The 139,558-nt window shown below is 43.7% G+C and overlaps 1 protein-coding gene across 2 annotated transcripts; it reads left to right on the top strand.

Moving 5' to 3' along the window:
• Positions 1–51,669: 51,669 nt before the first annotated feature.
• HAL (histidine ammonia-lyase) lies at positions 51,670–134,095 on the top strand. 2 transcript variants are annotated; one of them, XM_040409060.1, is made up of 20 exons: positions 51,670–52,004; positions 58,039–58,099; positions 62,103–62,130; positions 67,188–67,262; positions 67,497–67,569; positions 67,664–67,730; positions 77,020–77,057; positions 77,147–77,272; positions 80,125–80,264; positions 84,314–84,361; positions 84,934–85,081; positions 85,161–85,256; positions 85,533–85,591; positions 88,450–88,530; positions 105,761–105,826; positions 105,913–106,078; positions 106,218–106,352; positions 118,267–118,375; positions 118,468–118,537; positions 133,802–134,095. In XM_040409060.1, exons 1-20 carry the CDS (start codon positions 51,758–51,760, stop codon positions 133,961–133,963), a joined length of 1,995 nt encoding a protein of 664 aa, XP_040264994.1. In that variant the 5' UTR covers positions 51,670–51,757; the 3' UTR covers positions 133,964–134,095. The 2 variants fall into 2 exon arrangements, with proteins under 2 accessions (XP_040264994.1, XP_040265002.1); XM_040409068.1 differs by lacking the exons at positions 51,670–52,004; positions 58,039–58,099; positions 62,103–62,130 and having other exon boundaries at positions 67,186–67,262; positions 67,497–67,568; positions 67,662–67,730.
• Positions 134,096–139,558: the final 5,463 nt, after the last annotated feature.

Genomic DNA, 139,558 nt, shown 5'->3' with positions numbered 1-139,558 from the left:
CAGTAGAATGATGAGTTAGATCACAGGAGTGTGCGATGGAATCAGAACACATGGGTCACGGCGTCTCAGACATACCAATGCGCATGTCTCAAGGACCTTCCTGGGGATTCCGATCACATGATCACCCATTCTGTTCATTCGATGTAATGCGCATGTCGCAGGACCTGTGAGCATGTGATCACTCCTCCGGTCATGTGTTCAAGTCAATCATCCGGTCATGTGCTTCAATGTGTCACATGATCGGAATAGACGAACTTGAAGATTCAAGTGTTCAGTGGTATTCAGAACACATAGGAAAGCATGATTAAACAGATCTATTTCCAAAAATCATTATAAGGGACATATATATAGCACCTAAAGTAAGTTATGAATACCCAAAGTATACAGAAATATGTAGTTTTAAAAAACATCATGAGATTATGTAGGCAGGCATAAAAAGTAGCAAAGTACATATGGCAGTGTGGGAACCTGGTACAGGATCGTCGCCGCCCCAGGCGCATCAAATCACATGGACAGTGTCATTCATGAGTCACCCATCAATCAGGGAGAAAAAATAACTGTATACAACTGGAAGTACCATTGTTGTGTACAGGAAAGCTATATGTACTAGGCGGAAGTACCGCCGCTTTCCTTGCTATATAAGGACTTAGTTTATTAGTTGTTAAATAGCCCCCTAGTCTAGACGAGGACTTCAGTGTATGCGACTTATGTGGTTATCACAAAGTCCCAACCTGACTTGTCCCCCCTGCCCGTTGGATACCATCCCTGGAAATCCAACATGGCAGACCCGGGATCATCCTCTAGATTCCGGGGGCACATTGGTATATATCCATAGAACATATCAATCCTCTCCCCGAGACTGATGGCTCAAAAGGATGCGGATTTCATTTATTTTATATTATTTGGAGGTGGACCGCCGACTCAGCCGCTGGCACTCCGTCTGTACCTTTCAGACAGTGGTGCTGCCCACATTCCTTGATTTATATATAGATGGTATATATACCGTATTTTTTTGCCCTATAAGATGCACCGGCCCATAAGACGCACCTAGGTTTTTAAGGAGGAAAATAAGAAAAAAAATGTTTTTAACAAAAGGTGTGCTTTTGTGGGTTTGAACTAATGGCGGTCTGTGCATGACACTATTATGGGGGATCTGTGGATGATGCATTGTTATGGGGTGGGGGATTTGTGGATGATACTTATGTGGGGGATCTGTGGATGGCACTGTTATGGGGGAGCTATGGATGGCATTATGATGGGGGAGGGGGGGTCTGTGGATGGCATTATGATTGTGGGGGGATCTGTGGATGGCATTATGATGGTGGGGGGGATCTGTGGATGGCATTATGATGGGGGGGATCTGTGGATGGCACTGTTATGGGGTGGTGGATCTGTGGATGACACTGCTATATGTGTCATCCACAGATCCCCCCATCATAATGCCATCCACAGACCCCCCATCATTATCCCATTCACAGATTCCTAGGGAGGGACTGTAGTAGGTGGGGAGAGTGGCTGGGCCGTGCAGGCACTGTACTCTGGCCCCGCAGCTCAGTATGTACTGTATTATACGTAGTGTTAATCATCAGATCTAAACTGAATAATGATGCGCTCCCCATGTGTACCGTACTTACCGGTACACATGTCACGCTCCTGTAGTAAGCACTAGCAGCTAGCAGGCAGGCCAGGTGGCCGTAACTCACGGAGGTCACGTGCCTGCTCCGCCTACTTCATTTATAAAGTAGGCGGAGCAGGCAGGTGAGTTACGGCCGCCCGGCCTGCCTGCTAGCTGCTAGTGCTTACTACAGGAGCGTGACATGTGTACCGGTAAGTACGGTACACATGTGGAGCAGGGGGAGCGCATCATTAATCAGTTTAGATCTGATGATTAACACTACGTATAATACAGTACATACTGAGCGGCGGGGCCAGAGTACAGTGCCTGCATGGCCCCGCCGCTCTCCCTACCTAATACAATCCCTCCTCCCTAAAACATTGCAGTCTGCGATTGTCACGCCCATGTTTATGGTCGTGACTCCTGATCCGCATGCTGTTGCCTGCGGTTTGGTTTTATTGTCAACCACATGGTGAGGGCTGCTTGTATGTTGCCTCACGTGTGGTTGCCGCTGGCAACATGATTGTACTTGGCAGTATAGCAGCCTGAGCTGTTGCTAGGCAGCTTGCTGTCAAGTGCATGCGGTTACACCTGGTTGGGTGGGTGTGTGTGTATGTATGCACTTTCTATGTCTGGTGTGCACGAGGTTTATGTATGTGTGTACTGTGACACTTCCCTTCACTTGTGGCTGCCCGTGGCAATGTGTGGTATTGTGTACATGTGGTGGCAGTGTCTCGGCCTTTTGGCTGACTCCCAGGACATGGTTGCCACGCATGTCTTTGCCTGCGGTAACAGCTGCAGTGTAATTGTTTATTGTACACTTCCCCTTTAAGTGGCTTTTTCCCTTGCCTGGTGTAGGAAGGGTTAACTTCTTAAAACACTGTGTGTGGGTGTGGTTACTTGGGCTATTTAGCTTCCACTGGATGCCTGTATCTGAGGGGTACTTCAGCCATGGTTAGCTGGAGTCATCCTCCTGGTTATATACCATCTGCCAGTGAGGGCCACTCTTGTGGTCATAAGTTTATGTCTGATGTTATGAAGATGTTTCTTTGGTCTCTGTGTTTATTGCAGCTATGGGTTCCTGTGTGATGTGGGATGTGTGCTGTGTCCGTTAGTATTGTTGTGGACAGCAGCACTTGTACATGGGTTCCAGGCTGTGTGTCTGTGGCAGGTAGGTGGTGTTACTAGTTGCATTTACCTGCCATTGCCATAAGCTGTTTATGTTCCCCTTTCTTTGTAGCTTGGCCAGTGAGACTCCTGTCCGTCCGTATCTTAGAGGAACAGGTCGTCTTACCCTGCTCCTAGTTCAGGGCCACCCTGAGGGCTAGTAGGGACCCCAAGGTTCCGGAGTATAAGCCCTCCTACCATCAGGGTCGGCTCATACAGCTAGGAGTCAGGGTTAGAATTAGGGACGTAATAGAAGGTGACCTGCTCCTACCACCATCTTCAGTCATCGCACGGCTGAGGGTTTTCCCCATCCTCAGCCGTGACAGCAATGCTGCAGCATTGCAGACTGCGATGTAAATTGCCAGCATTCGCCCCATAAGACGCAGGGGCCCTTCCCCCCCACTTTGGGGGGGGGAAGTGCGTCTTATGTGGCGAAAAATACGGTAGATATATATGTATATAGAGATATTGATCGGTAAATATATATCACCATATACATATACATATATAGTGTGTTTATATATATATATATATATATATATATTTACTAAGCTATATCTCTATATACATATACTGAATATAAAGGGAAATAAAGGGAACACTTAAACAACACAATGTAACTCCAAGTCAATCACACTTCTGTGAAATCAAACTGTCCACTTAGGAAGCAACACTGAGTGACAATCAATTTCACATGCTGTTGTGCAAATGGGATAGACAACAGGTGGAAATTATAGGCAATTAGCAAGACACCCCCAATAAAGGAGTGGTTCTGCAGGTGGTGACCACAGACCACTTCTCAGTTCCTATGCTTTCTGGCTGATGTTTTGGTCACTTTTGAATGCTGGCGGTGCTTTCACTCTAGTCGTAGCATGAGACGGAGTCTACAACCCACACAAGTGGCTCAGGTAGTGCAGCTTATCCAGGATGGCACATCAATGCGAGCTGTGGCAAGAAGGTTTGCTGTGTCTGTCAGCGTAGTGTCCAGAGCATGGGGGCGCTACCAGGAGACAGGCCAGTACATCAGGAGACGTGGAGGCCGTAGGAGGGCAACAACCCAGAAGCAGGACCGCTACCTCTGCCTTTGTGCAAGGAGGAACAGGAGGAGCACTGCCAGAGCCCTGCAAAATGACCTCCAGCAGGCCACAAATGTGCATGTGTCTGCTCAAACGGTCAGAAACAGACTCCATGAGGGTGATATGAGGGCCCGACGTCCACAGGTGGGGGTTATGCTTACAGCCCAACACCGTGCAGGACGTTTGGCATTTGCCAGAGAACACCAAGATTGGCAAATTCTTCACAGATGAAAGCAGGTTCACACTGAGCACATGTGACAGACGTGACAGAGTCTGGAGACGCCGTGGAGAACGTTCTGCTGCCTGCAACATCCTCCAGCATGACCGGTTTGGCATTGGGTCAGTAATGGTGTGGGGTGGCATTTCTTTGGAGGGCCGCACATCCCTCCATGTGCTCGCCAGAGGTAGCCTGACTGCCATTAGGTACCGAGATGAGATCCTCAGACCCCTTGTGAGACCATATGCTGGTGCGGTTGGCCCTGGGTTCCTCCTAATGCAAGACAATGCTAGACCTCATGTGGCTGGAGTGTGTCAGCAGTTCTTGCAAGACGAAGGCATTGATGCTATGGACTGGCCCGCCCGTTCCCCAGACCTGAATCCAATTGAGCACATCTGGGACATCATGTCTCGCTCTATCCACCAACGTCACGTTGCACCACAGACTGTCCAGGAGTTGGCAGATGCTTTAGTCCAGGTCTGGGAGGAGATCCCTCAGGAGACCGTCCGCTACCTCATCAGGAGCATGCACAGGCGTTGTAGGGAGGTCATACAGGCACGTGGAGGCCGAACACACTACTGAGCCTCATTTTGACTTGTTTTAAGGACATTACATCAAAGTTGGATCAGCCTGTAGTGTGTTTTCCACTTAAATTTTGAGTGCGACTCCAAATCCAGACCTCCATGGGTTGAAAAATTTGATTTCCATTTTTTTTATTTTTGTGTGATTTTGTTGTCAGCACATTAAACTATGTAAAGAACAAAGTATTTCAGAAGAATATTTAATTAATTCAGATCTAGGATGTGTTATTTTTGTGTTCCCTTTATTTTTTTGAGCAGTAAATATAGATATATATGTATATAGAGATATAGATCACTACACTGCGTGCAGAATTATTAGGCAAATGAGTATTTTGACCACATCATCCTCTTTATGCATGTTGTCTTACTCCAAGCTGTATAGGCTCGAAAGCCTACTACCAATTAAGCATATTAGGTGATGTGCATCTCTGTAATGAAAAGGGGTGTGGTCTAATGACATCAACACCCTATATTAGGTGTGCATAATTATTAGGCAACTTCCTTTCCTTTGGCAAAATGGGTCAAAAGAAGGACTTGACAGGCTCAGAAAAGTCAAAAATAGTGAGATATCTTGCAGAGGGATGCAGCATTCTTAAAATTGCAAAGCTTCTGAAGCGTGATCATCGAACAATCAAGCGTTTCATTTAAAATAGTCAACAGGGTCGCAAGAAGCGTGTAGAAAAACCAAGGCGCAAAATAACTGCCCATGAACTGAGAAAAGTCAAGCGTGCAGCTGCCAAAATGCCACTTGCCACCAGTTTGGTCATATTTCAGAGCTGCAACATCACTGGAGTGCCCAAAAGCACAAGGTGTGCAATACTCAGAGACATGGCCAAGGTAAGAAAGGCTGAAAGACGACCACCACTGAACAAGACACACAAGCTGAAACGTCAAGACTGGGCCAAGAAATATCTCAAGACTGATTTTTCTAAGGTTTTATGGACTGATGAAATGAGAGTGAGTCTTGATGGGCCAGATGGATGGGCCCGTGGCTGGATTGGTAAAGGGCAGAGAGCTCCAGTCCGACTCAGACGCCAGCAAGGTGGAGGTGGAGTACTGGTTTGGGCTGGTATCATCAAAGATGAGCTTGTGGGGCCTTTTCGGGTTGAGGATGGCGTCAAGCTCAACTCCCAGTCCTACTGCCAGTTTCTGGAAGACACCTTCTTTAAGCAGTGGTACAGGAAGAAGTCTGCATCCTTCAAGAAAAACATGATTTTCATGCAGGACAATGCTCCATCACACGCGTCCAAGTACTCCACAGCGTGGCTGGCAAGAAAGGGTATAAAAGAAGAAAATCTAATGACATGGCCTCCTTGTTCACCTGATCTGAACCCCATTGAGAACCTGTGATCCATCATCAAATGTGAGATTTACAAGGAGGGAAAACAGTACACCTCTCTGAACAGTGTCTGAGAGGCTGTGGTTGCTGCTGCACGCAATGTTGATGGTGAACAGATCAAAACACTGACAGAATCCATGGATGGCAGGTTTTTGAGTGTCCTTGCAAAGAAAGGTGGCTATATTGGTCACTGATTTGTTTTTGTTTTGTTTCTGAATGTCAGAAATGTATATTTGTGAATGTTGAGATGTTATATTGGTTTTACTGGTAAAAATAAATAATTGAAATGGGTATATATTTGTTTTTTGTTAAGTTGCCTAATAATTATGCACAGTAATAGTCACCTGCACACACAGATATCCCCCTAAAATAGCTAAAACTAAAAACAAACTAAAAACTACTTCCAAAAATATTCAGCTTTGATATTAATGAGTTTTTTGGGTTCATTGAGAACATGGTTGTTGTTCAATAATAAAATTAATCCTCAAAAATACAACTTGCCTAATAATTCTGCACTCCCTGTATATATATATATATATATATATATATATATATATATACTGTGCAGACCATATCTCCAGAAGGATATTGATACTTTCGAGAGAGTTTAGAGAAGAGCTACTAAACTAGTACATGGATTGCAGGATAAAACTTACCAGGAAAGATTAAAGGACCTTAACATGTATAGCTTGGAAGAAAGACGAGACAGAGGGGATATGATAGAAACTTTTAAATACATTAAGGGAATCAACAAGGTAAAAGAGGAGAGAATATTTAAAAGAAGAAAAACTGCTACAAGAGGACATAGTTTTAAATTAGAGGGGCAAAGGTTTAAAAGTAATATCAGGAAGTATTACTTTACTGAGAGAGTAGTGGGCGCATGGAATAGCCTTCTTGCAGAAGTGGTAGCTGCAAATACAGTGAAGGAGTTTAAGCATGCATGGGATAGGCATAAGGCCATCCTTCATATAAGATAGGACCAGGGGCTATCTATAGTACTCAGTATATTGGGCAGACTAGATGGGCCAAATGGTTCTTATCTGCCGACACATTCTATGTTTCTATCTCTATATACAAATCTATATATTGTAAGCATCCAAGGGGTGAGGTTATTGATGGTAAGTATGTGTCACTGAGGCTGCTGCTCTCAGTGATGTAAATCCCGGAGGTAAATGGCAACCAGTGATGTTAGATTGCTGAGTTTGTGGTAGCTGGAATTTGGGTCCGGGATTTAGGAGTGACTGAAGAGTTTGGGTGGGAAGGTCACTCCCATACTCCATCTCGTGTGCTACCACCTCACCCAGCTGGAAGCTAATTTAAAAGACACACTGTCAGTGTGTGTTTGGTGTTTGTCTGTAGAGGACTTGGGAGCATTCCTCTCCACAGTGTTCCTGAGAAGGGAAAAGACAAGACTCTGCACAAAGGTGAGTCCTGTATTTTTGCCTGTTTAAAAATTGAACTGTTATATGACACATGAGGGCTGAAGATAAGTGCTTTATGTGACTGAACTTTGATGGGCTGAAGCCAAGCCATCCTGTTGGAACAATTTTTGTTGTGTTTTTCCCCCCAATAAAACCCTTATGTTGCATCCAATCCTGCCGACTGCCTACCATTTGTAAAGCTAACCTCCACATATGGTGGAGGATGCGGGCAAATGGTTGCTAAGGGTAACGGCTGCATACATTTTATTTTTTTTACTCGGTAACCTGCTTATGTCCTGGATAAAGGCTGCTACATTGCTGCCCAGTGAGACTCCTGCCGTGGAGGAGCTGGTTAAGCAGTTTGTGCAGGTCAGTGCTGCCCAGCAGGAAACCAACCGTCTGTTGCTGGAACAGATCACAGTCCTGAGAGAGAGTGTGTCAGCTCAACCAAGGAATATAGAGGAGTTAGCTGGGACTGTGAATGAAAAAAAAGCAGTGCACCGCGCCTTGCAAAAAATGATCCCAGATGACGACATAGAGGCCTATCTGACGGTGTTTGAAAGGATTGTGGAAAGGGAGTAACTCCCTGCGGCTGAATGGACTGAGGTGCTGGCGCCTTATTTGACTGGGGAGCCGCAAAAAGCATATTTTGATTTAACGGCCGAGCAGGCCAAAGACTATGATATCCTTAAGGCAGAAATCATGGCCCGGCTGGGAGTCACCTTATCTGTGCGTGCTCATAGAGTCCATGACTGGCAGTTTGAAGAGAAAAAAACGCCCCGCTCTCAAATGTTTGATTTGCTACACTTTGTGTGAAGTGGCTACAACCCGAGACACTGAGTCCAGCAGACATTGTCGAATGAATCGTGCTCAACCGCTATGTGAGTGGACTTCCTTGGGACGCTCACCGCTGGGTTTCTCAAGGAGACCCCAAAACCCTGGATCAATTGGTTTTACTTTTGGAGCGGTTTACGACTACCAAGACCTGTCTGAGGCCTGAAGGTAAACCATAGCTCATATTGTCCCAAAATGGATGGGTGTCGAGGAGAAAGCCTCTCTCCCACCATGCCATAAAGATATTGGCTATGGAGGGAGAGAACTTAGCCCCCATCGACACCCCTGATACCTGTAAATAAAATCTGTCATTGAACGTGAAGAAAATTGCGCCCGAGGAGGAAATCCACCACTAGAGCTACATATTCCTGCAATCCCACAGTAAAATCACTATATGTTTTCAAGAACCATGGCATGGACCTAAGAGCCAGCTCATGCGGTATATTTGTATATAATGAGACTACATCAGCTGTAATCCATGTGTAATGCTCAGACCTTTCCATGGCATCAAGTGCCTGTAGAACTGATCTGGTATCCCTTAGGAACCCTGGTATATGTGGGACTATAGGTTGGAGAAGTGAATCTACCCATTGCGACAGTCTTTCTGAGAACGAACCAATTCCCGCTACTATTGGTCTGAATGGAGGAGGAAAAACATCTTTATGCGTTTTAGGGAGTGCATGGAAGACAGAGATGATCGGGTGATCAATATAAATGTAATCCGTCTCCTTTTTGCTAAGGAAACCAGATTTCAGACCCAAAGACAATAATTCCATCATTTCCCTCTGAAAGGTGGGGAGTGGGTTGTCTCTCGGCACAGCATACACATCTGTGTCACTGAGCATAGCTTCAATCTGTGATTTATAAATACCACTATCAAGTACAACAACTGCTCCCCCCTTATCAGCCTGCTTGATGATTATATCATCTCTGTCTTTCAGCTGCCATAATGCCTAGAGGAGGTGATCATAGGAGGAAACTCCTGAACTCTTTCTGGATTTTCCAGTTGAGCAGCCGTCAGCCAGAGGGGCTTAATAAAAGATTGGACTTAATATTACAGCAATAATGTGATGAGATACAGTGTTGTATGTTTCACACTTCAGATGTTTCTTTGTGTCGAACATGGACATGTTTTTAGTAAATGGAATATATAGCTTTTTATTTAAAATGTGATGCATGTGGATGGCAGCATTTCTTTTGGGTCACGTGATAGCCCAATTAGGGGCACAGGTGTAGACCCACTATATCTGCTGAATTCAGTTGTGTCTTCAGCATGTCAAGAGTAAGGGCTTACATACCTGGTAGACGAAATGCGTATTTTAAACCGCGCAAATAAAGTACCGTTGAACCTTTGCGAGACTGAGCTGGATTTTCGCTTTTTTGTTTGGATTTCAAGTTATCTGCATCCAGGTGCGGTATTTTCCGTGCTCACAGCAGAGAAGGGGCAGGTGAGAGCCGTATTTTTTACTTGTTATGTGGTACCTAAATAAATGGAAACACCAAATTAGACCCCCTAAATTCAGACCCCAGATTAGACCCCTAAATTAGTTTAGGCCCCAGACTAGATCCTAAATAAAAATCAGAGCCCCAGACTAGACTCCTAAATTCGGAAGTCAGACCAGAGCCGCTAAATTAACTATTACCCCAGTCTTCTAAATTCAGACCCCCAGACCATGTATAGATAAATTATTCAGACCCCAGACCAGATAAATATAAATTATTAGACCCCAGACGAGACTCATACAACAGGAGTTTGCATGGTGTGTGTATTGTGCTACCAAATACCACGTATTAATGCTACATGGTGTGGTGTTTTTGGGGAGGGATCCCACCAGCCTCCACTAATAGGAGAATTCAGCAACAAACCTCTTTGTGGGGGAATTCCTTAGACCCCCCCCCAGTATACCTCAGGCTACCACATACTATGTACATACATGTATATAGATGAGGAAAAGAAATGCAAAGCAAGCAGTAAAACAAATATTCCTAAAGGCTCAGTCAGCATGTTCCATGCATGCTGATTGTGTCTTTAGGAATATTTGCTTTACTTCTTGCTGTGCATTTCTTTTTCTCATCCATATACATGTATGTACATAGTATGTGGCAGCCTAAGCCTGAGGTATACTGGGGGGGAGGGGGTGTCTAAGGAATTCCCACACAAAGAGGTTTGCGGACTGGCACGTTGCACAAGGTTAGAACGCGTGAGGTTCACGGTGGGCCGAAGTGTACAAACAGTTTATCGGTTACTCACGGTTTAGCAGACGCCTCCCTGGGCCAGCAGTGCAGTGAAGGGGAGAACAGCACTGGATTCTCCGGGGCACACTCTATTACAGGGAACACCGGCCAGGTGGTGATTGAGGTGCCCTTGATGGTGATTGGGTTTCTGAGTGCCTGTGCGGCTGGGCCCCTGAATTAAGTAATATCGTGACGCCAGCACTTTGGTGGTGCAAAATGTTGAGTGGTAGTATGAAGTGAGAAGAACGAGGCAGGTTTAAATCCAACTGAGAACTTTACTATAACCAGGTTCTTGATAACAGTTGACATCCAGTAAAAAAGCAGTCTCTGATACACATGCAAGTTGGATGTGATGAATCCCAGTAACAGGCTGTGCTGGTAGTAAAGTGTCAGGCTAGGGTAGTTAGTTATGTACTCACTGATATTCAGCTCTTTGCCTTGCTTCGGTCTCAGTTGAGGTAGTTCAAGTCTTAATCTTCTACTCACAAGTGATGCAACAGAAATCTTATCTGTCCTTAGAATAACGGGGAGGCTGCCGGAAGCTAATAAGTCTTTCACCTAGATACAAAGGTGCCTAGAGCCTAGAATCATGGATTTGTCCTTCCTTTGTCTTTGTCCAACAATAAACTTGACGAAATTCACTTGCTACTCCGGAAGAGTGAATGGTAGAATATAGACTTCTCCTCCGCCTATCATCCTGGCTTGATACTGAGACACACGATGGCTCCTCTGGGCCGTGGAGCCCAAGAGAGACCCGAGAGGAGAGGGGACCTCTCCTTTCCCCTAGCTCCTTACTCCATCTCCTTCTTCCTCCACACTCTGAACTCAACTCTCTAACTAGGCCTGAACTGTCCTATATATACTGTGGTGCTACCCCCATCTAGTGGTGGAATGTATGTAGTGCATCTGACAGCCTGGTAGCAGGGATTTCACATAAGAAAGCAATATAGCATAATATAACATGACAAAAACAAGCTTTTGCAGGTATATATATGACAGTACAGGTCTTATAAAGTGTATTAGAATTATCTAAGTATACCCCCTGTCCACCTTATAAATACAGTAAAATGAAGTTTTATAACCTGCTTGAATCGTGTTCAATCTGCCCAAGGGGCGGCGTTTCACCTCAACTTTCGCCCAGCCAGCCTCGCCACAACTGCCGTTTGAAGCGCCGCCCAGCTCATCAATATTCACTTCGCTGGGCGGCTACTAGTGTCCCCGGCCATCTTCAGCGCATGCGCCCGGCACCCTCACTGGCCGGGATCGCATCGCGCCTGCGCACAGTCTGATTCTCAGAGGCCGTTGCAGCCTCTGCTTTATGCGCATGCGCCGGGCACAGTTCAGAGCAGCGCTTCAGAGTAGCCGCCCAGCGAAGTGAATATTGATGAGCTGGGCGGCGCTTCAAACGGCAGTTGTGGCGAGGCTGGCTGGGCGCAAGTTGAGGTAAAACGCCGCCCCTTGGGCAGATTGAACACGATTCAAGCAGGTTATAAAACTTCATTTTACTGTATTTATAAGGTGGACAGGGGGGATACTTAGATGATTCTAATACACTTTATAAGACCTGTACTGTCATATATATACCTAAATATGCTTTTTGGGCCTGTCAGTGTCGCTTTAAGTTATGGGTCCATATTATTAAGGAATTTTCTTGTAGTGTGTGGATGAGATCTCATCCACTTTGCTCCTACTTTAAACATTGCATATTTTTCACACACTGTTTAGCCGCTCACTCCTCAGAGAACTAGGCCTTCATACCAGAGAACCAAAAATTTACAGAGCGAAAACAATCTCTGCGACACAATACTTCAGGGAAAGAGAAAGGAAAGAACTAGAAGATCCTAAATTCTACATGGCCAACACTGGGGTCAGTCAGTAAGGTATTTCCAATTAAGGGCCTTAGGATTATAGAGACTTTACTGCAGTGAGAGGGGCACTTCACCCCTGGACACAGTCTGGCCCCCTGTATGCTAATCCTGTACCTCTCAGCTTTGTATTACAGGCACCATTGCAAGAATAACATTGGCAGCCTTAGGTGAGATAGAGGGAAGAAATACTCTACAGTCACCATCCTGGTATATTCAGACATTGCTATCTGGGAAGATTTGCGCTTAGAATTGTTTGGAACGGCTTTTGGATGTAACACAACTCCATTCTTTGGTAAAGAGAGAGTTGTTTATTTCCTACAAATGGCCTGGTTACTGACTCCATTACCATTCGCTGGCAACAGCACCTACATCTCCTGCCTTGTACCCGTACATCACTCATAACATCAAGGTCACCACAACTACCATCAGGCTGGAGCCCCAACATCAGGGTGTGCCACGAGGGAAGAAAGGGTGCGCCCTCTTATCACTGCTCTGGCCCTAGGGAGCATCGGTGTGAGGATTGCCACTGTGAATAATTATTGCAGCCACTCCCTTCCTCCTTATTAGTGTTGAGCGGGAGGTGCCATATTCGATTTCGACGAAATTTGCGAATATTCGCTACAATATTCGTCTCATATTCGTTGAAATCGAATATTCGTCATTTTTCTAGTTATCGCGATTAATATGCGATTTAAATAATCGCGTATTGCGATTTTAACTTAATGCAACTGTCCTATTGGTTTAATATCTAGAATTAGCGAAGATGACGAATATGACGAATGTATTCGTCATATTCCTCAAAACGAAGATAACAAAATATTCTCCATCTTCGTTTAAGCTCCATATTCGTCAACTTCGCTAATTCTAGCAATCAAATAGGAAAGTTGACTATAGAGACAGCTGTGTTTAATTCGCTATGCGATTATATTACTTTGCTTATTATTTTTTTTTATAAATAGAATAATTATAATAATTTTCAAGTATTATAATGATTCTATTTATAAAAAAAAAAGCAAAGTAATATAATCGCATAGCGATTTAAACACAGCTGTCTCTATAGTCAACTTTCCTATTTGATTGCTAGAATTAGCGAAGTTGACGAATATGGAGCTAAAACGAAGATGGAGAATATTTTGTTATCTTCGTTTTGAGGAATATGACGAATACATTTGTCATATTCGTCATCTTCACTAATTCTACCAAGCCAACCATAGTAAACCAGGTCTAAGTTGAAATCGCAATGCGATTACTTCAAGTTATATTAATCGCATGGCGATTTCAACTTAGCACTGCTATATTCCATATTCGTTAACTTTGTTAATTCTAGCAAGCTGAACCATTAGAAACCCAGCTCTAAGTTGAAATCGCAATGCGATTACTTCAAGTTATATTAATCGCATTGCTCTTTTAACTTACAGCTGTCCAGATTTAACCTAACCATAACCAACCAATAAAGAGAATCCTGCTCTATTTTCTTATTTGTTAATTCTAACAGTCAATTGTTCACATTAATCAACTTTCCAATTGGTCCCCCACTATAAGTTGTAATCGCGTTCAAATGGAACATTAGAGTTATTAGTCTGATTTACTATTGGTTGGCTCAATAGAATTAAGTTTCATTCGTACGCGAATACAACTTAGAGCAAGGTACCAATATGAAATTTGCCTGCCTATACAGTCTACTATGTTTGGTTTGTTATCTCGATAATACGTCATTTAAATAATCGTGTACGTGCGTCTGTACGTGCGTGCGTCTGTACGTGCGTGCCTGTCTTTGGATCGGAAAGAGAGTGGAGAGAGACCGATTCTACAGAGAGAGAGATTTTGAAAGTAACTTCGGAAATGGCAAAAAGCTATTTCAAACCAGAAGAGCTGGAAGCTTTGATCACTGTAAGTAATTCTACCTAACAAGTATGTCACTCTTAAAGGGGCGGCCACTGTTCAAGTCACTCTTAAAGGGGCAGCCACTGTTTAAGTCACTCTTAAAGGGGCAGGCACTGTTCAAGTCACTGTTAAAGGGGAGGCCGTTGTCAAAGTCACTGTTAAAGGGGCGGCCAGAGTTCAAGTCACTCTTAAAGGGGAGGCCGTTGTTAAAGTAACTGTTAAAGGGGCGGCCACTGTCTAAGTCCCTGTTAAAGGGGCGGCCACTGTTCAAGTCACTCTTAAAGGGGCTGCCACTGTTCAAGTCACTCTTAAAGGGGCTGCCACTGTTCAAGTCACTCTTAAAGGGGCAGCCACTGTTCAAGTCACTGTTAAAGGGGAGGCCGTTGTCAAAGTCACTGTTAAAGGGGCGGCCACTGTCTAAGTCACTGTTAAAGGGGCGTCTACTGTGGAGTTTAGTTCTTATATTTGCCTTGAATATAAATGTTTTTATTTAAATTTTACTTTCATATAGTTCCATAGGGAACTATATAAATATCTACTCTTTTACCGTTTTGATATTAAATTTTATTTTTGATGGTCGACATGACTATAATTACTAATAATTGTATTTTACAACTTTGGGATTACATCCTTTAAAGGGACTCTGTCACCACTTTCTAACCCCCCCTTTTCAAAGTATTGTTATCTGCATGGCGCCCCTGTGATTATAAAGGTGTTGTTAGAAGTTAAATTCGCCGTCTCCTTTTGATAAAAAGAGCTTTTATCTAACCTGTCAATCTTCTTGATAAGGTGCCCAGGGCGTTTCTTTTCGTCTCAATCTGCCGCCCGCCGCCGCCACCGTTGGTGCCCAGCTCCTCCCCTCATGCTTTCAGCGCCGCCTGAATGTAATCAAATACGCCTCCGGCTCTCTCTCAGTGCCCCCTCCTCCTTTTCAAAGATCCCGCGCGTGCGCACAGGGCTGTGCCTGATGCGCCCGTGCGGACATTTACAATCAGCCTCATTGAGCGAAGTGCGCATGCGCGCACTTCGCTCAACCTCCTCATCAGACGAGCACTGCAGCCGGCTGGCTGCAGTGCTCGTCTGATGAGGAGGTTGAGCGAAGTGCGCGCATGCGCACTTCGCTCAATGAGGCTGATTGTAAATGTCCGCACGGGCGCATCAGGCACAGCCCTGTGCGCACGCGCGGGATCTTTGAAAAGGAGGAGGGGGCACTGAGAGAGAGCCGGAGGCGTATTTGATTACATTCAGGCGGCGCTGAAAGCATGAGGGGAGGAGCTGGGCTCCAACGGTGGCGGCGGCGGGCGGCAGATTGAGACGAAAAGAAACGCCCTGGGCACCTTATCAAGAAGATTGACAGGTTAGATAAAAGCTCTTTTTATCAAAAGGAGACGGCGAATTTAACTTCTAACAACACATTTATAATCACAGGGGCGCCATGCAGATAACAATACTTTGAAAAGGGGGGGTTAGAAAGTGGTGACAGAGTCCCTTTAATTGTTATCTGGCAGACTATGTTGGAGAAGCGATATGACGATCTAAAATGCTGTTTAGAGAAACAGGCCATAGTACGGAGAGAAGCACGCCGGCTGTGGCAGCAGCATGGAAAGGTTCATTCAAAAAGTGCGATGTTAAAAAAATGGTCGGACCTTAAAAGACACAGGATGGATCTGGTCAAAGAGGTCAGAGACAAAAATTGTCCAGGTACGATGCTTACATTAATTTTCTATCACCCACCTATTGTTATTTATGTGTTCAGTTATGCAAATAAGTATTTCTATCCCTTTACAACTGATAACTTAGTTCAGTGGTGTTGAACCGATGGAACGGGTGCTAGATGCGGCACTCAGAGCCCTCTCTGTAGGCCGATTACCCTTGAAAAGGTCTAAGGCGTACAAATGGGCTTTAGACATTTCCTACCATACAGCTTCGCAGGCACACTATTAACAGCACAGTCAGCATATTGAATGTAGGCAGGCTGTTACAGCAAAATTATAATTGTGTGGAAGACAGACTATACTGGTATTCAGGTACAATGGTAACGTTGGCTATTTGAGATAAAATAAATTAGTTGGTTTTCTGTTCTGCCTCAAAATTCTCCAGCAAGGATTTAGTACATGGTGGGACACGTAGCTGATTATTCCTTTAAAATATATACATACACTCACAGCGAGATACAGATATATGATGTAAACCCTTATCCAATGTCAAAACAGTTGACTTGGTCCACCTCCTTTCAATAACCCTGCAACAGTACCTTGCGAACCAATACCCCCCGTTACCTCATCCTAGATATTAACGTACTCAACTGTAAACCATCTGAAAGACTTCATTTATAGTTTCATCTAACACCAAATCAAGTGAAATCAAACATAGGGGTAATCATTATGCCATATCCCACCATAGATTAATTTGTGTACCATTACCTTTTTTTTTTGCTTTCCTTGTTTATCTTGGTATTTTTGGAAAATTTGGTCATTACAGGGCGCCTCTTCCAAAAGTACGCGCTAAGCGCTCTAGAAAGAAGGTGGTGGTGGTGGAAGAGAAGGAGATGACTGAGGATGAGGAGCAGGAAGAGGAACAGGCAGGACCATCAGGGCATCAGGCCCATAGCCCACCTGAGGCAGATGAGGTCCAGGAGGATGATGAGGAGGAAGAAGACGAGGTGGTGACCACCCCCCGCCAGGAGGGTAAATATATTCTGTTGATGTTTTAATATAAAAAATGTCCCCACACACATACAGATGTCAGTTTAGTCTTTATCACAGGCAGATTTTATTCAAGCAAACAATTATAAACAAGTTCAAGTTCAACCTCTAATTTTTATTCAGACTTCAGATATTGCATAACCTAAAGTCCCACACTTTGCGTTCACTCCAAGCAGCGTAACAAAAAGATTAGTATATCACCACTCTTTAGGGTCTGTCAGAGACCATGCTCATTTCTCTGCAGGTTCAGTTTTCACATCTCCTGTCCACACTTGAAAAGAACAGAATTTTTAATCCCCACTTTATAAAAACCCTTGATAGAGTACGGGAGTGACCTGTGCCACTATATCTGTCTGGGCACTCAGTCAAAAACCCGGATCCTAATTAAATCCACGTAAAAAGTTTTTTTTACAGCTAGCTGATGTTACTTGTGTACTAATTTTCCGTAAAGTATCTCAATGAGGCATACAATTTAATTAAGATGTAACGAGCATCCAATATATAAAAATTTCCACTTGACCACCATGACGGCCCAGAGAGATTGACCCCTGACTTCTGTAGGGGCAGGAACAGAGACAGGTTAAAAGGACCCCTCCCACCACCATTCACCAGTGTGTTCTTGCCCCTATAGTGGCCAGGACAGAGAAAAGTCCTCTCTGGCTTTCAGGGAGGTGAAGTGGATAAGGACCTCTTTTTTTACCGCATCGGCGGTAGTACCTGGGTGACCGCATCGGCGGTGAACATTGCCTCCCTTGCGGGCCGTTCATCCAGGATTGCGTCCCCTGCTCTCCGGCGGACTCCGTTCCAAAGCTGACAGGGAGACGCCGGGGTCACGCTCCCTGTTGTGGGAAGCCTGCCCTGAGCTTCCGCTGGGTCGCCTACCTCCCTGTGTAGGTAGCTGACCGGAAGGACGTTTTGCGCAGGCGCGTGCGTCTGACGTCACTTCCGGGCTGCCGGACGAAACCCGGAAGTGGATGTCTTTTACAAAAATGCTCACAAGCACTTTCCCGCTGCGCTCTATGCATCGCTCTCTGTATCATCGGAGGACATGTCGGACCAGGAGAAGGAGACGGAGCAGACCGCTCCAGAGCGCCCCTGCGTGAGTAGCCCACCTGGGCATGCCGGCAGCTTGACAGATGGGGGCCAGTGGGGAGGGTGCCTTAGTATGACTGTTCTGATAACCACTAGTATGAGCCCCTCCCCCTGGGGTCATCTAGTATACTGCATCTAGGTTTATGCACCTATACTGGATCGACATAAAATTGATGGGCTGCTCTCTCACTTTAGGCCAAACTTGCTTTAAAAAAGCCGAGGAAGACCGGCAGATGCATTCAGTGCTCCTTCAGGCTTCCCGATGATTATGCTAAGAAACTTTGCAAGGATTGTATTGCCAAGTTACTGAGAGAAGAACAACCCTCAATTATGCAGGAGTTTAGATCTATGATTCAGGAGGAGGTTAAGTCTTCTCTGGCCTCCCTCCGCGAAGATAGCCTGGGGGCTCGCCCACGCAAACGGCCCAGGACAGCGGACATTTCCTCCTCAGACTCCGAGGATTTGGAGGGCGATGCCTCATCCTCAAAAAAAAGAGGACGACGAGTACCCCCTATCTGAGGGTGAGATCGTCGAGGACTCAAAAAAATTCTTCTTCACTCCTAGCGAGATGAGTGACCTTTTAAAGGCGGTCAGGGATACAATAGGGGTGGAGGACATCCAGCGACCCCATACAGTTCAGGAGGAGATGTTTGGGGGATTGGAGGTCAGACGCTCCCGTGTATTCCACATAAATGAAAACATTAAGGAGAGGGTGATGGATGAATGGGCCCATCCAGAAAAGAAACTAGGGATTTCCAAGGAATTCAGGAACCGCCTTGTATTTGACCCGTCAGATTCTAAGATTTTTTGACGAAGTCCCCAGAATTGACGTCCAGGTGGCCAAGGTTAATAAGAAAACCTCACTACCATTCAAGGACTCCTGTCAGTTAAGGGACACCATGAAAAGGAAGGCAGACAGTTTATTTAAAAAATCCTGGGAGGCAGCTATGTTTAGTGTTAAGACCAACATAGCAGCTACTTCAATCGCCAGGTCTATGTACCTATGGCTGAATTAATTAGAAAATCATCTAATTAACAAGACGTCCAGGGAACAGATATTAGACTCTATTCCCTTGTTAAAACCCGCCACAGGGTTCCTAGCGGACGCCTCCGCAGAGACAATTAGATTCTCAGCCAAAGACGCGGCCTTGTCCAATGCTGCCCAGAGGGCACTTTGGATAAAATCTTGGTCAGGAGACATCTCTTCCAAGATGAAGTTGTGTTATATAGCCTTCTCGGGTGAATACGTGTTCGGCCTGTATTGGACAAGATTCTCGAGAAGTCTACTGATAAAAAGAGAGGGTTCCCTGAGGAGAAAACCCCTAAAAAGAAACCCTCCTTTCGTAGTCAATATTCCCAAAATAGCTCCTTTCGTGGTAAAGGTAAATCCGGACGTTGGAGTTACCCAAAAGGGGGAGGGGTAGAGGGTACCTCCTTAATCCCCAGAACAAGGGCGGTGAGTTATCTCCCCCCCTCCGAATGTATTTCTGATTTCTCACCACTCTTCTCCTTTTCAGCACAGCCAGATTTGGAAGGAGGTCCAGAATCTCCTGGACTTAGGAGTAGTGATTCCTGTTCCCGAGCTTCAACAGGGGCAGGGATTCTACTCCAACCTTTTCTTAGTAAAGAAGCCGGGGGGTTCCTTCAGCATGATTATAAACCTCAAGAGGCTAAACAAATTTGTAATTTACAGAAGGTTCAAGATGGAATCCCTAAATTCTACCATTCCTTTCATTCAAAAAGACGCGTCCCTCTGTACAATCGACCTGAAGGATGCATATTATCATGTTCCTATTCACACCCAGTCTCAGAGGCTCCTGCGTTTTGCAGTAAGGGATCACAGAGGGTCTGTTCACCATTTCCAGTTCGTGGCTCTCCCCTTCGGGCTGGCCTCAGCCCCAAGGATTTTCACGAAGCTGGTGGTAGAGATGGTCGCCTCCCTGAGGTCTCAGGGGGTGACTGTCGTTCCTTACCTAGACGACTTTCTACTGATTTCAAACACTGTTGATCAGTGTATAGCAGATCGAGAGATCTTCTGTTCCCTTCTGACAGCTCTAGGTTGGGTGATAAACCTAAAGAGGTCATCCCTAGTTCCAGATACCAAGGTAAAATTCCTAGGGGTTTTGCTGGATTCGGTAAAACAAACAACCTTCCTTCCAGCAGAAAGAATCCAGAACCTTCAATCATCAATCAGGGCCTTCCTAGGACGTCGCTCCTTCTTGTTCAGTGAAACGATGAGCCTTTTAGGTCAGATGACAGCCTGCATGGTAGCAGTCCCTTGGTGCCAGGCCCATTACAGGGCCCTTCAGTCCTGGCTTCTAAGAAAATGGGACAAACATTTGTCCTCTTTGGACAGGAAAATCCTGATCCCGGGCCACATAAAATCTTCAGTCCGGTGGTGGCTTCAAAAAAAAATCTAAAGAAGGGCATGGTCTGGCTCAAAACCCCAGCAGTGCATGTTCAGACCGATGCCAGCGTAAAAGGGTAGGGCGCAAAAAAATACTCCGACCTCTACCAGGGAGACTGGCCTCCGAAAATTGCAGCTCAGTCAAACTACAGGGAGCTCAGGGCAGTTTGAGAGACAATACGAACAGCCGCTCCAAAACTAGGGAACCAACATATAAAGGTCTATTCAGACAATGTAACGACCGTGTCCTACCTCAAGCATCAGGGGGGCACACGGTCTCAAAAACTAGAAGGTCTGTCCAGAAAAATCTTCCTTTGGGGAGAAAAAAATGTAAAGTCAATATCTGCAATTCATTTAAAAGGAAGCCTAAACAGCACGGCGGACTTCCTCAGCAGGACTACCATAGACCAGGGAGAATGGTCTCTAAGCATCGACATCTTCAATCTAATTGTCCAGAGATGGGGCCTCCCACTGGTAGATCTATTCGCTACAAAGAAAAATGCAAAGGTATCAACCTTTTGCTCCCTAAACCCGAGGGACAGGCCCCTAGCGATCGACGCCTTCTCCCTGCACTGGAACTGGGATCTTGCATATGCCTTCCCTCTGTTCCCGTTAATCCCATTCATTCTCCAAAAAATCATCAGGAACAGGGCCAGAGTAATCCTGGTCACCCCGTACTGGCCCAAGAGGAGCTGGTTCTCGATTCAAACCAACCTCTCCCCACAGGAAGCATTTATTCTCCCAAGGAGGAAGGATATCCTGATTCAGGGGCCGGTTCTCCATCCTCATCCGGAAATCTTCAACCTCTCGGCTTGAATCCTGAGTCCGACCTTCTAAGACGCAGAAGTCTCTCAGAAGGTGTTATATCTACCTTGAAGGCCAGCAGAAAGAAGGTGACTAACTCCATTTATTTTAAAATCTGGAAAAGATTCTGCACCTGGTCAGGTGACTAGGCCCCAGACCAGACTAAACCAAATATACAGAGGATCCTGGACTTCCTGCAAAAAGGACTAGAGTCAGGGTTAAGTCCTTCTACCCTTACAATCCAGGTCTCAGTGCTTAGTGCCTATTTCGATTCTGAATTAGCCAGCCATAGATGGATCCAAAGATTCCTGAGGTCTGCAGCCAGACTAAGACCATCTCTCAGATCAAGGGTGCCTACCTGGGACTTAAACACTGTCCTTGGGGGACTCACAGGTCCGCCTTATGAACCCTTGGACTCGAGTTCCCTGAAGCATCTTTCTCAGAAGGTGTCTTTTCTTATAGCTATAACATCAGCAAAAAGACTGAGCGAGATCCAAGCATTGTCAATAAGACAACCATACCTCACAATCCAGGAGGATCGAATTACCTTGAGGCTAGACCCGACGTTTTTGCCAAAGGTAGTAACAGACTTCCAGAGAAACCAGGAGATCATTCTTCCCTCCTTTTGTGAGAATCCTAAAAATTCTGGAGAGGAACGTTTCCATACCCTGGACGTCAAATGAACAGTACAAAAATACCTAGAGGTCACTAGAGACCTAAGAAAGGTGGACAATTTACTAGTACTCTTCTGTGGTAAAAATAAGGGGAAGGCAGCTTCCAGATCTACCATTGCCCGATGGGTAAAACAGGCTATTACAGACTGCTACAAGATCGAAGGCATCAGTTGTCCAGACGTCATTCAGGCTCACTCCACAAGAGCCATATCTGCCTCATTCGCTGAAAGGGCAGGAGCTTCCCTAGATCAAATATGCCAGGCCGCAACCTGGTCCAGTGTAAACACCTTCATTAAACATTATAGACTCGACTTATCCAGGTCTTTCGACCTGGCCTTTGGTCGCAAGGTCCTACAGGCCGTTGCCCCACCCTAAGACGTATATAATCTGTTATGTCTCTCTGGGCCGTCATGGTGGTGAAGTGGAAACCCGGAATTAGACTTACCGGTAATTCATTTTCCACTAATCCACCATGACGGCATGATATCCCACCCAAAAAATTATTCTAATGACTTGGTATGAGTTAATACCAAAAAAAAATAATATAAACTTTTGAGTGTTTCACTTCTTAACCAGTGGTTGTGGCACTATAATCTGGAACTCACTGGTGAATGGTGGTGGGAGGGGTCCTTTTAACCTGTCTCTGTTCTTGCCCCTACAGAGGTCAGGGGTCAATCTCTCTGGGCCGTCATGGTGGATTTGTGGAAATGAATTACCGGTAAGTCTAATTCTGGCTTTTCTTAGCCGCCTCCGGACCGCCTAACGCACGGATGCGTCCTGGAGGCGGTCGATTCATTCCTCCTGGACGCATCCGTGCGTCATCTTGCGAGACGCGAGATTTCCTGTGAACGCGCGCACACAGGCGCGCGCGTTCACAGGATCGGAAGGTAAACGAGTGGATCTCCAGCCTGCCAGCGGCGATCATTCGCTGGCAGGCTGGAGATGCGATTTTTTTTAACCCCTAACAGGTATATTAGACGCTGTTTTGATAACAGTGTCTAATATACCTGCTACCTGGTCCTCTGGTGGTCCCTTTTGCTTGGATCGACCACCAGAGGACACAGGCAGCTCAGTAATAAGTAGCACCAAACACCACTACACTACACCCCCCCTGTCACTTATTAACACCTTATTCACCCCTGATCACCCCATATAGACTCCCTGATCACCCCCCTGTCATTGATCACCCCCCTGTAAGGCTCCATTCAGACGTCCGTATGTTTTTTACGGATCCACGGATACATGGATCGGATCCGCAAAACACATACAGACGTCTGAATGGAGCCTTACAGGGGGGTGATCACCCCATATAGACTCCCTGATCACCCCCCTGTCATTGATCACCCCCCTGTAAGGCTCCATTCAGACGTCCGTATGTTTTTTACAGATCCACGGATACATGGATCGGATCCGTAAAACACATACGGACATCTGAATAGAGCCTTACAGGGGGGTGATCAATGACAGGGGGGTGATCACCCCATATAGACTCCCTGATCACCCCCCTGTCATTGATCACCCCCCTGTAAGCCTCCATTCAGACGTCCGTATGTTTTTTACAGATCCACGGATACATGGATCGGATCCGCAAAACACATACGGACATCTGAATGGAGCCTTACAGGGGGGTGATCAATGACAGGGGGGATGATCACCCCATATAGACTCCCTAATCACCCCCCTGTCATTGATCACCCCCCTGTCATTGATCACCCCCCTGTAAGGCTCCATTCAGACGTCCGTATGTGTTTTGCGGATCCGTGGATCCGCAAAACACGGACACCACGGATCCGCAAAACACATACGGACGTCTGAATGGAGCCTTACAGGGGGGGGGTGATCAATGACAGGGGGGTGATCAGGGAATCTATATGGGGTGATCACCCCCCTGTCATTGATCACCCCCCTGTAAGGCTCCATTCAGACATTTCTTTGGCCCAAGTTAGAGGAAATTTATTTTATTTTATTTTTTTTTCTTACAAAGTCTCATATTCCACTAACTTGTGTCAAAAAAGAAAATCTCACATGAACTCACCATACCCCTCACGGAATCCAAATGCGTAAATTTTTTTAGACATTTATATTCCAGACTTCTTCTCACGCTTTAGGGCCCCTAAAATGCCAGGGCAGTATAAATACCCCACATGTGACCCCATTTCGGAAAGAAGACACCCCAAGGTATTCCGTGAGGGGCATTTTGAGACCATGAAAGATTGAAATTTTTGTCCCAAGTTAGCGGAAAGGGAGACTTTGTGAGAAAAAACAAAAAAAAATCAATTTCCGCTAACTTGTGCCAAAAAAATATAATTTTTATGAACTCGCCATGCCCCTCATTGAATACCTTGGGGTGTCTTCTTTCCAAAATGGGGTCACATGTGGGGTATTTATACTGCCCTGGCATTTTAGGGGCCCTAAAGCGTGAGAAGAAGTCTGGGATCCAAATGTCTAAAAATGCCCTCATAAAAGGAATTTGGGCCCCTTTGCGCATCTAGGCTGCAAAAAAGTGTCACACATCTGGTATCGCCGTACTCAGGAGAAGTTGGGCAATGTGTTTTGGGGTGTCATTTTACATATACCCATGCTGGGTGAGATAAATATCTTGGTCAAATGCCAACTTTGTATAAAAAAAAATGGGAAAAGTTGTCTTTTGCCGAGATATTTCTCTCACCCAGCATGGGTATATGTAAAAAGACACCCTAAAACACATTGCCCAACTTTTCCTGAGTACGGCGATACCAGATGTGTGACACTTTTTTGCAGCCTAGATGGGCAAAGGGGCCCACATTCCAAAGAGCACCTTTAGGATTTCACAGGTCATTTTTGACACATTTTGATTTCAAACTACTTACCACACATTAGGGCCCCTAGAATGCCAGGGCAGTATAACTACCCCACAAGTGACCCCATTTTGGAAAGAAGACACCCCAAGGTATTTCGTGATGGGCATAGTGAGTTCATGGAAGTTTTTATTTTTTGTCACAAGTTAGTGGAATATGAGACTTTGTAAGGAAAAAAAAAGAAAAAGAAAAATCATCATTTTCCGCTAACGTGTGACAAAAAATAAAAAGTTCTATGAACTCACTATGCCCATCAGCGAATACCTTAGAGTGTCTACTTTCCGAAATGGGGTCATTTGTGGGGTGTTTGTACTGTCTGGCCATTGTAGAACCTCAGGAAACATGACAGGTGCTCAGAAAGTCAGAGCTGCTTCAAAAAGCGGAAATTCACATTTTTGTACCATAGTTTGTAAACGCTATAACTTTTACCCAAACCATTTTTTTTTTTTATCAAAGACATGTAGAACAATAAATTTAGAGAAAAATTTATATATGGATGTCGTTTTTTAAAAAAAAAATTACAACTGAAAGTGAAAAAAGTCATTTTTTTGCGAAAATTTCGTTAAATTTCGATTAATAACAAAAAAGTAAAAATGTCAGCAGCAATGAAATACCACTAAATGAAAGCTCTATTAGTGAGAAGAAAAGGAGGTAAAATTCATTTGGGTGGTAAGTTGCATGACCGAGCAATAAACCGTGAAAGTAGTGTAGTGCAGAAGTGTAAAAAGTGGCCTGGTCATTAAGGGTGTTTAAGCTAGGGGGGCTGAAGTGGTTAGACTAAAAAATAAAGTGCACAAAACCATATTAATATTTATCTAAAAAATGGTGTAAAAACTATAAAACAGGCAACAAAGAACGTACAACACACAACAGTAATATAATACATGAACACTATAAAGTAATTAATCTACATAAAAAGCATTAACTTAACTACTAAGTCCATAACCCTAAAGTCAAAAGAACTATTATTAATCCTAACTAAACCAATATATAACGGATTAACATAGTAACATAGTAACATAGTACATAAGGCCGAAAAAATACATTTGTCCATCCAGTTCGGCCTGTTATCCTGCAGGTTGATCCAGAGGAAGGCAAAAAAAAAACTGTGAGGTAGAAGCCAATTCTCCCCACTTTAGGGGAATAATAAATTCCTTCCCGACTCCGATCAGGCAATCAGAATAACTCCCTGGATCAACGACCCCTCTCTAGTAGCTATAGCCTGTAATATTACACGCTCCAGAAATACATCCAGGCCCCTCTTGAATTCCTTTATTGTACTCAACATCACCACCTCCTCAGGCAGAGTTCCATAGTCTCACTGCTCTTACCGTAAAGAATCCTCTTCTATGTTTGTGTACAAACCTTCTTTCCTCCAGACGCAGAGGATGTCCCCTCGTCACAGTCACAATCCTGGGGATAAATAGATGATGGGATAGATCTCTGTACTGACCCCTGATATATTTATGCATAGTAATTAGATCTCCCCTCAGTCGTCTTTTTTCTAAAGTGAATAACCCTAATTTTGATAATCTTTCAGGGTACTGTAGTTGCCTCATTCCAGTTATTACCTTAGTTGCCCTCCTCTGAACCCTCTCCAGCTCTGCTATGTCTGCCTTGTTTACAGGAGCCCAGAACTGTACACAGTACTCCATGTGTGGTCTGATCAGTGATTTGTAAAGTGATAGGACTATGTTCTTATCACGGGCATCTATGCCCCTTTTGATGCAACCCATTATCTTATTGGCCTTGGCAGCAGCTGCCTGACACTGGTTTTTGCAGCTTAGTGTAATGACGGCGTCACGCAAAGGGAGGGAAATGGGAAGGCCCTGTCCAAGGGAGAGGGAAAGGTGGTGACCCCTGACTCACCTTGCGGCTGGCACCTGACTGCTCTGACGTCCCTAGACGGGTTCCTCACCCGTACGCCGATCACGTGCCTAAACCCTGGCTTTCCCTAAGATGAGCCCTATGTAGTAAACGGGGCGGTAGGATCACTAGTCCGCACCACTGACACTAAGAGGAAAACACCAAGGAGAGGACAGACAATACAGACAAACATATAATCCCAGGTTGGCGACAACAGCAGACCACAAAGGCTCAACAGGGATCCAGAGGGTAACGTTCTGGAACAACAACCAGGGAACACAGTTACACAGCTCCAGTGGGTCAGTATAGAAGTCCAGGCAGGAAGCTCTATATCTGGCAACCAGAGAAGTGGGAGAGGGGAATATAAGGAGGTTGGGAGTGCTGGACAAGAAACAGCTGAGGAGAAGGAGCTACGGATCCCTGAGTGAGCCAAAAAGGGTTGCAAGGCAAACCCAGAAAGCTACCATTAAGAAATAGCACTATCTTTCTACATAGAGCGCGCAGCCACCCGCTGCGACTTCCTGACCCCGGGTATAATGGAGTCAGGCGTGGCTCTTGACACCCTCGTGACACTTAGTTTGATGTTTATTAAAATTCCTAGATCCTTTTCCATGCCAGTGTTACCAAGTGTTTTACCATTTAGTATGTACGGGTGACTTGCATTATTCCTTCCTATGTGCATAACCTTACATTTGTCAGTGTTAAACCTCATCTGCCACTTATCTGCCCAAGCCTCCAGTCTATCCAGATCCATCTGTAGCAGTATACTGTCCTCTTCCGTGTCAATTACTTTACACAGTTTAGTGTCATCTGCGAAAATTGATATTTTACTGTGCAAGTCTTGTACAAGATCATGAATAAATATATTAAAGAGAATCGGGCCCAATGCTGACCCCTGAGGTACCCCACTAGTGACAGAGACCCAATCTGAGTGTGTACCGTTAATAACCACCCTCTGTTTTCTATCACTCAGCCAGTTAGTTACCCACATACAGACGTTTTCTCCCAGTCCGAGCATTCTCATTTTATATACTAACCTTTTATGTGGTACAGTGTCAAATGCTTTGGAGAAGTCCAGATATACGACATCCATTGATTTGTCGCTGTCAAGTGTAGAACTTACCTCCTCATAGAAACTGATTAAATTTGTTTGACATGACCGATCCCTCATGAAGCCATGCTGATATGGCGTTATTTGCTTTATTTCCGTTGAGATGCTTTAAGATAGCATCTCTTTGAAGGTTTTCTAACAGTTTACCCACAACAGATGTTAAACTTACCGGCCTATAGTTTCCAGGCTCTGTTTTTGGACCCTTTTTGAATATTGGCACCACATTTGCCATGCGCAAATCCTGTTGGACATTCCCTGTCAGCATAGAGTCCACAAATATCAGAAATAAGGGTCTGGGTATGACATTACTTAATCCTCTTAGGACACAGGGGTGTATGCCATCCGGTCCTGGTGATTTGTCGATTTTAATCTTTTTAAGTCGCTGATGTATTCTTCCTGAGTCAGACAGGACTTCATCTGCTTTATACACCAATCAATGATTGTCTTTTAAAGTACATTTCAAATTTGTATTTCCTTTACTTTTACAGCTCACAACATGATTAAAAAAAATTAAAAAAGTGCAGCGGGAGCAGTGCGAACGAATGAAGAAGTTCAGGGCGCTGCAGATGCAAAAGATAAGGGAGCTGAAGCTCCAATTATCCCACCAGCTCACCCTAATAGAGGAGGCCAACCAAAAGAGCAAAAAAGAATAAAAAGTTTACCATAATTTTTTTCATTTTTTTTTTGGGCTTCTGTTATTTATGTCAATTAATATTTTTCTTATTTAAAAATTGTTTTATTAAACTTTATTGTTCTATAAAATTTGTTGTGTTTTGTTTTATTGTAACCAATGGCGTTACAGTACGGACAATTTAGTCTGGGCCAAAGTAATAATTCATTATTAATACATACAGCAGCCGCCGTTACATGGAAACAGGGTAATAGACATGGCGCCGCTTATAGTCGCACCACTTATTCACTATGACTATTTTCTTGTGCCGGTGGTCATGTGTGTGCCACAATTCAAACCGAATACTGCGGACTGTGGCGCTCTTAGCAGCACGCGTGATGGGGACCAGGTCCAATCATAGACCTTGTACAACATGCATACATGTAATCCAAAACTATTAAAATCCAAGTATTAGTAATTAATGTGATCAAGTCATCAAAATTTTAAAAAAATTATGGCTATAAATGGAAAATATTTGATTTTAGGTTACCGTTATAACATTACATTGTATTTAAATTGTATGTGTGTGGGGTATGAGCAATGGGGTATTGGCCAATGGCCATCTGAGGAGAGGTGTACCTGTGTAGTGAAGTGACGGTACAGTATGGGGTGTACAGCTGGTTCGCCTCCATGTGGTGCACCCTGTGTTATGGTAAATGAACCAGCAAATACTGAAATACTGGAGGTCAATCATTACTTCCCAAAAACTGTGTGTGAGAAGTTGGTGGAGGGGGGTTTAAGGTGGTGGAGGGTTTAAGGGGGTAGGGGGGGTTGGTGTGGGTTTTATAGCGTGGGATATACAGTGTGTAGCACGTAAATAGAGGTGTTATGTGCATATGAGAAATATTTGTCTGCTATCCATACATGTTACAGACATTGTAGTGTGATGTAACCACTTTAATTTGTGCCATAATCATTTACCGCTTCACACCCAATGACGTAGCTATACTTCATCCAGCAGAATAATTAAACATGGATCAATCCTTATGCGGGCGCTGTGGCCACCTGCTTTGTGTGGCTGCATACACCCACGGCTAATGTCCGTGACCGTCAGTAATACCGATGGTGGACATTTAACCCATAAGATGTAGTGGTCACTTGTTAACTATAACCATACAAGCAATACGAATCTTTTAGCAATAGTGTTGGATTCGAAATGCAACTAATATTTTATTGCATTGCAATTCCAGCTTTGGAGATTTTGCTATAGGTGGTATTGGTAGAATTAACTAATAAAACAAATATAGTACTGTATGTCGGCTTGGTAGAATTAGCGAAGATGACGAATGTATTCGTCATATTCCTCAAAACAAAGTTAACGAAATATTCTCCATCTTCGTCAACTTTGCTAATTCTAGCAATCAAATAGGAAAGTTGACTAGAGACAGCTATGTTTTTAATTCGCTATGCGATAATATTACTTTTCTTTTTTTTAAAATAAATAGATTATAATACTTGATTAATATAATGATTCTATTTATTTATTTTTTTAAAAGCAAAGTAATATAATCGCATAGCGAATTAAACACAGCTGTCTCTATAGTCAACCTTCCTATTTGATTGCTAGAATTAGTGAAGTTGACGAATATGGAGCTAAAACGAAGATGGAGAATATTTTGTTAACTTTGTTTTGAGGAATATGACGAATACATTCGTCATATTCATCATCTTCGCTAATTCTACCAAGCCAACCATAGTAAACCAGGTCTAAGTTGAAATCGCAATACGATTACTTCAAGTTATATTAATCGCATTGCGATTTCAACTTAGCACTGCTATATTCCATATTCGTTCGTTAACTTTGTTAATTCTAGGCTAGAATTAACGAATATGGAATATAGCAGTGCTAAGTTGAAATCGCAATGTGATTACTTCAAGTTATATTAATCGCATTGCGATTTCAACGTAATTCTCAAATCCGACAGTACATTCTAGTATGGAGGCGTTCCCATGGTGATGGGGACGCTCCATGAGCACGGAAGTCGGCAGAAGCGGCAACGGGCACTGACTGGAGCAGCCAGGAAGCCAGGAATCCTAAGGACAGGTAAGAACTACTTTTGGGAAGTGGGAAAGAAAAAAATATAACAATAAAAAATAAAATAAAAAACTAATATTCGAAATAGCGAATTTATAGCACTATATTCTAAATATTCGCGAAGTGCCGATATTCGCGAAAAAAATTCGCTATTCGAATATTCGCGCTCAACACTACTCCTTATGTGCAAGAGATTACATCGCAACACTTGTGCTTTGTGGAACTGCAGAGCCCTGGCCTTATGAAACTCTCCCACCTCTGCTTCTGCTCTTTCTGTTATAGCAGACACATATGCACCATTCTAAGGCCTCACACACACAGCAATTGTGCAGCCGTTCCGTGCATTGGGGACCGCAATTTGCCGGGAGGGTTCGAGAACCATTTAACTTGAATGGGCCCGTGATCTGTCCGCACTGTAAAAAAAAATAAAACATTTTTTTTGCGGTGCAGAGGCATGGACAGAAACACCACGGAAGCACTCCGTAGTGCTTCCGTGGGCTTTCGATCTGTGCTTCCATACCGCACTGCATCTTGCGGACCCAAGTAAATGGGTCCACATCTGTGATGTGGGGCACACACAGCCGGTGCCCGTGTATTGCGCACCCGCTGCATGCAGGCCACAATACGGCCGTGTGCATGAGGCCTAAAGTACAATAATGGGCCATTTCAGACGAGCGTGTCCAAGGAGGGAAACTGCTCTGTGCGGGAGAGTGATTTCTAGGGCTGGACACTCCTCCTGTAACAGGATGGTATGGCATTATAATGCTTTACAGTGCCTTGAAAAAGTATTCATACCCCTTGAACATTTTTTCAGGTTACACTTACAAACAAATGTATTTTATTAAGATTTTATGTAATAGAACAACACAAAGTAGCAAGTATATGTGACGTGAAAAGAAAATGCTACATGGTTTTCAAAATTTTTATTAAATAAAAATCTGGAAAGTGTGGTGTGCATTTGTGCATCAGTCAATACTTTGTAGGACCACCTTTCACTGCAATTACAGCTGCAAGTCTTTTGGGGTATGTTTCTACCAGGTTTGAGCATCTAAGCGCTGACATTTTTGCCCATTCTTCTTTGCAAAATAGTTCAAGCTACATCAGGTTGGATGAAGAGCGTCTATGATCAGCAATTTTCAAGTCTTGCAAACAGATCCTTAATTGGATTTAGGTCTGGACTTTGACTGGGCCATTCTAACACATGAATATGCTTTGATCTAAAGCCTCATGCACACGTCTGTAGAACACAGACCGTGTGATACCGGCCTGGATTTGATCTTTACCAGTGTATTACTGTACTGCGGCAGCAGCAGGAAGCGCACTGCGTCATAGCAACCAATGGCGCCGTGCGTTCAGAAGAAATCCAGGCCGGTATCACACGGTCCGTGTTCTACCGACGTGTGCATGAGTCTTAAACCATTCCATTGTAGCTCTGGCTGTATGTTTAGGGTTCTTGCCCTGCTGAAAGGTGAACCTCTGCCCCAGTCTTAAGTCTTTTACAGCCTTTTAGGGCTCTTTCACATGAGCGGATCCCGTTCCGGACAGCAGAGACACGGAGCATTAACATGATTGACAACTTTATCTCACTGTGATTTTGTAGTAAAAAGGTCACAGAGAAGCACGGAGCATTATTAATCATGTTAATGCTCTGTGTCTCTGCTGTCCGGAACGGGGCTTGGCTCTTTTTCACGCAGCAGATTACCTGCACGGCATCCGATCATGTTAAATAGCCCTAACAGGTTTGCCCTGTATTAGCCCCATCAACTATGACCAGCTTTCCTGTCCCTGATGAAAAAAACCATCTCCACAGCATGATGCTGCCAACACCACCATGTTTCACGGTGGGGATGGTGTGTTCAGGGTCATGTGCAGTGTTAGTTTTTTGCCACACATAGCGCTTTGCATTTAGGTCAAAAAGTTAAAATTTGGTCTCATGAGAACATCTTCCACATGTTTGCTGTTCCCCTACATCAGCGATCCCCGACGGCCAGGCCGCGGCCCAGGATCGGGCCCTGGAAGATTGTTTGCCAGATGCCAGACGCATGTGCGCCCGATGCTCACATCACACACAGCGCGCGGTCGTACAGCGGGAAGGAAGGAGAGCGTTCCTTCCTTCCAACTGTGATGCCGGCCAGCCACTACCACCAATGAGGAGAGAGTGGGGGCAGAGGAGGGGAGGGACTGTGGCCACTGTGCTACAAATGATAATTAACCAGAGGACCTTTCATGGGTCCGGACTTTATTAACTAAGTAGCAGGACATGTAGAGCGGCGCCCACGGATCTTCCTGCACTTACTATTATTCCTGGGCACCGCTACATTCTCCTGCGCTGTGTGCTAATTACTACTATCGGAACACCAGGGAGGAGACATCAGCTTCTCTCCCTGGGCGTTCCTTTTACCTGGCTGTAGTGCTGTCCAATCACTGCGCAGAGCGTCACAGGCAGGGAGAAAAAAAAAACCCACCTTCTCCCTGGCTGTGACGCTCTGCACTGCAATTGGACAGCTCACAGCCAGTGAGAAGGAACGCCCAGGGAGACAAGCTGATGTCTCCTCCCTGGTGTTCCGATGCTATTACTTAGCATACAGCGCGGGAGACGGTAATGGGGGCCAGAGCCGGCGAACGGAGCGGCGCCCAGATTTAATAGTAAGTGCAGGGAGATCCATGGGCACCGCTCTACATGTCCTGCTACTTAGTTAATAAAGTATGGACCCTCGAAAGGTCCTCTTACAATTACAGCAGGCTGGTGCGGCACCTGAGGGGTTAACTGCTGCTGATCGCAGCTCCCTGTCAGAGGTTGGGTGTTGGCTATGTGATTCCGCCACACCCGCCTCCTGTGTCTGTATTAAAGGTTAATTATCATTGGTGGCGCAGTGCACCCCCTACCAGTATTAAAATCATTGGTGGCAGTGGCCACAGGGTCCCCTCCCCTCCTCCTCCTCCTCATTAGTGGCAGTGGCAGCTTCTGATCGGAGCCCCAGCAGTGTAATCCTGGGGCTTCGCTCGATTACCATGGCAGCCAGGACTCTACTGAAGCCCTGGCTGCCATGGTAAGCTCCCTGCTGCTGTATGTACTATGCACAGGGCAGCAGGGAGAGTGTAAAGTTCTATTCACCCTATCTGGCGGGTGAACAGCCTGTCGGATTCGTGCTGCCGCTAGTGCACGTGTGCCCCCGGACTACCACTCCGGCCCCATTGACTATAATGGGGGCGGGGCGGAGTTCCGGCGGCAGCACAGCAAACATGCTGAGAGGTGGCCAGAATTAAAGTAAGAAACTAGCCTAGCTTGACATATAGTGCAGGTGCAGATTTTAAAGGCTATGTTCACCTTTGGGGGCAATTTTTTTTTATTATTGCATTGTACTTATTTTGAGCTAAAAATAGTTTTTTCAGTTGGTCTTTATTAAAAGTATGGAGCACTGTGAAAGTACCAGTCACACAGTTAGAATAACAGTTAACCCTTTGTGACAGAACGGCTCAATATTTTTTTTGTAGCCAAAAATGAGTAAAATGCAATCATAAAAAATTGCCTCCGAAGGAGTACATAGCGTTAAAATCCACAGTACATCAATTTAAAGCAAATAGATCTGCTGCATATTTAAGCCTTTCCAGTGCAGAGGGTGAAATCTGCTGCAAATCCACAGCAATACCTGCACTGCTTGATTTTGGCCAGATGCTCTGTGGGCCTAATGTTTGTGGCCATAACTGTAGGGTAACCGCACACAATGCGCTTTTTTTTTGCTGAAAAACTGCAGCATAATACACTACCGGCAAAGTGAATAAGATTTGCCAAGTATGTACACCAAGGAGTCGGTCACAGTGTAGCAGTTTAGTTTCAAAAATCATTTATTTGGTTTTTGAGAAATTTAAACAGAAAAAAGACATACAAAACAAAGTCTTTTAAATAAAGTACAGAAACAATAATTAATGTTTAAGGCATATACATGTTTGTTCAAGATTCGATATATTCATCGCAGATGAAGTTCTATCAGGCCCTATTAAGGGCATCATGTAACAGATAAAGGTCCATACATCGAGTAATGTTTGACACGGGGGTTTATAAAGAAATACTATAGCGTATATCTGGGGCATAGGAGGAGGACAGCCAAGGCTCCCAAACCCTTTCAAATGAACAGAATGTATCAGTACGTATGGCAGATAATTTTTCACCTTGAAGAATTTTGTTAATCCTATCAAGGACCATCTGAAAGCAAAGTACATCAGTACGCCACTTAAAAGCTATGTGGATCCTGGTGGCCATCAATATGTGTTGGGAAAGTTTAAACTTGGCGAATGTCAGCCAATGTGGTTTATCGCCCAATAAGCATAAGGGAAGTGATGTAGGGTAATCACATTGTAAAACTGTAGACAATAGTGCAGTTGTTTGGGCCCATAGCCTTCTAACGATTGGGCAAGTCCACCAAATGTGGATCATAGACCCCTCTTCTTCACAACCTCTAAAGCAATTTGGGGAAACCTCTGGGTACATACGATTGAGTCTAGTAGGAACCATATAGGTTCTGTGGAGTATTTTAATTGAGGTTTCAGCTAGTGTGACCTGCCATGATCCTTTTGTAAGGGTCTGCGATCTCTGATACCATTTGGGGAACGAGGATTCCAGTTGCATGTCCTCCTCCCAGGCCTTCATGTAAGGTAGTTTAACCTCTTCGGGTTTTTGACAGAGTAAGCCATAGATACGAGATAATAGCCCCTGCCTATAAAGGGAATATGTGACTGATCTTTCAAATGGGGAGAATGAGATATTCCTATCCGCTATTTGCAATGACTTCAAGAAGGAGAATACTTGGTTCAAATGCAAATTCTCTTCGGGTGGAGGGGAGTGCATCTCCTTGAAGCTGTCAATTGTTAACAATTTACCTCTAGATAAGAATTTATGAAGTATACATAATTGATTGCTCATCCACCATGAAAAGTTGCGATGTTGGAGACCCGGGGTGAACTGCGGGTTCCCTAGTAAGTGAGCTAGAGGGGTGGGTTTGGATTGAAGATTACTCTTGAATCTAACCGATCTCCACAGGAGTAATGAGTAGTATGTTAAAGGTGAAATAGACTTAATAGTACGCGGGATACTACCAACATTCCAGATCAAAGCTCTCCAGGAATATGGAGAGAGACTGGAGGCCTCCATTTCAATCCACAGGGGATGTAGTTTTGGATCTAGGTGGGTTAAGAACATTTGTGCCAGTCTGGCTGCTTTATAATACTTCGACATATCTGGGACAGATAGCCCCCCGACTGACTTGTGCCTACACATAATTGATTTGGCAATTCGAGGACGTTTATTCGCCCATATAAACCTAAGCACGTCTCCCTGAAGGGATCTCAGGTCCGATAGTGGGATGGGTACTGGGAGAGCTCTAAATAAGTACAATAACCTTGGAAGCGTAACCATCCTAATTATGTTAATCCTCCCCACCCATGATACTGGAAGTTTCTGCCATGACGCTAGATCCTGGCGAATCTTACGATACATTGGTAGATAATTTATTTTATATGTTTCTTCTAGTGAACTCGGTATCGAGACCCCCAGGTAGGAGACGTGCCTTGGTCTGCACTGAAAAGGGAATTTTTGTAAAAGTAAGGTTTTTGTTGTTTCTGGTGTATTACAAAGCATTAGTTCAGATTTGGTGTGGTTTATTGTTAGGCCCGATGCTTTGGAAAAAGAGTCAAGCAGTTTTAGTAGTGAAGGGAAGGAAATAATAGGGTTAGTAATTGATAGCATTAAGTCATCAGCGAACAGACTCAACTTGTGCTCAGTGGCCCCAATCGAGAAGCCTGTAATGTCTTTGTGTGCTCTAATACGGGCCGCTAAGGGTTCAATGGCCAAGGCAAAAAGTGCTGGGGATAGGGGGCAACCTTGACGCGTTCCCCTCCCTATATGAATGGGTTGGGATAGAGTGGTCGGGAGTTTGAGATTGGCTTTAGGGTTGGAGTAGAGAGCTTGGATAGCCCTAAGAAAGGGTCCCCTAACACCTATTACTGTAAGGACCTTATATAAGTATGGCCAGGTAACTGTGTCAAAGGCCTTTTCAATATCCAGTGCCAGGAGCGCAAGCGGGATCTTTTGCTTCTGAGATGAGTGTATTATGTTCAATATTTTTCTTATGTTGTCAGGGGCTTCCCTCCCAGGGATGAATCCCACTTGGTCTCTATGTATGAGGTCTGGAATGAACCTGTTAAGTCTGTTAGCTAATATTGATGTAAAGAGCTTGTTGTCAATATTCAGTAGAGAAATTGGTCTGAAGTTAGTTGTAAGCAAAGGATCCTTATTAGGCTTGGGGATGACCGTAATGGACGCTTTAAGAAACTCTTCCGGGGGTGGGGCTCCCTGCATAAGCTGGTTGCATATGTTAGTAATGTGAGGGATAAGTAGTGGAGCCAATTTTTTATAATAAAGAGCAGTATACCCGTCGGGGCCTGGGGCTTTTCCAAGTTTAAGGGACTTAATGGCAAATGTCACCTCGTCTGTCGAAATTGGCTTGCTTAATTCAGACTGCGCCTCTGGGGATAGAATAGGAAGTCTAGTCGATGACATAAATTCATCTATCTGAGGAACAGTATCCCCCCCTGGTGGAGTATAGAGAAGCTCATAATATTTATGGAAAGTTTTATAAATAATATCTGGGTGGGAAGTTACATGGTCAGGCCTAGTACGGATCTGAAAAACCTGATTAGTTTTTTGTCTCGCTTTTAGTTGACTGGCAAGTAGTCTGTCAGGCTTGTTAGCGTACCTATAATAAAAAGAACTTGTCCAGCGGAGGGCTTTCTCAGTATTATTAGTAAGTATCATATTTAGCTGCTGTTTCACATCTTTAATGGCTTTTAGGAGGTATAAAGATGGGTTCTTTTGGTGTGCCCATACAAGTCTATTAAGTTTAAACTCCAGGTTAGTTTGAGTCTGTGTACGTTCTTTTTTACGTCTGGATGCTATACTGATCAACTTACCCCTCATAAAAGCTTTATGTGTAAGCCAAAGATTCATGGGGTCCATATCAGGGGTAGCATTGTCCGCAAAGAAGTGGGAAACATCCTCTTGCAATTGGGAAAGAATTGTAGGTTGTGTCAAAATGGATTCATTGAGTCTCCATACTGCTCTGGTAAAGTTTTGGTGGGATGCTGAGAAAGCTGTAAGGACCATATCGTGGTCTGACCAGGGTGATATAATATGCCTGGAATAAGATAGGTTAGGGAGACTGGATGAAGAGGCAAGGATCAAGTCAATACGGGAGTATACCTGATGAGCAGGGGAGTAATATGTATAGCTCCTTTGAGAGCCGTTATGTTCCCTCCATGTGTCGGCCAAAGAAAGGGATTGCAGGAGTTGGTTTATTCTGCCGGATAAAGTTTTAGAGCGTGGAATAGGTTGCGGGACTGAACGGTCTAAAGTAGGGTGAATGGTAATATTAAAATCACCGCACCAAATTATTTTATGGTAGGAAAGGGATTCAACTATTTTACTTATTTCCTCTAGGAATGAAATAGGTCTAACATTAGGGGCGTAAGTATTGACCAAACATACAGTTTCTTCTCTGTATATCCCCATCAAGATAACAAACCTTCCCTCCAGGTCAATATTGGTATAGGTAACAGTCATGGGGAAGGAATTTCTCAAAAGTATTACCGCTCCCCTGCTTTTAGAGAGGTAAGTGGACGAGTAATATCTCGAGTACTGAGCATGAAGATATTTAGGGTGGGAGGTGTGTGAGAAATGAGTCTCCTGAAGGCAGATGACATCTGGCGCGTGTTTAAGATATGAAGAAAATGCGGTTTTCCTCTTCCTAGGAGAATTAAATCCCCTAACGTTATGGGTTAATATTTTATACATCTTGAAAGGTTAGAGGAGAAGCCTGAACGCGCCATACCTCATCCGCCTCCAGCCACACCGCCCCCCCAGTTGTCCGAACAACAACATCCGCCATAGTCGTGTACATATGCAATGCCTCAAAATGGTGAACAACATAAAAATGGGTATAAAACAGCAAAAAGTAACATAAAGGGCTTTGGGGCCCATAACTTACAACCTGTTTGGTTGGTAGATGCGGTAGGGGAAACAGCCCTCCACATAAACACATGGTTAAGGTCAACATGAAAGTCCACATGCCGATACCCTATAAGGAAAAAGGTTAGCCTAAACTGTATAAACTTAACAGATGTCGATAGACAAATAAGAAAACGGATCCAAGTGGATCTAGAGACCTCATCAGTGTGCTAGGTATGAGGAGAAGATATAAAAATCAAGAGGTCTTCTGTCTGCCCGATCTAGAGGATGTTGGAGTGACCAAGGTCCAAACTCTTGCTGGTCGCTGCGGTAGCGGAGCGGGGCTGGGAGGCGATGCTATCTCACACTGCACTCCGGCCCGCTGTAGTGCTTCCAGCCCTTCAGACGGTGAACGCACCGTATGTGAGCGAGAGTTCACTTGAAAAGTCAGGCTAAAAGGGAAGCCCCATCTATACCTGATCTGGGCCTTTTGGAGAGCTTGAGTAACCGGTCTCATTTCCCGCCTTCGTCGGAGCGTGGATGGAGCAAGGTCTGCATATAGGTGGACAGATGGAGGCAGACCCGGAAGGGTCGGGTTGCCTCTGGCTGCAAATAATATTTTATCTCGGGTCCCAGGATGGTGAAATTTAAGGATAACGTCTCGAGGTAAGTCCGAGCTGCGTGGTTTCCCTAATGCTCTGTGGACCCGATCCATCTTTAAATAGTTGAGTTCTTCCTGTGGTAGGAGCGTTGAAAACAGGGAGGAGAGGGTGGCTTGAAGGTCTTGATAAGATTCAGGGAGACCCCTGACCCGTAGATTTCCTCTCCTGGACCTATTCTCTAGGTCTTCAATTTTTAGCTCCAAATCCGCCAGTTGGGCCTCATGTGAATTAACATCATCCCTATTGCGGCCTATGGCGTCTGAGATGTCATCCGTGCGTGTCTCTAGGTCAGAGACTCTGTTCCCTAGATCGTGGATCTGGCGGGAAAATTCCGTGACCGCCTGGGACAATTCAGACCGGAACAATGCTGCAATGTTCTTGTAAAGGTCTTCTTGACCCACATTATGGTCGCTGATGTCCGGAGTTGGCTCACCTTCAGAAGAGGAGACGGGGCTCGGTGGATCAGCGGCGGCGTCCGCCATGGCAGTGTGCCTTGTCTGCCGGAAGAGTTCCGGTAAGGTCTGTGAAGGAGCGGGTGTACCGGGTATTTTCGACCTCCCCTTGGAGCGGGGCATCTTAGGGGTCTGATGCATATACTTGCAGGCGTATAGGAGCCTGGTTCAGGCGCTAAAGTGAGGGTAAGTCGGCGTGCGGTGCGGAGCTCACAGAATCATGTCTTCCTCGTGAGCCTCGCGCATGCGCCTCCACAGTGTAGCAGTTTAACCACTTCAGCCCCCCTAGCTTAAAACACCCTTAATGACCAGGCCACTTTTTACACTTCTGACCTACACTACTTTGACAGTTTATTGCTCGGTCATGCAACTTACCACCCAAATGAATTTTACCTCCTTTTCTTCTCACTAATAGAGCTTTCATTTGGTGGTATTTCATTGCTGCTGACATTTTAACTTTTTTGTTATTAATCGAAATTTAACGATTTTTTTGCAAAAAAATGACATTTTTCACTTTCAGTTGTAAAATTTTGCAAAAAAACGACATCCATATATAAATTTTTCTCTAAATTTATTGTTCTACATGTCTTTGATAAAAAAAAAAAAATGTTTGGGTAAAAAAAAAAATGGTTTGGGTAAAAGTTATAGCGTTTACAAACTATGGTACAAAAATGTGAATTTCCGCTTTTTGAAGCAGCTCTGACTTTCTGAGCACCTGTCATGTTTCCTGAGGTTCTACAATGCCCAGACAGTAGAAAACCCCCACAAATGACCCCATTTCAGAAAGTAGACACCCTAAGGTACTCACTGATGGGCATAGTGAGTTCATAGAACTTTTTATTTTTTGTCACAAGTTAGCGGAAAATTGTAAGAAAAAAAAAAAAAAAAGAAGAATAAATCATAATTTTCCGCTAACTTGTGACAAAAAATAAAAACTTCCATGAACTCACTATGCCCATCACGAAATACCTTAGGGTGTCTTCTTTCCAAAATGGGGTCACTTGTGGGGTAGTTATACTGCCCTGGCATTTTAGGGGCCCGAATGCGTGAGAAGTGGTTTGAAATCAAAATCTGTAAAAAATGGCCGGTGAAATCCGAAAGGTGCTCTTTGGAATGTGGGCCCCTTTGCCCACCTAGGCTGCAAAAAAGTGTCACACATGTGGTATCGCCGTATTCAGGAGAAGTTGGGCAATGTGTTTTGGGGTGTCTTTTTACATATACTCATGCTGGGTGAGAGAAATATCTCGGCAAATGACAATTTTCCCATTTTTTTATACAAAGTTGGCATTTGACCAAGATATTTATCTCACCCAGCATGGGTATATGTAAAATGACACCCCAAAACACATTGCCCAACTTCTCCCGAGTACGGCGATACCAGATGTGTGACACTTTTTTGCAGCCTAGATGCGCAAAGGGGCCCACATTCCTTTTAGGAGGGCATTTTTTGACATTTGGATCCCAGACTTCTTCTCACGCTTTAGGGCCCCTAAAATGCCAGGGCAGTATAAATACCCCACATGTGACCCCATTTTGGAAAGAAGACACCCCAAGGTATTCAATGAGGGGCATGGCGAGTTCATAGAATTTTTTTTTTTTGGCACAAGTTAGCGGAAAATGATTTTTTTTTTTTTTTTTTCTCACAAAGTCTCCCTTTCCGCTAACTTGGGACAAAAATTTTAATCTTTCATGGACTCAATATGCCCCTCACGGAATACCTTTGGGTGTCTTCTTTCCGAAATGGGGTCACATGTGGGGTATTATACTGCCCTGGCATTCTAGGGGCCCTAAAGCGTGAGAAGAAGTCTGGAATATAAATGTCTAAAAAATTTTACGCATTTGGATTCCGTGAGGGGTATGGTGAGTTCATGTGAGATTTTATTTTTTGACACAAGTTAGTGGAATATGAGACTTTGTAAGAAAAAAAATAAATAATTTCCGCTAACTTGGGCCAAAAAAATGTCTGAATGGAGCCTTACAGGGGGGTGATCAATGACAGAGGGGTGATCAATGACAGGGGGGTGATCAGGGAGTCTATATAAGGCTATATAGGCTCCATTCAGATGTCCGTATGTGTTTTGCGGATCCGATCCATGTATCCGTGGATCCGTAAAAAACATACGGACATCTGAATGGAGCCTTACAGGGGGGTGATCAATGACAGGGGGGTGATCACCTCATATACACTCCCTGATCACCCCCTGTCATTGATCACCCCCCTGTCAGGCTCCATTCAGACGTCCGTATGATTTTTACGGATCCACGGATACATGGATCGGATCCGCAAAACACAAACGGACGTCTGAATAGAGCCTTACAGGGGGGTGATCACCCATATAGACTCCCTGATCACCCCCCTGTCATTAATCACCCCCATGTCATTGATCACCCCCCTATAAGGCTCCATTCAGATGTCCGTATGTGTTTTGCGGATCCGATCCATGTATCCGTGGATCCGTAAAAATCATACGGACGTCTGAATGGAGCCTTACAGCGGGGTGATCAATGACAGGGGGGTGATCAATGACAGGGGGGTGATCAGGGAGTCTATATGGGGTGATCACCCCCCTGTCATTGATCACCCCCCTATAAGGCTCCATTCAGATGTCCGTATGTGTTTTGCGGATCCGATCCATGTATCCGTGGATCCGTAAAAATCATACGGACGTCTGAATGGAGCCTTATAGGGGGGTGATCAATGACAGGGGGGTGATCAATGACAGGGGGGTGATCAGGGAGTCTATATGGGTGATCACCCCCCTGTAAGGCTCCATTCAGACGTCCGTATGTGTTTTGCGGATCCGATTCATATATCCGTGGATCCGTAAAAATCATACGGACGTCTGGAGCCTTACAGGGGGGTGATCAATGACAGGGGGGTGATCAATGACAGGGGGGTGATCAGGGAGTGTATATGAGGTGATCACCCCCCTGTCATTGATCACCCCCCTGTAAGGCTCCATTCAGACGTCTGTATGTGTTTTGCGGATCCGATCCATGTATCCGTGGATCCGTAAAAATCATACGGACGTCTGAATGGAGCCTTACAGGGGGGTGATCAATGACAGGGGGGTGATCAATGACAGGGGGGTGATCAGGGAGTCTATATGGGGTGATCAGTGGTCCATAAGGGGTTAATAAGTGACAGGGGGGGGTGTAGTGTAGTGGTGTTTGGTGCTACTTTACTGAGCTGCCTGTGTCCTCTGGTGGTCGATCCAAGCAAAAGGGACCACCAGAGGACCAGGTAGCAGGTATATTAGACGCTGTTATCAAAACAGCATCTAATATACCTGTTAGGGGTTAAAAAAATCGCATCTCCAGCCTGCCAGCGAACGATCGCCGCTGGCAGGCTGGAGATCCACTCGCTTACCTTCCGATCCTGTGAACGCGCGCGCCTGTGTGCGCGCGTTCACAGGAAATCTCGGCTATCGCGAGAGGACGCGTATATGTGTCCACCCAGAAGAGCAGGGCCGCCGTCAGGACGCAATCCTGCGTACGGCGGTCCTGAGCAGGTTAAAAAATAAAAATAAAAAATTTAAGCTGAAGCTCTCAGTGTGCAATACAGAAACGTTAGAACACAGGGGTGCATAACCTTTTTTTGTTTGAGGGCCGCATTATCACATTGCTCTATTTCAAGGGGCTGCAAATAATAAAAAATAAATAATACAAAAATGTCTTTCTGCGCTTATTTTCATTGGTGTTTTACACAAGCCAATAGCCAATGCAAAGTGAATGGGGAGGAATGATCACTACCACAGTCATTCCGCCTTCATTTAGTTATATTGATTATTGGTAGGCCATACCTGATTACACAGAGAGATGTGCCGCCAATAATTGTACATCTTTCAGCCTGATGAAATATGCAAATCAGCCAGCAAATGAGCGATTCCTTGTTTAATCGACTGATCGGCGGCACGATTATACCTGCCAGATATACGATATGAGCACTTGTTCCCAGTAATTGTCCAGAATATCGTGCTGCAGCATGGCCCCTGAAGCCAAAGAGTTATACTTACCTGCTCCCCGCCACTCTGGTCCTCCGCATTGCCCCTGCTGCCTCCATCTTCCGGTTCCCGCGCGGTTTACATCTGGCAGTGCATGGTCATGGTCACATGCATCACTGCAGCCAATGACTGGCTTCAGTGGTGATGTGACCACAAGCAGCATGTCACTGCTGAATCCAGTCATTGGCTGGAGCAGCATATGGGACCATGGGCATGCACTGCCAGGTGTAGACAGCGCAAGGACCCGAAGATGGACGCAGTGTGGAGGACCAATGCTGCGGGGAGTAAGTATGAATCTTTTGTTTCAGTGGCCATGCTGCAGGAACTTGTTAAAAATAATTTTTACCAGAAAAGTGGCGACATTTCCTTCCATCTTGCCTCTTATTTATAAATTAGCGCTTTCCCTCACTTCACTGCAGAGGCCGGCGCTCACTGGTTATTACCTCCTCCTGCCCCCAGTTAACCAGGAAGCACTTTACCTTACTAGTGGGGAATGCGCTCATTTGTTAACGCTTGACTGACCAGGCCTGAAAAGGCCTTAATGACCAGACACTTTTTTGTGTTTTAGCGTAAATGGTTCAAACGATCTTATTTGTTGGACTACCAAAATAATTTTTGCAACAGTTTTTTACGTGACACATAGGACTTTATAATTTATTTTTTAGTAGTTTTATTTGGGGGAAACTGTACAAAACATTTTTAAAAAGTATTTTTTTTTTTCAAACTATAGCTCCCTATACTTTAAAGGGAACCTTTCACCTGGATTTTGGATATAAAGCTGAGAACATGGGTTGCTTGATGGCCGCTAGCACATCCGCAATATCCAGTCCCCATAGCTCTGTGTGCTTTTTATTGTGAATTTGTGTAAAAAAAAAACTATTTTATAGATATGTGAATTAACTTTAGATGAGTCCTGTCTCCTCCATGCTTGAGAGATGAGTCTAGCGTTCTCTGACTCTGAGCCCAGCCAGGCCCACTGTTAAGGAGCCCAGCCCCGCCCCGCATCCTACGAATCTCCTCCAGGCCCCCCGACGTCACAAAGCTAGAGCGCCGTAATCTCGCGATGAGCGAGCTAGCGCATGCGCAGTTCGTTCTCTGGTGCTGATGCCAGCACAGGGAAAGAACACTATGCTGACACTGTGCATGTGATATCTCGTGCATCACGAGATTACGGCGCTCTAGTTTGTGACGTCGGGGCTCCTTCACAGTGGACGTGGCTGGGCTCTGGAAACGTTAGTAGCCTCATATATATATATATATATATATATATATATATATATATATATATATATATATCCAGAAAATGAACAGCACTCCGGTAAATTATGAACAAATGACTCTGCACGGGTGATCAAAGGAGTCATTTGTTCATAATTTACCGGAGTGCTGTTCATTTTCTCGATATTCATTGGGGTAAGAAGCCTATTCCCTCAAGAGCGTGCACCCATTTTCTTATCATTTGCCAGTGCCGCCATTTTTCTTAGATATATATAAAATCCTTTTGAGGAATGGATATTGCGGATGTGCTAGTGGCGATCTAGCAGCCCATGTCCTCAGCTCTATACACCAAAATCCACGTGACAGGTTCCCTTTAAATATGAAAACTGACACCAAAATAAATTATTATAATTAGTTCCCTATTTTGTGTAGGCCGTTTTGTTATATAATATGTATAGTTTTACATAAATTGGGCGGTAATGGTGACAGTTTTGGTTGGTGTGGGTGTTTTTTTCTTTTATGTATTTTATCTCTTTTTTTTTATCTTAATTTTTAATATATTTCTGCTATATGATATGTCCCCAAGAGGTCACAAAAAGACCTTTGGGGGATACTGACACTTTTTAAAAAAAATCTGCACCTTTTCCTTTTATTTGTATTTTATTGTATTATTTTTTTTTAATAATTGAAAAGCAAGGAATATACCAGCGCTGCTGTTATAGAGGGAGCCACACTATCTATATGTAATGTTGGTCCTGTTGCTGCTGGGCTGCGAAGGGGTTAATTGCCTACCCCCTTTAATGTGGCTTCAGATAAACATTATATAATTGTGAGCCCGCACTGACTGCAAATGGCCTTTAGTAAAGTAATGTGTAATATGATGACTCATAGAATATAGGATAATCTTGTATCAGAGCCCTAGATAAGTCACTGTCAAACATAGGCAATGTGGAATATACTGTCTGTAGTATATATGTAATACAGAGGGTACTTGCCAATCTTGCTGTACTGTAAGTCCTGTATAGGGCGAGATTCCTTCCGCCCTTCCTCCTGTGATCTGACGCGCTAGAGAGTCCAGCTCACATGTGCGGCTCCGGCCCGTAGCTCGCACACGTGGGGGGAGCTGCACTGCTGTATTTATAATTGGTTTATTACTTTTTATTTAAATATATTTTTGTTGCATAATATGTTCCCCATGAAAAGACTGTTAGAGGACAATGAACACTATTATTTTGCACTTTTTTTCTTTTAATTTTCTTTTTTAGTTTTATTTCCTTTTTTATTTTATTTTTAAAACTTTTTTTTATAATTTTCAATTTTTTAAAATATATTATTGCCACATAATATGTTACCCAAAGGGTATTTTTTTTATTTATAATTTTCTATTTTTTTACTTTTATTTGATTATATTTTTATTTACTGTAGTTCTCAATTTTTTTTTATAATTTTTGAAACTTATTTTTTTCCACATAATTTGTCCCCAAGATGTCACTGAAAGACCTTTGGGAGACAATAAGAGGCTTTTTTTTTTGTACTATTTCCACTGCAACTCGGCACATCCAAAGGAGTCTCTTGTGGGGGTTTGTAGAAGGCAGAGCTGATCAGGGTCTCCAGCTCTGCGCTCCTCTGCCTCCAAGATGCCCGGGGTCCAAACTACACAGCGCGATCCTGATAAAATGCTTCTGCTTTCTCCTCGGCTCCCCCTGCTGTCAGTGACAGCCGGTTACCAGACCCGCTCCTGCTACAGTGCGGGAGCAGGAGCTGTAATGCTGCGTCGTGCAGCACTTCAGGCAGAAACACAGCTGATCGCACGATCATCTGTGTTTCTGTCCAGAAGGATGGGGCCGCAAACCTTGGCTCTAGGGGCTGCATGCGGCCCCTCGGGTTGTGCACCCCTGTTATAACACAAGCTGTATGTGACAAACCAGGTACAATATGTAGTAAAAAATGCAATGCAACAGCTCTCTGCAAACCAAATAAAGTACAAAAAAGTATTCTAATGCTATGCTTATTATGTAAATTAGAGATGCTTGGCAAATACATTTTGTACAAAATTGTTTGGGCCCGTCTGCCACACGTCACTTTATTTGGTTTGCAGAGAGCTGTTGCATTGTATTTTTTACTTTGTGTTTTCAGCCACAGCAACGTGCACCTGCGCATTGGGATGTGCTGACTGACCCCCCTTTTTTTTTCTTTGCAGACAATATTTAGTAGTTATATCCCAATATTCTCAGCAACACTGCCTTAGGCCTCATGCACACGACCGTTGTTGGGTTCCGTGTCCGTTGTTACGTTTTCCGTGATTTTCTGCAGACCCATTGACTTTCAATGGGTCCGTTGAAAACTCGGAAAATGCACCGTTTGTCATCCGCGTCCATGATCCGTGTTTCCAGTCCGTGAAAAATATGATCTGTCCTATTTTTTTCACGGACAACGGTTCGCGGACCTATTCAAGTCAATGGGTCCGTGAAAAAAACACGGAGGCACACAAGATTGTCATCCGCGTCCGTGATCCGTGTCCGTCTTTTTCCTATCATTTTCAAGGCAAACTTGACTTAGTTTTTTTTTTCACTTTTCATGTCTGGTGATCCTCTAAAAATCAAGGAAGACACACGGAAAAAAAAAACGGAAACGTTTCACGGAACAACGGAACCCCGTTTTGCGGACCGTGAAAAAATACTGTCGTGTGCATGAGGCCTTACTTGCATGCTTTAACCCCTTCACGACATCCGCCGTACATGTACAGTGGATGTCGGGTCTTTAAAGATGACACCTAGAGTGGAGCGAGAGCAATAGCCGCTGGGTGCTTGCCGTTTCATACAGTAGACACCTGCGGCAGCTAATGTCCGCGATCGGCGGTAATGCCAGCCGGGGACATTTAACTCCTCAGATGACATTGTCAAATGTGACCACGGCATCTTAGAGGGCTAAAACCCAGAATCACGCACTTCCGGGTAAGGAACGCCTCCCCATGGCGGAGATAGGGGGAAGACATTTCTTTAGGCCTCCTGCACACGAACGTGTGCTGCTGGTTGCCATATTGCAGACCGCATTTGCGGATCCGCAATACACGGGCGCTGTTCCGTGGACATTCCGCATCACGGATGCGGACCCATTCACTTAAATGGGTCCGCGATCCGCTGCGGCTGCCCCACGGTCAGAGTTCGTACATTTCAGCCCGCATTTTGCAGGCCGCAGCATGGCCACGGGGCGCACACATTCCTGTGCAAGAGGCCTTACAGTAATGAGCCTTTACTACGTTTCCAGGCTCATTGCTTGTATATTAGGCTAGGTCTACACGACGGCATTTGTCGCGCTGCAATTTTTATAATGGCCGTCTATGGTGTCGCACTGCAACATGCTGTGACGCGACAGTCGCTGAAAATCCATTCGAGATGGATTTTTCTGCGACTGTTGCGTTGCAGCATGTCGCATGTTGCAGTGCGACACCATAGATTGCCATTATAAAAATTGTCGCGCGACATTGGTGCGACAAATGTTGCAGTGTAGTTGTGCCCTATCTGTCGTGCGACTTATTGTCGCGCGACAAATGTCGTCATGTAGACCTAGCCTTACAGTTCAGGCCAGCAGGTGGCAGCACAACTGTAATATAGCGATTTCTGTATAACATGGAGAAAATAACATTGTATACAAATTGCAATCTACTGATTGCAAGTTGGGGTCCAATTAGGGACCTAACAAAAATTAAAACTGACTGAGGACTGCCCTCCCTTGCCACTGTCTGCTATGCACCGGTGCCCCATACACTGGTTACCCCCATAATAACAATCGTAGCTCACCCTCATGTACCAATCAATCACATCCAGATCTCAGACATAGATTTTTCCAAACTGATGTAAAGGAAAACTGGGTTAGTTGTCTATAGGAACCATTTGTGTTCCACCTTAAATTTTTTAGAGCTCCTTTGGAAAATGAAGGGTGAAATCTGATTGGTTGCTATGGGCAACTAAGAAACTTTTTCTTTGCACCAGTTTAATAAAATGACCCCACAGAGTAATCACATTCAAGCTTAACATCCCCACACCCCAAAAAAGGGAGAAAGCTTGTCTCCCCCCCCCCCAGCAATCACTTACGGGTTCACCACTCCCCCATAGTATTCAGAAAGCTGGTTTCCCACATAACCTGCCTCCCCTATCCCACCAGCAATGACATTAAGGCTAGGTCTACACGACGACATTTGTCGCGCGACATTTTGTTGCACCAATGTCGCGCGACAATTTTTATAATGGCAGTCTATGGTGTCGCACTGCAACATGCGACATGCTGCGACTGCGACGCAACAGTCGCAGAAAATCCATCGAGATGGATTTTTCTGCGACTGTTGCGTCGCAGTCGCAGCATGTTGCATGTTGCATGTTGCAGTGCGACACCATAGACTGCCATTATAAAAATTGTCGCGCGACAAATGTTGCAACAAAATGTTGCGCGACAAATGTTGCAACAAAATGTTGCGCGACAAATGTTGCAACAAAATGTTGCACGACAAATGTTGCAACAAAATGTTGCGCGACAAATGTTGCAACAAAATGTTGCGCGACCTAATGTTGCGCCCTATTTGTTGCGCGACAAATGTCGTCGTGTAGACCTAGCCTAAAGTCCAACATCCTCCCACCAAACTAGTCACAAAACTGGTTCCTAATCATCCACCCCAGAAGTTACATGCAGGCTCATCATTTCCTCCAGTCCCCCCGTCTTCCCCCAAAGTAGTCAGCCTGCTCATCATTATCCCCAACCTTTCCTTCAGCAATCATATAGCCTCACCATCACCACTCCTTCACAGTGGTCAGAAAGCTTGGTCTCCATCATCCCCTATTCCTGCAGAAATCACATACAGACTCACTATCCCATCTACCCCCACAAATTAGTTAGAAAGCCCAATGAATTAATTGCAAGCTCATCATCCCCTCCAGCCCCAAAGTAGTCAGAAAGCTTCCCATCATCCTCCCCGCCCACCAGCTAGTCACCGTGCTCACCATCCTCCTCCTCCTCCTCCTCCTCCTCCTCCTCCTCCCAGCCCATTCACATACCTTTCTTAGGCTACTTTCACACTTGCGGCAGTGTGATCCGGCGGGCAGTTCTGTCGTCGGAACTGCCCGCCGGATCCGCCGATCTGCCGCTGACTGAAAGCATTTGTGAGACGGATCCGGGTGCGGATCCGTCTTACAAATGCATTGCAAGGACGGATCCGTCTCTTCGCTTGTCATGCGGACCGACGGATCCGTCTTGTACATTTTTTCACATTTTTACCGATCTGCGCATGCGCATGCCGGAGCGAAAACCGTAGCACGCCGGAGAGAAAACCGTAGCATGCTGCGGTTTTCTCTTTTGCCTGATCAGTCAAAACGACTGAACTGAAGACATCCTGATGCATCCTGAACGGATTACTCTCCATTCAGAATACATGGGGATAAAACTGATCAGTTCTTTTCCGATATAGAGCCCCTAGGACGGAACTCTATGCCGGAAAAGAACAACGCAAGTGTAAAAGTAGCCTTAGGTCTCAGCTACACTATGACTTTTTGTAGCGCGACTGATTGATTTTAACTATTGAGTGACAGCTGCAGTCCACAAGATTGCATTCAACTGAATGCATGCATTTGGACTGCAGCTGTAGTTCAATAGTAAAAATCAGTCAGTCTCAATGTAGCCGAAGCATTAATCTGTGGCAGTCCTGAGGTGGAGCAGTGCAGCAAGGTACGCAGGCAGCCAGCCTCCCAGCCTCTTTGGTGGGCAGGGTGGGCTTAGCAGTAGGACTGCGTGGCACCTCTGAAGTTTTTTCATTAAAAGGTACAGCGTAGCGGTGGGGCTACTGACAAATTGCGATAAGACTGAAAAGTCTTGAAGTCGTTTGGTGACAGCTGGCTGGCCAGTATATCACGGCCTGCATACCATCTCTAGCACGTGTGCGGCAGGTTGCCGACCCCTGATTTACACTTTGCTACTTTTTGATGTGCAGAAATTGATCTGCCGTGTGGGTTTTAAAATGCACTGCGTGTCAATTGTTTGTGCAATTCTGCCCATTATATATTGCGGTTTTTCCTCATAGACTTCAATGGGAAAGTGAAAATATGCAGCAAAAATTGCATTAAAGGAACGCTCCAAAAAGGCACCAAAACCGCAATAAATAGTGTGGCTTTGGCCTCATGCACACGACCGTGGTGTGTTTTTTGCGGTCCGCAAAACACGAATGACAGTCTTTAATATAACTGCCTATTCTTGTCCACAAAGCGCGGACAAGAATAGGACATGTTATATTTTTTTAGCAGGGCCACGGAACGGAGCAACGGATGCAGACAGCACACGGAGTGCTGTCCGCATCTTTTGCAGCCCCATTGACGTGAATGGGTCCGCATCTGAGGCCGCCAAAATGGCTGCTCTGATGCGGACCAAAACAACGACCGTGTGCATGAGGCCTTTATGTGTGTTTTTTGGTGTGGATTTTATGTAGATTTTCTGCATATAAATCCACAGTATGTGCAGATAGCCTAAGAATATGTTTCCATGTCTTGTAAAGGCTGCGGATTTGCATGGGGCAGATTTTTCGCAGCCGACCCGTTATGTGTGCCTGTCCCCTCACATTGCATAGCAATTTGCTCTACTATCTGTCAGTGTTGAGCCCCAAGTTAACAGTAAAACAAAGTCTGATTTTGATTTAAAAAAAAAATCTAACCTCTTTTGGGTAATTTTTCTTTTTCCGTGAATTGCACAAATATTTGATTTATATACAAATATGAATTATTGCAATTTAATAAAATCCCACTTTTTTTTTTTTTTTAAACTAATTTTACCAAGAACAGGAAAGGGCATGCCTTGCTGCTCTGCCTGTAATTGGTCACCTCCCCTCAATCATTAACTTTAAAGGCTGAGTCGGTGACCTAATGAAATGTCAGTTTAGGCAGCAAAGCTAATTCTGAGCATCACCTTTTGCCCCCAGCCTGAGGAGCTGCATCTTTACCAAGAAATATGCCAAGATACACAGTGCATGTGCGAGGAGAATGGCTGTCATTGCCTTGTAAAGATTCCTCAAAAACTATCAGATGTCTGGGTAAGGAAGCACTGAGGAGGTACATCAAAAATAAGCCTGATAATGGAGGCTTTGTAACTCTGGAGAACGTGACGTTTAACCTGCGGAGATGTAAAGGCTTGGGCTTACTGGACCTAGATGACAAACTAGAAGATGCATTGGAGGATAACGAGTTTGTGGAAGTTGGTGAGTTTGCAAGTATTTTCTCTATTTATTTCCACTAAAAAGACTTCTTGAGAAATCGAAAGCCTCTTTATACACTTTTGTTTTTCTCACTCCCATCAATATAGAGGGCTATTCTTATCAAGAAAGACAGACAGATGAATAGGATCTGCTGTGAGATTCTTGGATTGTGTACATGGGTCCATGAAAAAAAAAAAAAATAGATGTGTGCCTTGCACCATTGAATTGTATGGGTCTGTGTGCTATCTGAAAATGGGTAGCACACTGAAGAAAAATATATTGTGTGTGGTTATTTTTATATCCTACACAAAATACGGTTATTCATCAAAGATGGGCTTCTTATGCCAGTTTTTGATGGCCCCTGCGCTGCCGGAGGAGCACCTCATTTATGACAAGGCACAGGCCTCGTCAAAAAATGAGGTGCACCTACGGCAGTTCTAATGTCTGGAGTGAAAACTGGAATACTCCTGATTCCTGGCTTAAATGTTAGTATATTTGCCAGGGCCCATGCCCAGGTCTCGTCCATTCTCTCGCCACGGCGTTAAAAAAAATCTGTGCAACAAAAGTTTGTCACATGGGTGTTTTTTGCATGATAATGCCAGTTTAGGCAGACAACGTGAATTATTATTAGGTTGGTTTCACTTTTTAATGCAGCTTTTGGAAACGAATGAGAAAGGAATTACTTTCCTGGATCCTTATTTGGGTTTAGCTAAAAAAAAAACTGCAGTGGCGCTGGGTGTAAGACTACCCTTAGGGTTCATACACGCGAACATATTGTCTTTTCATGTCCGTTATTTTGTTGTGGACTGTATGCAGAAACATTCATTTCAGTGGGTCTGCAAAAAAAAAAAAAACGAAGTTACTCCGCGTGCATTCCGTTTCCGTATGTCCAGATGTTTGTATCGCGAAAATTTTTTTTTCTGTATTTGTTCAATTATTTTCCGTATTACAGGTAGGATTGTTCTATTAGAGGCCAGCTGTTCCGTTCCGCAAAATACGGAATGCACCTGAACGTCATCTGTATTTTTTTGTGGATCGCAAAATGCATACAGTTATGTGCCTGAGCCCTTAGGCCCCCTCTGTGTACACAGACCATATACAGAGATATTTGGAGTCCCTACATGTAGGCATCTTGTGTACTGATATAGGGCTCATGCACACGACAGTATTTTGCATTCAGTATACTGTCCGTTTTTTTTAGTTCAGTATTCGGTACATATACTGAACCATTCATTTCTATGGTTAAGCCCAAAAAAACTGAAGTGTCTCCGTGTGCATTCCGTTTCAGTATTTCCGTACCGTGAAAAGATAGAACATGTCCTATTCTTGTCCACAAATCACGGTGCTTGGCTCCATTCAAGTCAATGGGTCCGCAAAAAAAAAGGAACATACGGAAATGCATCCGTATGTCTTCCGTATCGTTCCGTTTTTGCAGAACCATCTATTGAAAATGTTATGCCCAGCCCAATTTTTTTCTATGTAATTACTGTAATAGGCTCCATTCACATCACACATCCGCAATTTCGTTCCGCATTTTGCGGAATGGAATTCCGGACCCATTCATTTCTATGGGGCAGCACTATGTGCTGGCTGGACACGGAATTGCGGATCCGCACTTAAGGGTCCGCACTTCCATTCCGCAAAAAAATAGAACATGTCCTATTCTTGTTCGCAATTGCAGACAAGAACAGGCATATTCTATTAGTGCCAGCAATGTGCGGTGCGCAAAATGCGGAACGCACATTGCCGCGGACGTGTGAATGGAGCCTAATGTATATGGCATATGGAAAAAACGGAAAGGAAGCGGAAACAAAAAACGGAACATCGGATCTGTAAAAAACGGACCGCAAAACACTGAAAAAGCTATACGGTCGTGTGAAAGAGGACTTAGGCTATGAATGAGGGTATGAATGAGTCCGCATCCGTTCCACAATTTTGCGGAACGGGTGCAGACCCATTTATTTCAGTGGGGCCGCAAAAGATGATATAGCACACTGTGTGCTGTCTGCATCTGTAGTTCTGTTCTGCGGCCCTGCAAAAAAAAATAGAGCGGCGGCTGTGTAAAACGACATTGTAAAACGAGCATGGCACACATTTATTTTTATTTTTTTACTAATCCCACGTGTATCTTAAAGAGCAGGCTACAGGACGTACGTTATGTGGACCCTTTTTGATCAAATGGGGAGTTTTGTGTATTACAGATACGCACATCAAGGGGGTCATTTACTAAGACCTGCTTTTTACACCGATCTTACATTCCTCGCTACGCTGCTGTAACATACAGCTAATTTATGACGAGATGTGCGCCTCGTCATAAGGCGCGTCAATGGCAGTCTGTGCGCCTGGTGTAAAAACTACTCCATCCCCCTAGCCTGAGTAGAGGTTCACCTGTTTCCAGGAATAAATGTTAGTAATTTTGCATAAAACTGACTGTACGACTAAGGTTAACCCCTTCACATCTGCGTATTTCAATCCGGCAGGATGTTTCATCAGAGAACAGCCTGCCAGAATGAACCAGATCCGGCTTTGTCGAATGTGAACAGAATGTCCTCCAGCCCCATTAAAGTATAATGGGGTCCAGCAGACATTCCATTTGCATCCGGCTGACAAACGGAGAACCTGTCGGACAGAAACCACTGCATGCTGCGGTTTGTGTCCGGACGATCCTCCGCAGATGTGAAGGTAGCCTAAATATTATTCTACAGCCAGTCATGTTTACTACTAAAATAGTCGCAAATCTCTTGATAAATGAACCCCCCCCCCCCCCCCCATATGTATGTAAAAGCTTCAGTTATTTGCCATTGGGCAATTTCAGATGTGCATGTCCAGTGCGTAAAACATGCTGTGTGTCTCTGCCCAACCTTGCATTTACTGATTTAGGGCAAGCGAGTTCAGTGCGAGAAACTCCCTACGTGTGGCAGTGTGAGTTCCTGTTCTGAACTCTGCTCCTCTGACAAGATTGAACAGTGCTATAATTCATAATGCTGTGTGTCCCTGAGAGACCTGAAATCTATTGAATAAGGCAACATGCACACGACCGTATGTGTCTTGTGGTCTGCAAATTGCAGATCCGCAAAAAAAAAAACGGATAAGATCCGTATGCCATCCGTTGTTTTTTTTTTTTTTTTTGCGGATCCATTGTAACAATGCTTAAAACGGACAATAATAAGACATGTTCTATTTATTTTTTATTTTTGCGGGGCTACGGAACAGACATACTGATGTGGACAGCACACAGTGTGCTGTCCTCATTGTTTGCGGACCCATTAAAATGAATGGTTCCGCATAAAAAATAAATAAAATTGGAACGGAAACAAACAACGTTCGTGTGCATGTAGTCTACACTGACAGCACACAGCTTTTCACACTGAACTCCCTTTTGTGCGTTTGCCCTTAGGTCTCCTGCTCACGAACGAGTGCTTCCCGCATTTGCGGATCCGCAATACACGGGCACCGTTCCGTGGGCATTCCGCATCACGGATGCGGACCCATTCACTTGAATGGGTCAGCAAATCCAGAGATGTGGAACGGAAGCACGGAACGGGAGCACTACGGAGTGCTTCCGTGGGGTTTCGTCCCTTACTTCCGTTCTGCAAAAAGATAGGACATGTCCTATCTTTTTGCGGAACGGCCGGATTGCGGACCCATTAAAGTGAATGGGTCCGCGATCCGCTGCGGCAACCCCATGGACGGTGTTCGTGCATTGCGGCCCGCAGCACGACCACGGGGCGCACACGTTCGTGTGCAGGAGGCCTTAGGCCTCATGCACACGACCATTGTGCCGTTTTCTGTTTTTTTTCGCGGACCCATTGACTTTCAATGGGTCCGTGGAAAAATCGGAAAATTTCACTTCGTGAAAACTCAGAACCGACAGTATATTCTAACACAGAAGCGTTCCCATGGTGATGGGGACGCTTCTAGTTAGAATACACTACAAACTGTGTACAAGACTGCTGCCTGGCAGCACCCGATCTCTTACAGGGGGCCGTGATCAGCACAATTAACCCCTTCAGGTGCCGCACCTGAAGGGGTTAATTGTGCTGATCACGGCCCCCTGTAAGAGATCAGGGCTGCCAGGCAGCAGGGGGCAGACCCTCCCCCCCCCCCCCCTCCCCAGTTTGAATATCATTGGTGGCCAGTGCGGCCCCCCCCCCCCCCTCTATTGTAATAATAGGTTGGTGGCCAGTGCGGCCCCCCCCTCCCTCTATTGTAATAATTCGTTGGTGGCACAGTGTGCGCCCCCCCTCCCTCTATTGTAATAATTCGTTGGTGGCACAGTGTGCGCCCCCCATCGGCCCCCCCTCCCTCTATATCATTAACAACATTGGTGGCCAGTGTGCGGCCTCCCATCTCCCCCCCCCCCCCCCCCATCATTGGTGGCAGCGGAGTTCTGATCGGAGTCCCAGTTTAATCGCTGGGGCTCCGATCGGTAACCATGGCAACCAGGACGCTACTACAGTCCTGGTTGCCATGGTTACTTAGCAATAGTACAATAGTAGAAGATTCATACTTACCGGCTGCTGCGATGTTCGTGTCCGGCCGGGAGCTCCACCTACTGGTAAGTGACAGGTCTGTGCGGCGCATTGCTAAATGAACTGTCACTTACCAGTAGGAGGAGCTCCTGGCCGGTCACAGACAGCGCAGCTCCCAGGTAAGTATGAATCTTTTACTATTGTACTATTGCTAGTAACCCGCTGCCACCAATGATGGGGGGGGGGGGGGGTAGATGGGAGGCCGCACACTGGCCACCAATGTTGTTAATGCTATAGAGGGAGGGGGGGCCAATGGGGGGCGCACACTGTGCCACCAACGATTTATTACAATAGAGGGAGGAAGGGGGGGGCGCACACTGTGCCACCAACGAATTATTACAATAGAGGGAGGAAGGGGAATGCGGGGGGGGCACACTGTGCCACCAACGAATTATTACAATAGAGGGAGGAAGGGGGGGGGGCCGCACTGGCCACCAATGATATTCAAACTGGGGAGGGGGAGGGGGTCTGCCCCCTGCTGCCTGGCAGCCCTGATCTCTTACAGGGGGATATGATAGTACAATTAACCCCTTCAGGTGCGGCACCTGAGGGGTTAATTGTGCTGATCACGGCCCCCTGTAAGAGATCGGATGCTGCTAGGCAGCAGGGGGCAGTCATGTACACAGTTTGTAGTATATTCTAACTAGAAGCGTCCCCATCACCATGGGAACGCCTCTGTGTTAGAATATACTGTCGGAAATGAGGTTTCACGATCTAACTCATATCCGACAGTATATTCTAACATAGAGGCGTTCCCATGGTGATGGGGACGCTTCAAGTTAAAATATACCATCGGATTGGAGAAAACTCCGATCCGATGGTATAAAAGGGACTCCAGACTTTACATTGAAAGTCAATGGGGACGGATCCATTTGAAATGGCACCATATTGTGTCAACGTCAAACGGATCCGTCCCCATTGACTTGCATTGTAATTCAGGACGGATCCGTTTGGCTCCGCACGGCCAGGCGGACACCAAAACGACTTTTTTTTTTTTATGTCCGTGGATCCTCCAAAAATCAAGGAAGACCCACGGACGAAAAAACGGTCACGGATCACGGGAAAACGGAACCCCGTTTTGCGGACCGCAAAAAAATACGGTCGTGTGCATGAGGCCTTATACTGACATAATGCTGTCAGTATAATTCAGTAGATGCAAGATCGCACAGAGACACACATTATTATAAATCATTATAATGCCTGTGCAAGAAGCAATGTCCATAATGGGAAATCATGCTCCCACATGGCCACGCTTGTCTAAAACTGCCCTTTATCATATGTCAGGATTTATCTGTATTTATAAGCCAAGACAAAGAGGGGACCCTAAGCAGAGAACCCATAATGGAAGAATCCAAACAACTCCCCCCCCCCCCCCCCCCTCCCTTAGTGCACTCCAGGTTTATCTTACAAATATGGATGCAAACTCTAACCAAATCTGCACTGTGTAAAAGTGGCTTGGTTTTCTCTTTTATACTTTCATTCTTTAATATTTTTCCTTGTTCTAGTTGTGGAAGGCGATGTGATGTCTCCAGATTTTAATCCATCTCAGCCTGAGGGTGCCCATTTATATCCTTTATTGACCAATATTGTACCGTTCTAGCTGGGAGCACTCTGAACATGTGTGTACCCATCAAAGGTCAGACTACACTGTGGTAGAATCTCAAATATTTGAATAGCATTGATCAACACACTGGTGAGTCTGATTAGACTAACTAAACACTTATCCGCTACAGGTTGTCTGAATGTGTAGATAGTTATCTTTTCCCATGCCTGATGATGACATTATTAACCCCTTCAGGACCCTGCCATTTTTTACCTTAAGGACCAGGCCGTTTCTTGGAAATTTCACGTTACTGTATGCGATAATAACTTTCGAATGCTTTTAGTTATCCAAGCCATTCTGAGATTGTTTTGTCATGACACATTGTACTTCATAATAGTGATAAGTTTAAACTTTCCAAATTTCAATTTCTCTGCTTTTAAAACAGATAGTAATACCTCATATAATAGTTATTACTTTACATTTCTACTTTATATGTCTACTTTATGTTTGGATCATTTTGTGAATGCCATTTTATTTTTTGGAACGTTAGAAGGCTTAGAAGTTTAGAAGCAAATCTTGAAATTTTTCTGAAAATATCCAAAACTCACTTTTTAATGACCAGTTCAGGTCTGAAGTCACTTTGTGAGGCTTAAATAATAGAAACCACCCAAAAAATGACCCCATTTTATAAACTACACCCCTTAAGGTATTCGAAACTGATTTTACAAACTTTGTTAACCCTTTAGGTGTTCCACAAGAATTAAAGGAAAATGCAAATGAAATGTCAGAATTTCACTTTTTTGGCAGATTTTCCATTTTAATCTATTTTTTCCAGTAACAAAGCATGGGTTAACAGCCAAACAAAACTCAATATTTATGGTCCTGATTCTGTAGTTTACAGAAACACCGCATATGTGGTCGTAAACTGCTGTACAGGCACACGGCAGGGCGCAGAAGAAAAGGAATGCCATACGGTTTTTGGAAGGCAGATTTTGCTGGACTGGGTTTTTGACACCATGTCCCATTTGAAGCCTCCCTGATGCACCCCTAGAGTAGAAACTCCAAAAAAGTGACCCCATTTTAGAAACTACGGGATAGGGTGGCAGCTTTGTTGGTACTAGTTTAGGGTACATATGATTTTTGGTTGCTCTATATTAAACTTTTTGTGAGGCTAGGTAACAAGAAATAGCTGTTTTGGCACCGTTTTTGTTATTTACAACATTCATCTGACAGGTTAGATCATGTGGTATTTTTATAGACCAGGTTGACACGGCGATACCTAATATGTATAAAACAAAATAATTTATGTAAGTTTTACACAATAATATCATTTTTGAAACAAAAAAAATTACGTTTTAGTGTCTCCATAGTCTGAGAGCCATAGTTTTTTTCAGTTTTTGGGCGATTATCTTAGGTAGGGTCTCATTTTTTGCAGGAAGAGATGACTGTTTGGCACTATTTTGGGGTGCGTATGACTTTTTGATTGCTTGCCATTACACTTTTTGTGATGTAAGGTGACCAAAAAATGCCTTTTTATTACACTTTTTTTTTTTTACGGTGTTCACCTGAGGGGTTAGGTCATGTGATATATTTTTATAGAGCAGGTTATTACGGATGCGGCGATACCTAATATGTATACTTTTTTTTTATTTACGTAAGTTTTACACAATGATATCATTTTTGAAACAAAAAAAATCATGTTTTAGTGTCTCCATATTCTGAGCCATAGTTTATTTTTATTTTTTTTGGGCGATTGTCTTAGGTAGGGGCTCATTTTTTGCGGGATAAGGGGACTGCTAGATTGGTATTATTTTGGTGGTCATAAGCCTTTTTTGATCGCTTGCTGTTGTACTTTTTGTGATGTAAGGTGACAAAAAAATGGTTTATTCAGCACAGTTTTTTATTTTTTTACGGTGTTCATCTGAGGGGTTAGGTCATGTGATATGTTTATAGAGCCGGTCGATACGGACGCGGCGATACCTAATATGTCTACTTATTCATTTTTACTTAAAACTTTTAATTTTTTTGGGGGGAAAACTTAATTTTTTTCAACTTTTTTTTTTTTTTTTTTGTCCCACTTTGGGACTTCAACTTTTGGGGGTCTAATCCCCTTTACAATGCATTCCAATACTTCTGTATTGGAATGCATTGGCTGTATGAGTAATACTGTGTGTATTACTCATACATCTTCCTGCTTGTGAGATCCAGGGGGCTGGATCTCACAGGCTCTTCACCGGAAGGCAGCGCCGATGCCTAAGGAAGGCATTGCGCTGCCTTCCATGCCATCGGGTCCCTATTACAGCCGCACGGGGACCCGATGGCACCTCCGCCTGCCGCAACGCCCGTAAAAGCTGCAAACCGCAGGTCTGAATTGACCTGCGGTTTGCGGCGATCGCTGATACGGGGGAGGGGGTCACGGGACCCCCCCGCGCATTGTCCCAGGGTGCCAGCACAATGATTTGAGCAGGCACCTTGTTCCGATTACTGCACGCTGCGCGGCGGTGATCGGAAATACACAGGACGTACAGGTACCTGTACACCCTGTGTCCTTAAGAGGTTAAGGGGTTAATGTAAGCACACAACCATGCTTTCCGCATCTGTATATCTGTTCCGCAAAACATAGAACATGTCCTATTCTTGCTTGCAAAATGTGGACCACAGATGCATTGAAGTCAATGGGGGTCATTTTATTAAGGGACTTTCCACTATTTTATTTATACACAATCGTGTATTTGTTTGATTTTGGTACTTATGGTGCACATTAGGGGCAGTCCCTAGGGTACAAGGTTGGATGCCGATTGGCACCAGAGACATTATTATTGCACAATGCACTTTATCGGACCCTGGGTGTTACAAGGTCTTACTGATATGTTCTATATGCTGCTTATACATGTTTTTTTATTTTTTTTATTGCAATTTGCTTTTTTACTATGTTCAAATAAAGATTATATATGATGTGCGGTCTTGCTTTTGGGGTATTTTGCCACATTGGATCGTGCTTCATTCTATCTGCAGAATTGTGGAGCGTTATTTTGTGTACTGAACGTTCTACAGAATCATACTGGCAGCTTTATGTAACTATCATTCCGTTACAGAAAGGTCAGGCAAATACACATCATTATCAATCATGATAATGCCATGCGCATCTGTAGTCCAGACTGCACAATTCCTCTCACACGGAGCGTGATTCCCGCAAGTGACACGTTGGTGTGAAAGAGCCCTTATTGCTGGAAACGTGCAGGATTATAAGGGTAGGTTGATACAGAGTTTTTTGGAGCAGGTTTTAGTCAAAACCAGAAGGGGGATTGAAAGGAATGGGAAATATAAAGGAAAGACATAGGGCCAGATTTATCATTAGCTCAGGTCAGAATAATGGAGTGAAAAAGTCCCAAAAAAAGTCCCAAACGCTAAAACTGCGCACAAATTTGCGACTTTTTTCTGCTCTGCACTATGCTCGCCAGTTTTCTGAAAGTGGGCGTGTTTTCTTATGTAAATGAATCTCTAGACAGATTTACTATTGGGACTATTTAAAAAGTCGCAAAAAAGTCGCAATTTCACTCCAGTGAGGACCATGCTTATCTTAAGAGACTTTTTAATAGAACGTGCGACTTTTTCGTAAAGATGTGCGACCTTTGTAAAGCTGCTTACTGACGGATAAACTGCTACCGTCAAACCACATTTATTACAGTCTTAAAGGGCCGATCATAAATCTGACTTGGCTAAAACTGACTTTAGCCATATGTGAAAGTGAGTGAGCTGTCAGAATAGTGATAAATCTGGCCCAATCTTCTCCTTTCTGCTGGATCAATTTCTGGCTTTGGCTGAAAATCCTGCAGGAAAGACTTCCTCCAAAACCTCCTCCAAAAATGTCATGTGAACCTACCCTTTGTGGATTATCAGGTGCTGGATTAAAAAAATTCTCTGTACCTATATTTTTAAATATTACCTGTTTTCGAATAGTAACTTTATGGCTGTTAAGATATTTTGGCCCAAATCTCTGTAGGAATTTCTTTAACAGATACATAGATATAGCAAATATAAAGAGCCTGAGCAGGTAAGTTCTTTTATAGCCTATATTAAAAAAAATTATTAAATAGAAATACTTCTGTACTCCAGAATGAGATATAATTTATATATAAAGAGTGTGTTACATCTGTCAGATCTGAGTCCTAAGGAGGCCACTGATCGATTAGGAGTGTACAGTGAGAAGTAAGGCAGATGGACATAAACAAACAAACTGGTGGTGGTGGGAGGTACAGCCACAAGGGCTGGACAGCACCATAGGCCTGGAATGGCTCTTGAGATCTCCCATTTAAGGGCTCATACAGAAGAACGTGTTTTCTCTCCGTGTCTGTTCCGTTTTTTGGGTTTTTTTGCGGACTGTATGCAGAACCTTTCATTTCAATTGGTCCACATAAAAAATGTAAGTTACTCCGTGTGCATTCCATGTCTGTATTTCCATTCCGCAAAAAAAATAGAACCTGTCCTAATATTGTCTGCATTACGGACAAGGATAGGACTGTGCTATTAGGGGCCAGCTATTCGGTTCCGCAAAATAAGGAATGCACACGGACATCATGTGTATCTTTTGCGGATCTTTTTTTTGCGGACCGCAAAATTCATACGGTCGTGTGCATGAGCCCTAAAGGGAACCTGTCACCTGGAAATACAGTACAATCTGCAGGTAGCAGTATACACAATTACGCGGAGAATACCATGAATCGCTAATAGTAGCTGAATGGGCTTACTTGAGCTCAAAAAAAGCAGAGATTTAAACTAATAAATTACAAGTTTTAAGCCTCTTTCACACAAGCGTGTCCGGATGCGTTGCGGCAAACAAGCGCGAGTAGGTACGCAATTGCAGTCAGTTTTGACTGCGATTACGTTCCGTTAGTCAGTTTTTATCGCGCGGGTGCAATGCGTTTTGCACGCGCCTGATAAAAAACTGAATGTGGTACCCAGACCCGAAGTTCAGGTTTGGGTTCAAGGTTGTGTAGATTGTATTATTTCCCCTTATAACATGGTTATAAGGGAAAATAATAGCATTCTTAATACAGAATATACAATAGGGCTGAAGGGGTTAAAAAAATAAATAAATAAATTTTTAACTCTCCTTAATCCACTTGTTCGCGCAGCCGTCATCTCTTCTGTTTTCATCTGTGAGGAAAAAGACCTTTGATGACGTCACTGTGCTCATCACATGATCTTTTACCATGTGATGATCGCAGTGATGTCATCAAAGGTCCTTTTCCTCACAGATGAAGACAGAGATGCCAGCTGCGCGAACAAGTGGATTAAGGTGAGTTTATTTATTTATTTTTAACCCCTCCAGCCCTATTGTACTATGCATTCTGTATTAAGAATGTTATTATTTTCCCTTATAACCATGTTATAAGGGAAAATAATAATGATCGGGTCCCCATCCCGATCGTCTCCTAGCAAATCGCATCTTGCTTGCGGATGCTTGCGATTTTCACGCAGCCCCATTCACTTCTATGGGGCCTGCGTTGCGTGAAAAACGCACAAAATAGAGCTTGCTGTGATTTTCATGCAACGCACAAGTGATGCGTGAAAATCACTGCTCATGTGCACAGCCCCATAGAAATGAATGGGTCCGGATTCAGTGCGGGTGCAATGCGTTCAACTCGCGCATTACAACCGCGTGGAAAACTCGCCCGTGTGAAAGGGGCCTTATTGAATAAAATTATATATCAATTTGCTCAGCTCCTCCTGCTCTATAACACTCTGCCTGCAGATTACATCGCACGTCATGGTAACAGGTTCTCTTTAAAACTGGGAAATTCAAATGTAACTGTAGCTTAGGCTACTTTCACACTTGCGGCAGTGTGATCCGGCGGGCCTTTCCGTCGTCGGAACTGCCCACCGGATCCGCCGATCTGCATGTGACTGAAAGTATTTGTGAGACGCATCCGGATGCGGATCCGTCTCATATGCGGATCCGTATTTCCGCTTGTCATGCGGACAGACGGGTCAGTCTTGTATCTTTTTTTTCACATTTTTACCGGTCTGCGCAGGCCGGAAGGACTGATCCGGCATTCCGGTATTTTGAATGCCGGATCCGGCACTAATACATTCCTATTGGGAAAAATGACGGATCCGGCATTCGGGCAAGTCTTCAGTTTTTTTGGACGGAGATAAAACTGTAGCATGCTGCGGTTTTATCTTTTGCCTGATCGGTCAAAATTACTGAACTGAAGACATCCTGATGCATCCTGAACGGATTGCTCTCCATGGGGATAAGGGTCCATTCACACGTCCGTTTTTTCTTTCCTGATCTGTTCCGTTTTTTGCTGAACAGATCTGGACCAGATCTGGACCCATTCATTTTCAATGGGTCCTGGAAAAAAATGGACAGCTCAATGTCTGATTTTTTTCAGGACCCATTAAAATTGAATGGGTCCAGATCTGGTCCAGATCTGTTCAGCAAAAAACGGAACAGATCAGGAAAGAAAAAACGGACGTGTGAATGGACCCTAAAACTGATCAGTTCCTCTCCGGTATAGAGCCCCTAGGACGGAACTCTATGCCGGAAAAGAAAATCGCTAGTGTGAAAGTACCCTTACCTCAATATCCCACTCCTATCCAATTCATACTCGCATATACTGTGAGACATATTTTTTTCAGTGTACATTGCATAACAAAGGAGGGTTTGTAGCCTTACTACTTCCTCACTAAGGCCTCTTGCACACAAACGTTTAGTTTTTTTTCCGTTTGGTTCCGCGTACTGTCTGTATACGGAACGCAAAAAACGGAACGTATTCATTTCAATGGATCCGCAAAAAGAAAACAGAAGTTAGGCCGAATGCACACGGCAGTGTTCCGCGGCCGAGAGCGGTCCGTGGTATGCCCGGCTGGATTCCTGTTCAGAGCAGGAGCGCATGGCATCATTGGTTGCTATGACGCCGTGCGCTTCATGCCGCCGCTGCACTACAGTAATACACTATACGAGTGTATTACTGTACAGCAGCGGCGGCATGAAGTGCACGGCGTCATTGCAACCAATGATGCCATGCGCTCCTGCTCTGAACAGGAATCCAGCCGGGCATACCACGGACCGCTCTCGGCCGCGGAACACGGCCGTGTGCATTCGGCCTTAGGCCTCCTGCACACGACCGTATGGCTTTTTCAGTGTTTTGCGGTCCGTTTTTCACGGATCCGTTCGGTTTTTTTGTTTCCGTTTTTCCGTATGGCATATACAGTAATTACATAGATACAATTGGGCTGGGCATAACATTTTCAATAGATGGTTCCGCAAAAAACGAAACGGAAGACATACGGATGCATTTCCGTATGTGTTCTGTTTTTTTGGGGACCCATTGACTTGAATGGAGCCACGGAACGTCATTTGCGGGCAATAATAGGACATGTTTATCATAGAACGGAAAAATGGAAATACGAAAACGGAATGCATACGGAATACATTCAGTTTTTTTTGCGGAACCATTGAAATGAATGGTTCCGTATACGGACCGCAAAAAATGGCCAGTAAACGTTTGCAGGAGGCCTTACTCTGTATGCATTCCGTTTCCGTTTTTCCGTATTTCCGTTCCGTTAAAAGATAGAACTTTGTCCTATTATTGCCCACAAATCACGTTCTTTGGCTCCATTCAAGTCAATGGGGCTGTAAAAAAAAACGTAACGGATATGGAATGCATCCGTATGTATTCAGTATCCATTCCGTTTTTGCTGAAACTTCTATTGAAAATTTTATGTCGGACCCATTTTTCTATGAAATTACTGTATACTGTATATGACATGCTTCCGATCCTTAAAAAACGGATCACATACGGAAACCATATGGAAATGAAAACACTACTGAAATTGAAAAAACGGATGCGTTTAAAATGGACCGCAAAACCATACGGTCGTGTGAAAGAGGCCTCATGCAGAGAGATAATTTGTAAGGTGGGACCATTTTCACAAAACACTGCAATAAACTTAGGTTCATACTGGCAGGTGCAGTACCCTGGAGTCACAATTGGTCCATTATACTCCTCTGTCTCCTTTTCTCCAGTAGTAAAAATCCTTCCTGGATTGTCTGGAGGTCTCCTTATAAGGGCTCATTTACACCACCATATGTATTTTGTGGTTCGCAAAACACGGAACTGCAAAAAATCCGGATGACCTCCGTTTGCATTCCGTATTTTGCGGAACGGAATAGCTGACCCCTAAGGCTACATGCACACCACTGTGTGCCCCTAGTGGCCGTATTGCGGCCCGCATACAGCGGGTCTGCAATACACGGGCACCGGCCGTGTGCTTTCCGTATCGCGGACCCATTCACTTGAATGGGTCTGCCGTCACAGAGATGCGGAACGGAGGCACGGATCAGAACCCCACAGAAGTACTACGAAGTGCTTCCGTGGTGTTTCTGCCTCCTCACCGCAAAAAAGTAGCGCATGCACTACTTTTTAGCGGTGTGGACCGCCGGATGCGGATCGCGGACCCAATTCAAGTGAATGGGTACGCGATCCACATGCGGTGGCCCCATGGTCTGTGCCCGTGCATTGCGGACCGCAATTTGCGGTCCGCGGCTTGGAGCCCTAACGTTCGTGTGCATGTGGCCTAATAGAAACAGTCCATAATGCAGACAATAATAGGACATGTTCTATTTTTTTGCGGAAAGGACATACGGAAATGGAATGCTCACGGAGTAAGTTCTGTTTTTTTGGGGGTTTTTTGCGGACCCATTGAAATGAATGGTTCCACATACAGTCCGCCAAAAAAAATGGAATGGACGCTGAAAGAAAATAAGTTCATGTGCATGAGCCCTAAAGGCCTCCCAGACTCTTGGAAGGACTGACAAGTCATATCGGATAAAAACTGCTAATAGAAGTGAAGTAGCGAATATGACATGCAGACACGCTGGTCTGCGGCAGATTATAGGAGCACTCTGGCTGTTATGAGGATGTGGGCAGGGTTTATGTACAGACCTTTACGTTCTCACGGAAAGCAATTCTTTAGAAGCATCTCTTAAAGTGATGTTTGTTTCCAATGACTACATGGATCTCGCACTGAATCCTGCTTTTATTGGTGAGAAGTCTTCTAAGCCTGAGATACCCCTTTAATGAATATCATATCTCTGTGCAGTATATTGAAATGGATGGAGAGAGTCTGACAACAGGGGATTTGCTCAACCTAGGAAAAGGACTCTATAAAATAAAGGTATGTCCCGTTTTACATAGGCTACGGTATAATAAATTTACTAGAATGTTAATTTAGAACTACAGTACAATTTGTGAAACTCAAATCCAAACCAGTTCAAAAATGAAACTGGCCATACGTAAAAGCAAATAAAGTATATATAAAATTTTAAAAAAAATAAAAAATTAAGCATCTTATTTTTTTTAAATAATTTTTGTGATTAAAGTAAAGTATTTTTATTTTTTATTTTGCAAGCTTACCGCAGAGGCTGCACAGAGAGTGAAGCAGTCCAGACTTCTTATCGAAAGCATTGTGAATGAGAAAAAAGGTACCGTACTCTGCTGGTCCTTGTGATATAAGGGGCAGGTGTAACATTTATGGCCATGTCTTCTTTCACATGTATAATATGCAATTTATTGCAGTGGTGTATGGAATTACTACAGGATTTGGGAAGTTTGCTCGCACTGTAATCCCAGTCAGCCGGCTGAAGTAAGTAATATGTGCCATTTGGAGTGCATTGTCGGTAGCCTAGTATATAAAACTATATATGTGATACACACACTCATATTATGGCTCCATTCTGTATATAAAAATAGCGCTCAAACTCTGTTCACACTACATTTGGCCTCCGCCAGGCTTGTGTAACTCTATGGACACGTTTACTATGTTAATGGAAAGTTTTCCTGTGTGAACGTAGCTTTAAATACAGTTGCATGGGATCTCTACTGCACCTCCATATGCTTAGCATTCCATTCAGATTTTCTTTTTCTTTTAAATACAAAGGGCCAGATTTATCATTACTCTGACAGCTCACTCACTTTCACATATGGCTAAAGTCAGTTTCAGCCTAGTCAGATTTATGATCGGCCCTTTAAGACTGTAATAAATGTGGTTTGACGGTAGCAGTTTATCCATCAGTAAGCAGCTTTACAAAAGTCGCACATCTTTACTAAAAAGTCGCACGTCTTTACAAAAAAGTCGCATGTTCCATTAAAAAGTCTCATAAAATAAGCATGGTCCTCACTGGAGTGAAATTGCGCTTTTTTTTGCGTCTTATTAAATAGTCGCAATAGTAAATCTGTCTAGAGATTTATTTACATAAGAAAACACGCCCACTTTCTGAAAACTGGCGAGCATAGTGAAGAGCAGTAAAAAGTCGCAAATTTATGCGCAGTTTAAGCGATTGCGCAAAATTTTGCGACTTTTTCACTCCATTATTCTGACTTGAGCTAATGATAAATCTGGCCCATAGTTTTTGTGAATCTGTACTAGAAAGCCATATGGCATCAGTGCTCTGCTCTACATGCTCTGTGCCCAAGTCTGTTGTGTACATAAGCATATGATTTTAAGGGGTTTTCTGGGTGTTTAATATTGATGACCTATCCTCAGGATATATGATTGGTGGGACTTTGAATCCTGGCACCACTGCCGATTAGCTATTTGAAGAAGCCGTGGCATTCTGGTGAGTGCCGCAGCCTCTTCCTAGGCCTGTGACATCACATTCATCGATCATATGGCCTAGGCACAGCTCAGTCCCTTTCAAATCAATGGGCCTAAGCCCAAAAAACGAGCACAGCCACTAAGCAATGGATGGCGCTTTGCTTGGTAAGTTGTGAGGAGACCACAACCTCTTCAAACAGCTCTCAAACCCTCTCTGATATATTGATCACCTATCCTAAGGACAAGTCATAAACATTAAACAACCATGCACACAACAGTGGTTTTGGTCCGCGTCTGATCCACATTTTTGGCGGATCAGATGCAGCCACATTCATCTCAATGGGGCCACAAAAGATGCAGACAGAACACGTAAGGCTAGTTTCACTCTAGCAGCAGGGGAGTCCGGCAGGCTGTTCCGGCTGGTGAACAGCCTGTCGGATCCGTCCTGCCGCTAGTTCACATGTGCCCCCGGGCTGCCGCTCCGTCCCCATTGACTATAATGGGGGCAGGGGCGGAGTTCCGGCGGCAGCACGGCAGCGCACGTAGAGAGGCAGCCGGACTAAAACCTACGACATGCAGTACTTTTGGTCTGGCTGCCTCTTGCCGTGCTGCCGCCGGAACTCCGCCCCTGCCCCCATTATAGTCAATGGGGACGGAGCGGCAGTCTGGGGGCACACGTGAACTGTCCGTTTTGTGGACAAGGATAAGACATAATTTTTTTAAAAAAAATGCTGTTAAGATCTCGGCCGGTGTCCGTGTTTTGGGAACTGCAAAAACGGCTATGGCCGCGTGCATAAGCCCTTGAACTGTGTTTGTACCCCTGTCCTGAGAGCTCATAAACACTAATTTTTAGCTAGGTTCACATCTGCATGGAAGACTCGCTCAATTGCAGATTTTGCAAGGGTGGCAGTTCACATTTTTATTTTTTAAACAATTCAGCATTTTTTCCATATCATCACCACGACAGCCATACAAGGAGATTGACCCCCGACCTCTGTAGGGGCAGGAAGCAGAGAAAGGTTTAAATGCTTCCCTCCCACCACCAAACACCAGTGTTTCCTGTCCCTACAGAAGACAGGGGCGGAGAAAGGTCTCCGCAGGCAGCCGCCGTGGAGATGAAGGCAGAAGTGGAATGGAGTCGCGTACCTGCTTTAGCGGGCCCCCCCTGTCAGCCCGCGGTCTCGTACTAACGCCGGACAGGGGGGGGAGGGAGAGCCTCGCCTCTGGTTCATCTGGGGCCTGCTCCCGGAGCACGGAAATGCCCGCTGGTTCATTAAAACCATGCCGGCTTGTGCGCGCATCGCCGTGGGCGCTATACAAATTCGTCACTTCCGGGTAGCCGGACGTTTCCGGAAGTGACGCGGACGGAGGGGGCGGGCTTCAGGAGGCGGGAGAATTCAAATGGATTCTCCTGCTGCAGCGTCCTGCGGTGAGTACTTACCTGATTTCGGCTGTACTTCAGGATGTCTGCTTCTGAACATACCGAGGCCTCTACTCTACCGTCTGTAAGTTCCCCATAGGGGAGAGTTTTTTTCTTCCTCTCTCACCGGGGCACTTTATTAATGGGGTCTCTCTCTTGGCTTTTCCAGACTGCAAAAGATCCTCTGAGAAAACCCAAGAAGTCATTGAAGTGTATTTCATGCCTCAAGCGACTTCCTGATGACTACCCTAAGAAACTGTGCAGGGATTGCGTTGCTAAGATTGTCCGGGAGGAACAACCGTCCCTCATGGACGAGATTAAGTCCATGATGCAGGAAGAGATTAAATCCTCCTTTGCAGCTTTTTCCTTTCTTCAAACAGAGAAACCTGTTTCGGAGCCCCCTGCTAAACGCCACAAATCGGACGATGATGCTTCATCCGACTCTGAGGTTTATGGGGGTTCAGCTTCCTCCTCTAAACATATGGAGGATGAAGATAAGCTCTCTGAACGGGATTTTTCAGAAAACAGAAGGAAATTTTATTTCTCCTCTGAGGATATGCCCGAGCTTTTAAAAGCCGTCAGAGCTACTATGGGAGTAGAGGAGGTCCCTTCTACGCCATCAGTACAGGATGAAATGTTTGGAGGTCTCAGGGTAAAGAAATCCAGAGTCTTCCCTATTAACGATAACATCAAGGGGATGAACATTCAAAAACAAGGTCATGTTACCAGTGGGGTTCCACAGGGATCTGTACTGGGACCGATTTTGTTTAATATCTTGATAAGTGATATTGCAAAAGGCCTCGCTGGTAAGGTTTGTCTTTTTGCTGATGACACAAAGATATGTAACAGGGTTGATGTTCCTGGAGGGAAACGCCAAATGGAAAAGGATTTAGGAAAACTAGAAGAATGGTCAGAACTCTGGAAACTGAAATTTTATGTGGATAAGTGCAAGATAATGCACCTGGGGCGTAAAAACCCAAGGGCAGAATATAGAATATTTGACACAGTCCTGACCTCAGTATCTGAGGAAAGGGATTTAGGAGTAATTATTTCAGAAGACTTAAAGGTGGGAAGACAATGTAATAGAGCAGCACGAAATGCCAGCAGAATGCTTGGATGTATAGGGAGAGGTATAAGCAGTAGAAAGAGTGAAGTGCTTATGCCGCTGTACAGAACACTGGTGAGACCTCACTTGGAATATTGTGCGCAGTACTGGAGGCCATATCTCCAGAAGGATATAGATACTCTAGAGAGAGTTCAGAGAAGAGCTACTAAACTAGTACATGGATTGCAGGATAAAACTTACCAGGAAAGGTTAAAGGACCTTAATATGTATAGCTTGGAAGAAAGAAGAGACAGAGGGGATATGATAGAAACTTTTAAATACATAAAGGGAATCAACTCGGTAAAGGAAGAGAGCATATTTAAAAGAAGAAAAACTACCACAAGAGGACACAGTTTTAAATTAGAGGGGCAAAGGTTTAAAAGTAATATAAGGAAGTATTACTTTACTGAGAGAGTAGTGGATGCATGGAATAGCCTTCCTGCAGAAGTGGTAGCTGCAAATACAGTGAAGGGGTTTAAGCATGCATGGGATAGGCATAAGGCCATCCTTCATATAAGATAGGGCCGGGGGCTATCCATAGTATTCAGTATATTGGGCCGACTAGATGGGCCAAATGGTTCTTATCTGCCGACACATTCTATGTTTGTTTCTATGATTTTGGATGAATGGGCAGATCCGGAGAAGCGGCTAGGTGTCGCCAGATCTTTCCAAAACCGGCTTCTCTTTGATCAGGAAGAAGCTAGAACATTTAATACCATCCCTAAGATTGACGCCCAGGTAGCTAGGATCAATAAAAAAACCTGCCTACCATTTGAGGATGCTTCTCAGCTCAGAGATCCACTGGATAGAAAGGCTGATGGCCTGCTGAGAAGATCCTGGGAAGCGGCCATGCTCACGCTTAAGTCGAACATAGCAGCCACTTCAGTGGCCAGATCTATGTTCATCTGGCTCTCTGAGTTAGAGAATAGGGCCTCCAACGATTCCTCTACAAATGAGATTATGAGCGCCATTCCCCTGTTAAAATCCGCTACAACTTTTTTGGCAGACGCTTCCGCAGAGTCGGTACGTTTTTCAGCAAAGGATGCGGGTCTGTCCAATGCAGCTCGCCGTGCCTTGTGGGTGAAGTGCTGGTCGAGGGACAAAGTGTCAAAATCCAGATTATGTGGCATTCCTTTCTCTGGAGAATATGTCTTCGGACCTGAACTAGAGAAGATCCTAGAGAGGGCCTCCGATAAAAAGAAGGGTTTTCCGGAGGAGAAGGTCTATAAAAGGAAGTATCCCTTTCGTGCCCCTTCCAACCAAGGTAGTCAATACACTGGTAAGGGCAAGTCGGGCCGTTTCAGTTACCCCAAAGGGGGGAGAGGTAGGGCTCCTGCTTCTGCCCCCCAAAAAGGAAATGGAAACCAGTGACATCAGGGTGGGGGGGAGATTGAGGATGTTTTTTCCCCGCTGGGAGGAAATATCCTCAAACTCCTGGGCTCTGAGGATTGTAAGGTCGGGTTACAGAATACAATTCTCGGACCCTCCCCCAAAGAGGTTTTTAGTCACCAAGGTTGCGGTCCCAGACTTCAATCATCCCATTTACGTGGGCATCCGGGAATTACTCGCTAAAGGGGTAGTGGTGAAAGTACCTCTATCCGAACAGGGAGTGGGTTTCTATTCCAACCTCTTCCTAGTGAAGAAAAAGGAGGGATCCTACCGCACAATAATAAACTTAAAGCGCCGGAACAGATACATTACTTATCAAAAATTCAGGATGGAGACCCTAAGATCTATAGTCCCTCTGCTCCAAAGCAATTCAGTAATGTGCTCGGTCGATCTGACCGACTCCTACTATCATGTACCAATACATCCCAGCTCTCAACGGTTCTTAAGGTTCGCGGTCAGAGACCATCACGGCAGAATCCTTCATTACCAATTCACCTCTCTCCCCTTCGGCATATCACCAGCCCCTCGAGTTTTTACAAAGCTAATGATCGAGGTAGTGGCTTATCTAAGAAGGAAAGGTCTGACAGTCTTTCCGTACTTAGACGACTTTCTGATTTCAAACAGTTCCGCTCCTCTCCTGCTGAGAGATCTAAGTTTCTTCCGTCAAACCCTAGAAAGTCTGGGCTGGTTGATCAACATAAAAAAATCTCAGTTAGATCCGACAACAAAGATCCAGTTCCTGGGGGTTATTCTGGATTCCCAGAAACAGATAACCTGCTTACCTCAGAGCAAGATACAGGACATCCAAAGTAAGATCTCCATCTTCAACTCAAAGAATCTCTGTTCCATCAGAGACTCAATGAGTCTACTGGGGATCCTCACATCCTGCATACCGTCCGTTCAGTGGTGTCAGATCCATTTTCGAACCCTACAGATGTGGATCCTCAGGGTTTGGGACAGAAGAGAATCTTCCTTAGACCAAAGGATGATCATCCCTCAGAGGATAAAGACCTCCCTTCTTTGGTGGAAGGACAGGCTAAAAATCTCCAGGGGGGTGCAGTGGTCAAGAAATCCCTATGCCCAGATCACCACAGATGCAAGCCAGTACGGTTGGGGAGCAAAGGTCGGAGAAGTTTATTACCAGGGAGTCTGGCCCAGATCTTTCAGCCTCCAGTCATCAAACCTTTGAGAATTGATGGCAGTCTGGAAAACTCTAAGACAAGCAAAGGTTCATCTTCAAGGCCATCATGTAAGAGTCCTGTCAGACAATACGACAGTGATAAGGTATTTAAACCATCAGGGAGGCACAGGTTCGTGCAGCCTGCTGGAATTGTCGGCAAAAATTTTCGCCTGTGCCGAAGCGAACGTCCGGTCAGTATCTGCAGTCCACCTGAGGGGGTCTCTAAACGTGGAAGCAGACTACCTAAGCCGGGCAAGAATAGATCACTCGGAATGGTCCTTAAACGAGGAGGTCTTCCTGATGTTAGTGGACAAGTGGGGGAGACCTACAATAGATCTCTTTGCCACCCGAGCAAACTCAAAGTTACCAGTTTTCTGTTCCCTACATCCCAGAGACAGCCCGAGTTTTCTGGACGCCTTCTCTTTCAGATGGAACCGAGGTCTCCATTACGCTTTCCCTCCTCTTCCATTAATACAGAGGGTGGTACAGAAGATCATACAGGACAGTACTTCAGTCATACTGGTGACACCCTACTGGCCAAAGAGGAGCTGGTTCCCAATCCTGTAGAACCTTGCCAGCGAAGGTACCTTGGATTCTGCCAAAAAGACGAGACATCCTTCACCAAGGTCCGATCCTACACCCGGACCCGGACTTCCTCAACCTAGCAGCCTGGATCCTGAGACCCAGATCCTAAAGCGTCAGGGTCTATCAGATGCGGTAATTTCAACCCTAAAGGCTTCCAAAAAGAAGGTGACCTTTTCAATTTACTTAAAGATCTGGAAGCGTTTCTGCTCATGGTCAGGTTCGCCTTCACCGAATACCTCAGCCCCAAACATCCAGATGATTCTGGACTTTCTACAAAGAGGTTTCGACATGGGATTAAGACCATCCACACTCAGGGTACAAGTATCAGCCCTTAGTTGCTTTTACGACACCGAGCTGGCAAACCATAGGTGGATAAAACGCTTCATGAAGGCAACAACAAGGCTACGTCCGACCCTAAAGTCTCATGTACCTTCCTGGGATCTAGACATCGTCCTTAAGGGGCTATCACATCCTCCATTTGAACCTCTGAGTGACTGCTCTTTGAAGCACAAATCCTACAAAACTGCATTCCTGGTTGCCATCACCTCAGCCAGGAGAATAAGTGAACTACAGGCCCTTTCAATTAGAGAGCCTTACCTACAGGTCCTGGATGACCGGATAGTCCTAAAACTAGATCCGTGTTTTCTACCGAAGGTAGTCTCGAAATTTCATAAGGACCAGGAGATCACCCTCCCTTCCTTATTTAACAACCCATCTAATGATTGGGAATCTACCCTTCATTCACTTGATGTCAGACGGGCAGTACTGGATTATTTAGAGACCACTAAAGACTTTAGGAAGTCAGATTGCCTCTTTATCCAGTTTGGAGGAAGAAACAAGGGTCAGAAAGTTTCCAAGTCCTCCATTGCCAGATGGATCAAAACTACCATCACCTCCTGTTATTCCTTACAGAATCTTTCTTGCCCTGGCAATATCAGAGCCCACTCTACCAGGGCAATGTCTTCTTCACAGGCAGAAAGAGCGGGTGTCTCCCTAGAGGAGATCTGTAGGGCAGCCACTTGGTCCAGTATCCATACTTTGCCAAACATTATAGGTTGGATCTTTTTAAAAAGACTGATATGGCCTTCGGACAAAAGGTTCTTCAGTCTGTGTCCCACCCATAGATTCATATTTGATATACCTCCTTGTATGGCTGTCGTGGTGATGATATGGAAAGCCGGAATTAGTACTTACCGGTAATTCATTTTCCATGAGATCACCACGACGGCCCGTATTTCCCTCCCTAATGTTTACCCGGGGGTTGATATGATGAAATATCTTCTCCTGTTTATTTATTTTTTCACGTGTGTATCCACCACCCTTTACTCTGATATTTTGGAAGCACTGGTGTTTGGTGGTGGGAGGGAAGCATTTAAACCTTTCTCTGCTTCCTGCCCCTACAGAGGTCAGGGGTCAATCTCCTTGTATGGCCGTCGTGGTGGTAAAAAGCGCCACCTAACAAAAAGCTTGTAAAAAAAATAATAATAATTTTAGGCTTTTTTTTTTATGAGCCAAAAAAATTTAAATAAAGTAGAAGCACCTACATTTGCCTACTTTTAAATAAGTAAAAAAACTTCTCTCATTCATGGTTATTTGAAATGATATTTACAGTAACTTTGGAGACATTAAAGGGGTTGTGCAGCAGGGAAATTGTTTTATGCAAAGAACTCAAAGTGGGTTCAGAAAATAAAAAGAAGTTATACCTCACCGATTTTCCTCCCCAGGCACTGCTCCCGTTCCTACACTTACTGGGTCACCACTGGTCCCTACTTCCTGTTCCTGCCACAACACACAGGAGATGCCAGGAGATGCATGCTCAGGTGGACACTGCTGCAGCCAGTAACTGACTTAAAGGAAATCGGTCACCTATTTTGACTATATAAAACCGTTAACATAGCAATGTGCAATAAACTACCTTCTTTCCTGCAGGTGTCCTCTTAATTTTATTTAACTTTTCATTCAGATGAAAAAGCGATTTTTCATCTGAATGAAAAGTTGAATAAAAGAAAGAGGACACCTGCAGGAATGAAGGTACTTTATTGCACATTGCTATGTTAACGGTATTATAGGCTCAAAATAGGTGACAGATTCCCTTTAACAGTAATTTCCTGTGTGTCCAGTCAGGACTAGCAACTGGGTACCAAGTAAGGGACCAAGGGAGTGGTGGGAGTCAGTGAGGTATCGTTTCTCATCTGTGCCCTTGGCATTTACTTTATTCCTTCTGGACAATCCATTTAGTTAGGAATTATATTTGGCTAAAATTAGGAGAAATAATATATTTGTGCATTTAATATTAAATTATGTCAGGGGGGAACTAACTCTCCTTAGGGAGAGAGCACCTGAATCGGGGGGAGTTGGTTCCCCCCTGACCCAGACACAGGTCTCTCATCCAACACAGGTCTCTCATCCAGTTAAGCCATTACTCTCTGCTCTGCACTGATGAGGGGCAATCACGCTGAAACAGCTGTCTGCAGATGAGGTGCTGGCTTATTTAATATCCAAGTCATGTCTCAAGGCTTATTTTAAGATCTGAATATTGTCTTATAGGATAGCTGCCTTACATCTGGTGGCATTAGAGGCAGAGCTTGTTAAGAGCTCATTAGCATACCTTCCCTCCCATATTGAATTATGAAATGTTATTTTCTTTCTTCCAACTTAGTGATCTCCAAGTCAACCTTGTTCGTTCCCATTCAGCAGGTAATGGTTTATTTCTTGTATTGTAAAATTTGTGCTGGATGGCATATTTTAAGGTAATCTAAAGAATAATGGTTGTGATGTATTAACAGGTGTTGGAAAGCCCCTAAGTCCTAACCGTACACGTATGCTTTTGGCTTTGAGAATCAATGTCTTAGCAAAAGGATATAGTGGCGTTTCACCGGAGACACTTCAACAAGCAATTGACGCATTTAATGGTAAGCATGTTCTGTAGAACCTGCTAAGCTTCATTTTATAAAGTGGCAGGTGGTATTCATAGTGACAAAACTGCAGTTGGATGTTCCTAGGGTTTCCACCATTCTCATCAAAAGTACTGGCCTAATAGGTAAAGCACGGATGTGGTTTTGTAGGTGTGACTTAACAGGGAGTGTTACATGGCATACGGTTTGGTCATATTTTGAGTTGTGAAATATTTTTTAAATACGAAAAACAGTCAAAATAATGTGAAGGCCTCATGTGTTAACAGGTGTAGCTGAATTAGCTCTTATGTAGTAGCAAATAACCACAAAGCCAGGAAAAATACCCTACAGCTATTTTAGTTCCTCCCCTGAACCTTGCAGCCATTTGCAGAAGCCCAGTTTGCCCTAGTAGTTTGTTTTGTCATTAATTAAACACTTTTTTTTTGCCAGATAATCGCTAACGAGCTCTCATATGAACGTATGAGTGTAATACTGCAAGCTTAAAGCATGCTTAAAAATCATTGTTTGCTGGCGTGGTGTCTAATTACGATCTGCTGTCGGCAAACCACTAGACTATATGGGGACAAGTGATGGCATAATGATCGCTCCTCCCCATGCTGCTGCGGAGAACACTGCATGTAATAGCAGCAGTCTCCTCCGCTAGCGAGCAGGCGATTGCCAGGAGAGAACACTTCCCTTCTGACAATCGCTTGCTCAAGCGGCCTGTGTAATACTGGCTTTACAGTGTGCAGACAGTACTTTTTCTCTTGTCAAAACATGATGGAAGGGAGTCAGACTGAGCATAGCTGAAGCTAATATTTTATAACTGAAATCAGTAGTAATAATTAGTAGTAATAACAATGTTTTTTTTTCAGTTTTTTAATGGAACAGAACAACAGAAACCTTTTAGCACTGATGTGAAGTCACACAAATTTTACATGCACAAAAGTTCATTTACATCTACAAGGCTCCTTCAAGGGTCTCCAAAAAATTAGGGACAAAATGCCACAGAGTGCTGTACTTTTTTGTCAGGTATTACTTGCAGATCTCACTCCCACCTGATTTCTAAGGCCCCTTTCACACGAGCATGACTGATTAGGTCCTGATTAGAGATGAGCGAACTTCTGTTTTAAGTTCGGCGTCTAAAGTTCGGCTTCCGGTTAGCGGAGGATCCCGATATGGATTCCTAATTCCGTTGTGGTCCGTGGTAGCGGAATCAATAATGGCCATTATTGATTCCGCTACCACGGACCACAACGGAATTCGGAATCCATATCGGGATCCTCCGCTAACCGGAAGCCGAACTTTAGACGCCGAACTTAAAACAGAAGTTCGCTCATCTCTAGTCCTGATGCGTTCAGGGTGCGTTCAGTGAAACTCGCACCATTTTGCAAGCAAGTTCAGTCAGTTTTGTCTGCAATTGCAGTTTCTTTCCGCGCAAGCGCAATGCGTTTTGATGCGGCTTTCACACGGGCGAGTATTCCGCGCGGATGCGATGCGTGAGTTGAACGCATTGCACCCGCACTGAATACCGACCCATTCATTTCTATGGGGCTGTTCACATGAGCGGTGATTTTCACGCATCACTTGTGCGTTGCGTGAAAATCGCAGCATGCTCTATATTCTGCGTTTTTCACGCAACGCAGGCCCCATAGAAGTGAATGGGGTTGCGTGAAAATCGCAAGCATCCACAAGCAAGTGCGGATGCGGTGGGATTTTCACGCACGGTTGCTAGGAGACGATCGGGATGGAGACCCGATCATTATTATTTTCCCTTATAACATGGTTATAAGGGAAAATAATACCATTCTGAATACAGAATGCATAGTAAAATAGCGCTGGAGGGGTTAAAAAAATAAAATAAAAATTTAACTCCCCTTAGTCCACTTGATCGCGATGCCCGGCATCTCCTTCTGTCTCCTTTACTGAACAGGACCTGTGGTGAGCATTCATTGCAGGTCAAGGACCTGTGGTGACGTCACTCCGGTCATCACATGATCTTTTACCATGGTGATGGATCATGTGATGACCGGAGTGACGTCACCACAGGTCCTTGACCTGTAATGAATGCTCACCACAGGTCCTGTTCAGTAAAGGAGACAGAAGAAGATGCCGGGCATCGCGATCAAGTGGACTAAGGTGAGTTCAATTTTTTTTCTTTTAACCCCTCCAGCGCTATTTTACTATGCATTCTGTATTCAGAATGCTATTATTTTCCCTTTATAACTATGTTATAAGGGGAAATAATACAATCTACAGAACACCTAACCCAAGCCCGAACTTCTGTGAAGAAGTTCGTGTTTGGGTACCAAACATGCGCGATTTTTCTCACGCGAGTGCAAAACGCATTACAATGTTTTGCACTCGCGCTGAAAAATCGCGGGTGTTCCCGTAACGCACCCGCACATTTTCCCGTCTGAAAGAGGCCTAAGAGTTATATTTTGGGCTGTATGGTGGCTAGCACCACAATCCCCTTGTTTTAAAGCTTAGATTCTTAGCTTCAAAACAAGATAATCATCTCTAGGTGCTATACAACATATGATATAGCCATTAGTAGGATATATATCATACCTCTATGATTACTGACATTTTAATGTGCCAGTAAAAATGAAATACCGGTTAGGCTGGTGGTTCACTGGCCAGGTAGCAACTCTAAGTTACTTGTCTCTTTTCCTCTTTACTTTCATACTGATCCCTGCCTCCTGCTGCTAAATTACCTTATCCAGAGTAATTTTGTGCATACTTTTTCCTTTTTTTTTTTTTTACAAATTAATAATCCTAAATGTCATAACATACTTAATTTCCTATGTTTCACACGTTGTTTATTTTGCACTTTGATTACTAAAGTAATTTTATTTTTGTTTTTCTAGCTTGTTGCTTGCCATACATCCCTGAAAAAGGAACTGTTGGAGCTAGTGGAGATCTTGCTCCTTTATCTCATCTTGCTTTGGGCTTAATAGGAGAAGGAAAGATGTGGTCACCTAAAAGTGGCTGGGCTGATGCTAAATATGTAAGAAGTGATTATCTCACATGTAGTTATCATGGCTCTAATTTACTAACCCAATTCTAGGCCAGCTATATAAAGACAGAAAATGCAGATGTTTTTATTGAGTATAACCTGTAAAAACATGATTCTCTTTATACTTTGTAACTTAAAGAACCACTCCAGTCAAAAATAAAAATAAATCAGCGATCACTTGGTATTTGTCTTCCTAACTTTTACATTGTTCAGGCTTTCTGCTCCCTTTTATTCTTGTTACTACATATTTTCCGCAGTGCAACATCAATGGGCTGCCATTTCCATGACTGCAAGGCCAGAGTCAGCTGTATAGCAATCGCCTCTCAGTACATACATGTCAGTGGGTGGTACACACAAGCCCCTCCCACAGAGGTAGAAATATGAAACTAGAGTTAGAAATTATATGTTATGGAGCCTAAGAGACCTAAACATCTTAACTTTATCCAAGCCCCATCAGCACTGGTTACTTTATAGTATCATACCTCCCAACCGTCCAGAAATCTCTGGACAGTCCGTAAAGATAGGTGACTTTTTTCCTGTGTCCATGGAAAAAATGTGTCCATTTTTATTTTTTTAGGCTGGTGGTACTTGACTAGATTATTTTGCTGGAAATTATCGTCACTTCACAGCTCACAGTAAATACTGGTAATGGGTTCTCCTCAGTATATTGGGCTATAGACATGTATTACTTATAATCTTTATAATTCATTATGGTTCTCCAATTTGTCAGTGAAAAATGTTAGCTGCCCGTCATTTTCTATAACTTGTCCAGAAAAAAAAAAAAATACTAGTTGGCTACCCTGCAACTGTCCCAGATTTTAGTGTCCTGGTACGGCCGAGGTATGTTCCACTCTCAACAGTCCCTGCAGTTACCCACCAGGCACAGTGCTGTCCCACATAGCACTGTTAGGGTCCATTCACACGTCCGCAATTCTGTTCCACATTTTGCGGAACGGAATTGCGGACCCATTCATTTCTATAGGGCCGCACGATGTGCTGCCCGGATCCGGAAATGCAGACCCGCACTTCCGGGTCCGCAATTCCGATCCCGAAAAAAATAGAACATGTCCTATTCTTGTCCGCAATTGTGGACAAGATTAGGCATTTTCTATTAGGTGCCGGCGATGTGCGGTCCGCAAAATGCGGAACGCACATTGCCGGTGTCCGTGTTTTGTGGATACGCAAAACACACACTGATGTGTGAATGGACCCTTAGGCTGTGTAGGAGGAGCATGCAGGAACAGGAATCAGCCTGTGCACTCTTACACAGTCCAGCAGCGTGATTTGTGCCTGATGGAGACCGCAGGATATGCTCCAATCATTGTGGAACGCCTAGGTGAGTATTGTTTTTTATTTTTATTTACGGAGGTGGCACTACTGAAAGGGGGGGCATGACTACTGTGGGGGCATAATGTGGGCATATCTACCTAAAATTAGCACAATGTGGGCACAATTACTGTGATGGGGCGCAATGTGGGCATAACTACAGTGAGGGGGCATAGTGTAGATACAGTCCTGATCAAAAGTTTAAGACCACTTGAAAAATTGCAAAAAATCATATTTAGCATGGCTGGATCTTAACAAGGTTCAAAGTAGAGCTTCAACATGCAACAAGAAGAAATGGGAGTGAGACAAAACATTTTTTGAGCATTCAATTTAATGAAAACAACGAATAAACTGAAACAGGCTGTTTTTCAGCTGATCAAAAGTTTAGGACCACACCTCCAAAAAAAACTAAACGCCCCCCAAAACAGAAATCCAACTTCTAAACATGAACTCGGTAATGAGTAGCTCCTCCGTTATTGTTTATCACTTCAAAAATGAGTTTCGGCATGCTTGATGCAAGCGTTTCCATGAGGTGAGTGGGAACATTTCTTCAAGTGGTAAAGACGGCCGCACGAAGGCCATCTACTGTCTGGAACTGTTGTCCATTTTTGTAAACTTCCCTTGCCATCCATCCCCAAAGGTTCTCAATTGGATTTGGATCAGGGGAACACGCAGGATGGGCCAAAAGAGTGATGTTATTCTCCTGGAAGAAGTCCCTTGTCCTGCGGGCATTGTGTACTGTAGCGTTGTCCTGTTGAAAAACCCAGTCGTTACCACACAGATGAGGGCCCTCAGTCATGAGGAATGCTCTCTGCAACATCTGGAGATAGCCAGCGGCCGTTTGACGCCCCTGCACTTCCTGAAGCTCCATTGTTCCACTGAAGGAAAAAGCACCCCAGACCATTATGGCACCCCCTCTACTGTGGCGCGTAGAAAACATCTTAGGTGGGATCTGCTTGTCATGCCAGTAACGTTGGAAACCATTAGGACCTTCAAGGTTACATTTTTTCTCATCCGAGAATAAAACTTTCTTCCACCTTTTGAATGTCCCATGTTTGGTGCTCTCTTGCAAAGTCCAAACGAGCAGTTCTGTGGTGTTCAAGGAGACGAGGTCTTTGAAGATGTTTTTTTTTTTTTTTTGAAGCCCTTCAGTCTCGGATGCCGTCTGATGGTTATGGGGCTGCAGTCAGCACCAGTAAGGGCCTTAATTTGGGTCGAGGATCGTCCAGTGTCTTGACGGACAGCCAATTGGATCCTCCGGCTCAGTGCTGATGAAATTTTTTTGGGTCTTCCACTGGACTTTTTTGTTCCATAACCCTCAGGATCATTTAAGAAATTCCAAATGACTGTCTTACTGCGTCCCACCTCAGCAGCGATGGCACGCTGTGAGAGACCCTGCTTATGCAGTTCAACAACCCGACCATGTTCAAAAAGGGAGAGTTTTTTTGCCTTTGCCATCACAACGTGTGACTACCTGACAGAAAATGACAATGAATCAACACCTTTGCACAGATTTGGCCTTTTAAAGGCATGTGGTCCTAAACATTTGATCAGCTGAAAAACAGCCTGTTTCAGTTTATTCGTTGTTTTCATTAAATTGAATGCTCAAAAAATGTTTGGTCTCACTCCCATTTCTTCTTGTTGCATGTTGAAGCTCTTCTTGGAACCTTGTTAAGATCCAGCCATGCTAAGGCTACTTTCACACTTGCGGCAGTGTGATCCGGCGGGCAGTTCCGTCGTCGGAACTGCCCGCCCGATCTGCCGCTGACTGAAAGCATTTGTGAGACGGATCCGGGTGCGACGGATACATTTGTGAGACGGATCCCTCTCTCCGCTTGTCATGCGGACCGACGGATCCGTCTTGTAAATTTTTTCACATTTTTACCGATCTGCGCATGCCGGAACGACGGATCCGGCATTCCGGTATTCTGAATGCCGGATCCGGCGCTATTTCATTCCTATGGGGAAAAATGCCGGATCCGGCGTTCAGGCAAGTCTTCAGTTTTTTTCGCCGGAGAGAAAACCGTAGCATGCTGCGGTTTTCTTTTTTGCCTGATCAGTCAAAACGACTGAACTGAAGACATCCTGATGCAAACTGAACGGCTTACTCTCCATTGCATGGGGATAAAACTGATCAGTTCTTTTCCGGTATAGAGCCCCTGTGACTGAACTCTATGCCGGAAAAGAACAACGCAAGTGTGAAAGTACCCTAAATATAATTTTTGGCCATTTTTCAAGTGGTCTTAAACTTTTATTCAGGACTGTATAACTTCAGTTTGGGGGCACTAAGAGGACTGGGCATATATAGATATGCATTGGGCAGAGTTAGAGGCATGGCTTAGTATTTAAAAATTACTACGGCTCTCTATGCTGCTATTGTCCCTCTTTGTGATATTCAAAGGTTGTGAGGTATGGATATCATCCTGCAGGGAAGTCTGTGTATAAACTGACTCTGACTGGGCTCAGGACTGCTCTGATGTTATGGCAGCACAGGCTTCACCTGCGGCCTAGCAGAGCACAATAGGAGATTGCTGTTATGGCACCATTCAAGTGAATAAATCTTTGAGGGCATGTATAGCTCCATGACTTTGGCCAAAGGATTCATTTTTAGTTTTTGCCTGGAGTGTTGTTTTTTTTAAAATAACCTTTATTATTAACTACACTAAACAAGAGAACGATTGGTTTTGTAAATGTATTTTTTTTTTCGTATTCAGGTTCTTGAGGCTCATGGATTAAAACCAGTGTCTTTGAAACCAAAAGAGGTAAATGCGTGTTATATAACAAGTATAATAACCATTTTCAGTGAAGCCCAACAGAAGTTTCTTTTGTATAAACCATGTAAGGTTTTATTAGCATTATGTGAATTGTCTGAGTCAGATGTTTAGCTTTGCATGCCAAAAAAGTTTATAGCCATAGCATGCATCCGTGAGTGTCTGCTGTGCAGATCTACGCAAATGTTTGATGAATTTCCTTGCATTTTGTAAGGCGAACTGTGTACACGTCAACTAAGAATACAGATTTGTGTTATGAAGGCTCTCAATTCTATTATATATTTTAATTATATAGGTGGTAAATAAATCTAAATTGCTTATGAAACATGTTATATCCTCAGTGGTTAAAAAAAAGCTGTTAAAAGTGAAATCCAGTGAAATTCTACTGCTCTGTACTAGTAGACGTTTATTTAAGATGATTATTTGCTCCTTGACAATGTTATAATAAAATGTCCCACACCTACAGTCCTCTCATCCATAAGCTCTTGCTAATTCCAGACTGAGCAGGTTGCATTGTCCTCAATGCAAATACCCTTTATTACTCTGTAACTGTTTATTTGCAGGGTTTAGCTCTCATCAATGGTACGCAGATGATCACATCGCTAGGCTGTGAGGCTGTGGAGAGAGCCAATGCAATTGCCAAGCAAGCAGATATTATTGCTGCTCTCACGTTGGAAGTGCTAAAGGGAACTACAAGAGCCTTTGATTCTGGTTGGTCATTATTGTCCTACTAAATTGAATAGCCAGTTAGGTACAGGCCATTATATTAATGAGCTGTGATTTCTTTCAGATATCCACAGATTAAGACCTCATCCTGGCCAGGTGGAGGTGGCTTTTCGGTTTAGATCACTTCTAGATTCGGATCACCATCCTTCAGAGATAGCTGGTAGTTTAAAATGGACTTTGTATAAGTAATATGTAACATGATGCAACTGTAGAACCAAGGAAATGATATATAATGTATATGTATGAATAATATATATTGTATGTACGGTATATATGTAAATATAAATAGCAGGCAGTGTGTTTTTTTTTTTTTTTTGTATTTGAAATTTCTTTTAGGTTAATAAGAGGAAAATTCTGATATTGCATAAATGCAATGATGATACTGTCAAAGTAATCTGTATGTCAGGTTCATTTTTGTGCTTATTTTTACTTTTAGAAAGTCACAGATTTTGTGACCGGGTTCAAGATGCTTATACACTACGCTGCTGCCCTCAGGTAAGTAAATGGACCATATAAGCCAACAATAAGACTAAGGCCTCTTTCACACTTGCGTTGTCCGGATCCGGCGTGTACTCCACTTGCCGGAATTACACTCCGGATCCGGAAAAACGCAAGTGTACTGAAAGCATTTGAAGACGGAACCGTCTTCCAAATGCGTTCAGTGTTACTATGGCACCCAGGACGCTATTAAAGTCCTGGTTGCCATAGTAGGAGCGGGGAGCGGTATACTTACAGTCCGTGCGGCTCCCGGGGCGCTCCAGAATGACGTCAGAGCGCCCCATGCGCATGGATGACGTGTCCAATGCGATCACGTGATCCATGCTCTTGGAGCGCCCGGGGAGCCGCACGGACGGTAAGTATGCTGCTCCCCCGCTCCCCGCTACACTTTACCATGGCTGCCAGGACTTTAGCGTCCCGGCAGCCATGGTAACCACTCTGAAAAAGCTAAATGTCGGCTCCGGCAATGCGCCGAAACGACGTTTAGCTTAAGGCCGGATCCGGATTAATGACTTTCAATGGGCATTAATTCCGGATCCGGCCTTGCGGCAAGTGTTCCGGATTTTTGGCCGGAGCAAAAAGCGCAGCATGCTGCGGTATTTTCTCCGGCCAAAAAACGTTCCGTTCCGGAACTGAAGACATCCTGATGCATCCTGAACGGATTTCTCTCCATTCAGAATGCATTAGGATAATCCTGATCAGGATTCTTCCGGCATAGAGCCCCGACGACGGAACTCTATGCCGGAAGACAAGAACGCAGGTGTGAAAGAGCCCTAAAGGCCCTATTACACAGGCAGATTATTGTTAATACGAACACTTGTTAGCAATCATCTTGACTCTTGCTGGTGATCATCTGGCATTGTAATACTGCCGCCGATTACCCGATGAACGAGTGTTTGCCGGGGGCAGATCGCGCTGTGTAATGGGCAAACTGCTGCTGGCAAACAATGAGACAGTATAGGGACGAGCGATGCATTAGCGATATCTCGTCCCTATACTGAGGAGGAGATTGCTGCATGTAATAGCAGCTGTCTCTTCCTCTAGCGAGCAGCGATTGATGGGTGGGACTGCTTCTCTCCCGACAATCGTCTGCTCTATCTGCCCCTCTAATAGGGCCCTAATACTGAATTGACCAATCTGTATGACGAGAGATATATATATATATATATATATATATATAAAACATTTGGAGGTTGTATCCTTTGATTTATCCTTGTAAGATAAGATGGGCTGAAGTTATTGAGAACAATCCATTAGTTTGTGATAATTGCCTGCTCATTACAGAAGGTGAGGGCGGCATTTACATGCAGCAGTCACCTCCACTATACAGTGGTCCCTCAAAATACAATATTAATTGGTTCAAGGACGACCGTTGTATGTTGAAAACATTGTAAGTTGAGTGATCGGTTCTAAAGCCCCAAAATGTCATCCAAGGTAAGAGAAAATGAAGATTTAAGAAAAATAAGCAGATAACGAAGACCGATAAAACAAGTCCTTACATATAACAGTCAGGAATAGCTGCTAACTAACATCTAATACAGCTACTTTACCAGAGAAGTGTCCTTCGTTGGTTGGATCTGAATCTGGGACATTGTATGTTGAGTCTAGTTTCAACTTACGATGGGTCAGAAAAGACCATTGTATGTTGACAATATTGTATTCTGAGGCCATTGTATCTTGAGGGATCCCTGTATAGGGATACAGGATTGCTGTGCGATTGCTTGTCCCCATAGAGAATCATTGTTTCTGGGCAGCAGATCAGTTTACACAGCACAAGGTGCTGCCCAGAAACTAGTATTTTAGGTGTTCGAATCAGCGATGCTTTTACCTGGTGAACAAGCGTTTACTTGTTTTTCAGGCGACCAGTAGTACACAGGGCAGTTATAGGCAATGAGTTTTTCTAGGTTATGCCATGAATTTTTAAAGCCTATCGTTTCAGTTGTCCCTAAGCTATGGGTTGGATACAAGCTGCTATGATGATTGTTGACCTTACACAGCACAGATGGAGAAGATTCTCCTCCTCTGTACCAATCTCTGCAGCCTGTTCGCAGCATATCAGGCACAGGACTCTACACTGTTTAGGTGCTGTGCTTCATATTGCCGCTCATTCCTATTTATTTGAATGGGATTGATCTGTACAATTGCCATGTGGACGTGACGTGACATCACAGGCCAAGGATGAGGCCTCAGTGCTCGACAAGCGCCTCAGCCCCCTCCAACCAGTAAATGGTAAAGGTGCTGGCAATTGGACCCCCACAATCTAATATTGAAGACCTATCCTGCAGATGGTTTACTGGTACTTAAGGAAAACCTGTTTAAGCACTACAGATAAGCATTTTGTTGCTTAAAGGGGTTGTCCAAGTTCTGGGATCCCCTCTAAATAGTGTAAAATAACAACGGAATTGATAGCGCCACCATTCTCCCCTGCTTCTTCAAGCACAGTGCTCAGGTTCTCCCTGCCGCTGACGTCCACTTCCTGGCTGCAGCAACATCGTTCTGTGCACACTAGTCACTGTGCAGCCAGTCACTGGCCTCAGCAGAACCCGGGACATGACTTCTGCAATTAGGAAAACAAACAGCAGCAGGGAGGACCGGGAGAAAAGGGGTGAACAAGGGGCTGCCAGAATCTTTATTAAACTGGCACAACCCCTTTTAATTGTTTGCTTTGCTTACTTAAAAATCTAATTTCATCTTCTCAGATAGATGGCAGGGCCTAATAATGAAGTCAGTAAAGTTGTTAGAAGTGATCATGAGTTACTGAACTAAAAAGTAATCGCTTTACAAAATGAAGATAAAATGTTAACTATTTAGAAATACTAAGACTATTTAGTAATTGTGAAAATTGTGTTTTCTAGGTTCATGGTGTGGTGAACGATACCATTGACTTTGTTAGGAACATAATTTCAACAGAAATTAACAGTGCTACAGACAATCCTGTATCCTTTTATGTGTTCTGATGCACGAGGAATGATCTTTTGCAGGTTAGGTGTAATTTCTGAATCTTCTGCGTTATTCTTAACGAGAACCTGTCAGCTGCTTCGTGTCTTTCTGAGAACAGCATGGATTAATGACAGGTACACTGATTTCAGTAGTTAAGGCTCCATTCACACGTCCGCAATTTCGTTCTGCATTTTGCGGAACGGAATTGCGGACCCATTTATTCCTATGGGGCAGCATGATGTGCTGCCCGGACACGGAATTGCGGATTCGCACTTCCGGGTCCGAACTTCCGTTCCGCAAAAAAATAGAACATGTCCTATTCTTGTCCGCAATTGCGGACAAGAACAGGCATATTCTATTAGTGCCGGCAATGTGCGGTCCGCAAAATGCGGAACGCACACTACCGCTTTCCGTGTTTTGCGGCTCCGTGTATCCGCAAAACACGTTGCGGACGTGTGAATGGAGCTTTAGAATGGCTGGTTTGCCTAAACTCTGTTTAATCCTTGCAGCTTCAAGCTGTCAATCAGCAGCAGTGGGAGCATGCATATCATGAATACATTGGACTCTGGACAGTGTTGGCTACATACTGAAGGGTTAAATTGTGAGTTTAGGTAAGCCACACAATAATCATTAATCACAGACACACTGAGGAGAAATATATCAAAGTCTGTATGCCACTTTTGAAAAAGTGAGAGGGGCCATGGTCTCCCACATATTTACTATAATTTATGCCAGACACTAAGATAAATTATAGCTCAAACCTAAGCCAGTTCATAGCAGGCATATAACTGGCCTTCAAGTTTATTTAGGATCTTACTTCAGCACACTGCTTATTTACCCCTTCAAGTGACAGCCAGTTTGGACATAATGCCGGAGCCCCGTTTTTCACATCTAACATGTATTCGTTTATCTGGTAATAACTTTGGAAAGCTTTTACTTATCCAAGCCATTCTGAGAGATTGTTTTCTCGTGACACATCATACTTTATATTAGTGGTGAATTTGAGTTGATACATTTTACATTTATGCATAAAAAAACTAATTTGCAGAAAATGTTGATAAATTCACTACTTTCAAAATTAGAATTTCTCCGCTTTTAAGACAGATAGTGATACTTCATAAAATAGTTATTACTTTACACTTACCATATGTATACTTTATGTTTGCATCACTTTGTAAAGGTAATTTTATTTTTTAGGACGTTAGAAGGCTTAGAAGTTTAGAAGCAAATTTTTACATTTTTGTGAATAATCATTTTTATAAATTTTTCGTGAACGGTTTGACAAACATGCTAAAAGTAAGCAGTTTTACATCGAATGCATATCATAAGTTGACAGTGATCTGATTACATAATCTGAAAAAGCACAGATGTCAAGAAGATATGGTCGGGGCGAGCCCCTAACAATGGCGATGAGATAATGAGTCTTTCTGAGGGATTATTTTCCCACAGAAGGTAAGTTTCTTATACCGTAAGTACTTGGGATAAGCAGACAAAAGTAAAAGAAAACCAAACTGGTGACAACGAACATGTCTCTCGGTCGGTGTTTCCACATCCTAGAGGCCAGAAAAAGCATAAGTTACCATCACTGGGTGTAGTGTGGGTGTGTTAGCCAAGGGGCCCATGTTGTCTCTCTCTTTCGGGGATCTTTCATAGAGATCAGTAGGGTCCTTTTAATATCGACAGGTGGTATTCACTGCAAGTATCACTTCTTGTAAGTGACTTCCAGTGGTGAGTGATTACTAATTTGGCACTTAATAGAATATGGCCTACAAGGTTGCTATAAACTTGGTGGAAATGATGCATGCCCAGAATGGAGGGCTAATTCTGGGGAAGGTGTAATTGAGACAAAACTAATTTTGGGAGATCAGTGCAAACACTTGCTGCCAATAGCTTTCCAATTTGGCACATGACCAAAGAATATGATACAAAGTGCCAGTGCAGCCACATTCCCTTCAACAACAAGCCGGCACCCCTGGGTACATACGACTCAACCTGTCAAGTGTAAAGTACCATCTCAAGAGGGTCTTCACTCTTGCTTCATAGTGAGTGACACATTTAAAGTTAGATGAAGGAAAACTTATAGCTTTGGTCCATTCTTTCTCCGGGTAAGATCTCCCCAGGTCTAATTCCCATGCTAATAGGTTAACTCTAATAGGTCATATATATTTAGTAGTTTGCTTTTTATGTAATAATGGATTGTGGTATAAGCTAATGATGTCAGAGTTAACTTTTGGGATAGCTTTCGTGATTGTACCTAAATAATGTTGCACTCTCAAGTAGTTGTAGAATTCCCTGTGTGGGATATGAAGAGTCATGTATTGACTGAAAAGGAAGCACCGAGTTTTTCTGGATAATTTGGTCAATTGAGTTTACCCCCACCATACACCATACAGAGAGATCAAGGCCCTCAATACATCTTTCCAGTATATAAGTTGAGGCATACTTATAGAGAAGGTTGCCCTGCTCTCCATGGGAACTGTGGAAATGTTGCCATAAAGTTCCAGCGTGAGTCACTGTGATCACATTGGATTTGGGAGGGGTTGGGTTCCACAAGATCTGGATGAGATAATCTCAGGGAACTTGTGCTAACTAACTCTGATTCAATTTGAATCCATGATTTATTAGAGGAGTCCCTCCACCATTCCTTGAGGAATGATAGGCCTATAGCTCTATAGTAATCTTTAATGGAAGGGAGGCCTAAACCTCCTGCTCCTCGCCTCCGTGTCATCAGATTATATGCTATTCTGGGACGACCCGATTTCCAGAGGTATTTATTCAGGAGGGTTTGTGCCCTCTTAAAGAAGGATTCCGGTACAGGGATGGGCAGAGCCCTTAATATATATATTAGTTTGGGTAGGGTCATCATTTAGAACAAGGCTATTCTGCCCACCCAAGATAAGTCTTTCATAGCAAAGCTATTAAGATCTTGGGCTAGAGCCCCGGGTGCCGGCTCTCAAGGGGTGCCAGAGCCTAGAAGCAATGAGCGCTTCCATCAATAAAGATGGAAGCGTTCATTGCTGGAGCACAGGGACCTGTGGTCCTGTCACTCGGCTCCCTGTCCTCTGTCTCTCCCGCACTGAATGGTGTAGCAGGAAGACTTCTCCCCACTCCACCATTTAGCCTGCAGGCACAGATCGCGCTGCTGGCCTGTGTGGGCGGAGCCTGAAGCCCAGAAATATGCATAAGCTCCACCCACACAGTGCTGCAGAGCGATCTGTGTCTGTAGGGGAGAGAGGACTGAGCTTCTGGAACAGGACATGGTGAGTAGATACTGTATTTTTTTTATTTTATTTAACAGAGGGCATTTCTACCATGGTGGGGGCTTAGAGGGTATTTCTACAATGGAGGGAGCACAAAGGGCAAAATTACTACAAAGGGGGCACAGAGGGCATTACTACTACAAAGAGCGTTACTAGTATTAGGGGGGCACAATGGGCATTACTACTATAAATGGGATACAATGGGCATTATAACTATGAAGTGGGCACAATGGGCATTACTACTGGGAAGGAGGCACAGTGAGCATTGTTACTATTAAGGGGGCACAATGGGTATTACTACTATTAAGGGGGCACAATGGGCATTACTACTATGAAGGTGCACAATGGTCATTACTACTATGAAGGAGCACAGATTGCATTACTACTGTGAAGGGGGCATAGAGAGCATTACTCTTGTAAAGTGGGTGGGCATAACTGTTATGGGGCACTGAGTGGGCATTATTACTATGAAGGGCACAGAGGGCATTATTACTGGTATGGGGGCACAGTGAGGTAATTACTCTGAAGGGGCACAGAGGGCATTACAACTGTGAAGGGGCACAGATAGGGCATTACTACTTTGAAATGGGCACAGAGAGGGCATAACTACTGTGAGAGGCACAAGGAGGGCATTACAAATGTGAAGGGGACACAATGAAGAGATAAGTACTTTAAAGGGTCACAATGTGGGCATAACTACTGTGAAAGTTTTACAGTTAAGGCATAACTACCTTGAAGGGGCACATCTGGACAAAAACTACTGTGAAGGTTGTACAATGAGGGCAATACTATTGTAAGGGGGTAAACATTTTTTTAAGTATTGGTGAGGGGGGTGCCAGAGAAAGGACCCGCCCCAGGTGCCAAACACCCTAGGCACACCACTGAGTTGAAGTCCCACACATAATAAATTTACCCTTTTTTAGTTTATGGCCGTGTCTCATCACTTTATGTAGGAAGAACAGTTGACAGTCATTGAGAGCGTAAATGTTAACTAGTGTAAACAATGTTGTTTATAGAGCAAACCATAATGATATAGCGTCCATTCCCATCCACTGTTTGTGATATGAGGGATAAGAAGACTGAGTTCTTGATAGCTATAAAGACTTCTCTAGCTTTTTTGGAGTGATGTGAGTAGAATATATTAGGAAACAAGCGGTGTTTGAATCAGTGTGCATCATCTTTTAAAAGGTGAGACTCTTGGACACACAAAATGTCTGCTTTTAAAGTCCGTGCTTCCTTCCATACAAATGCCTTTTTTTTTTTTCTTTTTTTTTTTTTTTTTAGGGCAATTCAACCCCTTGGCGTTCAAGGACATTATTTTGATCCCCGTAGTGGAAGATATAGCCATTTGATAATGGTGGGGTACGGCCAGAGAGAATCAACATAGTGTACCTTCAAACATTCAGAGAAAGCTAGTAAAAGAAAACATAACTAATAAAAAGACAACAGAAAAAACATTGTGACCAGTAGGGTTATACCCGCTTACACTAAAGAGGGGCAAAAGTCCTTTAAAGAAGCCGAAAGCACAGGAACTAGAAGCTGGTGTAGCTCTTATCTGGAAGAATGAGGAACGGCACCTGTAAGGGAAACCTAAAAACAGAGAAAAGAGACCTCCGACTTTACAGTGTATAAGGCCCGTTATAGATCACATTTCGCCAGCTAAGAGAAATGGGTAGAGAGTTCCATAAGTCCTCGATGGGAATCCTCAGATTCCTTCGTTGAGGCACCGGTCTCCATTCTTGTGGAAGAGAGGAAAGGATGGTGGTATTCCTGGAGTCTGGGAGAGTCTATTGGATTTTCCAATCCTGGAGCACGCTTTTATCTTCAAGAGTGTGAACGACATGAAAGCGTCCATCTTTTAGGGATCAGCAGCTTTAACCTGTTAGATACCAGCGCCGTACATGTACGGCGCTGGATTGATGTGTAAAGATGGCGCCTGCTCGCACATGCAGCGGGCGCCATGGCCGGCAGATCTCTCCTGTTTCAAACAGCAGAGATCTGCTGCTAATTACCGTGATCGGCAATATTGCAGATCGCGGTAATTAAATGCTTTTAGATGCCGTGACCAAGTGAAGTCATTGCATCTAAATGCACAAAAACCCGGAAGCTCGCGCATCCGGGTTTCCTACCGATGCCCTGTTTGGCCAATTGGGACATCGGTACTTGCGCTGAACACTTTCAGCCTCGCTGATGTGGCTGAAAGTGTTCAGGCTGCAATTCTAATTTTGTCCACCAGAAGGCCAGGATAAGAAATGAGCAAAATTGAGTTTAAATGGCATTTTAAAAATCCCTGATAGACTAAAATGAAAAATTTAAATAACATAATTTAAGGTCTCATATATTAGCCCAAAAATCCTTTTTTAAATATATAAAAAATATAAAAGTTTAATTTGCACCCCTTTCCATATAATAAAAAAATAAATACATAAATAACAATAAATATAAACATCATGTGTATCTCTGCAACCTACAACACCCATACTATTAAGATAGAAAAAAAAATCTAATACGGCAAATGGAGTAACGGAAAAAAGGGTCAAAATGGCCAATTTGCTATTTTTTTCATTGCTTCTCTTACCCTAAAAAATTTAATAAAATGTGATCAAAAAGTCATGCACACTCCAAAATGGTATAAATAAAACTAAAGATTGTTCCGCAAAAATTGAGCCCCTAAACAGCTCAGTAGACATAAGTATAAAAAAGTTATGCCATAAACAAAATGCTGTGGGAATTTGGATTATTATTTTTTTTACCGCTTTTCACTACATTTTATGCCATAATTAATGGTGACATTAGAAAGTACAACCTGTTTCGCAAAAAACAAGCAGTCATACAGCTATGTGACTGGAGATATAAAAAAAGTTTTGGCTCAAGGAAAATAGGGAAGAAAAATAAAACGCATCCTAAGGCAGGCATCCTCAACCTGCGGCCCTCCAGCTGTTGCAAAACTACAACTCCCAGCATGCCCGAACAGCCTACAGGTATCAGCCTACAGCAGGGCATTGTGGGAGTTGTAGTTTTACAACAGCTGGAGGGCCGCAGTTTGAGGATGCCTGTCCTAAGGGATAAGGGGAAACCCCAGCGGTAAGCTGTGTTACAATTGCGTAGGAATAATGTAATAGGCAGAAGAGAGCATCGCAGGGTAATTGCGGAAAGGTCAGTGAATATTTTCACCGTCTGAAAAAGAGGGTAGGGTTCCAGCTTTCCTGGCGGCAGACATTATAGCCTCTTTAGTGTGGAAGACATGAACCCTCGCCAAAGTGTCTCTTGGATTATCCGGTCCCAGATGTTCCGGCTTTGGGACCCTGTGGGCTCTGTCTAAGATTAAATCGTAGTTTGTGAGCTCAGGCAAGAGTGTTCTAAAAAGCCTTTGTATATATACGGACAGATGTTGGGTCAACACTTTCTCAGGTATGCCCCGGAATTTGATGTTGTTCCTATGCAAACTGTCCTCAAAGTCTGCCATCTTCCTTTTAATAGCCTCTACAGTACCTCATCCGCCATATCATTATGAACGTATATTACTGAATTTTGGGATGTAGCGAACTCGCCCATTTATGTTTCAATATGCATAACTCTGTCCTCCATCTCCTGCATCCTAACATACATTGGGTGGATTAAGGTAGCAATGTCTTGTTGCAAGAAAGCTTTTAGCACCAGTAACCTCTTTCACACTACCGTATAGCTTTTTCAGTATTTTGCGGTCCTTTTTCACGGATCCGTTCAGTTTTTTTCTTTCCGTTCCGTATGGCATATACAGTATACAGTAATTACATAGAAAAAATTGGGCTGGGCATAAAATTTTCAATGGATGGTTCCACAAAAACAGAACGGATACGGAAGACCTACGGAGTACATTCCTTATGTGTTGTTTTTTTGGCGGACCCATTGACTTGAATGGAGCCACGGAACGTGATTTGCTGGTAATAGGACATGTTCTAATCATTCAATGGAACGGAAATACGGAAACTGATTTCTGTATACGGAATTTACTCCGTATGCATTCATTTCAATAGTTCAAAAAATGGTCCTGGGAAAGAGGCCTAAGCGTCACCTCTGGGGGGGGGTTTATCAATGTAGGGAAGCTTATAAAAAAAAAAAAGTCAGTTTGAGGGTCAGAGCTTGTATGTTCCTCTGGAGAAGCACTGAGTGGTTTCTGAGTTGTCCATCCTTTGCTTCTGCTTCTTGGGACTGTTGGATGGGGACGCTGCCGTCTGCTCAGTTTAGGCTCCATGTTGAATGTCCACCCTCGCTATCTACGAGGGCCGAATATCCTCAGGAGTTGGAGGGAACGAGGGAATGGAAGGCTCCAGGTAGGAGGGTGAATCCGGGCGCGTTAGTAGCGAAATCGAGTCTGGGGAAATCGTTAGACATGCTGTGTACTGAGGCAGGAGACGACACCTTGTTATAGGAGTCAGCACCATCTTTGATTTTTCCCTTCTCGAAATAGGACTCTAGATTGGAGCTGTTAATCCTCGGTAAGGTCCATTTGTTCTTCACCATGTTGTCAGGGAGTGAACCGGGAGGCAGAGCCGTTTGTTAGGCATCTATAGACTGAGGTCTTGCTGTGTAAAAGTCGCTATTGTGCAAGAGCTACTCACTCACCCAGCCATTACTCTCGGCAGCCAAGCCAGGCCCCCCAATTTTTACATTTAAGAAAATTGCCAAAACCCACTTTTTTAGGGAGTAGTTCAGTTATGAAGTCACTTTGTGGGGCTTACATAGTAGAAACAAACTTTGCTAACCCTTTAGGTGTTCCACAAGAATTAAAGCAAAATGGAGAAGAAATTTAAATTTTTCTTTTTTTGTGTGCAGATTTTCCATTTTAATTTTTCCTGTAAGGCAGTAAGGGTTAACAGCCAAACAAACTTCAATATTTATTACCCTGATTATGCAATTTACAGAAACGCCCCATATGTGGTCGGAACCTGCAGTATGGGCATACGGCAGGGTGCAGAGGGCAGATTTTGCTGGAATGGTTTTTAGGTGCCATGTCACATTTGAGACCCTGAGGAAACTCTAGAATGAAAAACTCCAAAAGTGACCCCATTTTGGAAACTACACCTTTTAAGGAATAAATATAGGGTGAGATCTTGTTTTTTGCAGGACGCACTGTAGTTTTTATTGGTATCATTTTTGGGGTATGATCGATACGAGTGTATTACTGTAGTGCAGCAGCGGCATGAAGCGCACGGCGTCATAGCAACCAATGACGCCGTGCGCTCCTGCTGTCAGCAGGAATCCATGCCGGCATACCACGGACCGCTCACGCCCGCGGAACACGGCCGTGTGCAATCGGCCTAAAAGATGTGCTATCTGCAACAAAAGGCTTCAAGATGCATACGCATAAGGGGAGAAGTAAAAGCATCTGTGACATCCTTTGTACCCGCTCCTGTTATAGGTCATACCCCAAGGGCTAAGAGACCTAGAGAGGTCTTAGTATATTGTACCTCCATATCCTCTGAGTCGGAATGTCAGTCAGACAATGGGTATGAAGAAGAATTAGATTCTTTACCCTCCACATCCTATGATGAACAGCGGAAATACTGCTTCTCATCAGATGATATGAACTCTCTGCTTACTGCCGTTCGGGAAACTATGGACATAGAAGACGAACAACAAGATCCGTTCAGGACGAAATGTTTGCAGGCTTAATAGCAAAAAAGAGAATTTCCCTGTAAATTCTAGTCTAAAACAAATGATTTTAGAAGAATGGGAAGATGTGAAAAAGAGACTCATTATTCCCATGGAATTTAAGAATCGCCTAGCCTTTGATAAAGAGGGGGGAAAAAAGTAGTGGGAGGAAATCCTGAAAATAGGTACTCCTGTGGCTAGAAAAACGGCTATTCCCTTTGAGGATTCATCTCGGCTAAAAGATCCAATGGATCGTAAGACAGACGGCCTCTTGAGAAAAACGTGGGAGACATCAGCATCCTTAGTCTCGACTAACATTGCCGCTATCTCGGTGGCAAGGTCCATGCTTTTGTGGTTGCCCCAGTTGGAAAACCATTTAAAAATGGGGACTCCCAGGGAGGATATACTGGAATCTGTAACTCTCCTAAACATGGCGACTGCATTCGTAGCAGATTCATCAGCAGAGTCAGTCAGGTTTGCGGCAAAAAACGGAGCACTTCTGAATACGGCAAGAAGAGCCTTATGGTTAAAAAATTAGTCGGGCGACCTAGCGTCTAAAAATAAATTATGCGCGATCCCTTTCTCAGGGTCTCATGTTTTCGGCCCGGTATTAGATAATATCCTTGAAAAAGCCTCAGGCAAGAAGAAAGGCTTTCCGGAAGGAAAGCCCAAGAAAACTTTTTTTCATAAAAAGTTCCAGCAAAAAAAATCAAACATATAAGGATAAGGAAAAATCGGGAAGATGGTCCTATCAGAAATAAGGAAAAGGCAGTTTTTTTTTTTTTTTTTTTTTTTTTTTTTTACTTAACCCCAACACCTCCCAGAACCAAACAATGACGCTAGGCCGGTGGAAGGAAGACTAAAATTATTTCTCCTAGTATGGCGCCAGATAACACAAAACCCATGGGAGCTTCAAATCATACAAGAAGGCTACAGAATAGAATTTTGTCAGTTCCTCAACAAAAATATGTGCTGACTTGGTACGGAGAAAATAAAAAAGAATACTCAAAGAAACCAGATAGAAGACATTACAAAATCTGGGTGCGTTGATTAAGGTCCCAAAACATCAGGAAGGCAAGGGGTATTACTCAAGACTGTTTGTTTGTTTCTTGTAAGAAAAACGGATGGTTCGTTCATAACCATAATAAATTTGAAATATCTGAACAGATCAATAAAGTATCGGCGCTTCAAGATGGAGTCTATCAGATCGACCACACCTCTAATTCCTCCAGGAGTGGTAATGTGCACCCTAGATCTGAAGGATGCATATTACCATGTGCCAATTCACCCAGATCACCAGAAATACTTAAGATTTGCTATAAGGGAAGAAGGCAGAGTGAATCCTTATCCATTCCAATGTCTTCCATTCGGAATATCAGCCCCTCAGGTATTCACAAAATTAATAATGGAGATCATGTCTTTTTTTCAGGATGAAAGGAATAAAAATTGTACCATATCTGGATGACTTTCTTCTAATCGCAGACTAGTGCAGATGTTAATCGATTATACTCAGGCTGTGATCTCTCTACTGCAAGTCTAGGTTGGATCCTAAATTGGGAAAAATCAGACCTGGCACCCGATACCAGGAAAAGTTTCTTAGGAACTGCACTAGACTCAAGATTGCAAAAATCCTTCCTTCCGGAAAATAGACAGCAAAATATGATAGAAAAATTGAGTTTTTTCAAAAGCAATCCGTTTGTACGATCAGAGAGGCAATGAGCATCCTAGGCCTGATGACAGCTTGTATCATGACAGTGCCAAAGAGCCAGTATCACACAAGATCACTTCAGAAGATGATCCTCTCTGTTTGGGATGGGAACCATCAGTCCCTAAATTAGAAAATTCTCATAAAAGAAGACGCTCGGAAGTCTTTGGAATTGTGGAAGAACATGGTCAACCTGTCAAAAGGATTTTCCTGGAACCCAAGCCCCTATACTGTTGAAACAGATGCCAGTCAGCAGGGATGGGTGGCAAAGATTGGAAATCATTGCTTCCAAGGAACTTGGGATCAAGCCATAAAGGGGAGATCCTCAAATTACCGAGAACTCCGAGCAGTCTGGGAAACTCTGCAACAAGGTCAGGATCTTCTGCTGGGCCAGCACATACGAATTTTGTCAGACAACATGACGACGGTGGCGTTTCTCAACCAAGGGGGACAAGATACCCTCTACTTCAGAGTCTTTCCAACAGGATTTTCTCTTGGGCAGAGGGAAAAATCCTATCAATTTCAGCGGTTCACCTAAAAGGGTCAAAACAAACAATCAGCAGATTGCCTCAGCAGGCATTACCTTGACCCAAGCGAGTGGTCCCTAAACAAACAGATTTTCTAGGATTTGACAGCAAAATTTACCACACGGAAAAATGCTCAAACAAATTCCTTCTTCTCCCGGGATCCAGCAGACCATCCAACTGTGGTAGATGCCTTGTCCCAGAGATGGCATATGAAGCTAGCTGGTTTATGCTCCCCCCCCCCCCCCCCCCCCTTTCTCTAATTCTGGCTAGTCTCAGAAAGATCAGGATGGGGTCATCAAAAGTGATTTATTTTTTTATAGCCCTGTTCTGGCCAAAACAAGCGTTGGCCAATAATTCTTCCCCTGAGACCAGATCTGCTTTCTCAGGGTCCAATTTGGAACCCGGAAATAAGCAGGTTAAAGTTAACAGCGTGGCTTCTGAAAGGGACTTATTAAAATGACAGGGGTTTTCGGACGATGTAATATCAACCCTTCAAAAAGGCCATTAACAAGTAACCTCTGCCACCTATAATAAAATTTGGAAGAGCTTCTGCTCATGGATAGCTTTGAGAAATGGAAATCTGCTGCTTCCAGGTTTGGGGGAATTTCTGGACTTTCTAGAAGATGACTTTAATAGGGGTCTTAGACCAAGCACCCTAAAAGTCCAGATAGCAGCCTTGAGCTGGTTTCTAAACTGTTCCCTGGCAGAAAATAAATGGATAAGCAGGTTTATAAAAGCAACTCTAAAATCCTCAGTCCCACCTTGGGACCTGACAATAGTTCTCAATGGTTTAATAAAGGAACCCTTTGAACCTATGTAAGATAGCTCTTTGAAACCTCTATCCCAAAAAAACGGTCTTCCTAGTGGCAATTACATCGGGCCGTAGGTTAGGTGAAATTCAAACTTTAACAACCCGAGAACCTTACCTTAAAATCTTAGAGGACAGGGTTATCCTTAGACTATATCCAACCTTCTTACCAAAGGTAGTTTCTACGTTCCATCTAAATCAGGAAATTATACTGCCTACCTTTTGTGCGGATCCCAAAAATGACAGGGAAAAAAAGCTTCCACTTGTTAGATGTCAGTCGTTTTCTTCCTATCTATTTAGAAGCTACCAGTGGATTTAGACGGGACTCTAATCTGTTCATACAATTTGCCAGCCGAAACAAGGGCAAGAAAACTTCAAAGACAACGTTAGCCAGGTGGATAAAATCGGCAATTAGGTAATCCTACCAGCTGCAGGGAACGTCCTGTCCTCAAGATATCGGAGCCCATTCCACCAGAGCAGTTGCAGCTTCATAGGCAGAACACACAGAAGCTACTATTTACCAGATTTGCAAGGTGGCTACATGGTCAAATTCTCATACCTTTTTGTTAACACTATAGATTCGAAATTGCAGGAAACTATGACCAGAGGTTTGGACGGAAAGTTCTCAAAGCCGTAGGTCTGTATATTAATCTGGTATTACTCCATGTAGTGCTCTCATGAAGGACATCCTGGAAAGTAAGAATTAGTCTTACCGGTAATTGTATTGCCAGGAGTCCGACATGACAGCACCCGGAGTTCCCTCCCTATTTTTCCCTTAAGATTATTATTCTACTATTATTTTGTTTAAGGGGTTACTGTAAGATATCCATTATTGGGTGATAATTTAGAAAACACATATGTGTGGGGTGGGGGGAAACTTTTAACCTCTTATTCCTGTCCCAATAGTGGTCGGGAGACATCCTCCTGGAAATACAGTTACCAGTAAGACTAATTCTTACTTTTGACTTTCAGGCTCCATATCTCCCCATCCACTACAGCGTCCAATGTGAGACTACTATCATTTTATAGACAATCATCTTGGCTATCTCATACTAAAATTGGACTTGCAACTATTTAGCACATGGGTCAGCAACATTCAGCACTCCAGCTGCTGTAAAACTACAACTCCCAGCGTGCATACCTGCTTGGCTTTTCTTGTAACTCCCATAGAAGTAAATAGAGGATTTTGGGAGTCGTAGTTTTAGAACAGCTGGACTGCCGGAGATCGCTGATGCCTGATTTAGTATATGATTAGTTTTTCAGATTCTTGTCATGTAACTGGTTGCCATGGCAGCTGAAAGCCTTACAAAGGCCTCTTCTTCTTTTTTTTTTTTTTTTTTGGTCACCTGACTCACCTCCTCTCCCAAAAATCATAATGTCAAGCAATCAAAAAATTATATGTACCCGTTCCAGATATATATATATATATATATATATATATATATATATATATATATATATATATATATAGAAAAAGTTCAGGCAGCACTCCTTGTTAACTCAGCCATAGCTGTGCGGTGCCGCCGACATACATATATACATATATATATATATATATATATATATATATATATATATATATGTATATATGTATGTCGGCGGTCGGGACTTTAAATATGACACCGACTCGAGTGCCTGCGGTAACGGCAATTGCTGACTTTTAACCCTTCAGATGCCATGGTCAAATGTGACCACGGCATCTGGAAGGATGAAAACCGGGAATGTGCATTCCCTGCCGTGCTCTGGCTACCCCCAGCAAGGCTCGGGGAAGCCTGATGCAGTGTGCGGCAGCCCATGTACTCAGGAATGGTACAGGGCTGCCACACATTAGTTCCTATGGAGAGCTTGCATGTGGCTCCATAGGAACACAGTGTAATTCTAATAGACTCCAATGCTAATGCAGCAAACTGCGAAACGAAAAAAGAAGTCAAAATGGCTCATTGGCTGTTCTTTGGTTGCTTTACTTCCTACAAAGAAATTGAATAAAAAGTGAACAAAAAGTCATACACACCCTAAAAATTATATAAAAAAAAAAATACAGATCAGCCCTCACACAGCTTCATACACATAAAGTTATGAGGGTAAGAATATTGTGATGCAAAGAAAAAATTGTATGGTACCAATAAAAATGTCACATCATTCTCCAAAAAGCCCTCATCGCCAGAAAATGGTGACACAAAAACGTGTTTTTATTTTCATAAACTCTTTAATTGCATCAAAGTAGCTAAACTTAAAAAAAATTATATAAAATTGGTATATCTATAATTTTCCTGAACAGCAGAATAAAATAACAAAACCAAAAAAGCAGTGGTAGAATTGCTGACTTTCCTTTATCCTGCTTCTCAAAAAAATTAAATAAAAAAACTATTCAAAATGTACCCCAAAATAGTACCAATCATAATGGCAACTTATCCTGCAAAAAATAAGGCTTTACACAGCATCATCGAGAGAAAATTAAAAACTTATGGTTGTCAGAAAATGCTGGTACTGGTTTCCAAGGGGCTGTTTAAAAGCATCAAAAGCCGCACTGCCACAGCCAAAAGGTGGTCTTTCCATTCTGAACCCTGCAGTGTAGCCAAACGGCAGTTTATGTCCAGATTTATGGCATATCTGCAACCACTAGAACCCACCTGACAATTTAAGGGGCGTGATGTGTCTCTGATGGTACAAGCCGGACAAAGCATATTTGACAATGAAATGCCATATCTGTGGAAAACTTTAAATTGTAATTTTTGCACAGACTCCTGCTCAATAATTTCTGCAAAATATCTGTGGTGTCAAAATGCTCCCTCCACCCTTTGATAAATAACTTAAAGGAATAGTTTCCAAAATGAGGTCACATCTTAGGGGTTTCCACTGTACAGATACCTCAGGGTCTCTGCAAATGTGGTGTAGCACCCAAAAACCATTCCAGCAAAATCTGCACTCCACACTGCAGCTTATGACCACTTATGGTGTTGCTATATTTAGAAGGAAATGGGTAACCAATTGCTTTTTCTCCTGTTACCCCCTGAGAAAATGAAAAATGTGGGGCTAAAACAAAATTTTATTGGAAAAAAATATATAACTTTTTATTTTCACAGCCTAGTGTCTTTCTTGAGGTGTGTAGTTTCCAAAGTCACTTTTTGTGGGTTTCCACTGCAGGGTTGCCTCAGGGTCTCTTTAAATGCCACATGGTGCCAGAAAACCATTACAGCAAATCTGCCCTAAAAAAAAACACATATGGAGCTCCTTCCCTTCTGAGCCGTGCGTTGTGCCCATACAGCAGTTTATGACGGGTTAAGACAGTTTATAAACTCAGTTATGAATAATTTGAGGGGTCTAATTTCTAAAATGTGGCAATTTTATGGGTGGTTTCTATTATGTAAGACCCTCAAAGTGTCCAGAACTGATTCGGTTCTTAAAGTGGGTTTTGGAAAATGTCTTGAAAAATTGCTTTTAAGATTTTAAGCTTTCCAATGTCTTAAAAAAATAAAATTACATTTACAAAGTGATGCCAACATAAAGTACACATATATGGTGAAAGTTAGAGGTAATCCTGGAATTTGATATTGATAGCCTATCACCAGGATAGGTTATTTAATATCAGATCGGTCGAGGTCCAATTACCAACACCCCTGCAGATTAGATATTTGAAGAGACTGTTGCACTCACTTGAGCTTTGGTGAGCAATGCAAGCAATTCACAGCTTACCAAGCACAGCAGAATTAAAATAAAAAAATTGCAGTTTTAAAAATTTTCTGTAAATTTTGGATAAAAAAATAAAGGTAAAACATATGGATCCAAATGTACCATTTAATAATCTCTTGGATAAGTAAAAGTATTCCAAAGTTATTACCACATACAGTGACACGTCAGATTTGCAAAATTTGGCCGTATCAGGAAGGTGAAAACGGGATGTGTCTGGAATGGGTTAAAACGGGCATATGTCTTAATAAATTCCCCTCACTGTTCAAATCAGTGTGCCTAGAACTACTGCCTGCTGCTCTTAGAGAGAGAGAGAGAGAGAGAGAGAGAGTAGCATGACATAGCTAACAGGTTCCTTTTAAACTAACTGAAAGAAATGGCAAACCGGTCAAAGAATGACTGGATGTGTTCTAGATCAGCTATATCTTATCCTTATTTGGTCCTATTTACTAATGGGATTATTGAGGGGGGGGGATTTCAACCAAGTGCCAGAAAAGTTATGTCACTATTTTTAAAAAGATAAAGATATCTGTAGTAAGGCAGACCTACTTACATTTTTTATTTTTTTTTATTTTATTATTTTTTATTTTATTTTACTGACATTACCTGGAAAACTTGTCAATTCACTTTCTACAATTGGGCAGCAGATGTCCATATTCCCTAATTGGTCCCATGTGGACAACCTCTTTAATTGCTCTATATTTTTAAGTACTTTTAGGCGCGAGTGCAAAACATTCACAGAAGTTCAGGCTTGGGATCGGTGTTCTGTAGATTGTATTACTTTCCCTTATAACATGGTTATAAGGGAAAATAATAGCATTCTGAATACAGAATGCATAGTAAAAAATCGCTGGAGGGGTTAAAAAAAAAAAATAATTTTACCTCGCCTTAGTCCACTTGATTGCGTAGCCCGGCATCTCCTTATGTCTCCATCTGATCTCTGTGCAGGAACAGGACCTGTGGTGACGTCATTCCGGTCATCACATGATCCATCACCATGGTAAAAGATCATGTGATGGATCATGTGATGACCGGAATGACGTCACCACAGGTCCTATTGCTGCACAGAGCTCAGATGAAGACAGAAGGAGATGCCGGGCCGCGATCAAGTGGACTAAGGTGAGTTAAATTATTATATTTTTTTTTTACCCCTCCAGCGATGTTTTGCTATGCATTCTGTATTCAGAATGCTATTATTTTCTCTTATAACCATGTTATAAGGGAAAATAATAATGATCTGGTCTCCATCCCGATCGTCTCCTAGCAACCGTGCGTGAAAATCGCACCGCATCCGCACTTGCTTGCGGATGCTTGCGATTTTCACGCAACCCCATTCATTTCTATGGGGCCTGCGTTGCGTGAAAAACGCACAAAGAGGAGCATGCTGCGATTTTCACGCAACGCACAAGTGATGCGTGAAAATCACCGCTCATGTGAACAGCCCCATAGAAATGAATGGGTCGGTATTCAGTGCGGGTGCAATGCGTTCAACTCCCGCATCGCATCCGCGCGGAATACTCGCCCATGTGAAAGGGGCCTTAGGGTTTTGTGGGTGTGTGGTGTGTTTTTTTTTTTTTTTTTTTTATCTTAACTACTCTTTTGAAGATGGTTTTTGCAGAAAGAGGAGAAACCATTTCAGGGGGAAACTTTCATGGTGAATATCCTGCAAAGGTACAATATTATGTTTTTCAGGTTCTTCCCTGTTATGTATTTCAATATTTCTGATTTTTCATCTTGAAGTATTCTTCAATTTGCAGGCCTTGGATTATCTTGCCATTGGGGTGCATGAACTTGCCTCAATTAGTGAGAGAAGGATTGAAAGACTCTGTAATCCGTCCCTCAGTGAATTACCAGCATTTTTAGTCACTGAGGGGGGGTTAAACTCCGGCTTCATGATCGCCCATTGTACAGCTGCTGCACTTGGTAAGAGTGGTATACATTCCAGTGTCTTCCTTGTGAAGGCTTCTAAATACTGATAAAAAAAATAAAAAAATTTATAATAAAAAAAAGAGGGAAGATGAATGAAGTTTTCTAAAATTTTCCTTTTCAATTTGTCCTTCAGTTTCTGAAAATAAAGCTTTGTGTCACCCATCCTCAGTGGACTCCCTCTCCACAAGTGCTGCCACTGAAGACCATGTATCTATGGGAGGCTGGGCAGCAAGGAAAGCTTTGAGAGTTATTGAACACGTGGAACATGGTAGGCTCTAAACTCGTATATTAAAGTGTAACTGCCTTTTTTTTTTTTTTTTTTGTTAATGTGTAGGGACAAGGAATGTTTTTAGAATATATTTTATTTAGGGAAAATGTTTATTTATGGTAGAAAACTTGGGGTGAAATGTCCCTTATCAGCGCTCTCCAAAATCAGTGTTACTAAGGGATATCCGTCTTCTATCAGCAATGCATAGTATATTGTTAAGGTTGCACTCGTTGTCCAGTCTGTGAGGTGCTTCAGTGGAGTGGATATAATCCAGTTAAATAGTAGTAAGAGAAAAACCACCGCACACTCAAGGTTATCATGCAAATAAAAATTATTTTATTCTGACATGTCCTCCAATGGGTACAGAAGTAATAACGGAGAGATGCCAATATTGTGACTCCGGACCAAGTGTCGCTCCGGACCTTGGTCACATAAGTCATACAGTGTAGGCAGAAAGAAGGATCCCCCGTGGGACAGCGGGAACGCGCTGCAGGAGGAGGCTGTGGACCACACTGGTCCACAACCTCCCCCTGCAGCGCGTTCCCGCTGTCCCACGTTCATGTGCAGGAGGCCTTAGAGCTCTTTTTCTGCAGCACGTGGATGGGATCCACTTTGCTGGTGCTGCAATATACAGGTGAAACTCAAAAAATTAGAATATCGTGCAAAAATCCATTTATTTCAGTAATGCAGGATTTGCATTAATGCAGCTTAAAATTAGAATTTTGTGAAAAGGTTCAATATTCTAGGCTCAAAGTGTCACACTCTAGTCAGCTAATTAATCCATACCCCCTGAGCAAAGGGTACCTCAAAATTGTGACTTTGGGGTTTCATAAGGCCCCTTGCAGATGAGCGTGTCCGGATGCGTCCAAGGGCATTGCGGCAAACCCGCGCGAGTAGGTACGCAATTGCAGTCAGTTTTGACTGCGATTGCGTTCCGATGTTCAGTTTTTATCGCGCGGGTGCAATGTGTTTTGCACGCGCGTGATAAAAAACAGACTGTGGTACCCAGACCCGAACTTCTTCACAGAATTTCAGGTTTGGGTTAGTTGTAGTGTAGATTGTATCATTTCCCCTTATGACATGGTTATAAGGGAAAATAATAGCATTCTGAATGCATAGTACAATAGGGCTGGAGGGGTTAAAAAAAAAAAAAGAAAAAATAATTTAACTCTCCTTAATCCACTTGTTCGCGCAGCCCGCATCTCTTCTGTCTTCATCTGTGAGCAATAGGACCTTTGATGACGTCACTGCGTTCATCACATGGTCCATCACCATGGTGATGGATCATGTGAGGAGCGTAGTGACGTCATCAAAGGTCCTATTGCTCACAGATGAAGACAGAAGAGATGCCGGCTGCGCGAACAAGTGGATTAGGTGAGTTAAATTATTATTTATTTATTTATTTTTTAACTCCTCCAGCCCTATTCTACTATGCATTCTGTATTCAGAATGCTATTATTTTCCCTTATAACCATGTTATAAGGGGAAATAATAATGATTTTGTCCCCATCCCGATCATCACCTAGCAACCGTGCGTGAAAATCGCACCGCATCCGCACTTGCTTGCGGATGCTTGCGATTTGCACGCAACCCCATTCATTTCTATGGGGCCTGCGTTACGTGAAAAACGCACAAAAAGGAGCATGCTGCGATTTTCACGCAACGCACAAGTGATGAGTGAAAATCACCGCTCGTGTGCACAGCCCCATAGAAATGAATAGGTCCGGATTCAGTGCGGGTGCAATGCGTTCAACTCACGCATTGCACCCGCGTGGAATACTCGCCCGTGTGAAAGGGGCCTAAGCGGTGAGCCATAATCATCCAAAATATAACAAATAAAGGCTTGAAATATCTCGCTTTGCATGTAATGAGTCTATCTCATATATTAGCTTCACTTTTTTAAGTTGCATTACTGAAATAAATGAACTTTGCACGATATTCAAATTTTTTGAGTTTCACCTGTATGCAGATTTTCTGCCTGCAATTTCACTGAGGAAAATCCACAGCAGATCCGTTACCTCTATACATACTAGAAAACTGTCTGAATAAACAATAATCTTGAGAACAATAGTTTTGCTGACAGAAACATACACCTTTTAGGCCATTGTTTTAAACTGGCCATATTTTTTTAATGACCTGGGGTCAAAGACAAGCGATTTTTCTGGAATTGACTTTTTAATTTTACCCGATGAACCATTGGTCTATGTTTACACAAAAGCTGCTTTTTACGAAGTGATGGACAACAACATATACCTCCACTATACCAATTCAAATACATGAAAAAGGGTAGATCTTACCACATCTTGGAGAGAGCCACAATCAAGGGAGGAGTTCCTGGTGTTAGATGATACCGGGAACCGGCGCGACCAGGGTGCTTGTGTTGGTATTTGGCACTGTAAATAGCTCCTAGTAGGCCCTGTTATATCTTTCCTACCTCGTTGAGGGTTAGGGGCTATTGACAGCGCCTGCCTATTACACATGGAGCACCCGCCCCGATAGGGGCGACCCCACACCGAACCTTTCCCTCAGTATGGGTCTAGTGTTCTATATGGCCCTAATTACACAGCCCAATTACACAGCTGTGTAATTAGGGCCATATAGAACACTAGACCCATACTGAGGAAAAGGTTCGGTGTGGGGTCGCCCCTGTCGGGGCGGGTGCTCCATGTGTGATAGGCAGGCGCTGTCAATAGCCCCTAACCCTCAACGAGGTAGGAAAGATATAACAGGGCCTACTAGGAGCTATTTACAGTGCCAAATACCAACACAAGCAGGGCCGGCCTTAGGTGTTCAGGCGCCCTGTGCGAGCTAACCTTGTGGCGCCCCCCCCCCCCCAAAAAAAAAACCACTGCTTGTTGCTGGCATCATGGCATAGGCTGGCTGACTATCCAACCAAGTAGTTACCAGCCCACACACCCCAAAGGCCGGTGTAATGTTATACTTCCCTACTTCGTGAGATTTCCCTACCCTCGTCACTTCCGGTCACACCGGACATGACGTGAGGAGGTGTGCAGCGCCGCGCAGGCGCACAACGACAGGTTAGGGAAATTTCACAGCAGAGTGCGCATGCGCCAGGAGCCTCGCCGGCGGTTAGGGTAGGGAAAAACTATGGGCCAATGCGCAGGCGCAGTGATCGGATGGATGTTCTCAGCTGAACACCGGCCGACACTGCGCATGCACCGGGAGCCTCACCAGCGGTTAGGGAAGGGAAAAATTACGTACGGGCCAGTGCTTTTTCCCTACCCTAACCGCTGGTGAGGCTCCCAGCGCATGCGCAATGTCGGCCGGTGTCCAGCTGAGAAAATTAGTTTCCAATGTAGTATTAATAACTAAACAATTAAATTAATAAACATATTGCATTGTCTACTTACCACCAGGACAATAAGATGATCTGGACTCTGGCTGTGGGGACTCCATTGTCACTCTCTTCTCCCCCCCCCCCCCCTTCCCTTGTCACTCTCATTATTCCCCCCCTCTCCCTTGTCACTCTCATTATTCCCCCCCCCCTCTCATTATTCCCCCCCCCTCTCCCTTGTCACTCTCATTATTCCCCCCCCCTTGTCACTCATTATTCCCCCCCCCATGTCACTCTCATTATTCCCCCCCCCTTGTAACTCTCATTATTTCCCCCCCTCCCCCCTTGTCACTCTCATGATTTTCTCCCCCCCCCTTTTCACTCTCATTATTTTCTCCCCCCTCCCCCCTTGTCACTCTCATTCTACTCCCACCTCCACCTCTAGTGTAGCGTGGCCGAGCTCTGTTCGATCCGCGGTACAGGAGCATTTGTTTCCTGTACCCGGCCGGACTGACAGGAAGTGCACACTAAGTGAGCACTTCCTGTCAGTCTGGCCGGGTACAGGAAACAAAAGCTCCTGTACCGCGGATCGAACAGAGCTCGGCCACGCTACATTAACAGCACACAGCAGGCGCAGGCAGGATTCTTTAGAGCTGCAAGCGCTCAGCCTCAGCCGCTCAGGCGGCGCAGCATGAGGAGCGCCGCCGGCCGCCCGAACTTATATAAGCAACTTTTTTTTTTTTTTAAACCGCAACGGGCGCCGGGCGCCCCCTGCTGAATACAGGGGAGGGGGAGATGGAGGGGGCGGGGGGCCCGCCCCGAGGGAGAACACAAGTGCCGCCTCGCCTGCCGCATATTACATTGCGAGCTGTCGGCCGCCCGGCGCCCCTGTTGCTATGGCGCCCTGTGCGGCCGCACAGCCCGCACACCCCAAAGGCCGGTCTTGAACACAAGCACCCTGGTTGCGCCGGTTCCCGGTATCATCTAACACCAGGAACTCCTCCCTTGATTGTGGATCTCTCCAAGATGTGGTAAGATCAACCCTTTTTCATGTATTTGAATTGGTATAGTGGAGGTATATGTTGTTGTCCATCACTTCGTAAAAACCAATATTTTAAATGACCTAGTAAACGCTATGTTTTAAGAATCCCAGTTTACAAAACAAATCTGTTATATATTTGGGTGTAATCAGATACCACCACAGATTTATCCAGTGTGGTGATATAATTAATTTTAATACACAAAAGCTGCCACACACATTAGACCTATGTTGGCTGAACATACCAATTATGGAATGTTTGGATTAATATGTAATGTGTTTGGTATTCTCCCGACTCTCCCCCAGTGCGGATGTCAAGGATAAGGATTGAGTATGTTGGATTCCAATGTGCCCAGTCTTTTTGCTCTCAGGGATAGAAGCCCCTGCCAGAGGTGTCTGACAGTGGCCTTCTTCCCTTTCCCTATTCACTACATATTCATGATTGGCCAAGTAAAGCATGCATATGTATAGCAGAATTGGGAGAGATGGCTGTTATCTTAGCTACCCATACTGTACACTTTACATAGCTGCCAGTGGGGTATTTATACTGCCCTGGCATTTTAGGGGCCCTAAAGCGTGAGAAGTAGTTTGGAATCCAAATGCGTAAAAAATGCCCTGTGAAATCGGAAAGATTCTCATTGGCATTTGGGCCCCTTTGCGCACCTAGGCTGCAAAAAAGTGTCACACATGTGGTATCGCCGTACTCGGGAGAAGTAGGGCAATGTGTTTTGGGGTGTCATTTTACATATACCCATGCTGGGTGAGAGAAATATCTCTGTAAAATGGCAACTTTGTATAAAAAAATGGGAAAAGTTGTCTTTTACAGATATTTATCTCAGCCAGCATGGGTATATGTAAAATGACACCCCAAAACACATTGCCCAACTTCTCCTGAGTATGGCGATACCACATGTGTGACACTTTTTTGCAGCCTAGGTGTGCAAAGGGGCCCAAATTCCAAAGAGTATCTTTACGATTTCACAGGGCATTTTTTACGCTTTTGAATTCCAAACTACTTCTCACACTTTAGGTCCCCTAAAATGCCAGGGCAGTATAAATACCCCACAAGTGACCCCATTTTGGAAAGAAGACACCCCAAGGTATTCCGTGAGGGGTATGGTGAGTTCATGTAAAATTTTATTTTTTGTCACAAGTTAGTGGAATATGAGACTTTGTAAGAAAGAATTTTTATTTTTTTTTATATTTTCCGCTAACTTGTGACAAAAAATAAAAACTTCCATGAACTCACTATGCCCATGAGCGAATACCTTAGGGTGTGTACTTTCTGAAATGGGGTCATTTGTGGGGTGTTTCTACTGTCTGGGCATTGTAGAACCTCAGGAAACATGACAGGTGCTCAGAAAGTCAGAGCTGCTTCAAAATGCGGAAATTCTAATTTTTGTACCATAGTTTGTTAACGCTATAACTTTTGCGCAAACCAATAAATATACACTTATTGCATTTTTTTTTTATCAAAGACATGTAGAACAATAAATTTTGAGAAAAATTTATATCGAAATGTAGTTTTGTTGAAAAATTTTACAACAGAAAGTTAAAAATTTCATATTTTTGCAAAAATTTCGGTCAATTTAGATTAATAACAAAAAAAGTAAAAATGTCAGCAGCAATGAAATGCCACCAAATGAAAGCTCTATTAGTGAGAAGAAAAGGAGGTAAAATTCATTTGAGAAGTAAGTTCTAGGACCGAGCAATAAACCGTGAAAATAGTGTAGTGCAGAATTGTAAAAAGTGGTCTGGTCATTAAGGGGGTTTAAACTAGGGGAGCTGAGGTGGTTAAATAAAAAAAAATAGCGCTTATGCTTTGCATCCAATTTGCCACCGTTTTACACAATTTTCTAAGCTTTCTACACCCTGCCCAACAAGGGTTTGTAGCTTTGTGTGAAAGGGGTAATGGCTAGTGTTGATTGAGCACCGTAGTGCTTGGGCCGAACACATCGTGATATTTGGGTGCTCGACCGAGCACCCGAGTATAATGGAAGTCAATGGGAGAACCCAAGCATTAAACCAGGTACCCCCTGATCTGAAGAGGGGAGGGTGCCTGGTTCATAAGAAAATGTCAGAAATTGTTGGTAACCCCACCGAAATGGTTCTAGAACAGCATGGGGAGGATGTATGGATGCATCTTGGACTCACTGGTTGCTGCTGGGAACTATGTTGTCCAAATAGCACGCCACTTTTACATAATGACAAAAATACGCACAAAACAAAGGGGAGAAAAATCGATTTTGGAGGAAAAATTGATAGAAAACATTCTTTCCTAAATATTTACTTGTATATAAAGTGCAAGTGCTGCCAATTATTACAAGGAAGAGGCACTCCGATACACCGTTAGTTACACAAATAGGAGGGCATCATACACACCCTTTAAAAATTATGATTGATGGCCTGCTGGTGACCCTCAAAAACATTAAGAGCAAGGGCCTGCTGATCTGACTATCTAAAACATTATGGGCAGTGGCCTGCTGTCGCTTTGGTGACTTTAGTTAACCTGGGGCCGATGGCACGTCCCCGTGACGGCCATGATCCATTCGGATGTCTGGCCTATCAACTTTCGATGTAATTGTCGGCTCAAAACTACGGGTAACGGGGAATCAGTGTTTGATTCCGGAGAGGGAGCCTGAGAAACGGCTACTACATCCAAGGAAGGCAAGCGGGTGGCGCACAAATCACACACTCCCGACTCGTGGAGGTAGTGACGATAAATAATACAGGACTCTTAAGATGCTTTGTTATTGGAATGAGTAATAAAATATTACAGGGAATGTCACTGTGGTATTTTGGATGAGGAAACGTTATACAGGAAAGGCCCTGCTGCCGGTTTGTTGACTCTAGATAACTTCTGCCTGATTGCACGTCCCCGTGACGTCCACGATCCATTTGGATATCTTCCCTATCAACTTTCGATGTTCTTTTATGCGCCTAACATGGTGACCACCGGTAACGGGGAATCATTGTTCGATTTCGGAGAGAGAGCCTAATAAACGGCTACAGCTACTACTTCAAAGCAAAGGCAGCATGAGTTGCGGGCCTGCAGGTGAGCTGCTCACCCTGTAAAACATTATATGCGAGTGCCTGCAGCTGAGCTGACCCTCTAAAAAAATTCTATGCGAGGGCCTGCATGTAAGCTGACCCTGTAAAAGATTTGAGTTGCGGGCCTGCTGGTGAGCAGACCCTCTAAAAAAAATGATATTCGAAGGACATATATGCGAGGGCATTATATGTGACGAATAAGCAATGCATGTTGATATGATGGAGGAGGAGGATGAGAAAAGGAAGATTCAACCATATACCCTTGTTTGTGGTGGAAGGGGTGCATGGGAATACAGTCTATTAACTACATTAAAAACAACACATGTAAAGTGCCTTTATATTCATCTGCATTCCTCTGGTGGAGTTGAGAAGTCATGGTCAATCCAGGCCTTGTTAATTTTTATACGAGTCAACCTGTCAGCATTTTCAGTTGACAGGCGGATACGCTTATCCGTTATAATGCCACCAGCAGCACTAAATACACACTCAGACAAAACACTGGCGGCAGGGCAGGCCAGCACCTCAAAAGCGTAGAACGCAAGTTTGTGCCATGTGTCTAGCTTGGACACCCAGTAGTTGTAAGGCACTGAGGGATCATTGAGAATGCTGACACGGTCTGCTATGTACTCCTTCACCATCTTCCAAAAATTTTCTCTCCTTGTGGCAGTAGGCCGCACATCAGGGTGAGGGTGCTGGCGGGGTGTCATGAAACTGTCCCAGGCTTTGAAGAGTGTTGCCCTGCCTCTGTTGGAACTGCTGTGTGTTCCCCTTGTCTCCCCTCCTCGGTTGGCCAAGGAAGTACGGACTCTGCCGCCAGCGTTGTCAGATGGAAAATTTTCGAGCAATTTTCCAACAAGGATCTTCTGGTATTGCACCATTTTGCTCACCCTCTCCACCAGAGGAATGAGAGATGAGAAGGCAGCCTAACATGAAATCAGCCATGTGTGCCAGAGTACCAACAGGTGAGACTTTGCTGTCATTATCAGGAGGATCACTCCCAATCTCCTCATCCTCTTCCTCCTCTTCTGCCCACCCACGCAGAACAGATGGAATTAAACTTCCATGGGTACTACCCTCTGTAGCTGAGGCAACCACCTCCTCCTCCGACGACGACAAACTGAGGGTGGTCTGGCTATCGTCAATCTGTGTAATGTCTTCCCCCATTTCCACCTCTTCCATATGCATAGCGTCGTCCTTAATTGTGAGCAGCGAGCGTTTGAGAAGACACAGAAATGGGATGGTGACGCTGATAATAGCGGTATCGCCGCTCACCATCTGTGTTGATTCCTCAAAATTGCGTAAAATCTCAGAGGTCAGACATCCATGCCCACTCCTCGCTTGTGAATAGCGGAAGCTGACTGGAAAGGCGACGACCATGTTGCAGCTGGTATTCCACAACTGCCCTCTGATGCTCACAAAGCCTGGCCAACATGTGGAACGTGGAGTTCCAGCGTGTGCTCACGTCGCACAACAGCCGGTGAGCTGGCGGAAGCCCTGATGGAATTGGGGCCCGCGATCCTTTGCGTCAGTAGCACCTGTGCTTTCCCAGGGTAAGAGTCGCTCCCGACCTCCACAACCTTCACCCAGTGTGCCGACAGGGAGGTGTAGCGTTCCTGGCCGAAAGCACTTGTGCATGTGTCCATGGTTAAGTGGACCTTCCCAGTAACTGCGTTGGTCAGGGCATGTGTGATGTTAAGGGACACATGTTGGTGTAAGGCTGGCACGGCACACCGTGAAAAATAGTAGCAGCTGGGGACTGCGTAACGAGGGACGACCACCGAAATTGGGCTGCGGAAGGCCTCAGTGTCCACAAGCCTAAATGGCAACATTTCCAGGGCCAGTAATTTGGAAAGCTGTGCATTTAGTGCTATGGCCTGTGGGTGGGTGGCTGGGTATTTGCGCTTGCGTTCAAATGCCTGGGGTAATGACATTTGGACGCTGCGCTGGGACAGGGAAGTGGATGTGGTCGCTGATGGTGCTTGCAAAGGTCCAGGTGCAGGGCGGGAGGCATCCGGGCCTGCGTCTTGGACAGGGGATTGGCCAGCACGTAACACAGGGGAAGAGGAGGCAGTGGTGTGACCCACAGACACAGATTGTGGACCCAGGCGTTCGGCCCACCTATTAGGGTGCTTTGATGACATGTGGCGGATCATGCTGGTGGTGGTGAGGTTGCTAGTGTTCATGCCCTGGCTTATTTCGGTGTGGCACAGGTTGCAAACTACTATTCTTTTGTCGTCCGCGCTTTCCTCAAAAAAGCGCCATACTGCTGAACACCTACCCCTTGGCAAGGGAGATTTACGCAAGGGGGTGCTCCGTGGAACAGTTGTGGGCCTGTTCGGTAGTGCCCGCCTTCTACCTTTTGCCACCCAACTGCCTCTTCCAGCCTGTTGCAGTGCTGCAGATCCCTCCCCCTCTGTACTGCTCTCCTCGCTCGACTTGTTGCGACCTTCCCAGGTTGGGTCAGGGACCTCGTCGGCCAGCACCTCCTCTTCCACTTCCTCACTCTGATCATCCTCCTGATTTGTTGACCTAACCACAACCTCAGTGATTGACAACTGTGTGTCATCCTCTTCCTCAACCTCTTGAGACAGTAATTGCGGTTGAGTCATTGGCAACTGTGTCTCATCATCATCCACCTCATTAAACACTAATTGCCGTTCCCCAGCGTGATGTTCTTGTGACTCTGGATGCTCAAGAGGTTGGGAATCGGGGCACAAGATCTCAGGTCCCTCTTCAAGCGTGCTTGGCGAGAGGGCCAAATCAATTAATGGCAATGCAAAGAGGTCCTCGGAATATCAGAGTGTGGGATCACTTGTTTGACCAAACTGTAAATGGTGGGAGGAAGGAGGATCAGGGTGAGGATTGTGTGGACCTGGCTACTGAGACTGGACTTGGTGGAAGACAGGGTGGTGCTCAACCGACTGGAAGCACTATCTGCTGCAATCCAACTGACCACCTGCTTGCACTGGGCTGACTTCAAGAGGGGTGTCCTGCGCTGCCCTGCAAACTGGGACATGAAGCTAGGTATCATGGATGATTGTTTTTCTTGTGTTCTGGCAGCAGACACAGTTTCACCACACCCAGGGCCATGGCCTCTGCGTGCACCATCAGCATCACTGCCACTTCCCCGTCCCTTAATGCTCACCTTCTTCAAATTAAATGTTATATGTTATAAGGAACCGTTTATAGGCAAAGTGTGGATAAATTATGGAAAAAAATTATATATTTGTCAGTAATATTTTTCCCAATATCTGGCCCTGACACACAGAAGGTATTGCAGCACAGATGTCACAAGTCACTGCAGACACCTCCTATAGAAAAAGAATCGCAAAGTATGGGGGGAAAAAAATCGAAGACTATTTTGCAAGATTAAATTGCTGTCACCACACACAATAGTCCTTAAAAGGACTTTTGGGTCTTTGAAACGTTTTTCTGTTGAATATATTGCGATCACACTCCCTATACTATCTGTCCCTTCCTAATCGCAGCTCTCCCTGACTCACAATGAGCCAAACCCGCATCATCGGGTGCTATATAGCCAACATGGCTACTGGCATTACAGTGATGGCAGTACTTACCTGCACGTTTATCGGCTGCTTAGCAGTCGCGAAACGTGTCGGGAGGAGACTCTAGCGATGCACGAGCCGAACAGGTATTCGGCCGAGCATGCTCGCTCAACACTAGTAATGGCCCAAATGTGCCTCCGGGCACCAACATTCTCCAAAATGTTGGTGCTTTTTTAGAGCAAACCACTTCTAGGTGGCTAAACTTATACTAGACAGTTTTTTTTGTGTGTGTTTTTTTTTTGTTTGCATGGACAGAATTCTAGCATAAATCTGACACAGGATTTATGATACTCAAGTTTATAAAGATCCATGCCAGAATAGGGAGTTTGTCTAATATTAAGTTCTGTGATTTATATTCATAGACAGTGTAAATCTACCCCAATGAGTAGTGGTGAGAAGTTGTAATAATGCCTGTACAAGTGTTTTTTTTTTCCCCCCATTACCACCCCAAAAAAGGTAATAAAAGTTAGTAACTTACATGTACGCCAAAATAGTGTCACTAAAAGATACAGTACAACAAGCCCGTATATGGGAACATTGACAGAAAAATAGTTATGGCCAGAAAAAAAACTGCCGCCTAGTGTCTTATTTTGTACTCCTCTTGGCTGTAAATGCTCCTCAAAGATGCTTAGAGGAGCATTTATGCCTATGTGAGCTCCCACAGTTGCAGCCACCAGAAAGGCCTAAGTTTTTTCCTATAGTTTGCAAGTACTGGTACCACTGCTGGATTGCAGGGTGGTCGTAACCCCTGGATATGAGCAGTGTATAGTGTGATGGAAAAAAAGAATCAAACCAGCAAATAAGGCAATATGGACAATCACAATACATTAGAAAGTGCCTTGTATTAACTTTCTCTACATGATAAATGCCACTTGCTAAAGTGACATAACCCCTTTTAATTAGTATTTTTTTTTAATTAAATAGCAAGTTGAGCATATTGGGAATAAACTTTTTGTTTTTCAGTGCTGGCTATTGAGCTTCTTGCCGCCTGCCAGGGGATTGAATTTCTACGCCCTCTTAAAACGACCACTCCATTGGAGAAAGTCTATGACCTTGTTCGCTCTGTTGTTAGGTAAAAGTAAACAGCATTTCAGAGTCTGTTTTGAAGGCCTGTATGTTATAGTGGTTAATGATCAATTAATTTTCCTAACTCCTATCTTGCAGGCCTTGGATGAAGGACCGCTTCATGGCTCCAGACATCGAGGCAGTTCACAGATTACTTGTTGATGAAAAGGCAAGACGTTTTTTTTGTTACAAATGATATTGTGAGAATGACCTTTGTTTTGGTTGTTCTTTCTAATTGAGAAGAAGAGTTTAAATAACTGTCAGAATATTCAAATAATTTGACTTGCAAGTATAATATCCATGCATGTTCTCTGCTTCAGCTGAATGCCAGACTATAGAGATGAATTATTACATATTTTCTGCACTTGACACCGATTTAAGGCATGTGTTGAAAAGTACCATGATATTAGCACAGTGAGATATTTTAAATTTATTCTAATACTAGAATACAAAGTACACATGTTGTTGATGGGTAGGGCAGAATGGGATCTGACGAGGACTCTGGCCAAACATGAGTTCCCATGAATTCTAGAAAGGAGGGAAATGAGGAACAGTACTACCCGAATAACAATGCCATTCAGCAGCCACATAATGCTGCCTTATATTACTTACATACATTGGTGCTTGAAAGTTTGTGAACCCTTCAGAATTTTCTATATTTATGCATACATTTGATCTAAAATGATATATTTTCACACACAGGTCCTAAAAGCAGATAAGATAACCAAATCAAACAAATGAGTCAGATATTCGATTTGGCCAGGTTTATATTAAAGAAAATGATCCAATATATGTTAATTTGATTGTGAACTTAGAGTCAGGTGTTTTCAATCTATGGAATGACCATCAGAAGTGAATTTGTGACCTGTTTTATTTAACCCCTTCCCGACCAGCACCGTAATAGTACGACGCAGCGGAACGTGACTTGCCGCCCAGCGCCGTACTATAAAACACCGATGCCGGCGCATTAACCTCTTCTATGCCGCGGTCAGCGCTGACCGCGACATAGAAGGGGTTTGCTGCGGGTGAGGGGGCCTATCGGGTCCCCGGCTGCTGTGGCGGAGACCCGAAGGGTGAGAAGGCAGCCTGATGCCATGCAGAGGTTGCCCAATGCCTTGCATGGCATCGGGACCTGCCTTCTTCGGGTGCCCAGGGGAACCAGCCCCCGGCTGGGTCTCCTCGGCAATCTGATAGTGTATTACACTAACAGGCAATTCATTACAATACAGATATATTGTAATTCATTGCAGAGGGGATCAGACCCCCAAAAGTTAAAGTAAGAAATAAAGTAAAAAAAAAAAAAAAAGTGTTTTTAATAAAAAATTAAGTTTCAAGTAAAATAATAAAAAAAAGCCTCTTTCCCCTGATGTTATAATAAAAAATATCTGAAAAAAGAAAAATCGCACATTAGGTATCACTGCGTCCGTAACGACCGATTCTATAAATATATCACATGATCCACCCAGTCCGATAAACACCATAAAAAAAACTGTCAAAGCCATTTTTGTCCCCTTACATCACAAAAAGTGCAACACCAAGCAATCAAAAAGGTGTATGCCCCCCAAAATAAAAACCAATCAAACAGTCACCTCATCCCACAAAAATTTAGACCCTAACTAAGACAATCGGTCAAAAAGTAAGAAAGCTATGGCTCTCAGACTATGGAGACACTAAAACATCATTTTTTTTTATTTCAAAAATTCTATTATTGTGTAAAACTTAAATAAATAAGAAAAAGTACACATGTTGGGTATTTCCACGTCCGTAACGATCGGCTATATAAAAATGTCACATCACCTAACCCCTCAGATGAACGCTGGAAAAATAAATAAATAAAAGCTGTGCCAAAATTAAAAAATTTTTGGTCACCTCGCCCCATAAAGTGTAATAATGAATGATCAAAAAATCATATGTACCCAAAAATGGTACCAATAAAAACATCAACTCTTCCTGCAAAAAACGAGCCCCTGCACAATATGATCGGCAGAAAAATAAAAAAAATAAGGCGTTCAGAAAATGGAGACACAAAAACATAATTATTTTTTCAAAAATGCTTTATTATGTAAAACTGAAACAAACAAAAAAGTTGACATATTTAATATCATTGCGTCCGTAACAACCTGCTCTATAAAAATAACACATGATCTACCCTGTTAGATAAATGTTATAAAAAATATAAACGGTGCCAAAACAGCCATTTTTTGGTTACCTTTCCTCACAAAAAACGTAATATAGAGTTAATTAAAAATCATATGTACCCCAAAATAGTACCAATAAAACTGGCACCTTATCCACTAGTTTCCAAAATGGGGTCACTTTTTGGGAGTTTCTACTGTAAAGGGTGCATCAGGGGGGCTTAAAATGGGACATTGCATCTTAAAACCAGTCCAGCAAAATCTGCCTTCCAAAAATCATATGGTGCTCCTTTCCTTCTGCACCCTGCCATGTGCCCGTACAGCAGTTTACGACCAAATGTGGGGTGTTTCTGTAAACCACGCAAATATATATATTCAAGGACGTTGACTCAAAAAACTAAAAAAGTTTAATGATATTCAACATTAAAAATTCAAGTGCTCAAACAGGCCTATCAGCATTCTCTGTGTTAATAGAGACCAACTTCTCTCCCCAAAAAAGAGAATGCCGATGAGGCAGTGAGAATCCTAGGGACCTACGATAGGGCCCATGAGGAAGTACACCAGGTGTTAGCAGAGAACTAGCACATTTTGAGATCTGATCCTAATATTGGGAGCTTGATTCCATTAAGACCGGCTATAACATATCGCCATAGCCGAAATATACGGGATCTTTTGGTCCACAGTTCTTATCAGAGTCCCAAACATCAATCTTGGCTACGTAACACCTTGACTGGCACTTTCCCTTGTGGGTCCTGTAAGTTCTGCAAATACATTAACAAAAGTAAATTCTTTGCGGGCAATGTACCTGATAAGATCTACTACAACAGATCATTCTACTACAACTGATCAAATCAGTTGGGGTGATCTATTTACTGACGTGTATTTGTGGTATCAAATGCGTCGGAAAAACGAGACGTGAGCTGAGGCGACGTGTGGGAGAACACATTTCAGACTTTTTTTTTTTTTTTTGCACTTTTGAGAAAATATCTTTATTAGTATTAGTTGAGTTTATTGCATGCCCCTTGTGGTTCAGATGACCTTACATATGGCCAAACTAGACATCCACTACCCTTGATGGGTACAGAAAAGTATGCGATTCCAAAATTTGACCAGGAGAAAGTCTGTAAAGTCTTTATTTATTTATTTTTTAAATAATTTTTATTGAATTTTATAAAAGAACAATCACGCAAATTTTGTATGAACACAGTTGTCAACAATCTGGCATCAGAAAGAAATAGAAGTAGGTAATTAATATCATTAATGATATTTGTCGCAGGATACAAGACAGGTACATATAGGCAATGCAACAGTGTATACTATTCCAATATTGTAAGAGGTAGTATGGATATACAAGTGCGTAAATAAACACAATCTTAACTAAATAAAACTACAATAACAACACTACTAGTCTTGTGTGTCATCTTGGTCAATTGTGATATTATCTGTTATGGTATTATCTGGAAGGGCGACAGGCCTAAAGTCCAGTAATGCCTGCCAGTGGGAGTAAAACCTTCCCGATCTCTGGTCTCTATAAGCCATCATTCTTTCGTAGATACAATTTTGATGCACCTGGTTAATGATTTCAGATAGAGACGGGATCTCTGTAGATTTCCTGTGTCTTGTAATATTTAGCTTGGTGACTATAAATAGATGAGCTATAGGAATCCTGTGGGAGATAGGTATAACATGCATGTCCATAAACATGAGGGCCCAATAAGGTGAGAGAGCAATGCTTAGTCCGCTAAAATTAGGGCCAGGATCCAGCTGGGGATTGGGACTTAATTTTTAAGTTCCCTGTCCCAGGCTAGAAAGGGAGTCGTTTTTTGGAAGGTGTGCTTGCCTCCCAGGCTCAAGTATAGTACTCTGAGACTCGGGTGCTTTGAAGACGTAGTTGGAGTTCCCCATAGCTCAAATAATTGTCGATTAGCTGTTAGCACACATGGGTACTGGGATTGTAGAAGATGGCGTATTTGCAGATATTTATAGAAATCTGTGCGTGGGATGTCAAATTCCTGTTGGAGTTCTGTAAACTGCCTGATCTGTCCCTGGTTATACAGCTGTGCTACCAATAAAAGGTCACGAGCCCTCCAAGAGGCTAGGTTCAAGTCAGGGATTTTCAGCTCTAGCAGGTGCAGGGGGGATATAGATAGCACATCTATAGTCTCCTGTGCACTCCTGTTGTGAAACACACGCCAGTGGTGTAAGGCGCTGTCCAAGAGGTAAGGAAGGTTGTGATGGTCGGTTGGGGATGAATTTAAGCGGTCAATTAAAAGTGATCGTAAATGTTTTAAATTCGCTAGGTGTGATTCCATCTGAATCCATGGAATAGAGGTGTCTCCTGTCCACCAACCAAAGAGGAGGTTAACCTGTGTCGCCAAAAAATAGTCTTCTATTTTTGGTAGGCCGAGTCCCCCTCTTCGTTTAGCTTCACATAGTATTGATAAAGCTGTCCTGGGTTTACGTCCCGCCCAAACAAAGGAGTTGAGAAGGCCTTGAGCTTTATTAAAGAAACGGGAAGGCACTTTGATGGGGACCGTACGAAAAATAAACAGGAGCTTAGGCAAAGTCATCATCTGGAAGGTCGCGATGCGTCCCACACAGGATATCTCATATTTGCCATAGTTGGAGAAATCTTCCTTGATAATATCCAAGAGGGGGGTGTAGTTATGTTGGAATAATAAAGGGATAGATGAGGTAATATTAATACCCAGGTATTTAATATATGTGGGTCGCCAATCCAGTCGGAATTTGGACTGAAGATAAGCCAGTTGATGTGTTGGGATGTTAAAGGGGAGGATTTGGGATTTGTTTTCATTCATCTTATAGTATGAAAGTTTTCCAAATTGTTCAACGAGTGGAATAGCATGTTCCAATGACGTCTGAGGGGAGGATTAGGATAAAAGGATATCATCTGCGTAGAGAGATATACGGTGTTGTTTGTTCCCAAAGTCAATGCCAGTAATGTCAGGATGTATTCTAATGGCCTGTGCCAGGGGTTCAATGGCTAAAACAAAGATAAGTGGAGACAACGGGCAACCTTGGCGGGTTCCGTTAGTGATTGGGAAACTAGATGAAACTGCTCCGTTTACAAAAACTTTCGCTGATGGGACCGAATATAATGCTCCAATGGCTGTGATCAGGGTCTCCCCCAGGCCTAGCTCCCTAAGGACAGAGAAGGCATACATCCAATTAAGGCGGTCAAACGCCTTCTCCGCGTCTAATGCGATCATAAACGCTGGGGTCTTGTTTCGTACAATATGGTCTAAAATGTTCAGAGCCCTCCTTGTGTTATCTGTAAGTTGTCTCCCCTTAACAAATCCCACTTGGTCTATATTCACTAGTAATGGAAGTATTTTTGAGAGCCTGTTGGCAAGTGCTTTGGCATATATTTTAACGTCTGAGTTCAGGAGAGATATGGGTCTAAAGTTTTGGGGTTTGTCTTGTGATTTACCAGGTTTCGGCAGGGTTACAATGGTGGCAGCTAACATCTCTGGGGGAAAAGATCCCTCAGTAAACGCATGTGAGAGCACTGCCATCAAGTGGGGGATAAGACCAGGGGTAAAGGTTTTATAGTAAGCGTTGGAAAGGCCGTCAGGGCCCGGGGACTTGTAGAGGTAGAGAGGAGATAATTTGAGATATTTCAGTTGTCGTAAATGGAATAGCTAGGGTTCTTGTTGTTGTGTATTCAATGTTGGGAGGTGAAGGGAGGTTAGGAAGGTGTTAATTTCCTCTGGTGTTGCTCGATAAGTTTGTTGAGATCTGTCCAGATTGTATAATGAGGAATAATATTCCATGAACTGGTTGGCAATATCTTTAGGGTTAGAAACTTTTGCTTTTGTTATCTGAGTGAAGTAGGAAAGGAATCCTAGATTTAATTGGCCTTTGTTTGATCCTATTGGCCAGTAATTTACCCGCTTTATTGTTTTGGGAGTAATAACGGGCTCTAATTGAGGTGAGTTGCTTTTCATACCTGTGGAGTAGACACTCTTTGAGTTGCAATCTCAGGGAATTAATTTGCGACTTGCGCTCCTCTGTAAAGAGGGATTTGTTCAAGGTTTCCAAAGTGGATAATTTGGATGTAATGGTATCTATGTGTTGTTCTCGCTCCTTTTTCGCCCAATGACCTATTTTGATAAAGATACCCCTAATAAATGCCTTATGGGCGTTCCAGAGTGTAAAAGGGCTGGACACAGAGCCCACATTAAATGAGAAGTACTCTAATAGCTCTTTCTCAATAGCAGACTTTATAAGTGGGGTGAAACAATAAATAGTCATTGCAGCGCCACATAGTATCTCTGACGTTATAAGTTTCTGTGATAGACAAAGATATGGCGGCATGGTCTGACCATTTGATAGATTCAATAGTGGATTTGGAAGCTAATTGTAAAAGAGATCTGCCCAAGAGAAAGAGGTCAATACGCGAGTATGTGTTGTGTACAGAAGAACAAAAGGAGAAATCGCGTTCCTGGAGATGATGGATCCTCCATATATCATAAAGTTCTTCCCTATGCAACAGGGGACCCAGGGCTCCGCCTCGAATTCTGGAGGGGGCTGTGGAGTCCACCTCCGCATCAGGGACCGCATTAAAATCCCCACATAACAAAACATGACCTTGTTTCATCTTATTCGTTTTAGCCATAAGTTTGTTGAAGAATCGTAATTGATGCTTGTTGGGTGCGTAGGCCACAACTACTGTGTATGTGATATTGTTTATATTACATACATGGATAATGAACCTCCCATGCGGGTCAACTGTAGATAAAATTGGCTGATAAGCGATAGAAGCTTTGAAAGCTAACACCACTCCTCTCTGTTTTTTGTGATAGTGGGACTGGATAATGTGAGGGAATAGGCGGTGAGTCACTCTATGTGCATCCTGAGCGATGATATGCGACTCCTGGATACACATAATGTCTGCATTTAATTGGATGGCCTCTTTCCACATATAAGAGCGTTTTTATGGGCTATTGAGGCCCCTAACATTAAGGGACATTACTTTAGTTTAATCACCATTATGGTTGGATTAAAGTGCTATACTGCATGGGGAGTACAATAGTGGTAGCCCGCAACCCCATTGAATGGGAGACACTTACAAGAGAACCGCAGTAGTCAATAATATCAAATTTCTTGTATGACCTAGTAGTAAAACCACATAGTAAGGAAGAAAAAACAGGGGTTAAACAAAAAAACAAGGTTCTTATCTGCTGAATCAGATGTTTAGATGATAATGGACTTGAATCTGTCATCCTAGTCACGGACGACTGTTGTGGGGGAACAGAGTCCATGTTGGTGCCGCTGGTCAGCGTGTCGCTCTCCGGCACTATTAAGGAGTCGATTCAGTCAGTGTTTGGTCCCTCGGCGGGCGCCAATGGTGCGCCATTCCGATTCTAGCTGATGTATTGGATGCCTGCTTGAAATGGGTGGATCCACAGCCGCGATGTTCCAGGACTCCAGAAGCTTTTTACTTTCTTCTACTGTATTGATGGTATAATGTTTCCCCTCTTGCTGCAGCAGAATTTTCACCGGGAAACCCCATTTGTACGCTATTTTGTGCTCTCTCAGAGCTATAGTAATTGGGGCTAGCATCCGGCGTTGTTGCAGAGTTCCCGCCGACAGGTCTGCGTACAATTTCACCGACTGATAAGGTGCCGATAGTTCTGGCAACTGTCTCGCCGCTGCTAGAGCAGCTTCCTTGACGTGATAAAAATGTACGCGTGCTAGAGCGTCTCTAGGTGTAGAGTCGGGCAAATGGCGGGGCTTTGGAGTTCTGTGAGCCCTATCAATTGTAACATCCATAGTGGAGCAGGAGGGGAGAAGTTGTTTAAAAAGGGCTTGCAGGTATGGAGTCAGCGCAGATGTGCTGATGTCTTCTGGTATCCCTCTGAACTTTATATTGTTCCGCCTTGAGCGGTCTTCCAGATCCATAAGCTTAGCCTTGATAGCGTCCATATCTGTTTTCACCTCCTCATGGGAATCTATGAGCTGATTGTGCGACGAGGCGAATTCGCCCATTTTGGTTTCGATATGGGCCACACGTGACTCCGTCTCCGCAATAGATAGTTTCAGCGGGGTGAGTAAAGATATAAAGTCCTTATGCAGGGCAGAGCTGAATGCCATCAGCATATTTTTCATAAGGTTCCCTGAAGCAGGTTGATCTGAGGTAGGGAGGTGTTGGAGGACACTGGCCAGGTGGTCAGGGCGGCCTAATTCCCAGTCTGGGCCTACCTCAAGTGGGTCATCCCCCTGGAACTGCGGTTTCTGCTTAGCAGGGCTCCCGGTGTCCGGAATGTGCGATGCCGCGGGCGAATCCGCTATTGTCTTCCGTGGCACTGAAGGGGAGGCAGCCTGCAGGGATGTTAGATGCAACGGAGAGTTGGTGTCTCCATGCGGTCGGAGCGATGGCGCGGAAGTGCGCTGGGGAGATGGCGGAGGCACATTGGAGTTCGCGCCCTCCGCTCCCGCTTCAAAGTAAAATTCGAGCTTCCCCTGCTTCTAAGGCGCTCTTTTCCCCCAGGGCATCTTGCTGCTGATCCGGGACCCAAGCAGGGGTGAGCAGGGTACTGTATATCGAGGGACCTTGCTGTGTCGCGCTGTACAGGTTGCTTGGTGCCAGAGCTCGAGGTTCAAGCGGCCATTCCAGTCGGCAGCCAAGCCACGCCCCAGATTTCAGACCTTTTTAAATCTAATGACACTCCAATAGCTCAGCATGTGGCAGACTGTCATAAGGGCAGGGTCACCTCTGTAAAGTTTCAGGGCATTGAACAAATCAAGATATCAAGAGGGGGTGGATCGCATCTTGTTGCAAAAGAATGCCTAATGGATTTTTAGATTTTACACCATTGACCCAATGGCCTCAATGATGCTATCTCGTACACTTCGTTTATTTAACCTCTTCGTCCTGAAGTTGTGGCGACACTGGGACCTTGTCCCTTATTGTCTTCCTCCGTGTGCCCTATTCCCTCTTCATAATCTAATCGCGTAGCAGCGGTCATATCGTCATTAGGCATATAAACGTCTTTGCTATAACAAATGAATTATTTTCTTGTTGGGATATCCTTGAGGCTGTTATTTTATTACTGTAGGTTCCAATGTAGGGTCACCGTTTATTCCCCTATTTACCTTTGCGCAGATGCACTTTCCCCGGGGAGTACCTCGCTCCTCCTGCCTCTCAGCTGACCGGCGATGTTTGAGCTTGTCTCTCGCCGGATTGGCTGAGCACGCGGAGGCACGTCTGCGGGGCAGGGTGTTTATCCTATTTATTGCTGCACATGCATCAAGCCACATTAGAATGCTGACTCTCACATTAGAGAAGTGCGGCTTAGGCAAGGGTTTCTTTTTCTGGTGCTCTATACTCCTGTGGAAGTGCGCTAATTAGGCGCACAGAAACTCGTCGAGCCTTCCAGTATCATTACCCCCGCTAGCTTTGGCTGATAGGTGGCTGTATATGAGCCATATCAGCTGGTGTATATACTAGCGGGAGTAAAGCACCATTGCCTTGTCTCCGGGGAATGGCAAAATGCACGGCAATCTCCTGGGTGACGCCTATATCCCAGTGGCGAGAGCGGTGCGTTTACTGTGCTTAGCACTGGGTTTCTTGCCAATATTCAGAGGTCTGTGCTTTGTCCCCAGGGCACAATACACATTGTATATTCCATATGGCCCAGTTTGACCCCGATATCATGTGGATGACAACCTTGTGGTATTGAGTTTCAACTATATCTACTGATCCATATGCTGGGGTGTCAAATGTGACAATAAATACACCATACATTACATTTAGCTCAGGCAAACCACGTTGGAGAGAGGTGTGTCATTGTGGCAAAATACACACTACATGCCACAGATTGCCCTAGGGGTTCCACCAGATACCTGGCTTGTACCTCTGATTTTTATTTACTTATCACGTTTGGAGGTTATACACCCCCCTTGAATTTTTAATGTCGAATATCATTAAACTTTTTTTGTATGTGTGTGTGTATATGTATGTATGTGTGTATATATATATATATATATATATATATATATATATATATATATATATATATATATTAAATAAAATATAATCAAATTTTATTTTTATTTTTTTGGGTGACCTATCAATTCGGACGTATACCTTTTCTCACCACACCACCTGTTTATAGTGTTTCTGTAAACTGCAGAGTCAGGGTAATAAATATTGAGTTTTGTTTGGCTGTTAACCCTTGATGTGTTAAAGAAAAAAATGGATTAAAGTGGAAAATCTGCCAAAAAAAGTGAAATTTTGAAATTTCATCTCCATTTTCCTTTTAACTCTTGTGGAACACCTAAAGGGTTAACAAAGTAAAATCAGTTTTGAGTAGCTTGATGGGTGTAGTTTCTATAATGGGGTCATTTATTGGGGGTTTCTATTATGTAAGCCCCACAAAGGGACTTCAGACCTGAACTGGTCCTTTAAAAAGTGGGTTTTGGAAATTTTTCTTAAAAATTTCAAGAATTGCTTCTAAAATTCTAAGCCTTCTAACATCCTAAAAAAATAAAATGACATTTACAAAATGATGCCAACATAAAGTAGACATATGGGGAATGTTAAGTAATAAATATTTTATGAGGTATCACTTTCTGTTTTAAAAGCAGAGAAATTTACATTTTGAAAATTGCGAATTTTTCTAACTTTTTGGTAAATTTGGGATTTTTTCATAAATAAAGGTGAAATATATTGACTTTATGACTATCATGAAGTACAATGTGTCACGAGAAAACAATCTCAGAATGGCTTGCATAAATAAGTGTTCCAAAGCTATTACCACATAAAGTGACACATGTCAGATTTGCAAAAAATGGCTTGGGCAGGAAGATGAAAACTGGCCCAGAGTTGAAAGGGTTAAAGAACAGTCTTCACAACCCCCAATGTGGAAGTGTATCATGGCACAAACAAGGAGATGTTTGAGGAACTCAAAACAAGAGTTGTTGATGCTTACAGTCTGGAAAAGGTTAAATTCATCTCTAAAGTGTTTGGACTCCACCAATCCATAGTCGGACGCATTGTGTACAAATGGAAGAAATTCAAAGCCATTATTACCCTCATCAAGAATGTGTAATAGTCTGCAAGGTCACAAAGGAGCCCAATGTAACCTCTAAGCAACTTTAACATTCGTTAATGTGTTCACCATCAGCAGGACACTGAACAACATAGTAAAATAGTACATAAGGCAGAAAAAAGACATTTGTCCATCCAGTTTGGCCTGTCATCCTGCAAGAAAAAAAAAAAACCTGTGAGGTAGAAGCCAATTTTCCTCACTTTAGGGGAATAAAAAATTCCTTCCCTACTCCAATCAGGCATTCGGAATAACTCCCTGGATCAACGACCCCTCTCTAGTAGCTATAGCCTGTAATATTATTACACTCCAGAAATACATCCAGGCCCCTCTTGAATTCCTTTATTGTACTCACCATCACCACCTCCTCAGGCAGAGAGTTCCATAGTCTCACTGCTCTTACCGTAAATAATCCTCTTCTATGTTTGTGTACAAAACTTCTTTCCTCCAGACGCAGAGGATGTCCCCTTGTCACAGTCCTAGGGATAAATAGATGATGGGAGAGATCTCTGTACTGACCCCTGATATATTTATACATAGTAATTAGATCTCCCCTCAGTCGTGTTTTTTTCTAAAGTAAATGACCCTAATTTTGATAATCAATGGTATGCATGAAAAGTTTGCAAGGAGAAAGCTGCTGCTCTCAAAAAAAAATATATATATTGCAGCCCGTCTACAGTTTGCTAAAGATCACCTGGATGAGACACAAGACTACTGGAACAATGTTTTATGGATGAGACCAAAATAGAACTTTTTGGTTTAAGTGAGACGTATTATATTTCAAGAAAGGAAAATGCTGCATTACAGTATAAAAACCTTCTCATCTGTGAAACGCGGTGGTGGTATCGTGGTTTGGGCCTGTTTTGCAGCATCTAGGCCAAGACAGCTTGACATAATTGATGGAACAATGAGTGCTGAAATACCAGTAAATTCTAAAGGAAAGTGTCAGGACATTTGTCTGTGGGCTGAATCTCAAGATAATATTTAGGCAGCAAGATAACAACCCTAAGCACACAAGTCTGTCTACCAAAGAATGGTTAAAGAAGAATAGAGTTAAAGTTTCACAATGTCCCTCAAAGTCCCTACCTTAATTCAATAGAAATTCAGTCGAAGGACCTGTAGTGAGCAGTTCATGGGAGGAAAACCAGAGGAGTGGGCGAAAATTCCTCCAAGCCGATGTGCAGGACTAATCAGCAATTACCAGAAATGTTTAGCTGTAGTTATTGTAGTACAAGGGGGTCACACTAGATACTGAAAGCAAAGGTTCACATACTGTACTTTTGCCACTCAGACATGTGTTATTGGATCATTTTCCTCAAATAAATAACCAAGTTTAATATTTTTGACTAATTTGTTTGATTAGGTTACCTACTTCAAAAATTTGACCTAAAACTACAACAGGTTTTCACATAAGTCTTTAAAGAAATATAGAAAACTCTGGGTTCATAAATTTAAGAACCACTGTAGTAGTTCCATACAGTTAACACGTGTAACTGGTATAAAGTGCTAAAATAACAGAACCATGTAGTTCCCAAAAGATACTATACAATTCCTAAATAATATCAAGTAGGCACCATGTAAAGCTGAATGAACACTCATTTACGATAAACTGCGCAGATTACCAGATGAACGAGTGAAATGCTCGTTCTTCGAGTGAAATTATCTGAAGTGCAGACACCTCACTTATCATTTCTAGGCAGCTGATTGTGCTGTCTAAACAGCCATCTGCTGCCCAGAAACAATGCAGATGTATGAGGACAAGCGATAGCAGTAACCACCGCTCGTCCTTATACTGTGGAGATGATCTCTGCATATACAGTCAGGTCCATAAATATTGGAACATCGACACAATTCTAACATTTTTGGCTCTATACACCACCACAATGGATTTTAAATGAAACAAACAAGATGTGCTTTAACTGCAGACTGTCAGCTTTAATTTGAGGGTATTTACATCCAAATCAGGTGAACGGTGTAGGAATTACAACAGTTTGCATATGTTAAGGGACCAAAAGTAAAAGTAATGGGACAATTGGCTTGTCAGCTGTTCCACGGCCAGGTGTGTTATTCCCTCATTATCCCAATTGCAATGAGCAGATAAAAGGTACAGAGTTCATTTCAAGTGTTCTATTTGCATTTGGAATCTGTTGCTGTCAACTCTCAAGATGAGATCCAAAGAGCTGTCACTATCAGTGAAGCAAGCCATCATTAGTCTGAAAAAACAAAACAAACCCATCAGAGAGATAGCAAAAACATTAGGCATGGCCAAAACAACTGTTTGGAACATTCTTAAAAAGAAGGTGAGCTCAGCAACACCAAAAGACCCGGAAGACCACGGAAAACAACTGTGGTGGATGACCGAAGAATTTTTTCCCTGGTGAAGAAAAACACCCTTCACAAAAGTTGGCCAGATCAAGAACACTCTCCAGGAGGTAGGTGTATGTGTGTCAAAGTCAACAATCAAGAGAAGACTTCACCAGAGTGAATACAGAGGGTTCACCACAAGATGTAAACCATTGGTGAGCCTCAAAAACAGGAAGGCCAGATTAGAGTTTGCCAAACGACATCTTAAAAAAGCCTTGACAGTTCTGGAACAACATCCTATGGACAGATGAGACCAAGATCAACTTGTACCAGAGTTATGGGAAGAGAAGAGTATGGAAAAGGAAAGGAACTGCTCATGATCCTAAGCAAACCACCTCATCAGTGAAGCATGGTGGTGGTAGTGTCATGGCGTGGGCATGTATGGCTGCCAATGGAACTGGTTCTCTTGTATTTATTGATGATGTGACTGCTGACAAAAGCAGCAGGATAAATTCTGAAGTGTTTCGGGCAATATTATCTGCTCATATTCAGCCAAATGCTTCAGAAGTCATTGGACGGCGCTTCAGTGCCGATGGACTCGGACCCAAAGCATACTGCAAAAGCAACCAAAGAGTTTAAGGGAAAGAAGTGGAATGTTATGCAAGGTAAAGCACATCTTGTTTGTTTCATTTCAAATCCATTGTGGTGGTGTATAGAGCCAAAAATGTTAGAATTGTGTCAATGTTCCAATATTTATGGACCTGACTGTAAATACAGCTCTTCACCTCCACCAACAAGCAGTAAATTGTCGGGAGGAAACACTGTCTTCCTAACAATCACCTGCTCATCTGCACAGTGTCTATGTGCAGTTTCTTTCCTCTTTATTACAGGTGAAACTCGAAAAATTAGAATATTGTGCAAAAGTTCATTTATTTCAGTAAAGCAACTTAAAAGGAGTTGCATTAATGCAACTTAAAATTTTATAAGCTGTAAGCCATAATCATCCAAATTATAACAAATAAAGGCTTGAAATATCTTACTTTGCATGTAATGAGTCTATCTTGTATATTAGTTTTAAGTTGCATTACTGAAATTGCACGATATTCCAACTTTTCGAGTTTCGCCTGTATATCGTAAGCATTTTATTTTCCCTTGCATTTGGGACATATTTAGCACATTTAAAAAAACAAAACTTTTTTTTATTTTTTAGAAGCATGGTTAATGATTAATGTGGTGTACACACTTTAGATAGATTCAAACCTATCATGTAAAACATGACCAAAGGTCTGTGAACTAAATGCTTATTTATTTAACCAAGGCAGTCATAGCCTGTACACCAGCTTCAACATTTGCTTATCTATCCTTATTGACCCATGGGGAAATGAAAGGCTGTGAAAACATCACGTGGCTTTATAAGAAGAATGAGTGTACCTTTTATTATGCATGTGAATGGGATCTACACAGTGCTCCAGACTAAAAAAATAAATAAACAGGAGCCATTGGCTCCAAAACTTTAGGAGCTAAATTTCATTTTTAGTTGCCAAATTGAAAATGCATATAATTATAATTTAAAAAAAAAGGATTTGGAGAAGATGAGACACCGGTCACAGTAATGAGCCAGTGACCTCTCCGCTCATGTAGACCTTCTCTTCCTCCTCTCCATTCGACCCAGACCTCCATGACAAATACTTTCAGCCGCATCTCGTCTCTACAGAGTTTGTTACACGTTAGATTTCAAAATATTTATTTTTGTCTGATTTGCAGAACTGCATTTGCTCTTTCTGAAAATATATGATTTTGATCGCTAAGTTTATTAAATAGTTCCAGTACTCAGTGGTGTTCCTTTACTTGCTTATCATATATTAAACTCTTACAAAATTATTTTGTTTTTATTTAATGGAAAAATTGGCTTTTTTTCAGGTTTGGCTTGTGGCAGAACCATATATTGAGAAATATAGAATGGAGCACATTCCTGAATCCAGACCAGTTTCACCTACAGCTTTCTCTGTGGATTCAATGAACTTGAGCAACTCCTCTGTACATGACCACCGGGACCATCCTGGCAATCACAATGAATCTTAGACTACCCTAATTTGAATACCATAAAACCATAGCTTACTCATGGCGCTTGTAGTCGAGCTCCATCGGTGCAGATCAGAAACCTGAGATGTTAAGATAACATTTGTAACATAGATGAAAGTCCTAAAATGAAGCCTTAAAAAAGGACCTTTCACTTGTATAAACTATGTGAACTGAGTATGCTGCCATATAGAGCGGCTCCGTTCTCCCGTTATAGGCTCCGGTACCTTTTGCTCCTTAAGTTATAGTAGGCGGATCTTCCCTTGTCCTGTGGGCTTCTCCTAGGCTGCAGCGCTGGCCAATCGCAGTGCACAGCTCACAGCCTGGGAGAAAAAAACCTCCCAGGCTGTGAGCTGTGCGCTGCGATTGGCCAGCGCTGCAGCCTAGGAGAAGGAGATGCCCACAAGACAAGGGAAGACCCGCCTACTATAACTTAAGGAGCAAAGGTACCGGAGCCTATAACGGGAGAACGGAGCGGCGCCCAGGGATAATAGTAAGTGCAGTGAGATCCCCGGGCGCCGCTCTATATGTCAGCATACTTAGTTCACATAGTTTATACAAGTGAAAGGTCCTCTTTAACTCTGTGTACTATAATATGACTGTGATGTAATCCTGTCTTTTGCAATAATGGTATTAAATGATATTCATTGGAAAACAGGTCTTGTGAGTAATTAATGTACTATACAATGGAAATGACTGTTTTGGGTCCCTAATCCAATCACTTTACTTTATACTTTTTGCTGTTGCAAAATAACAAGAAGGTGCCCCAGGAAAATACTCTTCCTGTTTTTTAGGAAAGTCATTTAAGACCTCTGTGTTCCACCCTATATGCTCTCCAGATGCAATATTACGAAGAATATATTCATTACATGGTGCCGCAGGGTTAGTTTCTATAGCTTCCTTGTAAGATGAAAGGGGCACCATGTACTGCCATATAGTCTCCTGCACATGATTCCGGTGTGTACATAAGGCCTTTGTGAGATTATGTCAGGCATGTACACTTCTGCTCTATTCATTTCCATGGGGGGCTCCACGGGATAGAGAGTCCCCGTTTTCGTTATTTATCAAGGTCTCAGCAGTAGGACCCCCACTGATCTAATGGTTATCCTTTATCTTGTGGATAAGAGGTAATTTAAAACCAGAGAACCCCTTTAAGTTCAGAAAAAGCTGAGATATAAATATATAAAATGCTTGTTTTACTGAATCTCTTCCCAGAAAACTATATATGAATCTGCTTAGCTTCTCCTGCTCTATAACGTGCTGCCTGTGGATTGCATTGCATTTTGCAGTGACAGGTGCTTTTTAAATTTAAAGCCCAGCGAGGTGTACCTGTTGAAAAACCATACTCTTCTGCTCCCTGCTGCTCTGTTCTAGGTCCTTGGCTCTCTTTTCCGGTCTACTGGTCCCCATCCTGTAAACTCCTGGATGGACAGGGTCATATGTGTCGCCAATAACAGGTGTAAGAGATCACTCTCACAGGGGGAGATCTCTTCAAAAAGGGGGTTTTCAAGCTCAAAGTGCTTTGTCACACCGCACATCACACTTCCAAGTTTGGCGTCACTTGGCACAATGAAGTTGTAGCTTCACATCACAACATGTTACATCAACACAAAACAATAAACCCTTGCCCGGCTAGGTTCTCACTATAAAGAGGTCTCCCTAACTCGCCTCTAGCTCAGTGTTCACAATGTGGTATTTGGCTTTGGTCAGACAGCCTCCTAGCTGTGACCAGTACAACCCACCAGTCCTCCTGGTGGAAGTGAAATACCTTGTGGGGATATGGTTCAGCAGTCCTCCTGATTCTGACCGTGCGACACCTCTCTTCAGGCGTCACTGGGTCCTCCCAAACTCAGGCTTCCTCAGCCTTGTGGCCGCCCAGCCCCTCCTAGCTGGAACCACACAGAACCTCTGCAGGCTTCCTTCTCAATTCCCTCCAACTCAGGCTTCCTCAGCCTTGTGGCCCCCCAGCCCTCCTGGCTGGGATCACACAGGCCCTCTGCAGGTCTGTTCCCTGGGGCCTAACTTCTCCTCTCACACACTGAGGATTGCTTTATCCCTAATCTCCATTCACACGTCCATGTGTGTTTTGCGGATCCGCAAAACACTGACAGCGGCAATGTGCGGACCGCACATTGCCGGCACTAATAGAATATGCCTATTCTTGTCCGCTATTGCTATTTTTTTTCGGGATCGGAATTGTGGACCCGGAAGTGCGTGCGGCCCCATAGAAATGAATGGGTCCGCAATTCCGTTCCACAAAATGCGGAACGAAATTGCGGACGTGTGAATGGAACCTAAGTGATTATCTCATCTGGCCTCGCCTCAGGCCAGGTGCACACCCTCCTCCTAATAGGCTTCCTGCACCATTCTAGAAGACACATATCTTCCCTCATATATGTCACTGCCTCGCACAGGCTTCAGCAAAGATGCACCCCCAAGCAGTACATCACTGCTGGATCACATGCCACTTTGAGACACATTGGGGAGATTTATCAAAATGGTGTAAAGGAAAACCGGCTAGGTTGCCCATAGCAACATGATCCCACCTTTCACAGCTCCTTTGGAAATTGAAAGGTGAAATCTGGTTGCTATGTGCAACTAAGCAAGTTTTCCTCTACACCAGTCTGATAAATACCCCCCCCCCCCCCCCGCTGAAGCCAGTAATTGGAAGCAGCAGCTCATGTGTTCCCTTCTGTCTGTGATCCCATCTGTTTACAGGACGGTGATCAGAAGACCTCAAAAGAGAGCCAAAACAGAGCAGCAGGGAACAGGTGAGTATATTTTTCTCAACCGATATCCGGCTGGACTTTCAATTTTAAAAAGTGCAAACAGCTGGAAAACCCCTTTAATAACTAGACACTTTTTATTTATTTTTTTGTCCAGGATTAGAAAACCATGGCTGCGTTCTTGCATAAAACCACACCACCTTTGTGTGCTGTATTGCAGCTCCACTCCATTCACTTCAGTAGTGGTGAGAGAGTAATACCAGACACAACCCAATGACAGGTGTGGTGCAGTTTCTGGAGAAAGCAACCATGTTTTTCTAATCCTCGGCAGCCCATTTAATGGCCATGTTTTAATTAGTCTCTCTGCCACAGGGATCAGCAACCTCCAGCACTCCAGCTGTTCTTAAACTACAACTCCCAGAATCCTCCTTTCACTTCTATGAGTTAGGGCTCATTCACGAGGCCGTTCCATGCATTGGGGGCCGCAATTTGCAGTCACCAATGCACGGGCAACATCCGTGCGGCTGCCATAGTGCTTCCGTGCCTCCATTCTGCATCAACCTTCCAGATTGCATACCTATTCACGTGAATGGGTCCGCATCCGTGATGCGGCGTGCACATGGCCGGTGTGAACCCGAACAATGGCCGTATGAATGAGCCCTTACAAGAATAGCCGAATAGATGTGCATGCTGGGAGTTGTAGTTTCACAGCAGCTGGAGTGCCCTATGTGACATGTAAAAACATTTTTTTCATGTTACATAGGGCTTTTAATTTTAATTTTTTTGTTTTGTTTTATTTGTAGAAATTTTAAAAAATAGCACCTTCTTAATTAAATATGCATATTGACACCAAAATTATTTAAATGGTTCCTTATTTTTATTTTTGTCTTTTATTTTTTTTCAATACATTTTTGGCTCATATGTCTGACCAACCGTAAAGGGGTTGTGCAGTGGCTTAGTATCAAATTGGCAGGGGTTCAACTCCCTCATTCAGTTGTAATTACACTGCACCGCTTCTACAAAGAAGACTACTTGCAGGTCTACACCCCCATCGATCTGATATTGATAACCTATCCTGAGCATAAGTTATCAATATTAAGCCACTGCACAAACCCTTTAAGGACCAGGCCATTTTTTCATTTGTGAGTTTTTTTCCCCCCTCCTTATCTTCCAAGAGCCATAACTTTTTGAATTTTGCAGACACCTAGCCATTAGGGACGAGCGAATCAAATTTGGATGAAACATTCGAAGTTGATTTGCATAGAACTTGGTTAGAATACTGTACGGAGCAGGAGCTCTGTACAGTTTTACAATGTTTTGGCTCAGATGAGCCGAAGTTAGTACTTCAAAGTCTCGCGAGACTTTGGGTAATAACTTGAAAAATGAATTTCTAATGTAATAAAAACTTTTACCGAACTCTGGTTCGGTTCCAAGGTACTAGTGCAGGAAGCAATGACGAGACCAGATTACTTGTAACAACTTGACTGCAGTAGACAATGGATAAGTCACACAAGCACGGTCTGTATCAAATGCAGTTTAAAGTTGGAATCTGCAATTCCCAAAACTGTGTATGAGATGGAGGGATGAGTCCCTTTCCTGTAATCCATACAATCCTTCCAAACCGACCACTTTCTCACTTTGGATATGTAATGGTACTGAAGTATCCACAATGAAATACATGAAGGGGTATTGGTTATTCTCCGCTCGCCCTCCTTGATCCATCACTTACTAACCCCTGACTCCCCCCACCCCGATCCCCATAAGCTGGCCTTGTCAGAACCCCAATAAGACACGGACACCAAGTTGGATTATATCGGTCACAGCAGCCGTTTTATTACAAACACATACATAAATAAATAACCTTTTATTTTCCACAAAACATAACCTTAAGATATATCCAACTTATTCCCAACATATCCCTGGAGTAACACGGGGGAGGTCCTGGAAGCCCCAAACCTAGGAATTTTCGCCAGTATCTTTGAGCTGACTTGCCCCCAGCTCGGAGGCACCACTGACGGCCCGCCCAAATTCCGCCACAACCGACCACTAGCCATAGGAGTCCAGCCCCAACCGTGGAGCCCTCCCATCCTCGTCACCTGAATCTCTCCAACTTCAAGGACCTCCCACCGCCAGAAACGCACAAGCTTGACCCCTTAAGCCTGTGTGTCCCTCCACATCCGTAGAGCTGTCTCTATGCCCTCCTGTATCGCCAGACACCACATGTCTATCCCCACTGCATTCAAGTGAACGCCGCCAGACCGCCAAAAAAACCCTTTTTCCAGTTTGGTATGCCTTACTACCACTGCCCCATTCCTTGCCATGAACCGCCCTATGGCCCGGTTAGCTTTTATCCTAGCCTTATTGATCCCTTCCACAGATCATGCTCTCCTCCACACTTTGCGGGGAACGATGTCCGACCAACGAAAATTAAACCCGGGAACAACGCCCACAACCGGAGTAAGTCAAACTTAAAGGGCTTCTGTCACCCCACTAAAGTCATAATTTTTTTTTTGGGCTAATTAAATTCCTTATACTGCGATATATCAATCTATAATACTCTTACTCATTTTCGTTCAGTAGTTTAATCAAAAAACGGACTTTTATAATATGTAAATTACCTCTCTACCAGCAAGTAGGGCGGCTACTTGCTGGTAGCAGCCGCATCCTTCTCTCATAAAGACGCCCCCTCCTCATGTTGATTGACAGGGCCAGCGAATGCGCTCGTCCTCTGACTGGCCCTGTCTGCAATTCAAATCCTGCGCCTGTCTTCATTCGGCGCAGGCGCTCTGAGAGAAGGACACTCGCCTCCTCAGTGCGCCTGCGCCGATGACGTCTTCTCTTTCGGTGACGTCATCGGCGCAGGCGCACTGAG

Source organism: Bufo bufo, chromosome 1, assembly GCF_905171765.1.
Source record: "Bufo bufo chromosome 1, aBufBuf1.1, whole genome shotgun sequence".
Taxonomy (NCBI): Eukaryota; Metazoa; Chordata; class Amphibia; order Anura; family Bufonidae; genus Bufo; species Bufo bufo.
This window is presented reverse-complemented; position numbering and strand designations above follow the sequence as displayed.

What these genes read in the sequence shown, in the direction of transcription:
- HAL (XM_040409060.1), top strand. Translation starts at nt 51,758, where the DNA reads ATGCCAAGATACACAGTGCATGTGCGAGGAGAATGGCTGTCATTGCCT. An exon ending in CTTGTTCGCTCTGTTGTTAG is followed by an intron (nt 118,376 to 118,467) that starts GTAAAAGTAAAC and finishes CCTATCTTGCAG; the next exon opens with GCCTTGGATGAAGGACCGCT. An exon ending in GATTACTTGTTGATGAAAAG is followed by an intron (nt 118,538 to 133,801) that starts GCAAGACGTTTT and finishes GCTTTTTTTCAG; the next exon opens with GTTTGGCTTGTGGCAGAACC.